Consider the following 144179-nt stretch of genomic DNA (forward strand, 5'->3'; position numbering starts at 1 on the left):
TACATTTATTGATGGTGAATATATTCGATATCCTGTTAAAGTAACGGAGGGATATTATGCATCCATTAAAGCCATCTTAAATCTAATTCCCGAAAAAGTACGTATAATAAAATATAATTATTTTAAGAATCAAGTGTATATTCAACATTCCTTCCGGTCACGTGATCGGTGTATTCTAGACATAACAAAAGGTTTACAACATATACTCGGTTTTATGAATGAAAATTCAAAATTTTATAATTCAGTGGTGTATATAAAAGATCAACATAGGGAACAATTTCTGGCTCCTCAGGGAAAATATCCCTGTAATCTTGATTATAATATTCCAACAGAAGTTAACGTATGTGTGGATATTGTAAAACAACAAGAAGAAATTGGACCTTTACTTCGTAAAATTAGTATATTTTACGAGCGGTATGGACGAATCAAAAATATTTTATTTCATAACCCGCAGTACGTGAAAGTTGAAAAGAAATATTTTGATACAATAGAAGTAAACTTAAAAGATGAACTCGGTATAAACTTACCATTTCGTTTTGGAACTTCGAACTTGACACTTCACTTTAAACGAAAATGATTTCTGAAAGCATCGAAGACAGTTTCTACATTACACTGGTTTCAAATGCAAGTACAGACGTTTATCCTAAAAATAGTCCAACCCATTTCATTAATAATTTGAAAAATACTGTACGTTTAACAGATACGGATTGGTGTGTCGGATTAAGTGAAATACATATTCCTTTAACGTGTCATAATGTCACCGAAGATGAAAATATCGTTTGGTACAAATTAGAAGGTCATGAAATTATGAAAAGTAAAATTACTCCTGGATATTATGCAAACATTGAACACATACTGGAAGAATTAAATAAAGTTTCAGAATTTATACGATTTAACGCTTCCAATATTATTCATGTTACTTCTGAACCAAACGTTGAATTTATAACACTTTCACCTACTTTGGCTATACAACTAGGTTTTCATGAAAAAAAATGATCTCATTATTCAAAAACAGGGATTTAAACAACCATACTTAGATATTGGATATCCTTTTCAAATTTTTGTGTATACTGATCTTATTGAATATCAATTGGTGGGAGATACGCAAGCTCCCTTACTACGTATTGCAACTGTTGGCAATATGACTTATGGAAAAGTTCAAACGTTACGATATCAAGATATTCACTATATACCACTCTCTAAATTTTGCTTTAACAGTGTTGAAATACTACTAAAGGACCACGCAGGACGAAGTTTACCATTTCGTTCCGGGACATTGACAGTGACACTTCATTTTAAACGTTCTCCTGGAAAATGAAAAAGCAACATACGTATTATCAGCGGGGACGTGGCCTTCCCTTCTTTTCAGGTCCAGTTTATCAACGGGGTCATGGGATTGGTAGTTTCTTTAAAGGTTTATTTCGTTTTGCATTGCCTTTATTAAAACAAGGTGCCAAAGCTGTAGGCCGGCAAGCGTTACAAACAGGAATACAAGTTGCAGGTGATGTACTAGACTACCGTCCATTTAAAGAATCCGTTCGTGTTCGCGTAGAAGAAGCTGGAGAAACATTAAAAACTAAAGCTGCAAATAAACTTAGTCAGTTGTTAACCGGTAGTGGTAAGAGACGTCCACGAAAACGTAAGGCTCCTGCTATTGTACAATTCGGTCCTCCGGTCAAACGTAATCGAAAATATTCCGGTGATATATTTAGTTAATCATGGCTTTACTCAGTGGAAGTAGTCCTGAATGTTGTACAAGTGAACTTGATTTGTTTACTATTCCAATGACTCAAACTGCTATTGAGTCATCTTCCACTGTTGAATATCGTCCGGTTTCTACTTTATCGTCAGAAGGACCAATTGAATTTGTTGTACCTGGTGAAACTGGTGATTTTATTCACACTGCATACTTGTATCTCTATGTAAAATGTAAAATTACAAAAAACGATAATACAAATTTAGTTGCGGCGGATATTGTTGCACCTGTAAATAATTTTCTTCATTCGTTATTTAGTCAAGTTGATGTTTTATTAAACGATAAATTAATTAGTTCATCATCTGGTTCATATCCGTACCGTGCTTATATCGAAACATTATTAAATTATGGTAGTGATGCCGCTCGAACCCATTTAACTGGGGGATGATGGTATAAAGATACTGCAAATCAATTTAATGTATTAGGTAATGCAAATACTGGATTTACAAATCGTGCCCAGTATGTTAGAAATAGTGCATCATTCGATATGTATGGCCGTATCCATGCTGATATTGCCGGTGTGGGATGTATGCTTCCTAATAAAGTAAGCTTACGTGTAAAATTACATCGTACAAAAGATACGTTTTGTTTAATGTCTGCTGAAAATACAGCATATAAAGTCAAACTTGAAGACGTAACACTTCACGTGCGGCGTCTAGATATTGCTGCCGACTTAGCTATGCAAATCAATGCTGGCATGGAACACATTCCGGCCAGCATACCTCTTACTCGTGTTGAAACTCGTACCTATACCATTCCCGCAGAAGTAAGTTCATATAATCTCGATAATTTATTTTTGGGTAAAGTACCAAAAGGTGTTGTTATAGGTTTTGTATCAAACGCTGCATTTAATGGTCAACCACATGTAAATCCTTTTGAATTTCAACATTTTAACGTTAACAAACTGCAATTACAAGTTGGTTCAAAATCATTTCCACCGACACCCCTCACTCCTAATTTTGAAAATGGATTATATGTTCAAACATATTCCACTCTGTTTTCCGGTACCGGTATATATTATCAAGATCATTCACATACAATTTCCCGTGAAGAATTTCGACATGGATACACTTTGTACCCGTTCATTCTATCTCCAACAGGAACATTAGATGATTCTACGTGGGATGTCATACGTGATTCCCCTGACAATTTAAAATTATCATTTTCTCAACCTCTACAAAATTCCATTACATGTATTGTGTACGCTCAATTTGACTCTCTCATTCAAATCGATAAAGACAGGAATGTATATACTGATCATACAATGTAAAATTTCGTCATTTGAGTGCCATGAGGGTTATTGTTCACTTCTCCGCGTTCAACGATAATGATGATCATATTATTATTAAGGAACTTGCAATTGTAAATCCTGATATCCCCTTTGTACAAAGCTGGATTTTTAAACCACCATATCCATTACATGAATTACGTGTGCCGCTCATACTTTCGAATAAACATCTAGTACAACATGATTATGGTATTGACTGGTACAATGGCGATGTAGATTACTCATTGTTACCTACTATATTGAAACAATATTGTGCTAATACCTGTACCTTGTATACTTATGGTAAAACACGTCAGGACTATCTGCAGCAACTATTGGAACGGACTGTTGTGAATTTAGAAGATTTACAGTGCCCAAAAGCGTCTTCCTTGGGATTTCATGTTTACTCTTGTGCTTATTTAAAACATAGATTTGGACAATTTAAGTGTTGTGTGCGTGAAGCTTTATTATATGCCGAATACTTAAAAGTCTATGGTTATGTTTTATACGTAAATCCAAATAGTGCAACGTATGTTCCATCAAAAATAAAACAAGAGGAGGAAAGTAAGGATGAAATAGACTAATAAACATGTATAGTGATCAATTATTACAAGTGTTACTAAAGGACTGTATTACCGCTGCAAATGTGACTGGAATTTATCCCATTGATCGTTTACCTATACTTGTTCAACACCCTGTAGGACTGATTATTAATTTGGACAAGTCTGATTTACCTGGTAGCCATTGGGTAGCGATCTATATCAATAACAATAAACATGGATACTATTTTGATTCTCTGGCACAGGGTGTGCCTAAACTAATTCAACAGTTCCTACAAAGGAATTGTAAACTCTATTTTGTAAATACTGTACAAGTTCAAGATAATCATTCTATCATGTGTGGATATTTTGTATTATATTTTCTTTATTATATGATACGTGGTGTTTCATTTGACAAATGTATTGCAATGTTTAATCATAAAAAATTAAAAAATAATGATAAGCTTGTCAAAAAACATGTAGAAAACATAATGAAAAAGAAAAAAAGTAGATGTTTGTAGATTTTTAGAAATAAATAAATACCAATTTTTTAAACTTTTATATTTTTATTTCTTCATAAAATATATCTTCCTTACAATAGTTTTAAGATTACAATGAAAACATTAAACTTGCTATGCCCTTAGTAAGGGTTGTGGATCGCTCATTTTTCCACCAATAATTCAATTGTTGTGCATTTCGATATGTACATGCCGATTTTGATTCTACTTGCTTATGAAATGAACAAATTTCATTACAAACGGTACCTTGTAATTCTGCTAATGGTGGACAACCTTTTCTTTCCAGATCCACAACGTTTGCTAACGCAAAGATTTTCTTTATCCAAATGGATTTTTCCCCACCTTTACAAAGGAAAGTTGCATCTGATGCACAAAAATCATACATAATATTCCGAATATGTGATACGAGATAGCCAGTCTTACTAGACCATGACAAGCCATGCAAGTGGTTTGTAAGCCAATCGATTTGTTTTTGGCAACCTATTGGTAAATCGTTAAATTCGCATGGTACTTTTACTAAACAATGAAAATTTAAAGTATCATCACACGCAGTAAGACAAAATTCACGTATCACAAATTCATTCGGGGAAATCTTAAATCCCTGTATGTCTACAATATACATTTTATGGCAAACTGAAATTTCACACGAACGTTCCATGACAACTGGAATAAGTTGTCCAATAAATTCAGTATTTTTTAAACATTTACCAGTTTTTAACATAAAGTTTGTGATTGAAATTTCACGATGCCGTTCATGAAAAATTTCAAAGAGTTCTACTAAAGTCTTATCATTCAACAAGTGCTTTTCAAGAAAAGTTCCAGGATTATGCTGCATGCCACTTATTCCATTTGAGCGTAAGTATACAGTTATCGTTTCTAACACACAATTTTCACTAATGTTTTGTCCACAATTCTCACTATCACAATACATTATTACTAATAAAAGGAAATCAAACAATACACAATTTACCATATGTCCACGTATTTCCCATAATCTTTTTCCAGTAAAAATTTTTAATAGAATGGGTCTGTATTCAAAGTCCCACACAAGATCTCGGAAACGTTCAATGAAATTCCATATCATCGCAAAAGGCTGTCCATGCTTTTTTCTGTAAATTGATGATAATTCTTCACGAACTTCAAATTTCGTTACAGCTTCTATAGCTTTCCGTTCAAGAGATTCCGTATCCAACACCAAACAATCGTGTGTCAATTGACTGCCGTCTCCGAACCCGCAAGCAAAACAAATACATATATCGTCTGGTTTCCAGTATATTATACAGTCTTTTATACAATCCAATGATGTACGTTCCACAGTACACTCACATGTTAAATTCAAAAATTCTTCCAACTCCCAATTCTCCACCGGGGAATTACTCACTGTTGGTGAAGGTGTAGGGGGATATTCTTCTACTTCGTTTTCAACATCAAGTAACGGGAAAGCTTCTGTTTCCAGTGGCGGAGGTTGCGGGCTTACCACCGGTTGGGATGAAAATTCTGTTCCCGGTAATACATCCGAGTTGGCCGGGGTAAATTCTGTTTCCAGTGGCGGAGATTGCGGGCTCACCACCGGTTGGGATGAAAATTCTGTTCCCGGTAATACATCCGAGTTGGCCGGGGTAAATTGTTTCCAGTGGCGGAGGTTGCGGGCTCACCACCGGTTGGGATAAAACCTCTGTCCCCGCCAAAGATGACGATTCTGCGAGATCACTTTCACCTCTTGTACTAAAATTCAAAGGTTTCGGTAAATCCATGCTTTAAAACCAATCTAAACTCCTTTTCACTAAAACCACTGGGTATTTAATATGCTTCGTCCATCACGTGATATCCCATTCCAACGATCCAAATTTCTAGCATATTCTCCAGCAGCAGCTGCCGCGTTACATGTGCTGCATATTAATGAATTAAATTGTTGTACGTGTGTGATGTGCATATTTTATTCCCGAAAAGTTTTTTCTGTATTCTGCTTGTCCAATTAACATTTCTTTTCACCGGAAACCAATTTATTATGTGTCATGTTCTTTATACAACCTCCGGCTGCACCTGCATACATTATGTGTCATTAGTATGCGTAAAAGGGTGTATCCATTTTTTTCAAACGTGCATTAGGAACTGCTAAAATGTCAGAAATATCGACACTCATGAATATTTATGAATGTCGATAACTGTATACGAATCTACTCTGCTTGCCCTACACATTTAAAACCTCTGATTGTCCAGCAAAATAATATTGTAAGAATATGTTTAAAAAAGGGAATTGAAAGTAAACTAGATAGACTCTATGGCCAATTCTCAGTATTACCACTTTCAAAGTTATATTTGCAGAAGGTAATATATGTTAAAAAGACCAGAAACAAATTGGAAGTAATAAAACATACGTATATAACCAGAAATGTGACAAACAAAAATTTAGAAATTAGAGCAACGAGTAAATCTATAACTCAATACTAGTGCTGTCGAAATCGGTTTTTGAAAAAACCGAAAACCGGTTTTTGAAAAAAGTTAAATTTCATAAAACCGAAATGTCGGTTTCCAAAACCGCATTTGCGGTTTCGGTTTTGAAAACCGCATTTGCGGTTTCGGTTTTGAAAACCGCTTTTGCGGTTTCGGTTTTGAAAACCGATTTTCTCAAAAACCGAAAACTGCAGAAGTCACAAAAATTCGAGAGCACTATTATCAAGTAACGACGAGGAAACAGCAAAGAATCTTTCCCATCTTCGGCTCACAGTTGCCAGATGGAGGGAAATTTTCCCCGGCGTAGGGAAAAAATGCTCAAAATTTGCAGAGGTGAAAGAAGGTATTTTTTCTTAAAATGTCTTAACGTGTAGGGAAATTCTTGTTTAGTATTCTTTTACAATTGGCAGAATAAAAAATATAAGTTGCAGTTTCTCACAAAGAGGCACGGCTATCGTTATTGGGAAGTAAAAAGATATAGAATAAAATATGATCGGTGTTCCCTTCACGTATGAACTATTGCAGGTGTCTGGGACTTGCGATAAGAAACCAGTCAACACATGCAAAACCACAACATTCACATTTATCGGAGTGGCAACAAATCAACAATAAAATTGTGTATTGCGATCTAAATTTTTTCTTTTCTTTTTTTTAAGAAAGGGAGGTGGTTTTTTTTTTTGTTAACAAAAGAAAGAGTGGCAGTACTATTTAGAAACAAAGTGAAAGAGTAATGATAATATAAAAGATCTCAGTCTAAGTGGATGAGTTTTCAAATTGGATTTCATGGGTTGCAGGTGTAGTGATCTTAAATAGGGATATACCTTATTTTCTATTTAGCTTAGTGTTCTCATATTACCCGATTTTTGCAGGTACCACCCGATTGTCAGGTTCTATATTCGTCCCTCGCTATCTTAATCACGAAAAACCACCCGCATTTTGGGATTGGAGAAAACTCTAAGACGACTTATTGAATAAAGTGTTGGTATATTCAACGTAAACCGCTACATCTTTGACAATCTTAATCGCGATTGAGTTAAATTTGGACTTGCGCTCAGGCTCAGGCTGTGAGCTATCTGAGCAGTGCGCGGGTGTAGGGCCATTCGCTAATAAGATATCTGCTCTAATGCACAATAGTTTTCTTTGTGTCATTCATGTGTTTTTAATGTAATGTATTGGAGGTTCTATACGAATGAATATTCTTTTGTAGATGTTGTGACAAACATACTTGAATTATTCATGCCTTCATAAGCTACAAAAATGCCGAACGACAATTTCAAGTGTAACTTTAACGACACTTATAGAAGCGAATTTACGTATGTTAGCCAGGGCAGAACTCAGTTTGAAGCAAAATGTACACTCTGGAAAACTTAGTTTCGTTTGAAAAGTAGGCTGCAGGGAAGCAAAGTGGACCCCACCTGATTTTTATATATTTTGTAAACTAGATCACGAGGAACACGAATCTGGAGTTTTGACATTCCGACTTCCGGAGCTCGAGATATTAAAACTAAGTTTAATATATAGATATATTCTCTATACGAAACATACAATGTCCTGTGAGATATATAAAGGTAACCAAGAAAGTTCTGTCGCTTTTTGTGGAGGTCTGTGTTCAATTGATCCTTACACCGTGAGTTGAATGCGAATGGAGAAAAGGCGAAGGTCAGATGTCGGTGTGGGTATATCCAACATTCTACCTGCTTGTGGCAGTTCAGTTACAACATGAACTTGTGTAAGGACATAGTGAATATGGAACCTCCACAGAGCGTCATAAGGGCGTGTATGCTGTACGAGTTCAAACTTGGATCAAACGCCACTGCAGTGGGGCGGAATATATCTCAGGCCTTTCGTGAGGGTGTCGTGATTACGCAGACAGTGCAAGGGTGGTTTAGAAAGATTAAGGACGGTGACAAAACACTCACGAAAGACGCACCACGTGCCGGAAGACCAACACATGTACAAAATGAAGATCTTCAGGTAGCAATTGAGGCGAACAGTGGAGAGACCTGTGAGTAACTGGGGCTAACATTCAATGTGAGTGGAGAAACCATCCGGCAGCACCTCCATCAACTTGGGAAACACTACAATTTGAGTCTATTGGTCCCACATGAATTAACTCCGGGCCGTGTTCAAGAAAAACTCAAAACCCTGGAGCCAGCACTTCTCAATCGCTAAGGGGTTCTCCCGTTACGGGACAACGCTAAGCCCCACATGATTAGAGTGACCCGGGACACCATCCTACGCCTTAAATGGGAAACACTATTGCAACCGCCATACTCCCTGGACAATGCACCGTCCGATTATCCCTGAACCATTTCTTGGACACTCACATTAGAGAACTAAAGTTCAACTCCGTAGTAAAGGTGCAAAATGTACTTGATACCTTCTTTGCTTCACGGCAAACCAAGTTCTACCGCGAAGGAATCCATGCCCATCCCGAACGTTTTCAGAAGGTCGTTGATACTGATGGGTACTATTTTTGATCTTCCAGGTACATCTTAAGCAGGGGTGTAGCCACGGGGGGCCCATCGGGACCAGGCTCCCCAAATGATTTCCTGACCCCCCTAATGACCAGATGTTAAAACATCATCGTGAGATTACTTCCCTTCAGTCATTTAAAAATAATAATGTTTACATATAATTAATAATTTACGGTAAAATAGTATGGAAAAATAATATTTTACCATACCGATCACAAAATAGTATGGTATTTCTTCCTTATAGCGATCCGAAAATAGTATGGTATACTTTTTGTGACAGTAGATTACACAATTTAGGCGATTTGTATTTGACAGTTTGAAGACAAACGTTTTGACAAGGTACTATAAATTCTATGAAATGAAATGAAATCTTTGAGTTTAACGTCCCACGACTATGCCGGTTAGGCCAAAGGAGACGGTGATTATGAGAAATGAATGAAATGGTGGAATGAAGAAAGTGGGAGGAAACGGAACCCCGAGAAAACCCATGAGCACGGTTGTTTGTCCACCACAAAGTCCACACGGCGCGAGCTGGGATCGAACCAGGGACTCCAAGCACCGGAGGTGAACGCTCTACCACTGAGCCACCGCGCCCCCCACTATAAATCCTATCATAAAACAATGGTACTATACTAAATCGTAAGTACATTATATTATTTATATGCTGTAATTAGTGTTTCAAGAAAACTTTTTATCAGATGGAAAATTTGGTGAAAAGCAACGTTTTTATTCAGTTTTTCAGTTTGGATTTCGTTCGCTTTTTAAAATGCTATTTCGTGTAAAACAGGAAGTGAGATATAGCTGTTAATAAAATAATTACGTCTTTTTAGTCACGAATAATAAATAAACATTTTTTCAGAAAATCTTAAAATAAATTAAGTGCAATTTCAAAGAAAATCAGTCTTATGTATAAAAGTAACCAAGAAAGTTCTGTCGCTTTTTGCGTAGGTCTGCGATAGTTGGCCCTCACTGGCAGCCGGGTTTCGTCGAGTCGAAACATATATCTCGCGTCGGGGTGTTGAAGTACCACCGCGTAGCAGCGACCAGCGAGAACTTCGTCTTGGTCCGCACTTCTTAGATTCTTCGCGGAGAATCGTGAAGGGACCAACACGAACTGTCGCCAGTCATGTGCATGCGGTTATTATTATATATTATTTTTTGCTGACGAATTGTTCCTAAAGTGAGTTCCGAGGGTCAAGAATAACCTCTGCCAAAACATCATGACGTGAAAAATCTTGAGATAAGTGCGATAATTGTATGAATTTAGATGACAACTGTCGTCGATCATTAGAAATTGAGTATGCGAGAACTATGAAATAAAGTAAATAGACACGCGTCATTTTGTTACAAAATTACATGGCGAACACATTTTATCTAATTCCAAACAAAAAGACCTTAACGATTTATCCCTTTACAAGCGACGTTTTCTTCATCGCCATCGTAGCGAAGTAGGAAGAACACTTGCCTAGTAATCATAAGGTTGGTGGTTTGAGTCGCCTTCGGGGTAATTTTTTGGTACTTTTTAAAAGTGTTTTTTAGACTCACCTTAATGTAACTAAATCACACATATAGACGATTTAACATTTTGGGGGAGTAATTTTGTGGTTCATTGGCGTTTTGTCGCATCTCTGCCGCTGGTGGCATAATTTTCAAAACGGTAGAGGGGCCAACGGGGATCGTCGCTGCGGCGCCGCCAATGTTTGGCGTGATGTCGCTAATTGCCCATTTGTGGTCCACCGACGCTTACGGCATGGGGACAATTCAGTGTGAGTGGCGAAACCATTCAGCACACCTTCAACTGAGGAAACACTAGAAGCTGGGTCGATGGGTCCCACATAACTTGATTCCGGGTCAAAAGGCAACGCAAGCAGACACCTGTGTTTCTTTGCTGTCTCGTCTGAGGAAGGAGCTATTTCTGGACAAGGTGTTGTCATGTGATGAGAAATGGGTCCTGTACGAAGTTCCACGGCGCCGTCATAATTGATTAGCATCCCATGAACGGTTCCAAGACAGCCGAAACCAGTACTACACCAGAAGAAAGTCCTCCTGTGTGTTGATGAACTGCTCGTGGCATCGTGCATCGGAAACTGCTACCAGCTGGTCATCGCATCAATCCAACTGTGTACTGTCAGCAGTTGAGCCGTGTTCAAGAGAAACTCAAAACTCCCAAAGGGGTCCTTATGTTACAGGACAACGCTAAGCCCCTCGTGGCTAGGATGACCCGGGACACCATTTTACGCCTTGGATAGAAAACACTATTGTATCCGCCATACTCCCTGGACATTGCACCGTCCGGTTATCATCTGTTCCCTTCCTTGGACAATCACTTTAAAGGATGCCAGCTCAAATCCCAAGTAGAGGTGCAAAATGCACTTGATAACTTCTTCACTTCACGGAACACCAACCTATACCGCGATGGAATAAATGGCCTTCCAGAACGTTTGCAGAAGATTGTCGATCTATTCTTGATTTTCCAGATACGTGTTAGGTGACATATGAATGTCCGGAGGTGGTGAGTGAGAAAGCGATAGAACTTTCTTGTTTACCTATATAGATCGGTTCTGTGTATTGAAATAGTTACGCACAAAGGTATAATGTTTGGTCGGGGGCAGTAGTTCTTGGTTAAACATAATACAAACTATCTGTAATATAATTTATGAAATTATTATTATTATTATTATTATTATTATTATTATTATTATTATTATTATTAATAATAATAATAATAATAATAATAATAATAATAATAGTCTAATAATAATAATAAGCTAAAACAGTGTTTTTAGTTTTCCGGAAGGAAACCAAAATTTTCCAGTTTTTTTCAGGCTTCAAAAACACTAGCTGTAACACATTTTTTTAAGATTGTAGCTCCCCCCCTTCAAAAACGACAGGCCCCTCCTACAGAAACCTGCTGGCTACACCCCTGGTCTTAGGTGACATATCGATGTTCTAAGGTGATAGGTCAAAAAGCGACAGAATTTTCTTCGTTAATTTTATACATACTATATAAAACTACTGTATAAGTTCTAGTATCTCGAGTTCGGGAAGTCGGAATGTCAAAGATTAAGAGAATTCCTTAAGATTCGTGTTCCTCGTGCTCTACTTTACAAAATATATAAAAATCAGGTGGGGTCCAGTTTGCTTCCCTGCAACCGAAAAGTACCTTGGAAGTGTCATCAAAGAAGTAACTAAAAAAAAAGTGCAAATGATCCCAGGTCAGTATTTGTAACACACAAGTTCACATCAGTACTTACGGAGTTCTAAACCGTAAGAAAGTGGGAGGAAACGGGAGCAAATAAAAAAAGTTGAAACACAGACATAAATCAATACAATTGTCTCGATCGATAGATGCTTTCACAATTGTTAAAAGGTGTAATTAAAAACATTGGTTTCGGTTTTGAAAAACGCATTTGCGGTTTCGGTTTTGAAAACCGCATTTGCGGTTTTCGGTTTTCAGAAAACGGGTTTTCTCAAAAACCGAAAACCGCAAATGTCTCAAAAATTCAACAGCACTACTCAATACCAAACATATTACAGAGCTCCGAAGATCTATAATGAACTCCCACTCCGAATCAAAGATGAAAGTAGTTTCAAAACATATAAAAGGTTAATTTTACAGTGGTTAAAAGAATCAAAAAGTATTTAAAAAACTATTGTTAGCTAAAAGTAAGAATAAACCTCAAATGTTACGATAAGAAAAATAAAACACGAGAATCAGGCTCACACACAAGCATTTGCTTATGTGAGCCATTTTCTATCTTTTTTATTCTTTGCATAAAAAATACAAAAAAATTCGCAATATAGAAATAAGTGCATTGAATTAAGTTACCACCCGACACTGGGAGATAGACATGACTTCTGGAAGTCCGAAGTCCTGTCATCTCTGAATACCGGGTACGTTAAACTCTACTAATAAAGGGAATCTAGAAAGTCCGATTTCCTTTAGAGAAGTAATAGCACTTATAAGTAGAAAATTTACTTGTTAATTTCTGTAGCAGTTATTTTTCTTATTCTTTTATTTTCATTAATATTTTGTATATTGTTATTTTATAATTTAATATGTTTATGTATTTTATGTATATTCTTTAATATATTGGATACATCCAATATATTAATTTTCTTCTTTATATAAATAAATAAATAAATTCGGGATTTCCCCGCCAGGATTTCATGCTCTGCTCCTCCCTCTACGGTGATCTAGTGGCTAGCGCATGTGCCTTTGAGCCAGGTGATCCTGGGTTTGATTCCCAGTGGGCGAGCAGAAAAAGCGGGATATCTATCGGACGTTAAACAACAAAATATTTCAACTGATTTAAATAATTTCCAAAGTAGAAAGCATTCTAGGATCGTACATTTCGCATACAATGTGTACTTCAATCTTTTACGAGAGTTTTAACTGCTGTACCTACGGTAACACGGTATAGTTGGTAACTCTGTTGGATCTTGTGAGTACATAGTTATAGAACAGTCGTAGAATAGTGTTGCCATACTTTTTTACGTTCAGAGAACTGATGAGATTTGCGTTGTGCTTTCTGCTTCTGTTATCAACTAATCGACGTAGCTTGGTTAGATGGTTGGTAAGTTTTGTTTGTTTTCCTAACTTTTTTTTTGACATTATGACAGCAGTTGACAGAGAACATATCTTAGTTGAGTGTGTGTTTATATATATAAAAGAGTAAAAAGAACATTAATTAATTTCAGGAGTATTGATCTGAAAATAGTGCAAAAGCTAGTAGTATTTAATACTTAAAAATTCGTTATTCTGGTATTAGGTGGCAACACCTAGCGTGCAAAAAATGAATTAGAAAAAAATGTGGGACGTCACCGTGCTAAGAATGGATAATTTGCATGCAGTACTCTGGATATGAAGTAGTAAGTAATTTAGTGGTGAAAATATGCGCAGAGACACACTATACTGTGTTAAATAAGTTTCTTTAAAGAATATTTCAGACATCCATAAAATGCCCTATCTTTTTGTCATAGCTGTCCGAAAAGTGTCTTACGAGGAAGGGGGAACATATTCAAGAATAAATCAAGTAAATCATGTTCTTGATCTCAATGGAATGGAAAAAATTTCGGAATAATCGGGTGGACACGTGACTGTAACTGTGACTTCGAATCTTTCGCGATAGCAAGTTACTAGAATTAGAATAAAGTAAAAAATTAAACTGTTATTTTATTCGTTGCATAGGAAAAGATAATCCAGGAAATGACAAAGTAAGTGATACGAAAGAAACGTTTTCAATAATGGAAAGGCTACCTTATAAACAAGGTTGGAAACCACATAGTTGTCACCTGTTCTCTTATTCATTTGAACCACCACAAAACTGACTGACGTAAGTTGTCGATAACTTTATCTTCGTGTTATCAAATATTTTACTTTTTAATTGTCAGTTGCATAGGTGATCTGTGGCATATGTGCAGTTTGTTGAAAGAGTTGTACTCCCACAAATAGAATTGTTTACTGTACGTTGTCATATGACAGAATCTACCCAACTTCGATTGGTGTATCTACGTAGGAGCGGGGAGGATGCGCGATTTCTGTTGCAGAGGTGGGATAGGATACGGACTGTGGACTCGGCAAATATAGTGCATAAGAATAAGAGCAGATTACAGAAAGTGCAACTGTGGGTGAATTTATGAAACAGCGATCTAATGTACCAAGAAACTATGTTATTGTGTTAGAGAAACTCAATAATAAAAGGTGATATAATAATTCTTATATTTTTCCTTATATGTACTTTGTTTCAAAAGCTTATTCTGACACGTCTGTGCTCTATCCAAGATTAAATGAGGCAAGAATGAAGGATGTGTTTGTCACTTTTTTTTTTTTTTTTTTTATGTGAGGGGGAAAGGAAACTTGTTTTGACGGAAACTTTTTGTTTTTTTGTTGTTTAAGGTAGAATGTGATGTTTATTGCTAGCCTATAATGTATTTCCTAATACTTATTTGCGTGAGTGCTGAATTAGATTGCATGTTTACAAGATTTTGGTTCTAACAATATAAGCTATGTAAGGAGGTTTGGAATCGATAAATGTTCCTTGCACTAGAAATTTGTTATACCGACCGATTCAATGTGATGAGTAAGCACGAAACCTGTCAGTCGCAAACATGGTGCAGCCTCGATCACATACGACATCGATTAGAGCGAGTAGTGAGTTTCGGGAAGAAGAATCAAGATGAGATTCGCGAACATTAGCAAATCAGCAATATATATTAAAATGTAAGGTATGCTGAAGTGAGTGTATATATTTGGATATTCGATGTTGAGTAGGATAAAAATAGCTTATCAGTCACCATTATTGATTGCGAATTCTCGATGTCACTGTGGAAATCTTTTAATGAATGATAGAACGAAGTTAGGTTAAAATGTTAGCAGCGAGTGAACATAATTATTTAGAGACATACGTTGTACGATATGTGAAATAATACTGAACTCGGCAGTACTGTGATGTGAATCATATCCTTCAGCAATACCGAAAGTTTGTTTTCCATGTAGAAAATAATGTGCTTTGTTCGTGTATGTGTTATTTCCAAGAATTGGATGTATACTTTCTTAGATAAAGATAATTAACTTTTGAATAGGTAAAAAGCCCACGAATTTTAAAATGTTGTCTTATACATGTGATTATGTAATTTGGTATAGCTTTACTTTAGCTGAGCGATGATTAGGAAAACGTACAGGTGATACATATTTGATACAACACGTATATGACTACAGGAAGTATGAATGATATAAGCCTTAACAAGGTACACTCATGTCCAAAATTATTGTCGCATGTCTATAAGTATGTTGTAGGAATATAATTTGACAATGAATTCGCCCGGTATATCTTATAATGTTAGTATGTGTATACTCGGCAAAGACATGTATGTGGCAAATTTCATGTCAAAAGAGTAGTAAATAAGAACAATAAAACGTAAATAAAATGTTCTTGTCCAGTTAGCAACATTTTATTTTACACATTACAATTTTCGTATTTATAATTATTTTCCTATGAAATTTATCACAAATATACATTTCCTGATTATACACATAGTATCAGTATTAAAAGTACCCTACAAAATCATTATCAAATCATATTCTTATAAGAAGACAGTTATAGATATGCGACAATTATTTTGGACATGAGTGTACATGAAAAAAAGTACGAATATATACATAGATCCATTGCATAAATAAATATTCAGTAAAACGACTCTATACTTTAATTAATACTTTTTAGGATGTGGACTAGTATTCTACGGTGCAGATTCACTGTCAGGGGGCTGTAAGGTACGTCTGCCATCTGTACAAAAAGCACTAACCACCTTGTGCTAGGTTGTCTCTAAAGAAGCACAGTCAAATCAGGGCAAGAGTGTAGCAGGAACCCCGTGATAGGGTGCTTCTGTAGGGTGCAGCTACATCTACGACGGTGGGTGTAAACGTAAACCAGGATAGCGTAAAACACTATATATGGCAAAACACACCTTAAGTGTTGGATTACGTGTGTGTACAGTTTTATGGGCGTTACAGATGATATTGGGATGTGTTTACGTTAGTTACACGTTGGTGTGCTGAAGTAACGTGATACATTACTTTCGTAAATTTGGTCCATGTTCCGTTAAGGGCGGCCAAAACTAACCTAACCTAATATAACGTTATATTACGTAATCAAACAAAAATCAATAGAAAGAAGTGGAGAAATTGCAAATTTCGTGTGGAAGAAACGACTGGACCCGCTTAACGGAACATTGACCGTAAATTTCATAAATATGTGAATCCGTTAAGTCCCTCACACTTCTGTGGTTGCGCATCAAGAGTTAGCACACTGCCTTCAGATATTTCATTTTGTATACTGTGGTTGATGGCTGGCTTATGGATGAATCCCTGCTTAACAGGTTATACTTGGATTAATGTATTTCTCTGTAGATACATGTTTCGTTTATTTACTTACTGATCCATTAAAATATTATTACAAATAAGTTCTGTAAATTTTACAAATATGTGAATCTGTGCAGTATATTTTGATGAAAAGCGCGTCCAGGTTTACTTTTGGCGCACCACTAGAAAGAATTGTTGAATAATTATAATTCTTTCACCAATTTGCTTCTCATTGTGCCCTAAAAGTTTTCCACTGGGCGACATGAAAATATCTCGCTTGGCATATATAAAATTCCAGGGAGCTACCAGAAGTAATTGTTGAAAATTTAGAGCTCCTTCGTGGCTGAGCGGTTAACGTATGCGTCTTTGGCGTGGAACATCCGCGTTCGTTTCCCGCCGGGAGCTCATGTGATTCGGATTCCACGTTAATCAGTAGGTCCCGTCTCACATAGTCTCACTGCTGAAAGGGGCGTTAAACTCAAAATCAGATCAACTCAGCTTGTTGAAAACTTACAATTCTTTTACGATTTGCGTATAAATACGGCTTCCAGATGTGTAGCATAAAGATGTAAAAATACAAACCAACCTGTACTAGGTGGCCACTAGAAAGCAGAAATGATATATAACCAAGTCAGGGCAGGGTCAAGCTAGTGGATGTGTTCGAAAGGAGCAGGCGCGGTAGTGATGTGCGTATGCGCGCAAGCGATAGTACTGGAAAGAAGTGGGTTCGGACAATGATACGAGCTTCAGTAGAACCTGTTATGGTTTCATATTAGTAACAGTCCACTTGTAAACATAAAATACAAGTTCTATACACTGTGCTCTACCGCCGGTGGAAAATATCATTTAATAGAGCCATCTTCAAAACTACACTAGTACCGAAAAACGGAAGGATACAAAGCAACGATGCAATACCCAATAGTTTCTCTGTCAGGGGTGTGATTTGGTCACGAAAGTACTGGTGGGAAGTGTGTTTGGTTGGGAGAAAGTGAAATAGATAGCAGAGTTCGAGACAAGTGTATTCTGAGACTGGAATATTTGAAAGTTAAAAGAAAAATTCCGTTAAAAAAAGGGGGAAGGGAGAGTAAGGTAAAACTTGGTGAGCTCTGTCCAATGGCACCCTGTTTGACCTCTGGATCCGACCATTTCAAGGTCAAATTCGGTCAGTGAAGAGGCTTCGGCGTAAAACGAGAACTTCCTGTTGGCTAGTATTCGTTTTATTTACCTAGTATCATTTAATTAATCAAACTTCATTTTTTATTAACAGGAAACGTTTATTTTCCATCTCCATATCAGCTTCCTTTTGTAATTATGTATAAAGAAGTAAGTAATACATTATTGACTATTTATTTTCTTTTTCTTTTCTTGGGAGTGTGCATACATTAAAGCATTTTCTGCCCAAGTATATATGATGTTATAGTTGTATATGGTTCCCGAACAATGGGAATTACATAAATTGTATTGCAGGTACAATTTGTGTAAGAATCCTGGACCGTAAAACTGAAACATACTATATAAAATACAGGTCTTTGCTTATTGTATCAAAGAGATTACACCTCGTATAAGTAATAAATATGATACTTCATCTTTTAAATATCTTTATACATAATATAGTTGCTTTCCTATATATTTTTAGAGAATCTTCTATTAATAAACATTTTACATTATATATATATATATATATATATATATATATATATATATATATATACTAGCAGCGGTCACCCCGGAACGCAATAAACTTTGTTACTTAGATAATTTTTACTTTTTCGCTTTCAAATTGCAGTAAATGTTAACATTATAGCGCCTGTCATTTATGTTAACCCGCCGAGTGACACGGTCATGCGGGTTGCATATAAATACGTTTATTTTTACCTATGATGAACTAATAACAAAGGATTTGTACGTGTGGACACTTGAATGGTCAATTATCTCAAGACACTGGTAATTAAAAATTAAAGTGATATGATAAAAACCATCTAGGGTCCAAATCCTAATAACCCCCCAAAAATAAAAGAAATTGGTTCAGCCGTATTAGCGTGATGAGGGAACAAAGGATTTGTACGTTCTCTATGCGTGTTGGCATATCATCAACACGACCACTATATTTGGTTAACGACTTGATATCACAAAATTTGATATATATAATATCCTTTTCGTTCTCTCCTCCTGTATCTCCTGATCACTGTCGGTAGTGGACAGAACTTCAATATCTGATGCAAATACTGGTACACGTGCCTCTTTCATACGATTTCTCGTCCTGCTTCTAGTATCACCTTCTTCATTTAGAGCAGTTGTGTTCTAAGCCTTTCCTCTACAGGTATTCCTGTGCCGCCAATATCATTAGTTTCAATTTCATTGGGAGTCATCTTCCTTTCGATTCTGCAATATAGCAATTTGGTTATGATTCGTATTCACTTGTGATTCAAGCCCTTCCAACTTATCCTCTAAGGACGTGACATCTTCAATTAAGACTCATTGTGGGTTTTCAAGTGAACGTTCCGCCTTTTAAAAGCGTCCTTCAATTTTGTCTTCTATTCCGGCATTGGACTGTTCAATCCTATCCTCTAGTCTCGAATTATACTGAGCCAATTTATTATCCATCTGCTTAAATTATATTTCCATTTGTCTAGTTATAGTTTGTAACATAATCTGGAATTGAGTTGCTGTAGTCTCAGATCCGGTAATAGCAGTGGTTAGATTTCCTACAAGTTCAGCACTTGTTGGCGCAGATTGACTATTAGCATCCATTTTAACATATATTTTCTTTTTATTTCTTAATAATATATAATCCGTGGTGACTGAATGTATTTAAAGAAATCACACAAAGTTATATTGATGACCTATACTAAACTTCAGATTATCCAATTCCCGGGTTTCGGCACCATATAAAACGAAAACTATTGCCTAGTATTCGTTTTATTTACCTGTTTCGTATCATTTAATTAATCAAACTTCATTTTTTATTAACAGGAAACGTTTATTTTCCATCTCCAAATCAGCTTCCCTTTGTAATTATGTATAAAGAAGTAAGTAATACATTATTAACTATTTCTTTTCTTCTTCTTTTCTTGGGAAAGTGCATACATTAAAGCACTTTTTGCCCAAGATATATGATGTTATCGTTGTAGGCGCAAAACCGTAGAGCGCTGCTTAAGCGCAAAAACACAAAATGAACAGTCCGCTTGACTTTGTGAATTCGAAGTAATCAGTAAGTGGAAAGAATATAAAATGTAAACTTAAAATCTTATCCTGTACCGCCAAGTGCCTGTCGTGTTTAGGACATTACTCTTCACAGTACAGTATTTGTCGTGTCTGGAATCACCTTGAAGTACAGACTTGATGGTAACTCTTTTTTATTGCGTTATTATATTACTCCAAAACCTGTAAATATAGAAATCGATTCCAAGCATTTCTTGATACACTTTGATTAACCACAATTTTGGAAGCCTGTCAACAGGCTTAAGCAGCTAACAGTTGTGGGAAAAAAAGTTACAGCAGGGACAATCCAAATGAAATCGACCAATTTCCAGGTCAAAAGTTGTAACGTTATATTTATATTTTAACTCGTTACATATATGTCCACAGTTCGAATCATTAAATTGGTAAACACTATTAAACACATTAATTGTTACCTGTAATTCCAATATTGATTAATTACCTTGAAAATCAAGCACATTAAATGTTTGACACAACTGACTTTTATTATTCTTATTTCATGAATGAATTATTCTGTTGCCATTGCAAGAACAGACATATACCTATCTTCTTTTGAACAACTGACATTACCTGATTATCTATATAAAATCAACATATATTCTACAATTTTTCTTCTTATCAACAAGGAATCAATATCTCAGGAAGGACGCAAGTGAAAAATCTCAAATTTGCACAAAATAGATTATAGTTGTTCAGTAGCAAGTAGGTAAAATTGCATCACTGAGACTTGAGTAGTTTCTGAGTTATAAGTTTCTTCTTCACTGGGACTTATTATCTTCAAGTGCCATGGAGGGTGGGAGGGGGGTGGGGTGGATATAAACTTTGTATCAAAAGTCAAAATAACACGACAGTAATATTTAATGAGTAAAGTATGCATAATATATGAATCATATCTGAATACAAAAAACGAAACGCCTCTGTTATTTCTTTTCTGCCTATAGCGTTGCTGTTAAGATATCAGATGAGGTAAACACTTGACTAATTTGTGTACAGACAATAGCACTGATATTGAAAGTACAACCAGTAAGAGTTGTGAACTCTGTGGGTGAGAGTTTCCGGAGAACCTTAGTGATTGGCACCCACACTTTGTTATTCGTAAATAGTTTAAAAAAGGTTCTTGGGACATGGGGATGGAAAAAGTCAATAAAAAGATCTTTCTTTTCTTGACTGATGTCTCTAATTTTTCCAATCCACCATTTCTTGTCGTAATTACAACAAATGTAATGCACCTACGGTATCATTAGGTGCAAATGACAATATGCTATGTTCTTCATAACATCTGATTTGTTTGCGTCAGAGGTATGATATGATCTGGCAATGATAATTCTTTTACAAGTAGCAAATCTCGAATTTCTTGCTGTTTGACAGTACTTCTTCTGATGAAAGATAGATAAATTGTATGTCTGAGACACTATCAACACAAAACCTGTACATCTGTTGAGCTGTTAAAATTGCGAATTCCACATCATTGCAGCAACTTATAACTCAGAAAATACTCAAGTCTCAGTGATGCAATTTTACTCACTTGTTACTGCCCATCTATCATCTATTTTGTGCAAATTTGAAATTTTTCACTTGTTCCTTCCTGAAATATTTGATGGTGAGAAGCACGATTTTCGAAAATTAGCGATGTTTAAAAATTTCCAGAAAATTAAGTATATGGTTCTCAGATCTGAAACTTGTTTGGAACGTTGTTTACTCTCTAGTCTCTATGTAGACAAAGAATTGAAGGTGAGTTTTATTTATTTCGTTTCAAAATGAACATTCCAGAGTGACTATTTCTAGGTTTCCAACCTCAATGTTCAGGGCTTTTTCTTTCAACGTCCTGAAGTACGTCTCAATGTGTACAGAACACAGAATGTTGTCCATTACATTAACTTCCACATGGTTTTGGTTTGAACTCATTATCTTTAAAACCTAAAAAGTTACAGCGTTTAACGAAATCATCTGAAAAGTTCAAAATACGCTCAGGCGCCTATACAAAATGGCCGCTACGATAAAACCTGCGCGGCTAAAAAATAAATGAATACCCGCTTTGAACTCCCTAAATGTGGTACAAACTTAGGTAAAAAATTAATAAGAAACTAAATTTTGTCAGCAACCAACATTGGTCGATTGCATTTGGATTGCCCCACCAGTTAAGGAAACTGGCTTTTTCGCACAAAAACTGAGAAGTATTGAATAAAATTAACAAGGCTGTGCCGCGGAATACTCGATGTCGATTTTTGTATATACAGGTTTTAGTTTTTGTTGTTTGAGTTTTTTGCACAGTAATTTTTGTGGCATACGTCTGGAGTTTGAAACAGTAAACAGTTCAAAGAAACAACTTTGCACAGAGATTCAATATAGGAGCATAGGCCTGCTTATTTAGTAAAGATTGAAGAAAGCATGAAATATTAAAATGCAATTCGGTCAACTAAAATGGGGAAATGGAACAGGAATAATTAGGAAAATAATGCTGAAAACGGGTTCATATTCCTGCAGTAGGAGGCCATCAATGGAAGCATAGCTGATAAACATTTAATTGGCCTTGTTACTAAAGCAGCTTGGCGACTTGAACATGTTTGCTAACTTTTTCTAGTTTAACTTGTTGAGAATTCTTACTACATGAGGCCCTGGGTTCCACGGTGGCTTAGTGGTGGAACACTTACCTCTATTGCGTGGAGTCCCTAGATCAATCCCCGGCCAAGTAAATTTGTTGTGGACAACATCGTGTGTCCATGGGTTTTCTCGGTGCACTTCCCACTTCTCATTCCACCATTCTTCCATCATCATTCAGTTGCTTTAATCATCATCTCCCTTAGCCTGAAGGGCACAATCGTGGAACGGTAGATTTCATTTTTTTTTTTTTTTTTCACTACACTATGCCCTCTGGAATCGGTTGAGTATTGCCAGCAGTCACTCTTATATGAAATCAGTCCATGCGAGCATTTTGTTAGGGTTCAAACGTGGTGTCATTGGATAGAACTCGTTGATTTTTCATTTTCCGCCGAAATAATAACAAACTACCTTTTAGTGCAATTAAGTTTATTTCTTCACTATCGATATTTCGAACGCTTCAGTCTCCATTATCCAAGCCGTAGAGGATACGAGAAGTGGTAGTTGTTTTCTTTTTTAATTCTTGAAGAAATAAGTATGGCTATAGGTGAGTTTTGTAGGATTAAAGAAATAATTAATTGAACACTTCTTTTCTTCAAGACTGTAAAGAAGAAACCAGCTGTAAATGTCGGTTGCGAAGGGTCTGTGGCTCGATCCGAGACGATGTGGTGGACGACATTGCGCATTCTCATTCCATGAGTTCTTTCATTGATTGATTGATTGATTTTTTAATTTAGCGTCCCTTTCAGCAGCGAGGCTATATTAGACGTGGACGTACTGATTAACGTGGAATCCGAACCACATGAGCTCCCGCCGGGAATCGAATCCGGGTTTTTCACGACAAAGGCGCGTACGCTAACCGCTTAACCAGGAGGATCAATTCTTTCAAAATCATTCAATTTCCTTAATCATGCGTCTTGTTTAGCCTATAGAATATTATTGTGGAACGTTAAAGGATTTATTTTCACATTCTTAGGTTAGCTTCTGTTACTTGTGTTTAGTTTACTTAGTTATTTAGGTTGGTTAATCAGTACTTTAACGTCCTTTTTTAGTACCGACACTATATAACATGTGGACCACAGATCCTGTCAGAAATGTAATGTCTGTAAAACTATGTCACCCCGTTTATTCTTTCAAATAACTTAGGTCAAAAAAATATAAACTTTATGCCCTGAAATGTCTTACGTAATCAGTCACCAAGATTTTAAGTTTGCCTTTAATTTTCTACCTTTTCAGTAAAGAATTTTAGATCCTGCAAACAAGTAGCTTGAATTCTGTGTCTTAAATTAAATAACCAACCAGGAACCTCAAACTCACGCACCCCCTGCCGACGCCACTGTTTACGAACTATGTATTAAACTAGCCGAACTTCCAAACCTGTTGATACTTACCGGAAATTGCAATGAAAAGCTGTCTCAAATCAATAAATAGTCTATTTTTCTTCATGTTAAATGATTCATTCACATGTTTCAACAGAAATTGTGCGCAGTTCGATGACGTTTGAAGCTTCATTGTGCATCTCTGACATTATATATAGTGGCAGTATATACATCGTTTTAAAGCCTATGATATTTCCCACAACTTTTATTCGAGCATTTTTTTCATATTTCTACTCTGTTAAATTGTATGAGGCAATGAAAAGAATATGTCTCCTAATACAGATTCCAATTTTTCAATTTATCCTAAAGTTATGCAAAAATGGTTACTCGGAGAAAAGTGAACATACCTATAATTCCTATTATTCCATTGCCTATAATATTAGAAGTATAATAAAGAAAAAATGATCCTTCTACGTTAATTAGGTTAGAAGTTAAGTGACATAAATTAAGTGCATGTGAGAAATCCAAGATGGCAGACTATTCAATATGGCGGAAAACCCTCAACTGGATTTTTTTTTTTTATTATTATTTTCTGGAGGTTAATGAGGAAGAGATCAGGAACAAATTCCAGAAGGTCCCATCTTTTTATTCTAAATGTTTACCTCAAACCTTACTTTGATTGCATTAGATTGCCAGAGTGCTATGCTGCAAGAATCTTGTAGCTGTCATTAAAAAATCTTGCAACCCCCCGAAAGCAAGGAAGATATCTCCACCCATGCAACACTGCACTCTAGTGGACAAATAGTGAAGAATCCTTCGTTTCGGAAGCGGCGAAACTGGCTTTTTCTTTGTATCAGTGGGAGGGCGATAGCAGGTAGCAAGCAAGACGACCTAGAAAGTTGCACATGGTTTGACTCCTTGCAAGATGAAAAAAATGTTGCATTACCCTTTCAAGATTATGTTTACATGGATAAATATTGTAGGGTTGCAAGATTTTTTTTTAAAAAAATGATAACTACAAGATTCTTGCAGCATGGCAAGTTAGCTTTAGAAAGAGATGGTGAGGCATTTATATTACTATATTCACGAACGATTCTCTTCAATCTTAAGCGTCTGTAGTGTAGTACATTAGTTCCGTTTCCCACAGTATTTTTGTTGAGGTAGTGCTTTTCCGCTCAAGTTTGGTAGGAAATCTAGAAACACAAATTGGCGTCTCTTGCGTTCGATGTAAAGAATTCTTGAGTGTTTGTTTATATAGTTCTCGCTGTCTGCGATTGTGCTGCCTCATAGAACAAATTATTATTATTATTATTATTATTATTGGGGAGGAGGCGAAGTATGGATACATGTTAGGTATGATATATGTTTTATTTATAAGTTATAGTGCAAGATCAGTACGGATGACTGGTTTCTAAGTTAAAATTTATAAAACTTAAATTTCGACGGTTGGCTTCCAGCCAGTCAGGTTTAAGGAGGGAAATGGTAACGACGTTTTTACCGGAATTAGAAACTAAGATGCCGAGATGCGACTGTCTCTTAAAGAGTGTGATGAATGGAAGGTGGGCAGTTGAGAAATTAGTTATATGCCCTATTTGATGTTGTGGTTGGCTGGTGTGAAGTGGACCAAGGACAGTGTTCTAAAGTACTGTATGGTAGGAGATACGAGGGTTGTACTGAAAATTTCGGGAATCACGTACTGGGGACAGTGTAATCTGTTAGTTTTTGTTGTAATTATAAATTGTCATCTTTGTTCACTCTAAATGCAAAACCATATGTAACTCGAAATCTTTGTCGTTGTGAGGCATCAGTTTGAAGTGAGCTGTTCATGGTGAAAAATGGACCTCACAAGAGAACACTTCCGTGTCGTGATTTATTATGATTTTCGCCAAGGGTTAATACAGCAAGAGTGTATTCATCGGATGACAGCTACTTTTCCTGATGAAACCCCATCCCAGACGACAATTCACAGGTGGTTTCAGGAATTGTGGGGTCAGCCTGAGTGATGAGGAACGTGTAGGTCGTAAATCGACAGCCGTTGTGCCTAAGAACATTGAAGCTATTCGTGAATTAATTAACACTGATCGACATGTGACGTATTGCGAAATTCAGGGGACCTTAGGCATTAGCATGAGCCAAATACAAACAATATTTCATGATTATGTAGATGTGAAGAGACTTTGCACTCGTTGGATCCCACACAATTTAACTCAAGCACAAAAATACGCCCGTGTGAAGTGGTGCAAAGCTATGACGAAACGGTTTAAGTCTGGACCATCTAATTTGGTATTTAACATCGTAACAGGTTATAGAAAACATGGATTTATGCATACGAACCGGAAACAACGTGACAGTCTGCTGTGTGGTGTTCCGCAATGAACCTAAACCAAAGTTGTTCGTGCCCGCAGTCTCTCCAAACAGGTGATTGCTTTTTTGCAAATCAGGCATATTGCAACTGTCTCAGTAGAGAATCGTAGGGCAGTCAATGCAGAATGGTACAGAACCGTTTGTCTACCAGAAGTACTGAATGTGAGCAGACAGTCCAACCCCAATCGTCGAATTATTCTGCATCACGACAATGCCAGCTCGCAGACAGTAACTGCCACAAGTTATTTTTTGGACTAGGAAAACGTTGAAGTCATGGCGCATCCGCCTTGTTCCCCTGATTTAGCCCCCAGTTATTTTTTTTCACATTTTTAAGAATTATGTTGCGTGAGAAGCGCTTCTGCACTCCAGAAGAAGCCATCAAGGCATACAAACTGCATGTTTCACAGGTACCAACCTCGGAGTGGCATAACTGTTTCAAGATGTGGTTCTAGCGCATGAAACAGTGCATTGCTGCACAAAGGGAAGTACTTTGAAAAGCAATAAAAAAAAAAAATGTACTTTGATGTTCTTGCGTTGTATCATTTTCCCGAAACTTTCAGTGCAACACTCGCAATATAAGTCTTAGAGGAAAAATCAACGGAACTTCCCTTTAACTGGTAATGGACAGCAAGTTCAGGCCGGAAATAATAATTCCTTCCTTTACTTCGACACAGCTAAGCATCACAAAGAGTGGTACAGATAACCCAAAATTTTTCCTTTCTATTCCGGATGTGGTTGGATTTCTTATGATGACATAGTGATGTGAAGCAAGGCCATGTGATCAGCGATGAGGTGTTAGGAATAAAGTTGCGTGGCACTTGAATGGATTCGTTAACTCAGGCGGAATGATTGGCTATTATCTTTCTAGAACTTTATTATTACTATTATTATGAGTAGTAGTACCAGCAGCAGCAGTAGTAATAGTACTACTAATACTACTACTTCTGTAAAACTAATTGGCTATTCGTAATCTTCAAAATCTCTTAAAAGTGTAGTACAAAGGAAAGTATAAGGTTAAACTAGTCCGGCCTGCTGCACGTTAGTGTCTAAGTATGGTATTTGCATTAAGGGTCTTCACCACAACGAAATTAAACTACCGCTAATTTTAGAGTTTTTCTGTGATATCTTCAAAACAAATATATATATATATATATATTCGAAAAGCAGAAACGTAGTGAACTAGATAATGCGATTTTGCATGTAGTACCTTTACAATTCACCTCTCTGTCTTTTGTATGCCGCTATTTACAGAACCCGCAAAAAATGCTAAATTTATCTACAGTTGCAAATCGAAAGCAGATAAATAAGTTGTGATAACGGTATCACATGCAAAATCGTATTTCTTACTTCACTACGGTTCTGCTTTTTGAATATTTTTATTTGCTTTGAAGATATTACAGAAAAATTTTAAAATTAGCGGTAGTTTAATTTTGCTGTAGTGAAGACCCTTAAGTATTATATACTTATTTCTGAAGGATGTATATTTACAGCATGATGTATTAACTTCGTCATCTCTAGTGTGTCCCAGGGAAATTAGTACTCCATGCTCGACATCGCTAATATGAAGTATAAAAGTGTTTACGTTTGAGCATTTCTTCAGAGTAGTTAAGATGCTATTCTTTCCTATGTGCTGTTTACAGTCTACTTAAGAACCTGACATACGAAACATTATTAAAAAAAAAAAAAAAAAAAAAAAAAAAAAAATTTGTTTTGCTTGTTTATTCATAAGTGAAAGGAGATACTGAAATGCATCTTACCACAATCATAGATAATGTTATTCTACAATAGAAAATATGAACCTTAAGAATTTTAAGTGTTGCCTTCCATAGAAATTACAGTGTTGTCAGAATAACATTTCCCCCAAAATCCAAGTTAAGGCAGCGACTAGAGAAACGAACTCAACTGCATTTGATTACTATCATGTTTTGAAATCCTGTGAACTTCTTTTTAAATAATAGTTGTATTTAGTTTGTAATAAACAACGACGAAAGCCATATTCACGAAGAAATTACATGTTGACTAAAATCAGGGACTTCGTGTTATTATTCAGTTCAAAATTTCTTGTTGTCGCGAATTCTGTTGAGGAATTTGAAGCTTAAAATTTATAAAATGATAATCATCCTGTTCTGTATGGTTGTGAAACATGGTCGCTTACTCGGAAGGATGAACATAGATTGAAAGTATTTGAGAACAAGATCCTGAGACGAATATTCGGACCCAAGAGGAAGGGGAATGAGGAACGGCGGAAACTTCATAACGAGGAACTACATAATTTATACCGTTTACCCAACATTATTAGGGTCAACAAATCTAGAAGGCTCAGGTGGGGTACCAAAACAACATGATACGCAATCAAATACAGTTGAGTTCGTTCCTCTAGTCTCTACCTTAACTTAGATTTTGGGGGAGATGTTATTCTAGCAACACTGTAATTTTTATGGATGGGAACACTTAAAATTCTTGAGGTTCATATTTTCTGTTGTAGAATAACATTATCTATGATTGTGGTAAGTTGCATTTCATTATCTCCTTTCACTTATGAAAAACAAGTAAAAGAAAAATGGTAAATTTTGTATTACTTTTAGTATGTCAGGCTCTTAACTTCGTCAACTCTAGTGGAGCTGATAGGTCCTGAGTCCCCGGGAAATTAGTACTCCACGTCCCACACCGCTAATATAAAGGTGATTTTACATTTGAACATTTCTTCAGAGTAGTTAAGATGCCAGTTTTTTTAAAATTATTTTCTTTCTTTCTTTCTTTCTACATGATCTTTACAGTCGATATACTTATTTTGGTTGCTCTTGTTTTATAGTTCTATTGTGGAGTTGGCCCTGCTAGTTAGATAGTCGCTTATTCGCTTGAAATTAGTAATATTTTCTAGAAATTGGAAAGTAGCGTGCTGGTGTTTTATTTCTCTTTCTTTTTCTTCATGCTTAGTTTAACGTGACTTTGATAAAGCATTTAGCAGAAGGGATGAAGTGAGAAAAGACAATTAAATATTGAAATTTCATATACAGTTAAAAGAAACAGATTTCCTAAACGGACTTAAAGAACTAATTTCTCAGAAAAAAAGACTCAATGGCTCAGTGCTAGAGCATTTACCTTTGGTGCATGGGGTCCTAGTTCGATTCCCGACCAAGTAAGTTTGTGGTTGACAAAATCGTATCTGTGGGTTTTCTCGGGTACTTCCGTTTCCTTCCACATTCTCATTCCACCAACTATTCCATCATCATTCACTTGCCTTAATCATTCGTCTCCCGTAGCCTAACAGGCATAAACGTGGGACGTTAAACTAAAAGATTTCCCTAATTCCTCAGAAAATACGAAAGTATTGCCACACAGCAGTTAGGAAAGTGATCGTTAATTGCTTTCCCTAAAGCTAAAGAATAGAAAAGTAGATCATGAAATATTCAAGATGAACACCGAATTGGAAGCCATTATATAAGTATACATATGTTGAAAAATGCTGTAGAAATAAACTTGCTTAATAATTACATCCTGCGAATTGACAAGTTCAGAATTCAATGGAGACTCACCAGAAGTTGCTTATGGTTATTAATCCCGTAAAACGGGGTCATGGTGGCACAGGGATAGGGCCTCACATCTGATGCAAGGGAACCATGGTTCGGTTCTAAGTCAGATGAGCTTGTTTTGAGCAACATTGTGTCCGTGGGTTTTCCCGAGGTGCTCCCCATTTTTATCCCACAATTATTTCATAAGCATATTCGGTTTTTATTAGTCATCCGTCTCCTTTAGAATAACAGGCGTAAATGTTTAACCTTTTAAAATTATATCCTATATTTTTATACGATATAATTTATTCGATTAAAAATGTACTAATAAAGCTTTTTACTTCGATTTTTTTCAATCCTGGAGGCACTATAGAATACGTTACGTATGGTTTCACCCTTTCTGCGACGATACATAGGGGGTGATGATGTCATAAGTTTAAAAAAAAAATCCTATTTTTTTATAATATCTTGACGGGCTTACTTCTGCACCTAGAAGATTGAAATTTTGCACACATATTCAGTGCACCCGTAGTATTTTTCATATTTGTTTCAGATCTTTGCGTTAACACAGGGGTTATTCAGAGGGGGCAAAAAGGTAAATAAAGGGTATTTTTTAAACAAAAAATCCTTTTTTTCGCGATTTTCTCTCTTCAGATACATAATGGAGACATGTGAATGGTACCGTATGAAAGGCTGTTCTATTCTAGTGTACGAAACATGATCGTAGGATAAATACGGGTGATGCTGTAGCTGCTTGACTGAAAGTCAAAAAAAGCCATAATTTAGAACGATTAATATAAAACCAGAAATTCCATTTTAATTCCTATAAGAGCGTAAAAGTACCTGGAGTTTTGTTTACTATGTTGATTACTGATTGATATGTTTAATCGCCTCACGGTACGTGTGTTCGTTGATGTTAGAATAGTGTGTATTTGGTTAAGATATTTTTGGTATATATATACGTGTCCTTGAAAGATTAATGTAAATTTCATTTTGTCTTTTCCAGGCATGTACTGTCCAGAAGATAACTCGAATCCTGGACCATCAGGAAACAATATAATAGGTTCGGTGCACGTCCAATATCAGTGGAAGGACACCCCCAAGGGTAACCAGGCGATAAGTGTGGATGTGGTGAAGCCTATAAACGAGTCGATTGTAATCGCAATGAGTGCAAGCACCGTTCCTTCTCCCAAACCAGTTCAGCCTAACATGCCACGAGAAAACGTTCAGTTTTACCCGCTCCAACCGACAAGTGAAGGTGCTAGGGGTACGAATGAGCAGGAGCTTGGTGCCCTGCACCCATCTGTGATGCCTGGAGCCAGTGGTTGTAGTGCAAATACCGATACTGGTTCCTCATTTTTGATCGCAAGTAGTGCCCCCAACATTCAAGCACCACCTTATTCCATGGCTAGTACCACTGAAAATAATGTCGGTTCCTACTATGTTGTAACAGAACCAACGAAATATTCGTATGAAAATACGCCAGCGAGTGGACAAGAAGTTAATGTTCCATCGTGTGTATCACAGGCTGGTGAAACAAGTGAGATGGTAGGATTTGTACCAAGTGTTTATCAACAAAAGCCAAAGAAGATGATGGTGAATTCCTATTTGGCAATGCCAAAATTAAATTTTATGAAGACAAGTATTACCAAAGTGCCGGCTTCATCAGCCGCAAGTGGTGGCCCGTCTAGTGAATCTGTTGGTGGTGGTAGTAGTTTTCAGCCAACAGCAAACGTTGATTCCTCCCCGTCAACGTCTACACCATCGAACGGGTGGTTTCTTGTACGAAAAAATAATACTCCCGCGAACAGTGTTGAGCATGGCCAGCCGAACATGTCTCCTTTCACCACAATGACATCTACAGTCCCCTACCCATATACACCTCCGAACATGACCATCGCCAGTGGTTCGTCTTATGATCCGTATCAGCTCAATGCAAGTGATAGTTCTCGAAACGTTCATGTGAGTAATGTGATCAGCATGTACTCAGGTATTCCTTCAGCTGAGATGCCGAGACCAAATGTGTCGTCTGGTGCTCGTGACTTAACGACCACAAGCACTCCTGAAGTTTCAAGCTCCAAGTCCACGGTGAAAGGATTCCTCGAAAGTTTCACACCTGACGAGAGTAATTATGGATTGGATTTGTCATATCGGAAGGAGGTGCGTGAACCGGAAAGCCCAGAATCTGGAACTCAGGTATGTAAAAAAGAATATAGTACATACGAAGGTAATTCGAAAAGTAAGATATCCTATGTTTTAGAAATAGGTCATCATCGTAGGTTTTGCCATTATTGGCAGATCACTTGCAACAACTGAGAAGCTTCCATGCTCCACGGTCTTCCGCTAATTTCTTCATCTTCACGTATGATCTTTCTGTTTTGATATCGTCCATTAATTGTAGTCTCTTTCGCTCTCCCTCCCCCTCTTTCCTGTCATCGAGCTCCCTTGTGGTTAAGCGGTTAGCGTACGCGGCTTTAGCGTGGGAGACCCGGGTTCGATTCCCGGCAGGAGCTCATGTGGTTCGGATTTCACGTTAATCAGTAGGCCCACGTCTCATATAGCCTCGCTGCTGAATGGGACGTTAAACTTAAAATCAACTCTTTCCTGTCACCATACCCCGTAGCATATTCCTCATGATACAGTTTCTTCTTAGCCAATGTCCCAAGCAGTCTCTCTTCATGTTCTTAATAACACCTAAAATTGTTCTTTTCTCCCCCGCCATATCCAACACCCTCTCATTCGTTTTCCAGCTCATTTTCTCAATTTTTCTCCACCTCCACATTTCGAAAGCTTCCAATCTTTTTTTTTTTAATTAATCATTTTTGTGTAATGTCCATGTTTCGATCCCATACAGTACAGTACTCCACAAGGAGCACTTTGAGTCTTTTTCTCAACTTTTTCTTCAAGGCCCCACAAAATAGTATTTTCTTTCCCGTAAAGGCTTCTTTCATCATTCCTATCCTTGCTTTTATTTCACGTTCACACTTCATATCATCACTAATAATACTACCTAGATATCGAAAACTAGTCACCTGTTACTGATAATATTTTCTCCCCTCCTACTTGTATATTTGACAACACCGACTCCTTCGTTCCAATCACCATGGCTTTTGTCTTTCTCACATTTATTTTCATCCCTTATTCTTCACAGCCCTTCCTCTAACATCTTATTGATTTTCTCCTCAGATTCTGCAACAAGCGTCATATCATCTGCAAACCGTATACATCTAATCAGTATACCTCCTACTGAAATGCCCTCTTCATTATGCAAGCTCTTTTTCACTATCTCTTAACTAGATAGATATGAAATAATAGAGGCAAGAGACAACATCCGTGTCGAACTTTCCTTTCAATTGCATTCTCCTGTCATTTCTTTCTCCTTTCTCTTACTTACTTGATGGCTCATATATGTTTCTTATGAGTCTTTGAGCTTTCCATTCCAACCCAACCATCTTTGGAACTTCCAACAACACACTTCGTTATTAGTTGTCTGTTCGACCCAGCTAATTTTGTCTTTTCTTCATGTTAACTTCTGAAAGCTTTTACTTGTTTTTCTGTGCTTTTGCGTAAATCCATGTTTCTCTTCTGTAGAGAACAATATTCAACACAAAGCAATTGATAAGTATTTTGCCTTATCTCTTTATTCAGCAGCGCACAAAATAGACTTTTCTCTTTCCTCAGTTACTTTTTCGCCATTCGTGTCCTTGCTTTTATTCCAAGTTCGCACTTCATGTTCCTACTAATAATATTATCCAGGTATCGAAAACAGTCACTTACTTCACACTCTCCTGTCCTACTTCTATATTTGCTGCAGACCACTTCGTTCCAGTCACTTATTTTGCCTCTAATGTTTATTTTTATCCCGTATTCTTTGCAACTTCTTTTAAAAGTTTTATAACCTAACATGTATTAAAAACAGTTTTAGAGGTATGTGGTCGGTAATTCACTATCAGAAGTGGCATTCTCTCGAATTGGTGGAAATGGTACAATTAGAGACTCTTGACTAGAATCGTAGTATTGATACAACAATTTTGGAATTATTTCTGGGGATATCAGTGTGATTGCTCGTACACATTATAAGGTGTGTGTTGAAGAACTAAAATAAAGGAAATCTTAACCTTGCGCCCAGTGATTAGATTAATTCAAACTGTTTCGATGTTTGCTGGTGTCTTTTTCAGTGACTTGAGTATGCGGCTAGATCGATGATAATACCGAAATAGTTTGTTTTGATTTCAAAATTAACTGCGTACAAAGTAAAATTTGCTCTATTTTAGTATCAAGAAAGTGCCTTTAGCGGCTGGGATACAGCGGTGTGGAAAGCTATGGGGAAACTACCATGCTGTTCTTTTGCGGTGTGCTACAGAAGAAAGAAACGAGTAGTCTAAAATGCTAAATACAATTGCTTGATATTATCTAAATTCCACAGAAAAAGTTTAACGAAGTAGGCTATGTATTCCACGGCTAACTGCCGTTTTTCCACACCCTAAACCTTAACGAGAATGGAAAATGATGTGTAGAAAGAAAGATTGTATCCGCAGACCTTGGAATATATCAACTGACCACGAAAAATCTAAAATAAATAGCTAAATATATAAATAATAGTGAAAATACAGATATCCTAAATTGAAAATCCCTTATCCGTTTTGAATGTGGAAAACGTAGAAAATACTGTGAATTTTAACTTAGATGCATGAACTTCTCAAAATCACTTTTCGATACTCTCAAAAGCGATGGATTTTTCTGGTGGAAATGTATTTAAAATAAAATTATCAATCTTAAATGTCATTGAAAGTCACATCAGAATTTTCTCAGTTGGTTTTCTCGCATTAGATATTCTACTTTAACATTATGTTGTATGTAAACCCTTGACTGTACTTTTTTAAAGTCAGTACGAACCGTTTTGATGTTGGGTGAACAATATCTAGTAATGGTACTTTTTGGGGCACCCTGCTCAGTCCAAGGTTTTGATGCCCATAAGTACAGTCCGCAGCAAAAAACCTGCAATATGAGCATGTAAGTTTATTGTGAAACTACGCCTAACAGCCCAGAGAATCAACATAACGTCTAAGTGTCACGAAACACGCCAAGAGAAACCTCGGCGTCCTCCCCTGCACACTTATTTTTGGAGATCCCTCGTGGCTAAGCGGTTAGCGTATGCGCCTTTGGCGTGGGAGACCCGGATTCGATTCCCAGCGGGAGCTCATGTGGTTCGGATTCCACGTTAATCAGTAGGTCCACGTCTCATATAGCCTCGCTGCTGAACGGGACGCTAAACTAAAATCAACTCAACTTATTTTTGGAGCAAATGACTTCATCGTTTCACAATAAACTTACGTGCTCATGTAGCAGTTTTTTTGCTGCGGACTGTACAAACAGTAATGCCATTCAAATCATTTAGCGCCCGCTTCTATGACTACTATTTAACAACTGGTTACGTGATTAGTAGGGTAAAGTTAATGTGGTGTTAGTATTATTATTATAGATTTTTATTTATTCCAATGATATTAGTAATGATGACTAGGATTAACCCATATAGCGTCTTTATATTAATATTTTGAATGCAAAAATAGTACTAGAAAATTAATTTTCGTTTGAAACTACTAGATCTAAAGGTGAAGAAACAGTTTTTACAACCGGTTCCTGGAGTCTTGAGTAATTGTAACAACCAGTTCGGGCGAACCGGCAGAATGACACCAGTGGGTATAACTTCTTAAAGAAAAAAGAAAGAAATAGAAGAAAAGAACGCGATAAGTGATTCGTATGAAAGATGAAGTAATGATTCCATCCCACATAATCTGTGATAAAAAGAGATGTTAAACTTAGAAATCAGTCAATCGTCGATATATTTCGGTGCTGTTTGCTGTGGAAAAATCAGTTTCTGGTACCGTGTAAAATTACGTTTGTCCATCTAGAGCTTGTTTCTTCTTTGGTTCCCTCCTGAAATAGTTTGACTATCACTGGATTAGACATCTGTGTAAAAGTACTTGGGAAATCGAAGGATCAGTTTAGCTTACAAGGAAACTTGAATCACCTGTAAACTCAGCAGCACTGTTACCATACCGCTACATAAGGTAATCTTCCCATACATATAACGTACTAGCAGCGTTCACCCCGCTTCGCTGCGGTCACCCCGGAACGCAATAAACTTTGTTACTTAGATAATTTTTACTTTTTCGCTTTCAAGTGATATGATAAAAACCATAGAAGATTGCAGTAAATCTTAACATTATATCGCCTGTCATTTATGTTAACCCGCCCCGCTTCGCTGCGGTCATCCCGGTGCTGGCATATTGTAAAAGTGTCTGTAAAAATAAGCAAATCAATTAAAAAATTTTAAACAGAAGATTCAAGCTATTTTCCGCTGTATATCGCCTGTCATTTATGTTAACCCGCCGAGTGACACGGTCATGCGGGTTGCATATAAATACGTTTATTTTTACCTATGATGAACTAATAACAAAGGATTTGTACGTTATGGACACTTGAATGGTCAATTATCTCAAGACACTGGTAATTAAAAATTAAAGTGATATGATAAAAACCATCTAGGGTCCAAATCCTAATAACCCCCCAAAAATGAAAGAAATTGGTTCAGCCGTATTAGCGTGATGAGCGGACAAAGGATTTTGTACGTTCTCTTTTATATATATAGATGATGTCTTGAAGATCAAGGGAATTGAGGGCTGTTCAAATGTTTACGGAGTCAGTTTCTGTTCTTCAAAATTATTCGAGGTAATTTCTGATATTAGTCTTCCTAAACGTACGTTGCAGTAATCTTCGTTTCGGAACTATAGGCTAAAATTGGTTCTACATTCCTGTTGTAATCGTTGTTGTCTGAGAGATCTGAATCTGTCGTGCTCATGAAATGACTTCCTGAGATAGTTGTTCCACACCGTAAATCAATTAACAGAAAATTTTGTAGAATCAATATTGAGGTTCAAAATATGAGATAGATCCTTTCGAACTACACTTCGAATGTAGAATTACGAAAAAACACGTGTACAGAACACCACTTCTGATAAATCATATGTTCCAAGAGGACTATAGTCGTTTCAGACTCTACTATAGTAGATAATTTACTTAGCCAGGTGGCTTAGAGAGTTTTGCGCTAGGGAAGAATAATAATAGGGAATGGCGAAATAATTATGAAAATAGCGAATGGAGAGGAATATGAGGTGAAACCATACAGGTGCTGATTCTCCACCATAATTAAAAACCATAGTCGATCTTAAATTCTGAAAAGTGATTACATATAAATACATTGAAAGTCAAACTGAGATTCCATCGTAATAAATCTGCAACCAAATAGCTACTATATCATAGACATTTTCGTCTGAGCCAAATACAGAAATTGTGCTTCAGTAATGTCAGATATTGGCCAGCAAAGTTCGAATTACTAGATATTTTTTTCGAGAACTATAAGTCATAGAGAGATGATATTTTGCTTATTTTTGCGAGAAAGAGAACAAGATGCGGATAAAAAGGTTTACTTTTACATCTAGGAACAATGACAGTTATCCTTCCCGCTCCATCTCTCCAGTCTAAGTTCGTTCTGGCAATGCTCTTGGAGCATTCTCCAACTGGTTTTAATCTTAGCATTTGTAGGATGTTTAAAAAAATAAAGTATAAAACTTTTTGTTAGCAAGTAGCGCCTCATTCCCCACCCTTAAGTTAATTCCGCCCATTCGGTACCAGATAACAGCGTCTATTGACAGCAGATTAGAAAAGGTTCATTTCTGGCCTAACATATATATATATATATATATATATATATTGAAAAGTAAATTTACACAACACTGTGTAAAGTACACTTTTCTGGTTTGGATCAAATATGGACCAGCTTGCATTAAGGGGTTAAGCATTATAAAATTTGGGTATTTAGTTTCTTGTCCAAATCATTTTGTAGTGACTCTGGCTCATTTACTAGTGATTACGGTTGTGATGTAGTCATGAGTATAAATACAGTGTAGGCGTACGGCATAAAACCTACAGTGCATAAAATACGAACCAACTTGTGTTAGGAAGCCACTGAAAACATGAATGCTATCTAACAGAGTCAGAATAGAAGCACAGCAGGGGACACGAGAGTTCAAGAGGGGTGCGTCCGTAGGAGCATGCGCGTCAGCGACGGTGGGCATACTTATAAACGAGGTGGTTTACAACGGCTCACTGTAAGTTACAATAGCAGCTCCTGAGCCGTCGATGGATTTGGGGGAGAATGTCGTCCTAAAATTTATCTTAAAATATTTATATGTTTATTGTTGGACTTCCGTTTTCTGTAATGAATTTTTCAAACGTACAGTACAGCACATAAACATTTATGAAGTGCTTAGCTGTACTGAGAGGCCAGAAAATGTGATAAAGCGAATTTTGGTCTAAAAAGTGTTTTTTTAATGGCATGGGTGGGGTAAGAAGTGGGTAATTACAGAACCTAGTTATCGGGCTTTTCTGTCACATTAGGCATGCTAGTCGGAAGTATGCTGTGTGTGTTAAACTGATTTGGAAGTAATAAATTCAAAAGATATTAACCTTGGTTGTCTGTATTCGTTTAGCGTCGAATTTTTTCTGACAGCATTGTTAAGATATAGGTAAGAAAACATTTTTTAATGGTGATCAGTGACATACGCAAAGGGGGTCCGGGTTTAAGCACCCTTCCCTCTAGAAGATATTAAACATTTACTAAGTTAAAAAAAATTCTGATACGATATGAACTTAGAAGCTTGAGCACAAGGGTCGCGGTGGCTCAGTGGTAGAGCGTTCACCTGTAGTGCATGGGGTCCCTGGTTCAATCCCAGCTCGCGCCAAGTGGCCTTTGTAGTGGACAAACACTATGTACTTGGGTTCTCCCGTTTCCTCCCACTTTCTTCATTCCACCATTTCATTCGTTTCTTATCATCACCATCTCCTTTAGCCTAGCCGGCATAACCATAGGAAATAAAAAAAAAAGGAAGAAAGAAAATATTTACACTAGGAAACGGAAATTTCTTGCAGTATCCAAAGCTGAAATCTTTGTGCTCCTTTTGTGGATGAGGAGTCCAAGTTCTGTCTAGATTGACATGTCGGAATTTAATTTTAATTCCTTCGTTCGAATAAAAAGTGACTGTATGCTCTTTTAAGATCGATGAGAATTTTTTGCTCACTTCTACTTTATCGATATTAAGCTTTGTATTGTTCAGATGGTTTGAAAGTCCCGAATTTCACCCGAGTGTGTGTGTGTTTCCTAAAGCAGAGCATCGATAAAGTGGAAGTGATAAAAAGCAAAAAATCTTCATAGATTATACGAGACCTTCTCATTCGAAGGAAGGAATGAAGATTAAATTCCGAAATGGGAAATCTGGACTAGACACATACATCCATTTGCAGTTGGGACTTACTCGGGCCCTGGATCACGATCTTCAGTGGGTAGAAGTTATTATGGGCTTATCTGGTTGCATTGATGTGAACAGACTTTAGGGGAGATGGCTGAAATTCAGCTTATATGTAGAAGAGTCTATATAGATTATATATTCCAAAAGTAAATTGTCCTGAAATGGATGGAACATAGTCAAAAAGCACGAAACATTACATTAAAGTCAATGGAAAATCAATGAAAAAACTGAAGTCGTCCACATATCTTAAAAACTATATTAAGGAGATGGCTAATTGAAAACTTATTTCAAAGACATAATGAAGAGCTTAAAAACAATGTATAGCACGTAACGTAAATATGGATAGAACATTGTCAAAAGTCAAATTGTTTGAGTTAAATCAATAACAGATATAAAGTATATGCATCTTCTGCGAATTACCCAAGGTGTCCCATGTGGAGGTTACGTCCTTAAAATATCTCACATCAGGATATGGAATCTCGAGACTTGATTTAGCACTCAATGTGACTTTTGACCTGATCACGTGACACAATCTGGTCCTTACGGCAAATCGGATAGGCCCTTTTAATGAATCTCTTGCCTCTTTGGTGTCGGCCGTACTGGGGCTCACACTCAACGCTTGCTCTAAGTTACCTCATTGGGGTCATGCTCAATTGAGCTCGAGGCCGTTCAGCCCAACGGCCAGCTCACGAATTTGTACATCTCATCTCTGAAGAGAAGTTGAAATATCATGGTCATGTGTAGTTGTAAGAAGTATGCGTATTGTTCAATTGTGTAAATATGTATTATTATTATTATTATTTCCTGTGTAATTAACTCCTATACATCTTATCTCCAATAACAGTTTTACTTACCTATATCTAGATAGTGCTGACAGCTGTCAGCGAAAATTCCACTTCGCTTGTTTTTACTTACACGTTTGTTTGAACTATTACAAAATATAGGACAGCAAAGTGAACATGTTTTCAGTCTAAAAATAAGATGACTATTCAAGAGGTAGATATTATATTATTTAAAAAGTAGTTTTTGTAACAAGAAGAGAGTGACAAAGAAATATACTCATTTTTAAATGAACACTTCACATATATTATACACGAAATTTTACTACTTTGGTTTGAATAAGTGTCGGAAGGAATTCCATTTATGTTATGTAGAAAAACTCCCATCTGGAAGGTGATGTTCATATTCTGTAATCGAGAGGTGTAACGGATTACTGAGGAGACATGCGTGTGGTGTAGCGTCATCTCTTGACTTGAAAAGTGCATTATAGCATATGGACACCAACTTCCAGTGCATTATAGCATATGGGATTTTTTTAAACGTAACATAAATGTCATTCCTTCATATATCTATTTAAACTAAAGTAGCAAACAATTTAAAGCCACTCTTAGGAATTCTATCATTCCACTTACAGATTTCTGTAATTCCTGAATATTTCTTGTACTTCCAAGCTTTCGACTCTCCTGGAGTATTGGTCACGGAGAATAAAAACAGGAGGAACGGATTTACCTAGGAATGTAACACACTTTTATCAAATTCAGCAAACATACTACAAAATGTGGTGATGCAGGTTACAGTATGGCTCGGCTATATTGCTACTTGCATTAGGTATCATTAGATGTGTGATCGTTGAATTTGACAAAGTGTGTTCCAGCGCTCATTTCTTTGGTAAATCCGTTCTTCCTGTTTTTATCCTCCGTGACCAATAGTCCAGAGAAGAATCGAAAGCTTGGAAGTACAAGTAATATTCAGGAATTACAGAAACTTGTAAGTACAGGCATATTCAAAATGATCTTCCCGATTACAAATTTTAATAAGTCACGTTTCTAAACACGTATATTCATGAAGGTGATATCAAATGAAAGAGAAACTCAAAAGGTTTTAGTGCCTTAAAAAAAAAAAAAAAAAAAAAAAAAAAAAAACTGATGTATTAGTTGCGCAGCTTGCCGATAGGGCAACAGTAACACAAGATAGGAAACGAAGACAGGAAAGTTTTTTGTGAGCTTAATTTTCATAATAACCAGTCTGTTATTAGTACCCAAAGAAATTTTAGAACTAAGTTTAGAGAATTCCCTAGAGGGCACAGTAGTCGTAAATGTTATTTCGATCTTAAAGCAAGAGGGTGCATCTGCAAGAAGAAATTGGCAAATGCGGAAAGAGTGGAGTGTGTGCGGGCCGGTTTCACGAGAACTTCACAGAAGTCCACAGTGTAAACGAGCAGAGGATCACAGATACCGCAGCCTACTATGTGGAGGATTATTCGCAAGCGACTGAAATTGTATCCATACCGGTTGACATTGATCGCAGGCCTTGAAACCTAGCGACAGAGACATTTGAGTTCTGTAGGATTGATGTCGCGTTACAAAAGGGGCTCACATTGAACACCTGTGATCTGAAAAGTGATGGGAATGTAATGAAACAAAACACTTCTGAGTTTCTCTTTCATTTAATATTTTCCTTTATGTGCGTGTTAATAAACGTCAGTTATTAAAGTTTGTAATCGGGAAGATCTTTTTGAATAGCCCTAGAGAATCAAAGTGGCGAAGTTCGGTGTGTAGTTATCTGTCTACTATTTATTTATGTGAGTACATTTTTCTGTGTTGACCCTGTTATATTTTTGCTAAACATTGTGTATTGGCATGATGAAGCGTTTAATTAATGCTGATTATCTCTGTAGGAGGCATCCGGTTTGGACGTCTATTTAAAGAAGTGGAAGGAAGAAGAGGAGGCTGGAACTTCCGATGCTTGGTATCCATTTTGTTCTAGGGTCGTTAGACCAGAACAGGAGGCTGCGTGTAGCACCCCAACAGCGTCAAGTTCCACGGTGAAGCCTCGAGAAAAGAAAGTGAATCTTATTCGAGATCAATTAAGGTTGTATTTGCATGCAACCGGCTGCGGATTTACTGACACTTCTTCAGGCCAAAAGGTAGCGTTTATTCTCTGATTAAAACATTGGTGTATTCGATTCCCGGTGGGGGCACTCGGTCGAAAAAGTGTAAAACGCTTTTTCAGGCCAGCCACCCTGAATGAGGTTTTCTGGGTTTCCCTCATTTACACCAGGCAAATGCCGGGTGGTACCTAACTTATAGGTCCCAGGCCGCTTCCTTCCTTCCCCCATCCTTCCTTCTCTTTCCCTGGATTGTGTGCTCACCGAGGGACGTCATCCCTCAAAACGTGAAGGGCTATACGGCCTTAGATGCCGAAAGCCTAGAAATCCAAATCCAAATCGTAAATCCCTAAAACATTGGTGTAATTCTGGCTGGTAATAATTCAATGTTAATTTATCGTTTTGCATGAGGATGTGTGATAGGGTAAAGGTTCCACAATACTAAGTACGATTTAATTGTTAAAAGAGTTAGCATGAAACACTTGGTTGATGCCCTCTCTAAGAGTTTTTGTGTCAGTTTTAGCGACTTACTCTGTGACCTTGTTCATCTTGCTAAGTGAATCACATGAAGATGGAATCACTTTAAAGTCATTTTGCACTTTTTATGAAAGGGTTCAAAAATTGAGAAAAGACGGCTTGATAAATTGACTGTTTATGTAGGAAAAGATCAACGGCGAATTCGTAATGAAAAAACTTTTGTATATACTTGCAATGCGAATCTTTCTCTCATAGAAACAATAATATAAGCCCCATTATAACGCGCCGAGTCATCGAAATTTGACATCTTGAGAAAAAAGGCGGGAAGAGGTTTTTGATCTTGAGATCATTCCCCTTGACTGTAGGATCGTGGTAAAAATCCGTGGGAACATTGTCATGAAAGGATGACCGTGGGATCATTCTCGCAAAGTGTGAGTAAGAGTCTTGAGTGACCTTGAGGTCATTGCCCTTGTATGAGTTGAGTCGTGGGAAAAATCTGGGAATGTTCTCATGAAAGGATGATCGTGGGATCATTCTCACGAAGTGTGAGTAAGGATCTTGAATGACGTTGAGTTTATTTCCCTTGAGTGACGTTGAATCGTGGGAAAAACCTGTGGGAACATTCTCTTGAAGTGTAAGAAAAACTAAGAATGAGACGTGTGGGGTAGGGGATTGAGGTAATGGGAAAATGAAAATAATGTTCATGGGAATATTCTCATGGAAGCGTGAGAAATTATGAAAAACACTGAAGACGAGACGTGAGAAATGGGTTTGAAAGTCTTTGTAATCCATGGAAAGTGAAATGTAGCTATCGCACTGAACTAACGAAAGAAGCTGAAGACAAGACGTGGGAGCGAAAATGAGTTTTGAAAGTCTTTGTGATCCGTGGGAACATTCTCATAGAAGCTTCTTGGGAACATTCTCATACAAGCGTAACAAAGAAAAAAAAAACGAAACGGGGGACGAAGTGGCTCAGTGTTAGAGCGTTCACCTCCGGTGCTTGGGGTCCCTGGTTCGATCCCAGCTCACGTCGTGTGGACTTTGTGGTAAACAAACCGTGCTCGTGGGTTTTCTCGGGGTTCTCCCGTTTCCTCCCACTTTCTTCATTCCACCATTTCATTCATTTCTCATCATCACCGTCTCCTTGTGGGACGTAAAACTTAAAGATTTCATTTCGTTTCAAAAACGAAACGGGAATATTTCTTAAACCTTTACTTAAAATTACGTATACTATTACGATGGTCACTTTTTATTTCTTCGTTGATGATGAATTAATCTTGAAATCGAATGATTTCAGGGTATACTGTCTTAATATTTGCAACAAGTACTTTTTAAATACAAGATCGTGAAATATACAAGATTATTTTCAATTTCCATGTTTCTCAGGTTCGGGAGAAAAGTTATTTTTTACGCCACACATGAGATAATTCAATTTTGAGATAAAAGAATAGACGAAGAACAAGTAAATCATAGAATTAACAAAAATTTCGATATCATGGTCACTCAATCAATTCTCGTCTTTAGTTATTTTCCTTTACGTTTCATAATTTTTTTTTTTTTTTATTTCTCATGCTTCCATGATAATATCCCCACGAAGATGATTCTTTTCATTTTCCCGTTCCTCCCAATTCCGTACCCTCCACACGTCTCATCTTTAGTTTTTCATACTCACTTCATGAGAATATTCCCATAGTCATCCTTCCATGAGAATATTCCCATAGTCATCCTTCCATGAGAATATTCCCATAGTCATCCTTTCATGAGAATATTCCCATAATCATCCTTTCATGAGAATATTCCCATAGTCATCCTTTCATGAGAATATTCCCATAGTCATCCTTTCATGAGAATATTCCCATAGTCATCCTTCCATGAGAATATTCCCATAGTCATCCTTTCATGAGAAATGTTCCCACAGTTATCCTTTTCATGAGAACGTTCTCACGGTTCAGGGTCACTTCACAACGGTATGTTGTATATTTTTACTTGTAATTTTGGGTCGTAAGGTATTTTAAATATGTACTAGGCTGATTCTACTATTAGAAAAAGAGAAAGAAAAAGAAATAAGTTAGATATAATGTCTATAAAAAGATATTCAAATGTTATTAAATAATAGGATTTTGGAATGTCGTTGTCAGGACAACCAAAAAATAAATAGATTATTGAGTGAGTTAAGCAGACATATTAGAAAGTTGTGTAAAAGGTGTATGTACACGTCATCATTTATATTTATTAAAGATAAGTACATAAAGGATACATTGATGTATTTTAATGGGCTCAACAACTAATTTGATAAACGAACCGTTCTAACTTAAGGTCCCTGCAGATGTAAATTTATGCTAATAATTTTTGTTCTTATGCTGCAGTCTTAATTGTATAAACAAATATTGTTTATTTGGAAGATATATGTGTAGAAGTATAATCACAATTGTCGTAGAAGCGTTACTTTTTTTAAAAAAATCTACAAATCATTGTAGTACCCAACATTTTTTAACCGATCCTTATTGTGCACTGCTGAAGACCGGAGCGTAAGTAGTCGAAATCATTAGCAGCAATTTACATCATAGAAAAAAAAAAAAAAAAAAAAAAACACACACACAAAAAAAAAGATTAATGAAATTCTAAGGGTGAAAAGTTTGACTAGAACGAGAATCGAGTCTTGGGTCCCCGGCTTACCGTGCTGGTGCGGTGACCACTACAGTATCCAGTTCGCTTCTCGATCAGCCAAGCTTACTCATTCTTGAAATCGGGACATCCATTCATAACACACACCCTTTGAATTTAATTAAATTCTCACAGAGGACATGTGAGACAAAATCGATTATTTTCTTTTGAGTATAATTTGTATCTTGATCACAATTACCAATTGTAAGTGAATGTCTTTGTTTGGATTATGAAAAGACGTCACGAAGATTAAGACCTACTTACTTTTCCTCTAAATTTTTCAGTGCTTTTTTCCTGAATGCTCTACTATGAAGAAGGTGATCACTCACATATCAACATGCGAGGATGATGATACTTGCATCTACCTTCACTGCTCCTCCACAAAAGTGATCAAACACCATTACGAGAGATGCCGAGAAGAAAACTGCTCCCTCTGTCAGTCGATGGGAAAAGCAGGTAGAAACACTATTCTTTACTTTATCAACTGGTTTTACATCTCTGTGTGAGTGTTGGTCGCTTTTGCAATTGTTCCAATTCCTTGCTGTATTATACATGATTACATTCAATCTCCCTTATACTATTCTGTACATTATTCAACGTTCTTATATACAGGTGTTCGAAAAGTGTCCTGCGCTGAAAGTTTAACATCATTTTCAAATAAGTTTTATAAAAGATGCTAAAAAACGAACCTGTTCGAACGTACAATCATGTTTGTATACACTTCTGCATGTTAGTGTGGTGAAGATCTTTCGTAATATATATATATATATATAAATTCAATTTGGTTTTTAGGTTATAAATTACTTAAATAGAAATTTTCGTTCATAGTGTATAGTAATTTTACGGACATGGAATATAATTTTGCATCCTGAATTTAACTCCTTTCTCTGTGTGTTTGCAAGTAGGATGTTCATCACTGATGGAAGAAGTCAGACAATAACAAATACAAGCTGTTACATAACAATTCACATTTTTCTTAAACTTCTCCAGCGAAATAAAATGAAAATGAAATCTTCCAGCAGTTTAACGTCATCATATCATAAAAAATGATATCCAATATCATCAAAAATTAATATTTCAGTAATGTGATATGTACCTTGTTATTATTTATAACATCAATATGCATCAAAATAATATTAAAACACTACTGTTGCATTAAAAATATCATCATAATGTATAAAGATTGAGAAGCTCCATGTAGTTGGTATCCCTGAGCATAATACCAACTATTGTAGTTTATGTACGATATACTATGACTGCATGAATAATTTAAAAATAATTGCATGCGATTGCTGATTACACGAAAATAAATATATAGGGTATGATATTCCTCACACGTTAGCTAATGTTACACAAATTGACACTCCTGCTTAAGAGTTAAGCAAACTGAGAGGTTTGTGAAATATCTTCTTTCTCTCCTCAACCATAGGTTGGTGGGCAACATGGAAATTTTAAAACTCTTCTCTCCTTTGGGAGAGCTGTTTTATACTTTAATAAGGTATCTTCTTCGTAACTGCATCTAGATATTTTATCCTTGGTCGTCCCTTTCCTGGTTTCCCTTCTGCCTGTTGTTTCTTCTTTTCCTATTATCGTCATGATTTGTCGTCCTTCATTAGCTTCCTTTAGTGCGTCTTCATTCCTTTTCCTTTCGGTCCATGATATGCGCAGCATTCTGCGCCAACACCACATTTCAAATGCTTCCAGCGTGGATGTTTCAGCGTTACTCAGTGTCCATTTCTCTGATCAGTAAAGCGCCACGCTCCATACCAGAGTCTTAATAAATCGTTTTCGAACGTCCAACGACATTTCTTGATGTTAGTAGTCCTCTTTTTCTATTGAATGCTTATTTAGCCTGCGCTATCTGGAACTTACGTCTTTTTCACTTTTTCCGTCCCATGATAGACTTCCTAAATAGGAGAACATCTTAACGTCTTCGATTTTCTCTCTAGCCATACATTTGCCCCTTCCTGTCCTGCTCTTGTGCACTTTATCACTGGTTTTCTTTTTGTTTATCTTCATTTTGCATGTTTTCTCCAGTTAGTCGTTCAGGTTTGAAAGTGCTTCCTGCAAATCCTTTTCGTTCTCCGCTATCAGTGCTATGTCATCAGCAAACCTTATTGTGCTGAAAACCTGGCTGTTTACTTTTACGCCTTTCTTGTTTTTATCAAAGAATTCTTTCATCTTCTGCATAGACGTTGAACAGGAGACGTGAAAGTCCACATTCTTGCCTCACTCCTTTACTTATTCTTGCTTCCTTCTGATCTCTTCCTATAACAGCTGTTTGGTTCCTGTAAAGTTGCTATATTATTCTTCTGTCTCTGTAATCCACCCTCAGGTTCTTCGACGTTCTGAACATGATATTCCAATCTACCTTGTCAGGAATTGCTGTGTTAAAATGCATACATCAATGTAAACTTCTATTTTATTTTTAAGTAGATTTCTGTTCTACATTCGGAGCAAGGAAGATTTAAAGAAGTTTTAGATAATTTTTATTGTGTATGGATCAAGTTTTAATTGTATAGTTCCATTGTTTGTCTAATTAACGGATCGGATCTTTCGTTGTAATATATTACGATCTAAGTACAGCCTCTTTAATTGTCTGATTAGGATCACTTATATGCTTTGATTGCACTGGATACTGCTTTCATTTGTTTTTAATGTATTTACTAATTTTGGTAACAATATTACTTTTAGTTATGCCAATATAGTCTTACCAACCGGAGTCTGTCAGTTCACCTACGAGTGAATGATTATCTACGCTTTTTGACAGTATAAAGAATCCGTATTTATGAAATATCTTCTGGGGAGTTAAACTTAGTCAATGAAACAATGTCCATTCTTGGACTTCATTTCTAGTGTCTTAGTGAACCATTTTTGATATCTAAATCTTTTAAGTCATAGAGAGTCTTAGGTATTTACATATGCTTCTGACCCTTAGTTATGAGTGAATTGTGTAATTATTTCAGAGTTCCCTCCACCGAAGCCTAGATCCTGGCACATTCCCTCGTCGTCGCATTCTGTCGCTCCTAAGACTGATGAAGTGAGTGAAGTAACGGTAGATAATTATGGACCGTCCTCTTCCGCCGGCTCTTCTCGAACAGAAACTGTAAGTATTATCCGCGTAATATTTTTTTAAAGTAATACAGAATGCTTTTTAAACATTTTGTTACTAACTTTTCACAGAGAGTATGCTTAGTAGCGGAGAACTAATCTCAAGTGTAAGATGTCCTTCGTTCGACATCGTATCTGCTGGTTTTCTTGGAATGTACGGGTTTCTTCACGCTATGTTCATTTCAGCAGCTCTTGCAGAGGGTTATTTGCATTAACTATCGTTTTCCTGTAAGATAAAGAATAGAATCATAGTGATAAAGGTTTCACAGTCTCTTTACGCTAAAGAACAAGCATAGAGCGTTGAAGGTTTCAGTCTCATTTAGGATAAGGAACAGAAGTAACAGAGCATTAAAGGTTTCACAATCTCAATTACGCTGAAGAATAAGAGCATATAGTGTTAAAGGGTTAAAGGCTTCACAGTCTCATTTAGGATGAGAAGTCTGTTCAGTGTCACTAGTAAAACAAAATAGTTTTGTCTTGTAATTTTTATAGTTAGTAATGCTTTCGTTCCATACATGCATCTAGTAGTGAGAATCATGTGTGTCATGTAGGACATATTGGAACTCTACCAATAAAAAGTGAGTAACGATTCGATGAATTCTATCGAATTTCTGCGATAATTTCTTCCCTCCAAAAACACTGCCTAGGACGAACGGAAAGCATTCTTCAATTGTCACGCCTCTATTACATGCAGCGCCTACTCTGGCGACAAGAAAGAGAAGCAAAATACGCGTGACGTATGTGCCATTGTCGCTCTATCAGGACAAATAATGCTAATTTTGTGTGTCGTATACGACACTCGGTGTCCGCAGAGGATAGAGTATTAAAAGTTTCACAGTCTAATTTAGGCTAAAGAACATAAAGCGTTAAAGATTTCAGTCTCTATTTAGGCTAAAGAACAGAAGCATAGATTATTAAAGGTTTTACAGTCTCTTTAGGCTAAAGAACTGAAGCATAGAACGTTAAAGATTTCGCAGTCTCATTCTAAACAATCATGTGAAATGAACTGCACAATTACTAATATTTACACTATTTAAGCCTTGTAGGAGAGAGAAAAGTTCAAGTGCTCACTTCTACTTGTCTTGAATATAGAAACGTCCTGAACTTGTACTGTAGCTTTCCTTGGTATTGGTATGCAACGTTCGTGGTTAGTTTCTTTATCCATAATGGAGTTCTTATTTATTTATTTTATACTCTGATAGTCATATTGTTTTCAAATAGTTGTAGTCATTTGTTCAACGGTTATTTAAGCCTAGACTTTTGTTTTCTGCTGTGAGCAGAATAGCAGGTCACAGATGCTAGAGTTATGTTGATCTTTATAAATTAGAAGAAAAGTTCGGAATGGGACAGCGTTTTATAAATTTAAAACATCATTTCGGTTATTTCAAAAGTAACTTTGGCTTACATATGTTTATTTTTCATACAACATTTTCAGTAATTGTGTCATTTTCAAATGGCATGTCCGGAATAGCGTCTAGTGTAGAGGAATTGCTAGCCAATCTGATAATGATGATTACGACCTTTCTCAGCTCGTAGCGTCCTCTTACATGATTTATAGTAATTGGTACTGAGTCAATCCATTCTAAGTGATCAAGCATACCGCCCGACCATCTTCAAAAAATCTATTTTTTTCATGAATGTTTATACTATATCAGAGTACTTCAGGGCCTACAGTGCCATTTTTGAACATAGAAGACATGTTTGGGAAGAGGAAACAACTGCCGTAGAGGTCTGAATTTGTGTGTGCATGTAGTACGGGGTCATAAGTTTACACACAAAAATTTGGAGACCTGTAGCTGCTCCCAAAGGCCTGGAAAAAAAATCACAAAGTTGGGGAATTATACCAACTCAGCATATTTCACTTCCCAATATCTCCAATGGGCCTGGATTAAGAAACAAAGAAAAAAAAAACTGAAACTTGGGGAATAGTTAGTCCTTTAGTATACCATAACACACACAACAGCGTGTTTTGTGTTTTTGAGCAAAAGGGGGTCAAAGTATTAGGGAATGACGTCATACTCCAGGAAGTGTTTTGTTCACAAATTCAACTAGAAATTCGTTTTTAAGTAAAATAAAGTAAGATGAATTTTTAGTCCAGTCAAGGCTCTCAAGCTCGTTTCTTTCCTCTAGTTGTGACTCACTGTCTTATCAACCACAGCCGCACTGGTTGAAGAATGCCGCCATCAGCAGAAGGCGAGAAAAGTCAAAATGCACACTTGGCAGAAAGTCCGTAAGTACTCATTGCTCTTGCTGCTTGCTTTATCAATGATATTCAATTCTGTTTATTCTTGTTTTAACTGTCAACTCATGCAGAAGACTGTTGTCCTTTCGTTTGATCTGTGGGGGGCGCGGTGGCTCAATGGTAGAGCGTTCACCTCCGGTGCTTGGGGTCCCTGGTTCGATCCCAGCTCGCGCCGTGTGGACTTTGTGGTGGACAAACACCGTGCTCGTGGGTTTTCTCGGGGTTCTCCCGTTTCCTCTCACTTTCTTCATTCCACCATTTCACTCATCTCTCATCATCACCGTCTCCTTTAGCCTAACCGGCATAATCGTGGGACGTAAAATTAAAGATTTCATTTCATTTTTTCGTTTGATCTGTATTCTCCAGTCAGTGAACGCTCACTCACTAGATACTGACTGGGGAATGTAGACAACAGTCTCTTCTAACGAAAGGAATGTAAACGAAAGGACAACAGCCTTCTGCATGAGTTGACAGTTAAAACAAGTATAAACAGAATTGAATATCATTGATATAGCAAGCAGCAAGAGCAATGAGTACTTACGAACTTTCTGCCAAGTGTGCATTTTGACTTTTCTCGCCTTCTGCTGATGGCAGTATTCTTCACCTGTGCGGCTGTTGTGGTTGATAAGACAATGAGTCACAACTTGGAGAGAAAGGAGCTTGAGAGCCTTGACTGGACTAAAAAATCATCTTACTTTATTTTACTTAACAACAACGAATTTCCAGTTGAATTTGTGAACAAAACAATTCCTGGAGTATGACGTCATTCCCTAATACTTTGACCCCCTTTTGCTCAAAAACACAAAACGCGCTATTGTGTATTGTGTGTGTTATGGTATACTAAAGGACTAACTATTCCCAAAGTTTCAGTTTTTTTTTTTTTTTTTTTTTTTTTTTTTTTTTTTTTTTTTTTTTAATCCAGGCCCATTGGAGATATTGGGCAGTGAAATATGCTGAATTGGTATAATTCCCCAACTTTATAATTTTTTTTTCAGGCCTCTGGGAGCAGTTACAGGTCTCCAAATTTTTGTGTGTAAACTTATGAACCCGCACTACATGCACACACAAATTCAGACCTCTACGTCAGTTGTTTCCTCTTCCCAAACATGTCTTCAATGTCCAAAAATGTTGGTACTGTAGGCCCTGATTTCACTCTTTTCAAATGGTTTTAGGCAAAAAAGTTAAGAGAATAAAGTTTTAGCTCTGCACAAGTTGGAGAGACCCAGCAATTTCACATTTGATAGGACAAAGACATGCTGAGATATTCAAAACAACGTAAACGCCTGAAATTGAGAAAACGCAAAATGGCGGCAGCCACTGCGCCGCCATCGGATGTTGTAAAAAATAATTAATTGTGGTTTTGAAGTACTCTTATATCAACTCAACATTTCTGAAGAAATTATTATTATTATTATTATTATTATTATTATTATTATTATTATTATTATTATTATTATTATTATTTGAAAAGGTTGAGCGGCAATTTTTGTATTTTCTCGATCATTTAGCATAGATTGACGCTACTGGTATGTGAAGCCCCAGGATCTATGCCTCTAGCTTACAAGCTGTCTACCTATGGAAAAATATTACTATGCTCTAGTATGAATCGTTTTCTTATACACTGCATTAACCTGAAGTTTCTTTAGTTATTGCCAGGGCTCTATGGATGAAAACAACTCGAAATCAGAAGTTCAGTTACCTTAGCTCCCTATCATACGAACTGAAATTGATATGCAGCAACCAACCTTTGAATATTTTTTGAATTCACTTGGATTTACGAATAATACACATATGTAAACGGCTATCATTTACATATATAATTCCTCGGTTAATTTGAATATTGGTATGCAGATTAGGAGCATGGGTATGTAGGTATAGTGCATGTGCATTCATCACATGTGAAGAAACATTTGTGCCACTGGTAAGCTACTGAAAAGCAATCACGTTGGAAGCAGATCCTAGCGAAAAGCTTTAAGTACGTTCAAATAAAACCATTTTTTCTGGTCTCACAAGTAAAGGGTCTAAAATGGATGAATCGAGTTGCGTAACGAGACTTAGTTAGCTTGATAGAGGATGTGAAAATATGTATATGTGCAAAGTTATAGCGGCTGAGCGCCATAAGAAACGGAGGGGGAGGGGGGTCAAAGTTGGTGGGAGAAGGGCTATGCTATATTATTAAATACATCAAATAAACTGTTGAATCGTGAAAATAGTGAAAGATAGATAGCACAAACGGTGGTAGTTTCACATATTGGCAAAAGAAGAATAGGCAGAGTAGATCACGAACCTCCGCCGCCATCTTGAAATCCACCATTTTGAAATCTGTGATATTTTTTGAAATGGAAAAGTAGTCATGTGATATGTCAATTAGGGTCAGCATGTTCTCAAAAAGTCAATTATGAACTTTACTGATCGTTATCTGCACTTACTTGGAAGATTTAGAATCATCTTTATAGTTATTTACGAAAATCTAGGAGACTGATACTCGTATGTTGAAAGTCTGGATTATTACGAATATATATGTAAGTTAAACATATTTACAAACCAAGAAAACTAACAGTGAAATTTGATATCCAACTTGTATATTATTACATTATTTAATAACATAGCATAACCCTTCTCCCACCAACTTTGACCCCCTCTCCCTTCGTTTCTTATGGTGCTCAGCCGGTATAACTTTGCACATATACAAATTTTCACATCCTCTATCAATCTAACTAAGTCTCATCCCGCAACTCGATTCATCCATTTAGACCCTTTACTTGTCAGAGAGGCACTTCAGGATGAAATTTGCTAGTAGTATCAGCTGGTACTGTAGAAACGTGCGGCAACTATACTTACCTACGAAGTAGGTAATTGTGCTGAGTAGTCAACGAATATACGAGGCGCGTTCGGAAACTAACCTCCGATTGATTACTCTGCCTGAAGTAGTGGGGCAACACTACCATCTTTGCACAGATGCGCGCGATAGATCAGTCTGCATCCAGCTGTGGTAGAGTGAAGATTGTCTGATCACTAGTTCCACTTCTGTAGCGTCTCAAAATGTGTGTTGCAATAGAAAACCCCGCCAAGTGCGAGGTGCAAGCTGTTATACGTTTTCTTACGGCAAAAGACAGGGTGTCTATCGGTCACGTAAGTCACGAGTTATGAAAAAGTCACGAAATCAGAAAATGGTTATGAAAGTCAAGAAAAAGTCACGAAGTTTCTTTCTGGTCACGATTTTTGTTTATCTGTACAAATATAAGTACAGATTGGAAAATTTTGTTGTAGAAAAGTCAAAATTAACCACCGAAAATGTATGTGGTCGACGTTAGATGCTACCAAAATCGCAAGCAAAGCAAGCTTCTATCGCATGCATGAAAATTCGGCCTAATTCGCAACCAAATTCGCTCTTGAGAATATTGTAAAATTTTATAGTTTGATAAAGAAAAGGTCATGAAAAAGTCACGAAGTTTCATTTTGGAATTTTAGTAGACACCCTGAAAGAATATTCGGCAGAAGTTATTCATCGGGAACTTTGTTCCGTGTGATGGGTTGTGGACCAAGTGTGATGAGTGAAGAAATTGTTCGTGAATGAGTTCGTTCATTTAAAGGTGGACGAACAAACATTTATGACGAAAAGAGGAGGAGCAGGTCATCGGTGGTTATTGATGAACTCATTCAGAAAATGGACGAGGAAGTTAGTGAAAATTAACGTTTCACACTCTCTTCATGCATATGAAGAAGTGGCTTGGATCTCAGCGCTTTGGTGAAGATAAGAAACTGAAAGATGCCGTCACAGACTGACTCAAGACATAGGCGGGAGCTGTTTATGCTGATGGAATTTGTAAACTAGTGCAGATATATGACAAGTGCTTGAATGTTTATGAAACCTATGTTGAAAAATAGAGCAGAGTGGTTGTTTCCAGATGTATATAATAAATTATTCTTCCTTACTTTGGTGTTTCTTTTTCAACCAGTCAGAAGTTACTTTCCGAACGGTCGTCGTAGATAGACTTCGAAGACTCAGATTTACTTGTGTTCGTGCAGAGGAAGGCAGTGTGCATGCCAAGATGCATATGGGGGACATCTTTCTTTTAAACCTGTTTTCGGAGAGTTTCCTAATTGTTTTTCCCTAATTTTGCGTCCGTGAGACATGTATTTGATATCTTTGGGAAGAATGTGCTTTGTTCTAAAGACAGTGTGTACAAATCGTGAGTCTGAAAACTTAGGGTACAAATAGAAATTTCCTAAACTTTATTTTATGATTTATTTTACTAATTTTGTACTACATCTTTGATTTGATAATATTGTCAAGTTTTGCTTGTGCAGCAATAGGTAGAGCTGTGCTAGGGTAAATTATGGTCCGGAATCGACTCTCATTACCGGTTTTATTATGAAAATCTTTTATAAACAGTATTCTACAAGAATAGTACAATAATGTAATTTCTCTAATACAAAGTAGAGAAAGGTAACTCAAAGCCCGAGCAGTCTAGGGCAGGATCTCAACAGAGCTCCGAGCAAGCTAGGTGGAGTGGATTAGGAATTCCCAGTGCTCCGAAACAAGCAGAGAGGGGGGTAAAAATCGCAGACCTCGCACCAAGCTAAGTGACTGAGGTTGGAAATTATGACAGAGCTCCGAAGCAAACTACACGATTAGGTCGGGTATATCCTAAAGCTCTAGGCAAGCTAAAGGAGAGATTGGCCAAGGTGAGGCGGTGGCGCTGCTGTTCCCTCTCGTTATGTGACTGGTATTGTCGCTGTTGTCTCCGTCGTTTGCTACTGTAGTATTCCAACATAAGGGATAGTATTCCATTGTAAAGTGCACGTGATTGTTGTTTATAAATAGGAACACGTGTAGAATGTTTGTAAACACAAGCATATGGGACATTACAGGGATGGTGAAAACCATGGATTTTATTGAAAAAAAAAAGAAGTTTTTATGATTTAAACCAGGTGTTGTGGTTTAAATAATTTGTTTTATGTATTTATATCACATATGGACATAAATAAGCTTGTTGCGCCTGGATGTTATTATACAACAATCAGGTTATGCTGAAAGGGGGCATATAAGCTTAAAGCGGAATAAAAAGGGCTATTCGGCTTACATCCGAGACAGAAATTGTCCTCCATTTGAACCTCGAAACCGGAACAAATTGGGCATAAATGCGATACGTCTACCGACTCACTCACGAAGGACTCCTGGTAAAAAATACGGTGTACTGATCTCCACATACTTGTTAATATAATTATCAAGAATCATTTCAAAAGGACAAAAAGATAAACAGTTGCAGAAATGAAACCATTATACAGAATTACATATGGACAATTCCAAAATCCTGAAGAGTACAGAGGAACTAATTTAGTCCAAATTAGTTCACTACGACTTTTATGAATCCAAGTTAAAGAAATACAACTACTTAATTTGTATATCAGTAAGAAAAGTGAATAAAGATAAGAATTATTTGAGTCCACTTTGGCTCAGACTCATTTATACATAAATAGATACCAAAGATACTTCTGATTTCAATAAATGCCTCTCGTAGGGTTTGTATGACACCCCCCCCCCCCCCCGCCCGCAAAAAAAAAATAAAAAAAATAATAAAACTACGGCGTTTCGAAGTATTTTACCAATAGTAAACAATATTAAAATGAAACAATATTTGGGGTTTGTCTTTGATTGCAATTGCATAACAATAACAAACTATAAAAAATCACAAAAGAAACTCTTAAACTTATTAAAAAAAAAAAAAAAAAAAAAAAAGAAGTTGCTTTGGTAGTATAATCTCTTTGAGAAATGACTGGGGAATTTGGATCTGAATATAATACTAATATACGAGAGTGAAACGTGATAACTCACAGATGTGTATTCATCAAGATTTTACGAACACATACCCTTTTACGGACATTTTTCGTTTTTTGGTTTAAACCAGTTTTTTTTGGAAAATCAGCTGGTTTAACCAAGGTTTAAACCAGCCAACCGTTATACATTACAATATTTATGTTCATAACGATTCCCTGTACTATAACAATTGTATCATGTAGACCATTCTTTAAGGAAATGCAGATCATAACAATTTCCTCTTTATACATTTTTAGATGCCTAATGCACGTTAGAGAAAATCAGGATGGTTATCGCAATAATGTTCACTCATATAATCCAAGACGTAAAAATGATTTAAATATCCCACATGTTAGACTTGAATACAGCCCAATGAGGCTATAAATATACTGACATGAAACTGTACAATGCATTACCAGTACATATTCGAGGGATATGTAATGCCGATTTTGAAAAGTATTGTAAAGCATTTCTTGTAAATGTTATTTATAGTACGAGGGCCTTTCGGAAAGTAACCTCCGATTGGTTGAAGAATTTATTATACACATCTGAAAACAACTACTTTGGTCTATTTTTCAACATAGTTTCCATAAACATTCAAGCACTTATCATATCTCTGTACTAGTTTAGAAATTCCGTCAGCATAAAAATCTCCCGTCTCTGCCTTGAGCCACAGTACTTCCTGTAGCCTAACGTCTGTGTTACTACGTCATATAACAGTCCTAGAAATTTGTGGAAATTCATCGGAAAGCTCTGAGATTGTGAAACATCGATTTTCATGAACTTTTCCATCAATTTTCTGAACGAGTTCATTAGTGACCACTGATGGCCTGTCACTCCTCTCTTCGTCATGAATGTTTGTTCGTCTACTTTTAAATGAACGAACCCATTCACGAACAACTCCACTTATTACACTCGGTCCATACATGGCACAAAGTTCCCGATGAATAGCTGCTGATAAATATTGTTTTGCTGTAAGAAAACGTATAACAGCGTGCACCTCGCACTTGGCGGGGTTTTCTATTGCAGCACACATTTTGAGACGCTACAAAAGTGGAACTAGTGATCAGACAACTGTCACTCTTCCACGGCTGAATGCAGACTGATCTACTACGCATATCTGTGTAAAAATGGCAGTGCTGCCCCAACTATTTCACGCACAGTGACCAATGAAGGTTACTTTCCGAACGCGCCTCGTATTAATGAATTTGAAGAAAAAATGTGAGTTATAACAGTCTGATTTTTAAATATTATTGACGCTACCTATTCCAACATGCGTTGTTTAATGACAATAGAACAAAAAATATTCTATTCTTGTAGAATAAAAAATATTCTTTTCTACTCAGAAATGTCTCAACGTAAGATTTGGTACATTTAGCGGACAAACTTCATGCGTATCTCACGAGCACACCAAGTTAGGAAGATGATACCAGGTATATTAACTCATTACAAATTACGCAAATACGTATCCAAACGGTTTTCAAAACTCTCGTTTTAAGAGGGAAAGAGGGTAATTTTTTTCGTCACATTGATAGCGATGTCTATTGTTTGTGATCGCGTGTCGGGAAAGCGACTGAATCGTTCCAAATTAAAACGCAAAGAGTGAAAAAATCACTGACTGGACCCAGACTCGAATCCGGGATCTTCGGCATACCGTCCCGATGCGTTAACCACTATGCCACCCAACCTGCCTCCCAGAACAGCCACTTACTCTGTCACTCTCGAGGTCGGTGCTCTCATCTCGGGTTGTACTACAGATCTGTGCAGTAATTGGACAATCCTGTGTCCATATACTGACAACTTGTGACGGTTGAAGTTTCGTATATACTAGTGAAAGGAGGAAACAACCGATTTTTTACTTACACATCAAATTCTCTAGAGGTGTGAATTCTAACGCAAAAAGTGAAAAAGTAACAGACGACGAGATTCGAACCTGGGATCTCCGGCAGAATTCTGCATTAGAATTCATAGCTACAGAGGAATGGTGTGTAAAGTAAAAAAAAATCGGTTGTTTCTTCCTTTCATTAGTATATACGTTCCAAATTAATTTTATTCTTTCAGTTTAACGTTTCACCATTATGTAGGCTAAGGAGACAGTGACTAAAGCAAGTGAATGATGTTGGAAGAATTGGTGGAATGAGAATGCGGAGGAAACGGGAGTACCCCGAGAAAACCTATGAACACAATGTTGTCCATCACAAACTTACATAGTCGGGGATCGAACCAGGAATCCCACATACCAGAGGTAAACGCTCTACCACTGAGCCACCGTCACCCTCAAATTAATTTTAGAACATACTACCCACATTAGTTCAAAATCTTTTGTCGTCGCAAATTCTGTCGAGGAATTTGAAGCTTAAAATATATAAAACGATAATGATGCTTGTTGTGCTGTATGGTTGCGAAAGATGGTCGCTTACTCTGAGAGAAGAACGCAGATTGATGGTATTTGAGAATAAAACCCTGAGACTAATATTAGAACTCAAGAGAAACGGGGAATGCCGGAAACTTCAAACGAGAATCTGCTGCATAATTTATACGTTTTTTTTAGGGTTATTAAGTCTAGGAGGTTCAGGTGAACAGGTTATGTAGCTAGAACGAAAGAAAGTAGGAACGTTTTCAAAGTTTTAACTAGAAATCCAATCGGAAAACAACCATTAGGAAGACCTAGGCGCAGATGGGAGGGCAATATTAAGATGAATCTCGCAGAAATAGGGGTACAGAGTAGAAACTGGATCCGATTGGCTAAGTTAGTGGAGAGCTTTTGTGAACGCAGCATTGAACCTCCGGGTTCCATAGGCTGTGAAGTGAGTTAGTGTCTACATCGTTTTTATCGTGTTACTTTGGTGAAGGGCTTATCCTAAGGGTGAGACGGATCTAAGATTTATATGGGTTTTTATCACTACGCTTTTATGGAAATGCGTGTTACGTACCGTTTTCCAATAACATAACATTAAGTATAATAAGGTATGCTAATTTGGGGCACCCTTATTGTTAATCTGTACGTTGATTTGATTATTTGTGATTATTCTATAATTAATTTATGTGTTCGTGGGCTTATTGTTCGCTTTGTGTTGTTTTTCTTTCAATGATTCTTCCATTGGTGAACAAAGATATGTACCGATATATAGGGAGTAACCCTATATTTGTGTTAGGGTATTCTCCAGATATATATATATATATATATATATATATATATATATATATATTATATATATTGTATTCTCCGACATATTACGCAGCTAGCGGTGTAGTAAATTATTACGATTCCCTCGGTGAGAAATGTTCATGGATCCCTGAACAAGAAAAATTTGTAACACTTTTTTTTTTTCAAATAGCTAATAAATAATAAATTCTCGAAATCAATTAATCTCAACGATGTTATTAGTGCTAAACAAACGAAAGACTTATTTACTTTCATTATTGCAACGTTAAAGTAAGCTCAGTGCCTGTCGGCTATGTTAGTGGCATAATATTACAAGAGTAGATGATAAGTTTGTTTGAAGCCACCAGTATGTAATGTTTTAAGTAAACAAATCCGAATTCATAATTGTTTATATTTACATTATTAATTATTGAATTCGATGGGTCTTTATAAAAGTCAATGTCAAATTGTATTTAGGCTCATTGGTCTTTGTGAGGTCTCTAAAGCGCGAGGCCCTGGGTCATCGCCCACCGCTTGCGACGCCACTGACACAACGAATGCATCTTAACTATTAAATAATAATAATAAATTATTTTCAAATGGTCATGTCGTCTTGTTTAATATTAGAAGAAAACACAAGTTTTTGTTATTTCTGAAATAATTCCTTCTGTTGTTCGTGTGCTGATCGTTTAAAAATGATAATATACCGAGCACTAACAACATGTATTATCTACTATCGATACTGCCTCTCCCTCTCGATTACTTTCTGGTTTTGTCTCTAACACGTTTAGTTTCCTAACGCTTTAAGCCATTGGCATCTCTGTGAAAACACCGTCTTCTACTGTGTAAACAAGTCATACTAGCGGCTTCAGGAAAAGGGAGCCAGCGCTTGTTTCAGTGTGTTTCAAAACAACACCGACAACGTTTGGGAATTTGGGATAGCTCCAAAACTATGGGACCTACCATAGTCGGATCAAGACTTCACTTAGGAAGTAATATGTGCGCTATCCAAAACTAAATGTTTTAGAATCCTAAGGTAAACACGCAACATTTTTTATAGAGACATATAATTTGAAGGCTACAGGCATATAATTTGAAGTACTCACCTCTATAAAAATTGTTATGGAAGTACCGCAGTATTCTGAAATACGGATATTTGAATAGGGCACATACGAGTTCCTGAATAAAGTCTTGATCGACTACGGTAGGTCCCACAGTATTGGAGGTATGGACTTGTAAAGTTCGTTTTTTTTTTATGATTTCGACAGCCTATAACTCCGAAAAGCATAATTATATATATATATATATATATATGCGGGAATATAATTTATACTCTGCAGATGAAAAGTAAACGAAAGATTGTTGCTTTAAAAAAATCAAGTAATCACATTACAGAGGGCGGATGTTTACTATTTCTTTTAATGTAAACAATACGGTTTACATGTTGTTTCCTTCCCTTTTGCTATACGTTGTAATGAAAAATTATAACGGCAATATTTAAATATGATTAGAACACTAAACCTTTGTAGGCAAAGAGGTAAAAACATATAAGAAAGTTAAAATTTTATTTTTAAACCTGACTAGTGCTAATAATACGTCGGTCAATCAGAAAGTTAGTTGCACTCCTTTGTAAATATTTTCGGTTAAAGGCTATTTTGATGAAACTGTGTGGCAACACTGCAGACATGTAGCTGTATCGTGTGACGTAGCGGCAAGTGAAGGTGTTTTGATAATCAGTCATAAACATCAGTAGCGGTTCGTAGTCTGTAGAAGCACCGGTTGCAATATCAAAGGTATGTAGATACGCTCAAATGTTTCCCTCCCCCAGCATTCTTGAGTTTTATCCAAAAAATATTCAGGAAATATGAAGAGGAAAGTCTTTTTAAGCTATATTTGTATATTTATTGATTAAAGTGTATTCTCTAATATTGATTTAATATATAAGCTATTTCCTTTATTTGAAACAACCACTATCAATGTACGTTCATAAACTACTTATATACCCAGGTACAAAACTTCTATACTCGTGTTATTGAACAAGAGTTAAATCGAATATATAGTATGTGCTGTAAACCATGAATGATGGCGTTAACCCCAAAAGAAGAAAAAAAAAGCAAGGAAATTGCATATATTCAAGCAAGCAGTTAAACAAAAATTATTTAATTAATTAAAGTATGCATTATTTTAAAATAAAAGGTCTTTCTTCGTTCTTTTCGAGCTTCAGTTTTTTTTTGACTTCATTGAAATCTGAAATGCTGCTCGCCAAGTTTTTTCTGAATAAAAAGCATCGATACCGCAAATATTTTCCGCTTTATTCTCTTTAGGGTACAGAAACACGTCTCTCCTCCGACAATACGCATTTTGTTAGCATTTCTTTGTATGAATATAAGGTACAAAAAGTCCATTTTCAGTAACCACGTATTTTTGTCTGCTGTTCTACTATAAAGAAGCATGAAATCTAATGTTTTCCTTCGAAAATAATAATAAAAAAAAATAGTTTAACATTCCAACAAATTAGGCTAAAGAAGACAGATGATTATTGAAAGTGAATGATTTGACATTTTTTTTTTTTATGCTTTTTGCCGGAAATCGAACACGGGATCATGTGCATGAAAGACACAGAGCTAGAAATTAGACCAGTGGTAGGACTTTTTCTCCTTCGAGACATGATTTACTAAATATTAATATTTAGAATGATTTGTTAGTTTGCAATCGATGGGAATTAACCGTGAATTCGAAATCACTGAATCTGATGCTGAAAATATCTTGAGTATAGGAATTTCTCTTTTGGGAATGGTAGATATATATATATATATCTCAAAGTAGAAAAAAAGAGAACGAACTGCGATTGCAAGGACTAGATATTTCTGCTATTATCAATGTTCATTTGATTTGATTAGTTTACCATTCATTCTGTACATCATATTGCATGTATGTTTGACTATTGAGTCTTCTTTATTTCAGTTCTTAACTGTAACGATGTTTTAAATTGGAGAAATTTTGTGAAAACAAAATCAAGCAACCTCTTAAACAAAAAAAAAATATGTATATTTCTGTGCATAGTAATATTATTGTTCTTTCAGTGTCACAAATTATTTCCTATATTCTAAATTACTTGCGGCCCCTGGTTTGATTCCAGGTCGCGTCAAGTGGGCTTCGTGTTGGACGAACACCGTACGTGTGTTTCCTCCCACTTCCAACATTTCATTCATTCTCATCATCTTTAGCATATAGCCATAAAAAGTATTGATGAGAAATTGATTACAAATTACTTAACTGGGTGGAGTGGGAAGAAATATCATAAATACAGTATTAAGTCCCGTTGACTACATTTACACTTTAGTTTTTCATTAGACATACTGCCTGGTGTTCCATGTTGGAATCTCTTGATTTTATGGCTGTTAATATGACAATACCTCCCCCCCCCGGAAAAAGGAAAACATCTTGCTTGAAAGAGAACCGATAGGGACAGTTCTTGAGGCAGTAAACATTCTTAAAAACTGCACCGATACGAGCAGAAAATTAAAATACAGAATTATTTTATATCTTGATAATTCCTCTGTTTTAATCATAATGAATATTTAGAACCACAACCACCCAACTTTGGGAGGGCAAAACTCCCCCGATATTAAGAAAGAAACAAACAATACTACCACCAGACGCGTAATTGTTCTTTGCGAGTTTGTTTTGTGAATAGCTTCTTTCTTCCAAGCGTCTGTATGTCTCCCTATCAATTAAAGTCAAGCGCTGCCAAGCGGAGGAATTCGTAACTATTACAGAAGCTGAAGATACACCAGTTGCGAAACGAGCTGCAACTGCAAGCAGGCACCACATGTTAAAAGATAGGCGCTCGCCGATATATTCTCAAGGTTACTGCTTCCAGTGGCAACGCTCGCTGCAACTGAAAATGTAAATCTCTCTCTTTCTTTCAGTTTTTTTTTAATTCAATTTTTTAGAAATGCATCAATACTGACTGTCTTGCGCTCAAGAGCAAAGGTTTATTTTTTACTGATACACTACTTTAATACCTAAAAATATCTTTAGTATTAAAAAAAAAATATCCGGTTGCACAACCATGCAACAGATAGTACCAGCCGCCACTGATAAACATGTCTCGATAGCTGCAAGTGGCGTCCGCGTGCAGTGATTCGTTTTTTTTTTGGGGGGGGGGGCGAAAAGGTGTAACTGCACTGATATTTATCGGCAGCTGCATGAAGTGTGTGGTGAAAATGCAATGTCACGTCAAGCTATCGCGAAGGGGAAGACCATCACCCTTCTTATAGCCCAGACCTTTCACCGTGTGACTTCCATGTATTTGGTCCCATGAAAGACGAACCTTCAAAGCGACAATACCACTCGGATGACGAGGTGAAAGCTGCAGCCCAAGAATGGTTATCGGACATTGGATGTGATTTCTTAGCAGAATGCATAGAAAAACTTGTACCACGCCTCGACAAATGCTTAAATAACGGAGGTAAATATGTAGAAACGTAGATTGTAAATGGAACTTCACGATACAAATAAAGTTATTGTAAAATTTCTGTCCTGTTTTATTTTCTTCAGCAGTGCAACTAACTATTTGACTGAACCTCGTATTTATCTATAAAAGGCATTTGACTGGCGTTATTCAGTTGTTACCGCTGGAAGTGACACGTCACGGAAGTTATTAGAGGGAAGTAATTGAGAAGCAAAAATTAATTTCTAACAAGTCTTGTAATTAGAAATTGAATGAACAATATACGTTTTAGTTTGATTATTGAGAAAGGAACTTCCTGGATGATGATAATATATATATAACCGTTGAACATTACTAAACTGGAATGTGTTTACTGTGTGCGTGTAGTCACGTCATTCATACAGGAAGTGAACAAGAAGAAGAAGAAGAAGAAGAAGTGTACACTAACGGAGTGAGTGAGTGAAGTCCCTCGAAAATAAAAATTGCTATAAAAATTACGCAGTTTTTGGACAACCTTCCTAAATTATAAGATTTGGATAAAATCTAGAACATTAACAGAACGAGAGAGCCTTTAAACCATTCTTTTGGTAATACAACTCACTCTTAGTGCAGAAAGTGCACTCATTCTTACCGACGCCATCTTGAGGAAGAAGTGGGGATAGGCAGAAAACTAAACACCTTTGGATTACTTCATGGATGACACCAGTATTCCAACAGTAATGGATTGGAAGGTTTGAATTATTGTGTGTGCAAACTGTATGTTTTTAATATAGATTTACCAGTGCTCAGGTAAAGTTTTGACTATTTAAAATATAATATACTCTAAGGATATCAACAGACAATATGGCGCCTAACAGTTATGAAAGTTCATTACAGTTGATTATTGGGAACTAATAGTTATTGTGTTACCGAAGAATCTTTCGTAAAGGGTCAGCGCTATTCTGAACTTAAACTAAACCATTAAATTATTTCGTATCATTATTGGCTTATTTGAAATAATCATGTATTGGGTGATATGCGAATGTGTTGGTAAATTTATCTAGCGTCACATATGTTTGGCATATCATGGAAATCGCACCACTGATTATAAATTTCTGGGTAAAAACTCTTCTTCTAAAACATAATAAATTTGGGCAGAATAAAGTCTTTATTTTGAGTTCACTAATGAAAGATCTATGGGGAATAATCAAGCATATACGACGATTTTTTTTTTAATGAATATAGTATTCATTATCATTTTGGTAACTGATTGATAGTTTAGGATACCGATATAGTGATTTTGTTTCTGGATATTCATTCAGTTACTCTCATGCTTAAAATTAAAAAAAAAAAAAAAAAAAAAAAAAAAAAATAAAGAAACTTCAGGGTTACAAGGCATGTATATGTTTGCTGCTGCTAAAATAGGCAACTTGGTCTATGATCACCATGATTACGAATTTTTCTTCAAGTTTGATAATTCTAATTAATTTATATCATGATTTCCATTTGTTACTTCCCTCTGAGATGAATGCTTGTCTAATGTTTAATACTGGCTGTTGTCTCAATTTCATTTCATGAGCCGCGGTGGCTCAGTGGTAAGAGCGTTCACCTCTGGTACATGGGGTCCTTGGTTCGATCCTAGTTCGTGCCAAGTGGACTTTGTGGTGGCAAAACACCGTATGTGTGAGTTTTCTTGGGGTTCTTCCGTTTCCTCTCACTTTCTTGATTTATTTCTCATCACCAGGGCCCGGATCTTGTTGACAAGTCAACTTTCTTCTGTTACGCATAGGAGAAGGCAAGTTCAAGTAAAAACGTTATCCATCAACTCTAGGTTCTAAATATATAGTTTTTTAGGATCAACTTTTGGTCTCTTTTTGCTGTTTTGAAATTTCAGGTCATTTTTTAATATTTTAGGGTAACGTTTAGGTCACTTATGGTCTTTTTATTCTTTTTTTCTACATAAGGAAATCTTTAAATGAACACGGTTTACGGATGTGGAAAAGACGAAGTTGAATAATCTCTTTTCTTTCTTCCTGACTATTGGAGTGGAAAAACTGCATTCTTAACAAGCTAATGAAAACTAAACTGTAGCTGGTTAACGAAAGGCGGGGGTTAATAGGTGGCCAAACAGATAGTTTTGGGTTATTGACCACAAAGAATGTGATCACATGAATAACTAAAAATGCATTAGAAGGCGTACAAGGGCTTTAAACGTGTTTTTATCTATTATTTTCATGTAGTCTAAACTTGCTAAGTTTTATTGTTTAAGAGTGCTTCCTAGTTTCAACTCGGGAGTGAACTGACGCTTTCAATACTTACAATGCCGTACAATGGACTGATCAATGGACATAAGTGATCAATTGACTGCAACTAATTGAAACCAAACTTTTTGAATATGGGTGAGAAATGTTAATTAAAAATCCAATGGATATTAAAAAATGTCAATGTTTAATGAAATAAAATTTGAGAAAACGTAAGTTTTAAGGTCAATTTTTGTGATTTTTAGGGTCATTTTACAGGAATTTTAGTGTCATTTTATAGGTCACTTTTTAAAATTTTTTAGGTCAACAAGATCCAGGCCCTGCTCATCACCGTCTCCTTTAGCCTAGTCGGCATAATTATGGGATGTAAAACTTAGAGATTTCTTTTCATGTTGTAAAAGGTGAAATACAAGATTCATGTTCAGTTCTTTTTCCTTTTCTTTTCAGTATTGGATGTGAATTCAACTAAAGCAAGAAAATATACATTAAATTTGTGATTTTTTTTTTCACGTTGAGAAACATGTTTATTGAGAATTCAAATTATTATTAAAATCATATTATTACATAGTTAATATACGGGTGATCGTGAAAGATGTGCACCGAACGAAGACAAATGCATGTTATCGAATTCTGACAATTGGAACGGAACAGAAAGATACACATAAACTGTGGGAGTGATTCGTGAGATCAAAACTAGTTAAATGTGACTGTGAACATCAGCAAAATGGTACATTAGTCAGTTACGCAGACAGAGATAGTTTGGGCACATCTTTCTGTTCCGTTCCAATTGTCAGGATTCGATTGTCAAGTTGCCCCCCCCCCCCCCATCACTTGTACAGTAAGGGAAACTTCTGGATGGTACACTTTTGCCGTAAATTTCCATATGGGTGTACCATCCAGAAGTGTCCCTTACTGTACATGGCACGGAATTCGATAAGATGCAGAAGGACTTTTTGTCTTCCTTTGATGTCACGAATCACTTCCAGGAGTTTGTGCTTATCTTCCACGTTCACCCTGTATATACAAGGGTCGTGCAAGGTTGACCAGTACTTTCGTACGTAAATAATCGATAAATAGCCGGATCATGATGAAACTTGCGGGTGACGTAATGTATTCCTTCTCGAATAGCTAGCGCCCGGTATGACGTATTTGGCGCATGCGCAGCAGTTGCAGCGAACATGGCGGCAAGCAGTGTGTCTGGAGCTGTTTAGCAGCGATGTGTAATCAAATTTCTTGTGAAGGAGAAAGTTAAACCAGCTGAGATTTTCAGAAGATTGCAAGCACAGTATGATGAACAAACGATGTCACGGACAAGAGTATACGAATGGTGTGAACAGTTTCGCGAAGGACGGGAGCTGGTGACAAATGAAGCGCATGGACACATTCGCCCAACTGAAGTCACACTAGTGAGTATCGCACGTGTTGAGTAAATGATTCTTGATAACCGGCGAGTAACAGTGCGGGATATTGCTGCCGCGGTGAATATCCGTGTGAGAGTGTTGAGACAATCATTCACGACCACTTACGCTTCCGCAAAATCTGTGCAAGGTGGGTTTCCCGCCAGCTGGCATTTGATCAGAAGTGGACATGCATGACGGTCTGTGAACAGCTTCTGAATCGGTTCTCTACAGTCCAGGTTTAGCACCCAGTGATTATCATTTGTTTGCACTCCTTAAACACGATGTCCTCCAGTGGCAACCAAGTTCTTTCTACGCCAAAGGAATCAGGGATCTGCCACAACGATGGCAACGGTGCCTCGACGCACACGGAGAATACTTTGAAAAGCTGACACAGTTTGGTGCTTCTTGTGCTATCTGTTTCCTCGGAAGTAATAAAAGTCACCCGATCAACCTTGAACGACCCTTTTGTATATATATAGGGTGTCCCATAAGTCCATTTACATAGGCTATCTCGGTAACTATTGAAGATCCGAAAAAATGATAAGAGAGCAATGCTATTGGAAAGTATGTGTTTTCAATCTAAAATGTTGAAATTTTCCAAATTGGACCAACCGTTAAGGCTCTACACTGGTATAGCGCTCAATGATAAAGAAAAATGTACCGTTGCCATACTGTTGTTGGACAATAATGAAGGAAAGAGTGTGTAATTTGAAGTATCCTGGGCAAGGAGAATAGAATGGACGACCACAATGAGGGATATGAAGAAGGATCACACGCGACGTCAATCTAAGGCAGTGACGTCACCATTAGAAGGAAGGCAGGTACGAAATAGAAAGTGAATTGAATTTAGCCCTTTCTAATTTTATTCAATTGCTCTTGTCTCGTCTCGTTGACATAATGTAGCCATTAATACCAGTTTGTCGTGAATAAATTCCATTCAATGTATTTTTCGTACCTGCCCTCCTCCCTTCTGATGGTGACACCATGCCTTGGATTGACGTCACTTGTGACCCTTCTTATTATCCTTCATTGTGGACGCCCCTTCGATTCTCCTTGGTCCAGAATACTTCAAATTACAAACTCTTTCCTTCATTGTTGTCCAACAAAGATATGGCAACGTTGCATTTTTCCTTACGATTGGGCGCTATATCAGTATAGAGCCAAAATGGTTGGTCCAATTCGGAAAATTCCAACATTTTAGATTGAAAACACATACTTTCCAATAACATTGCTCTCTTATCATTTTTTCGTATCGTCAATAGTTACCGAGATGGCCTATGTAAACGAACTTATGGGACACCCTGTATATATGACACAGTTGCATAGGAATTTCATGACTGGGAATATAACTTTTGCAAAAACCTAAAACTTCTTTGTAACTAGGATATACACATTCGTTCCAAAGCGGCCAAATCCAACTCAGGACATTAAAATTGTTCGTTAATATGAAATGTATTGGTTAGTAAAGTTAAGGAAACATTTCACGCGTACTCTAAAGGGAGCAAGGGGATTGAAATATTTTCTGCAAGCATTGTTTCATGCATGTTTATCAGTGTATTTACTAAAAACGAAGAGACAGAATAACGCTTGACCAGTTCATATGATGTTTGGAAGATTTTCTCTTCAAATGTCAAGTAACTATTACAGATCAGAAGCAAAATCTTTGTGATTTTTTAAATCTCTAACATTAAAATCCATAATCTATTTTTGGGAGCACTTTATTGTAACATCCATAGATATGGACTTGTACATATCCATGATAAAAGTGGGTGCTAATTTTAAACTTTTCGCGTTCTCCAATGAGCATACGTCACTAATAAAAACTTCGTTATCTTTCTATGGTATATTGAAATTTTCGTGTTTTCGGCCCGAAAACAACTGGTTAAGTAAATGTACTTCCGAAAGTAACTGGTTCACTAAAGACTCCTTTCTAAACTTAGACAAAATGCTTCTTCTTGTAGCCTTTGAGGATAAGAATTGGAATAGTGTGGGAAACAACTTCGTTCAGAAATGTGAGTCTCAGTGATGTTACGTTGAATAGGTAGCTCAAGTTTCCGGTTATGCTCAGAGGCAGCAAAGTGAAGCGTTTTATGTAAGTGCTGAAGTTTGACAAAATTGAAGACCTGGCAGCGTACAATTGGTTTGCATAATCACAACCCGGATATTCTAAATTGTGTAGAGTTTTGTACATAGTTGCGTCATATATATATAATATATATGATTGTATCTATTGAAGCTTTCCTGGCGACGTATTGTGAATAGGTCTTCTCGGGCTAGCAGCCAGGTAAATATTGTTATATCTTGCGACGTTTCTTGACATCGTCCTCATCTTCATGGACACCAATCATATCCCGCCATTTCAACCACCAATCAGAGGAGTCCAATCATACATACATGAGTATATATATTCCATACACTCTATTGCACCATCATATTCGCCTGAAGATCTGAAGATGAGGACGATGTCAGCCCTCGAAACGTCGCAAGATATAACAGTATTTACCTGGCTGCTAGCCCGAGAAGACCTGTTCACAATATATGATTGTGTTTATTTGTGCATAATTGTTATTCTGGTTCAATGTGGAAGAGTCTCAACATAGGATATAAGATTCAAAATTGTGTATTAGGGACTAAAAATGAAGTAAAAATACACTTTAAGAAAATTTTTTTAAAAAAAGGTTAGACAGTGACGAATGGGAGGCAGTAATTTCAAAAGTTATACAGCTTTGACATAACAATAAAAATACCAATATGAGTTGGCAACCACTAATGAGCAAAAGAATGGGCAATTAACCCCACCGTATTGCAACCCGCGTTTCTTACATTTTTCGTATGATCGTTGGTTTTTTACAGTCAAGCACTGCTCTGCCCAGGTAGTTCCATTCCATTGCAAGTAGTGTTCAGATATTGCATAAACCTGTAAGTAGGATGATAATTAGAATTCCTGAGCCCGTGTCTTTTAAAATGTGTGATATACAAGGCTAGCATAAATGATTCATTCATTTTGAAAAAGCTGTATTTTCAAAAGTACTAGCTGAACCTGCGCTCTCTACACAGCGCATCATTCGCATATGAGCATATATATCCTTCTCATTCCTCACATCTGTAGATGTCCCTTTACAGACACAAGTGAAAGAAGTCTTGATTAAAAAAAAAAAAAAAAAAAAAATGGCAAGGCGTATCATAAAGGGGACCTCAATATTTCGCACCGTTTGCAAGATTTAAACCTACTTCCGGTTGGAGTTTCTAATTCATGCATGACTAGTGTTTTCTTTCTTCTTGCACGCAGTATGTAATAAGCAAATACATTACATACGCAATTAATTATAATCGCAGTTATATATGGTGTTCATTGGGCAAATCACTCCAAAAATAGATTCATCTTACTGCTTAAACTGGAGAAATGGTTATCGTTCCTTTTTCATTATTATTTGGCCATGAAATAAACATGGCCTGAGACATATGCAACCCCTATATACAGCAGCGTGGTGTTGGAATGTATAACGCGTAGGATATGGTGCTTTATTTATTTTTTTTTTTAATTTCAACGCTTCCATGCGTACCCTAAAAAATGTAATAAATAAATAACGGCCATGTTTTTAAAATATTCAATTAGAACTGGACAATCTACGCAAAATTTCCAGTCGATCAGTGAAAACGTCATCTTTCTAGAGCCTGTAGTTTCCGAGATCTCGTTCTCGAAAGGATTGCCTACAAACATATAAATCTAGTTTAAAAGAACTCGGAAGATGGAAGCACAATTCATGTGCATTGATTTTAGAGAAGGCTTATTAAAATACAAAGGCTTTGAACAACAATTTTATATCATAAACTTTATAAAAAAGATCTAGTTAACTGATTATTTAAAGTACTCGTACTTAAAATGTTTGTCTCTGTTAAACGTGAAATCACACATAACCGTAAATGAAAGATTTGAAAGCCATAGTTATACGTTGGAGCTCGGGCGCTTTTAACTGCTATTGTAGCATTTTAATAGATAGATTACATGTACACATAATTATGAAAGATATATAAAAAGAAGCTCAAACTCACCAAGTTTATACACCCCCTACAAATGTACAATATGTGTCAGTTTGATGACACGACACACGTCCAGACGATACTCGATCTTATTCCATACATTTTGTACCATAATCCTGCGTTCTTTCAGCTCGATTAAGGATTTCAGTAGTGGGGGTACGTAAACAAGGTCCTTGACGTTACCCCCACAGGAAGAAGTCGCAGGGCTTTAAATCAGGAGATCTGGGAGGCCAGGGGAACAAAGCTAGGTCATTCTCACCAAGACGCCCAATCCAGCGATGCGGAAGTACATCGTTTAGGTAGTCAGGAACTGGGATGTGACAATGAGGGGTTGCCCCGTCTTGTTGGAAGACAAAATCCCTGAAGTCAGCACTGACTTCAGATAAACAGACGAACATCTGGCATATTCAAGCACACACAAACTTTTTTTTGGCTTTCCCTCCATTTTTGACAGGTACTAACCTCGTACTGCCACACCCGATCGGAAAGATAATGGACTCATGTTGCCACTTGGAATACACAATACAGACTTGGTGAGTGTGTAATTCTTTTTATATATCTTTCGTGTGTGTATCTGTAATACTTTTGAAAATATAGCCTTTTCGAAACGGATGAATCATTTGTGCTAACTCTATATGTTGTATGAGTTAACGAAATTAATTAAAAGATTTTTTTATTAAATCTATTTTCAGCATGAAGCAATCAATCGTTTGTTAGACGATGATAAATTCCGAAAAAAGCTATCCGCAGCATTAGAAAAACGGTGGTCTCACTCGAGGGAAGGCAGTGTGATTAAACACACCAAACATCACAGACGACACAGCCACAGCAGATATACGTCGATGGATTCGAGCGACGCCTCTGCCTCTTCAAGCCATTCTCAGGATGAGCGTTCTGCTGCCGATTCCACGAATGCTGGCCATCTGACAGCAGAAGAAATGAAGTCTCGTAAATACAGAACTTTGTGTTCCATTTATTTCCACACCAGAAAATGCAGGAAGGACGAGCAGCTCAATGGACGTCAGGTATGTTATTTTTTTCTTTTTTAAATAATTTCTTTGTTCTGATATTGCATAAGTGAATAAGTTATCATGAACGTAAATTAAGATTAATTTGATTCGAATCAAGTTGATCCCTAAACTCAAAGAACACTTTTCGAAAAGAAGGAAAAGAACAGGGTGTCTACTGACCTGGAATTTATTTTTGTACCTGGAAAACCTGAAATTTAATATGATTTCAATCTTACCTTTTCATTGGCATATAATAGAAAAATCCTCACTTTTCTTAAAGACTTTTGTTTTGTGAGTATGTGGATGACGACCAAAGAGATACCTGAACTGAGTTCTATCATGGTTTCCACTTGCATGTGACAGTTTTTGTTTGTTTGTTTGTTTTGTTTTGTTTTGTTTTAACGCTTGAGTTCCCATAGACCTAGAAAGTTTTTAGGTGGAATTTCTATCCGCATTTTATGTGGCAGTTCGAAAACATTTTTTTGCCACATTACAAATCTAGAAATCAGGGAAATGCTGGCAAATGAAATTTTACGATAGAGTAAGGGACCAGTCAGGGAAAATGGTACTTAAACTGGAAATCAAGGAAAATTGACAATTTTTGCTCAGGAAGTGAAACATTTATATATATATATATATATATATATTTTGCCTGTTTGTTAAGATAAGCCGATGATTGATACGGGAGACGGATATTATCAGGGGATATCAATCACACGTTAGTTAAAGGTGAGAACTCTGATTCCGTTTTTCAGTTCATTTTTCTCAACTGGCCTTCTGGTAGAGGAAAAAATGAAATGAAATCTTTGAGTTTTACGTCCCACGGATATGCCGGTTAGGCTAAAGGAGACGGTGATGATGAGTAATGAATGAAATGGTGGAATGAAGAAAGTAGAAGGAAACGGGAGAACCCCGAGAAAAACCACGCACACGGTGTTTGTCCACCACAAAGTTCACTTGGCGGTGGCTGGGATCGAACCCGGGACCCCAAGCACCAGAGGTGAACGCTCTACCACTGAGCCACCGCGGCCCATCTGGTAGAGGATATTAACAGTAACAACTTTTCTTTGTTTTTAAAAAGTAGAAGCTTGGTAAACCTGAAGAAAGCCTGGAATTTAAAAACAAACATCTAGTAAACACCCTGAAAAGGTTTCTGTATAGAAAAATAAATAAATTACGTTCCTAAAGAACTTTTAATGTATTCGAAATGTTTCGAGCTCATCAGCTGATCTCATATTTCAGACTGCGAAATAATAAAACAAAGAAACTTTACAGGAAACCTATTTATAAAGATTTTGAATAGATTACGTTAGTGGCGACCTGAAAAACAAACTAAAACCAGGGTTCACACTGACTTTGAAAGTCAGGGAAATCTACTTTTAAAAAAATCAGGGATTTTTTTTTATCTGCTCACAGAAAATATGAAGAATACCTGAAACAATGAAAACAGATTGAAAAATATACGAAAAAGTTTTTTTTTTTTTTATTTTTTAAAAATTTTCAGAATAAAGAAGCTTGAAGAGCGTCGAGAGACATTAAAACTTTAAGCTCCGAAAGAAAACCAAATTAAATAATAACTTCAAATGCTACTTCAAATGAAAGAGAAAAAAAGTCAAGTCAGTTTTTGGTTTCAGATAATTATAGGGATAGTTCAAATTATGCTGTATGGTTATTTGTTTATGGGTGTATTCAGAATGCGGAGATAATAAAGATATGGTTAGTGTATAATTATTATTTGGCTCTTCTGTATTTCAAATAAAGGAAGTTTGACTTCTAATTAGTATTTGGAGTAAGAAAACAACCTTATGTTGAACTTACGAGAGCAATTCAAAAATTATCTACATTTTTCATTCTACAAATACTATGCACATCATTTTTCTACGTAATCTCCCTCCTTATCAATGCAATTGGCCCAACGGTCAACGAGCTTACGTATTCCTTCCAAATAAAAGATTTTCGGTTGCTCGTGAAGCCACTTTTGCATGTCTAAATCTGAGGCAAATCGGCGACCACGCAAAGCATCCTTGGTTTGATGGGCAGAGCCATGACTGATGTTCAAAGCAGCAGCTACCTCATCGATAGTGATTCGCCTATTGTTGTCATCTGTAGCGGAGGTTGATGGCCGCCCTGCTCCCTCTTCATGTGTTACACTTGTTCGACCACTGTTAAACTTCTCGAGAAAAAAAATTACGTGATAGTCGAAAATCATATTCACGAAGAAATTAAATGTCGACTAAAAGCAGGGAATTCGTGTTACTATTCGGTTCAAAATCTCTTGTCGTCGCGAATTCTGTCGAGGAATTTGAAGCTTAAAATATATAAAACGATAATCATGCCTGTTGTTCTGTATGGTTGCGAAACATGGTCGCTTACTCTGAGGGAAGAACATAGACTGGAAGTATTTGAGAACAGGATCCTGAGAAGAATATTCGGACCCAAGAGGAACGAGAATGGGGAATGGCGGAAGCTTCATAACGAGAAACTACATAGTTTATACGGTTTACCCAACATTGTTAGGGTCGTCAAGTCTAGGAGGCTTAGGTGGGCAGGTCATGTAGCTAGAATGGAAGAAAGTAGAAACGCTTTCAAAGTCTTGACTGGTAGACCCATAGGAAAACGACCATTAGGAAGACCTAGGCGCAGATGGGAGGATAATATTAAGATGGATCTCGCAGAGATAGGAATACAAAGTAGAAACTGGATCCAATTAGTTAAGGATAGAAGTCAGTGGAGAGCTTTTGTGAACGCGGCACTGAACCTCCGGGTTCCATAGGCCATAGAGTTAGTTAGTTAGTTAGTTAGTTAGTTAGTGCACTTTTCCCATATTGCGATGAATGTCTGATCCTTTGACACCCTCCGACCAGAGGAATCGGATCACTGCTCGTTGTTCCTCTTTAGTGCAAACTTCTAATGGAGCAGCCATCATATATCTGCAACAGAAGGAAGAAAAATGGAGGAATTAAGATCACACTTCCACAGCATTACCACAACAATATAACAATAAAATATGCGAGGACAGAAGACAAAGTGCGCAATGTAAAAAAAGTTATAACAAAAGTGTAGATAATTTTTGACTTGCACTCGTAAAATATAGAAAGCAGAGCGTTGAACGGCTATGGTAATAGTGGAGGCCAATTAAAAAAATTCATAAATTAAAAAAAAAAATATCTGAAAACGTTAATTTAAGCCAGAAGAATGTAAAGAATGAAATAGTTTAATAAGCAGTGTTGTCCACGAGACGAGAAGTATGTTTTCAAATTCGAGACGAGACTTGAAATGTCTCGAGTCTCGTGGTCCGCACGAGCTCACTCAAGTCTTAGATCATGGAATGTTAGATGATTCATAGTGATAAAATGATTGTGTGAACATAATCTCACGGAAATGCCTCAGTGGAGGGCGGGTTCTCAGTCAATAAGAAACTTATTGGAGAAAACGAAACCGAAAATTCTCTGGTAGCACAGAGGCGGGTGCATGATGCAATTATGTACTGTAGAGTTGTGGAATCTGTTCATATTGATAGAAGACTGCTTCTCTCAGTTCGTTCAGCTCGGAAACGTTGTGATGAATACCTTAAACACAAACGAATCCAAAGTGCAGAGGAAAGTAAAATCAAAGATGAAAAAAGAAAACTAAATTCTAAAGTTAAGAAATTGGAAGCAAAGGAGAAACAAATGGAATTATGTTACAAACAAGAACAAGATACTCTCGTAGAACAAATTCAAGAACTGAAAGCAAAACAAAATTTTCTTTTTAAAAAATGTAAATGTGAGGAATAACATGCCTCAGATTTGGCAATATTAGGACTAATAGTGGGCCACGGTGGCTTAGTGGTAGTGGTCACGTCTGGTTCATGGGGTCCTTGGTTCGATCCCAGCTCGCGCCAGGTGAACTTTGTGGTGAACAAACACCATGTGCGTGGGTTTTCTCGGGGTTCTCTCGTTTTCTTCCACTTTCTTCATTCCATCATTTCATTCATTTCTCATCATCACCGTCTCCTTTAGCCTAGCCGGCATAACTGTGGGACGTAAAACTTAATGATTTCATTTAATTTCATTTTAGGACTGATTGTAATGGGTCTCAGGGAGAGTTGGTAATATATTCTTGATTACATGTTATGTTATTTTTTATTGTTTCTTGTAAAAAAAAGTCTAGTTCGCGATGTGAAGGTATGTGGTACTGTATTTATACATATATTATTATATTTACATGTTAACTTTTGTGTAAATAACAATTACTCGTATTGAACATAACAGATATGTAAATGGTAATTAAAGGAGTGTGTTGGACAGCTATGGGGACTGGAGGAGGTCATTAAAAAGTTTATGATAGACCTTACTCCATTTCTTTGCATTTATATTCAAGAATTTATGTCAGGGTAAACAAGAATTTTTGTCAGGGAAATCAGTCTTCACTCTTTTGTGGGAACCCTGTAATGAAGAGCATTTATCATCGTGTAAAGATTCCCAATTCATTTCAGAATATATTAAAATAATAAATATGGTTTAAATGTTGCTATATCACACCCTTCGTGAACCTCTTGTCGTGCGGAAGGTTTATGATCACTTCTAGGTGAAATTAAGATTGAAAATAAGAACATAAATGTGTCCATAAATTTACAAAACGAAACGAGAAAAAATTCGAGATGAGAGACGAGAAAACTGTCTCGTCTCTTAGGAAATACTGTTAGTAAGCTATGTTGTAAATGCACTTTGTGCTTATATTAACCCAACGTACACCAAGGTAGGTTAAAAATTGTCCCTACTTTTATTAGAATAAGAATTTTTATGGACGTTTCTTTAATATAACTGAGTTTTGTATTAAAAATAAAATAAATTTTATTTTCTGTTATCTAATTGTTTTAATTTCTACAAAAGAATACAATTAAAAAAAAAAGTCTTTGTGGTGGACATAAAGTACCCTCCCTTGGTCTAACGTGTTACAATAATGTGCATGATGTTATTTCCAGTTAAAGTTGAAGATTCTGACACTATGCGTCGCTACGGGTACACCTGACGCAAAGTGCTGTACGCCTAAACGGAAAAGATCTGCTGGTTTGAGAGTGATAATATTAAAAGTAGAATCATGGGTTAACCAAGGGAGGGTTTTAAAATGTCCACAACATAACTCATTATTTTCTGTCCCAGAAAATAATGATTTATGGGGCTTACATTTTTTTAAACTCTCCCTTCGTGTCCGGTGTTACGCGTAACCCCTTGGTGTGCGTAGGGTTAATGATTGCTAATAATCAATGAAGAATGGTTTTCCGCAATAACATACTAGTCAAATTATCCTTTTAACCGTGTAATTCCAGATGACCGTTAAAGAAATTCTGTTTATTAGTCGATCTATGCAAAATTCAGCTTTTACTTCCCCTACTTCCTTCAGAAACATAATAAAGTGGGATTAAGAGTGCATATTTGTTTAATCTTCTCAAGTAAGAATCTAATTAATCGCTTCCGTTTCTTTCCAGTGTTCATTGTGCAAATCCAAACAGTCCCGAAACTTGGTGCTTCATGCATTACACTGCCCCGCAGATGTGTGTGAACAACGAAATTGTGCTGCCATGAAAAAGATAATCTCGCACGTGGAACGTTGCAAACAGTCAGGATGCAGATTTTGCCTGTCGTCCGTACAAGACAATAAAACTCCTGTCATAGGTGAGTAGTCATTCTATTGAGACGTAGACATAAGTGCTAAACATTCGCTGCTAAATTACGAACCGCAAATTTAAAAACTTCATGCGTCATGGTCCTCCGAATAATCCATTCATTGCAATTGTAAATGATGTCCCAAAAATATGGGTCATTTTGGTGTTCAAAATAAAAGATGATAAACCTCGAAGAAATGTATTCGTAGAGATAGGTAGTGACAGCGTGAATTGGGCTAGTCGAAATCCAGCATATTTTCCTTTTAATTCTGATTATATATAATCCCCCCCCCCCCCCCCAGCATCTCAGTTCTTACTGAAATCTGACATCGTGTAGGTTCGAAACGTAGTCGGTTGTTAAAAGAAGATACAACTGACAAATGCAAAGGTATTTCTGTAATTGATTGGAAAATGATTAAATAGGGAAATATTTGAGGCTCGAAGGCCGAAAAGTAAACATTTGCTTGCTACAGAATGTAATATAAAATTGCTTGTAATATGTTATTAGCTGAAGAATCCTTAAACGAAAACTAGAAGGAAGTTATTTATACCATTCGAACCAAGTATGCATTTCCAGAGATAGTGTCTCGGGTTTCCCCCCCATCTTGTTAGTTCCAATATTGTAGTCATGCGCATGAATGGCTATTTATTTCAGCCAATTAATAATGGTAATAATACAGACTATCCATCTTGTTTTAAACCTGCAATACTACGTTTCAAGCTCCAGTGAAACTCTCCTTGTATGCTATCGAATAACTGCAGATGAAAACATACCTAGTCCTACTATTGATTCTCTTTCAAATGTAATAGAATAATACACACACATCACATTCAATATCTCTCCAGAGCTTTCAAACAGGACACAACGAGGTAACTGCACAGCTTGCAATGTGTAATTAGTGTAATCTATATTACAAAATTCAAAGTGATTGTGTTTGTGACTTACTAACTCTTGAACCACCCGACCGATTTCAATCAAATTTTCATCATAGATGAAGTTCGAGCCTGGGATGGATTTTATCATTTCTTTGACGCTGCAACTTAGGAAAGGGGATATGTATATATAAAAATGATCGAAAATGGCCGATATTAGTGTCGAATCTATAGTTTTCGGGGTGGCTGAGATGAACAGTGACACTTCAGATGGCGTTTAAATTCAAATTCAGCCGCGCAACTTAGGAAGCAGATGGGGAGATACATAAAAATGATTGAAAATGACCGATGTTAGTGTCGAATTCATAGTTTTTGGGTCCCCTACGTGCATTTCCTTTGTTTAAGGGCAATTGTGCAGTTTATTCTCTGTTGTATTCTCAAACAACCAAAACATACAAGTACAGTATTGTATTTTCTGAGAAAACACTCGTACTTATTCTTTTGTAAACCCTATTCCCAATAACCCGGCATTTTCACAAATTTGGCCATCCTTCGGTCCGCATCAAGCCGAGTTTTTGAGACTCTGCTGTATTCAAGATTAAAAAAAAAAAAAAAAAAAAAAAAATTCTCACAAGTCTGTCGTTCACAAACATTACAGGTAGATTTTTCTGAAAAGATTCTTTCTTTTTGTTTTACTCATTTGGCTTCTTGTCTGTATTGATTGTTAAATTGCATTTGTACTTTCAGATTTAGAGAATCAGTCCCCGGAAAGCCGATCAAGCGTGTCATCCGTGGATTTAGACTCGGATGAAATTATGGAAGTTGAATCGCCGAGGAAGAGGAAGCAGCCCTCAGAGGCAAGTGTCAGTTACTTAGACCTCACCTCCCCAGTAGGAGCAGCAGCTATGAGGAAGGTAAGGAACACAAATACAGTAAAATGTTGTTAATTCGGACTAATTGGGGGATGAGTTAACCGTCTTAACAAATAATCTAAAAGAACAGCAGAAAGTGCGTTAAAAGCGTTTGTTTTATGATGCATTTAAAGGCTATCAGCCTAAATACATAAACAGTACAATTATACAATCAAATGTAAAGCAATATAATAGCGTGTAACAAAAAGGCACGGCAAATTTTCATGTCTGGATTCCTTATAGATAGACAAGTAAAAAAAAAAAAAAAAATAATAATAATTATATGACCATATGTCGGGAAATGCATAGTTACAGAGGTACGGCCATTGAGACGCTTGACGGTGTGAAATAGTCACATTCTGGACGTCCCTCAATGTGTTTCAATTTAAACCTCAATAACTCAGCCCCTAATTAAGCTAGAAAGATAATATTGGTATCAATGTCTTCCTGAAGGATCAACTACGAGTAAACCACACGCAGATATGGTGTGTATGTCGTCGAACGAATCTCTGTCCATATCACCTGCATCGAGTGCAGTCTTTGTCAGCAGCCGACTATCTTCCTTGAGTACGCTTTTGCCAGTGATACCTCCAGCAGTGTTCTGTTAATCTCATTTTCCCATCCGCAGTAGTGTTTATAGATGAGGCTCAGTTCACACGAGAAGGCATCTTCAATTACCATAATGTACATGTTTGAGTGGATGATAATTCTCATGTGATCAGTCCTAGGAAACATCAACTACAGTTTGCTTTCAGTGTGTGGTGCGGTATTGTCGGTGACACTTTACTAGACCCACACATACTCCCACAGAGGCTGCTGGGAAACACTTTATCAAGACTTCCTGGAAACCTACATTCCGGATGCATTGGATAGCTTACCCTTGGCTCTGCATCCACCCATGAAGATACGTATCAGTGAAAAGCTTCAACCTTCAGGAAGACATTGATACCAAAATTATTTTCCTAGCTTAGAAGCTAAGCTATTGAGGTTTAAATTGCGTCACAATTGAGGGCGTTCAGATTGTATTTCACCCCGTCAGGCGGCTCAATAGCCGTAACTCGAACGATGCATATTCTGATATATGGTAATATAAATTTTTTACTTGTCTACCCATAAGGAATCCACCTCTGAAATTTTGCCGTACCTTTTTGTTACACCGTGTGTACAATGCAGTACGCGTAGGAACCATGTGGTAATGCAGAAGCGTTTGGTTTCTGTGATGTTACGGGCGCAGTTAAATTAACGTCACTTCAGTTGGACGACATTTATTCGCATTAATCTGTTGCGTGTTTCAATAATATCCACAACAGGGATTAAATACAGTACAGTATTCTTAACCGTTACGAAGCTATGTGACAAATGCGATTGTTAACTTCTAGCCACTTATAAAACCCATCATTTTCCTGTCCGGATTAAGCGAAGTCCAGCTTATCGCGGTACGGATTAGCAAGGTTGTACTGTGCATTAATTACATGTTACATCACAGGGTGATACTTATGTTTCTATTTTCGTTCATTAGTTGATCTTTGTAAATAATAAATCACAAATGGATTTTTTAGAAATCGTGAATCATAAATTGATTTTTTAAATAATGAATCATAAAGTGTTTCTTAAAAAAATAATGAATCAATCACAAATGTTTTTTTTTAAACTAATGAATCACAAAGGTATTTTTTAAACTAATGAATCAAAAGGGATTTTTTAAATAGTGAATTATAAATGAATATTTTTTAGAAGTTGTAAATCATAAAGGGATTTTTTTAAAAGTAATCACAAAGATTTTTTTTAAAAAAATAATAATCACAAAAGGATTTTTGAAAATAATGAATCACAAATGAGTTTTTAAAGAATAATTTATCACAAATGGGCTTTCCTAAAAATAATGAATTACAAAGGTATTTTCTTAAAATAGTAAATCACAAAGATTTTTTTAAAATAATGAATTACAAATGAACTTTTTAAACTAATAAATCATAAAGGGATATTTTATTTTCTTCTGCAGATATTAGGTTCTCGCGTTACGGGCCATCAAAGGCCGGGTTTGGAGGTAGTTGAATTTTCGAAGAAAAAAAACCTCTACTTGTTATTTATAACAAGAATTCGGGGAAAATACATGGAACAAACCAATTATACCTAATTTAAGGTTAAATGTTAAGCAAGTGCAGGTTCTTACAATTAAGATTTTCTAAAACCAATGAAGGACGATTTTTTCTTAAATGGGAAACACATTATTCTCCTAATCATCCTATGCTGTAATGTATACATGGTGCTAAGATAATACACCAATAAACTGGAGGAAATGACACTAGACATACATGGGAAAAAAAAAGAAAGAAAGAAAAGAAAAAAAAAACTAATGAACATGTCGCAAGCGGAACCGTTTTCACGTTGGGAGGCGTTGAAAAGCCGGCGAAGGCACTCATATAATGCTGAATACTCCATATGGGGAGTCAAAGGATTACACAGAAAGTCGCATTAAACAAATGTAATGATGTATAGATGAGAACGGAGCGGAGCGGTCGCCGCGGAACATGGATGCCCGCAGACGGGGAATAGTGTGTAGAGATCGTGTATTACGGTGGCCCCTCCGTTCCCATCAACACGTCATTGCGTTCGTCGGGTGCGACTTTTTGTGTAATCTTTTGACCCGACAGCGATATATATATATATATATATATATATATATATATATATATATATATATATATATATATATATATTCATAAGATATTCGGCGTTATATCAGGCCTTGGCCGTTTCCTCAATGTCTCTCGCGTGAAAACGATGCAGTTTTCTACCCACGGTCATTAGACATTTTTTTTTTTCTTTTGTTAATTTCATGTCTATCACATCCAGTTTGCCACCCCGTAGAACCCTAAAGATAGCTCGAAGTACGTTTCCACTTATGATCTGACTTTATCTAATATTCAATTGAACCCAGATTTCAGAAATTCGAGTAAAGCATTACATCTCTAAAATCCTGCGATTGCTGTTGGTTAAGTTCTCTTCTAAAAACGAATTCTTTAAAAGTCTATGAATTAAAATTGTTTGAAAGCGTTATCTATGTCAGATATCAGGAAAATGCTGCTTGGTACGTTTTTCTCTCTCTCAAACTATACCAAAGTATGTTTTCTTGTATTTTGATAATTCGAAATAAGCAAGAGTGATCGTTCAAACTGTAAAAAATATAAAACCTAATGCGCTCAGTAAATTGGTTTCTTGGCTCATTACTTGGTCCCCATCCCCCCCCCCCCCAAAAAAAAAACTATAGAATTCTAGAAAATGAGGATCCAAAACTGGTAGAGAGAACAGGGCCGAGATACAACTACTTCTTCTGACATTGAATTCATATTACACACACTACAACAATTAGAAAACTAGACTGGGTCTGTAAAAACTAATGAGAAACAAGTCGAATCAACTAAGATCAGTTTATTCAAAGTAGGAATCTCCTTTGTCCACAACTGGACATCTAACAACAACAATGAAAAGGATTTGGGAAGGGATCGGCCAGGGCCTGTTTACTAGGTACAATCCTGTCATTTGCTTGGTAGGACTGAGGGGAAACCGTGAAAAACCTGTCAGGATGGTCGGCAGCTGCAATCGAACCCACAACCTCCCGAAAGCGAAGCCAGCGCTCTACCACTTGAGCTTCTTCGGTCATTACGAAAGAAACAATGATAATACAGTATTGTACTTTTACTGAAACCCACTCTCCTACCTAACGGTGCAAAATACCTGGTATCATAGGCGTCTCTGGTGGGGGGGACGAGGGGGTCGCGTGCCCCCCAATATTTTGAAGTACAAAATATTAAATATTTCATTCTAATTTAATTTATTTACTAACGACAGAATAACAAATAAATAAATAAATAATAATAATAATCATATTTATTTGGAATGTATTATTCAGGCTATGGAACGATTATATTAGAGTTCTTGATATACCTTAGGGGATCCGTGAAGGTAAGCAGAAAGGTAACAAATGGAATCGAAGATAATAAATAGGTTGGGCTAGGTAGCACCATTTTAATCACTTTCTTCGATGTCTCCCCCCAAATTTTACATGCCAGAGACGCCAGTGCCTGGTATACTGTAAATGAGGCGCCTAGTATCAAAATCCATCACATCAATTTCGCCTAGTTTCGAGTAATCTCTCAAAACGTGCAGGGAAGCTCTCTCTCTATATATATATATACGCGTACAAAGTCCCATATTTGAACTAGTTTTTTAGTATGAAATATTAAGCTTTTAAACAAAATTCTGTTTCCGTGGAATTCCTTTAGATCAAATATAGAACAAGAGATATATAACTCAATTTCTGTAATTAAAAAAAAAACAAACAAACAAACAAAAAATAATTAAAAAAAACGGATTTGGCGGTTTTTGATACTATGCGCCTCAAATATACTTTATAATACCAAGCTTCACAGTAGAGTGGTTGAATGGAAATTTTTCTGTGTTTCTGAATTAATTACAGAAAATTCGAGACGAACAGAACAAAGAGAAACGGAAGATGGTAAATAAGCTTATCCAGGCACTGAAGAAAATGAAAGTGTAACTGATACTTTTACTGTTGCATATATTTCCTTAGATGCACTAACTTGTGTGTGCAATTGTGTATTTAGATACTTAAAAAAAACAACTTTTTGTATAATGTTTTTTTTTAATTAATTTTGTATTGATTTTTACAACTTATGTATATTATTTAAAAAAAAATAGGAATGATGGGACCTTGCAAGTGATGAAATTATTCACATCTTGGAAATGTATACTTACACTGATTTTCTAATGACTCTTTTTACACTTTCCTTGCTCAATAGTGGTAAGCTACGTTCGAAAACACTAAGAAACTCGTATAAAATTTTGCAACGAGATAATTACCCATTTAGTTATATTTAGAATAGAATGTGTTTTTATATAACAGTTGGTGTAATTTCCATGTGATTTATTTTAAATATCTACATATTGGATAATTGAAATGTTCCTTTCAAACAGCTTCAGGAAACCACTTTTTTTTTTTTTTTTTTTGTTGTTGTTGTTGTTGTTGTTGTTGTTGTTGTGATTTCCTATATCTCTTTCCAGTAGCATTAGAAAGCCTGTAATACAATAAACTCAGCATTGCAGGTTTAAAATCGATCTTGAAACTGAATTGAGTGTTCGACATTTTGCCTGTTCTTTCCAAAAACATATTAAATTAAGATCTATTGATTGTACTCTAAAACTATGAAAATGATTCATAAGATTTTTGTCTATTGTAGGAAGGTTCAGCGAGGTTTTCCGAAATACCAGACGGCGTTCTGGACAATACTTGGAAAGTTTTGGAATGCCCTATCTGTCTGGAGATTCCATCTCCTCCGATGTACATGTGCAGCGAGGCACACCACACATGCCAGTCATGCAGAAACTTAGTCCGGAAGTGTTCCGTTTGCAACAAGGATTTCGGAGATATGAGAAATCGATTGCTCGAGTCTATCTTGGAAACCATACCACTCCCGTGTCCCAACAGGGAGCATGGCTGCAAGGAAATTATGCTGTTGGCCGATCGCAACGCCCATGTTCGGATTTGTGCATACAAGCCTTAACCGAAGATCTGTGCCTTGAGACTACCAATAAGGGATTCTGGTAGTTTTTTTTTTATATCATCCCCTATAAACTCGTACTGAATCAAAGATAAACTAATAATGTATTAGCTTCCGTAAATAAGGGAGAGAGAAACAGGGCGCTAAAGGTTAGAACTGCTTAAATTGTTTCGTGCCTTTCAAGGATTTTTGTGGAAAATCGTGTTTTTTTTTCCATTGAAGTATTTGTAAACAGTACGTCTTTAACCCGTACCTGGAGAAATTTGCGACACAAACGAACATTACGATTTTTCTCTGCTACGGGAATATAATTAGTAGTCGTATTGTTTTATTTCGTTATGTATAAGATGATTAAATAATTGTCTTTTCGATTTGCTAGTTGAGCTCCTCAGATGGAATGAAAATGATTATGAAATATGTGTACAGGTGTTTTTCTTTAAAAAAAAAAAAAATGTATATCTATAGACGCAGTCAGGTAAAAAAAAAAGAAAACATTTTTATTTAAAAAAAAAAGAAAAACATTTACTCATATCCATGGGTGGAATGGAATTTCCTTTCCTTTGTCCCTGTCAAAACTTTGATATAAACCCTCCTGTGTAACCGAATCGTTCACAAGTCTTCCTTTATTACATGTGATTGTGAGTTCGATTCCCACTGGTCAGTTTTGTAAATAAGTTGATGGCTATTTAAATTAAATTATGAAATCGCAAACTTCTATTTAAAAAAAAAAATAAATAAAATAAAAAAAAAATACTAGTTGCCAAACGTAGTACATCACCGAATTAATAAGTCCTTTAGTTTACCGAAGCCTTTGTGGAGTGTAGCAGCATAGAGTTATTGTGTATTATAAGCACAAGTAATAATATTTGAACAAACGTACAATCTTATTATTTTAACTGCTTAAATATGATGGATGACTCATTAGCATACTTAAAATTGTTTTCCATTTTGCCGAGAGAAACTTCAGGACAAGAAACTTACGAAGAGAAAAAGCACGCCCACAACTTAGTTACATCACAGCATTTCATAGCATAGTTACTGTTATGAACAAGAATACTTTGATTACTGTAGACGAGAGACCTGGGGGAAAAAACATGAGCAATTTTCAGGGTAGATAAGAAATTTACTTAAGCTATTAGAACAGGTTAATTTGTATCTATAAAGATGTCACCCGACATAGTTACATCTACTACTTGATGAAATTACTTAACAGCTTTGCGACGTTCCAGTGTTACTTCACATATAAGCTACGCGTAAATTATTATTATTTTAAATCTGAAGTGAATTTCAGAATTCTACAAATGGATTGAAAGATTTTTTTTATATATAAAATTATTTTATTTATTTTTATGGCCAGTGCATTATTTATAATCATTTGATTTAACCCATTGAAGGAATATTAGTTTAACGAATAAACTATTATTTGTGCAGCAGTTAATTGTGTAAGTTATATGTTGAAGAACAGAAAGTAAATGCATCACAATATGCTAAGATATTGTAGAATTAGGAAAACTTTATAGATTTCTAATTGAAAATTACGTTTCGCAAGAAGTTATATTAGCTCTAAACGTGCTAAAATCTCATGCTATACGCACTAGCATTATCCATACTAATCTTAAATTTACTCTTGTTATTGAAAAACTTCGTCATGGCAATTCTTAGATATTTTTACTCACTTGTTAATTATCAAAAACAGAATATGATTTAACTGTATGGTGTTTGCAAATTAAAGAGAACCGTATTTTGTTAAAACACAGAATTGGCTTTAGTGTTTTGCAATACTTCAGCCTATTAGAAGCCATGACGCATTAAGCAACATTTAATTGGGTGATATCTGATCTTTTGTTTCTGAAGAGTTAACAACTCTCGATCTACTTGAGAGTTCCGGCTATAAACTAATGACAGAATTAATTTTCTGCGTATTTGACAATTTGCGATACAGTAAGATATTTTCCCTAATGTATCCGTAATCATAGCATTCACATTACAAATTTCATTAAATTAGTTGTGGAACTTTTCAAAATAATTTGGAGCAAGTTTAGCTAATACTTGAACATTTTGAGTCAGTTTTCACTGTATATCAATCAGTTTCATTGTTCGGTCTTCATGTCACAATACAGTAGATATTAAAAAAAAAAAAAAAAAAAAAAAAAGGTTCGGTTTTCATTTTATATTTAGATTTGTTTTTGAAAACCTTGTAGCTATTAAAAAGGACTTCCATATGAAGGTATTCCTTTCCAGATAACCATTAATTTAATATAATCATATTAAATTAGTACATATCGCCTGTTTATTTTAAGAGTGACATAACTCAAAAATCACCCTTATTGACTTATGGGCTAATCTTGATGTCTATATCTCGTAAAAATTTCACAGAATGCTCCCAAAACTGGGCGCTAGAGAGCACTTTGTGTCGTTCTTGCGCCCATTTGTTTCCATTGCGTTTCTAAACTTTCAAACGCTTCTCCTGAAAAATTAGGAATTTTGAGTTGTCATTCTTTAAATCAGGCAAATGTAGAAATTTTTAAGTATGTACACTCATGACCAAAATTATTGTCGCATGTCTATAAATATGTTGTTGTAGGAATATAATATGATAACGAATTCGCCCGGTATTTCTTGTAATGTTAGCATGTGTATAATCGGCAAAGATACTGTATGTTTGTGGGAAATTTCATGTCAAAAGAGCAGTTAATAAGAACAATAAAACGAAAATAAAACTTTCTTGTCCATTTAGCAACATTTTGTTTTACTCATTCTAATTTTCGTAGATAATAACCTTAATTTTGGACTCATGTCCAAAATGATTGTCGCATATCTATAACTGTCTCGTAAGAATATAATTTGATAATGATTTTGCAGGGTCTTTTAATACTGATATTATGTGTATAATCCGGAAATGTATATTTGTGATAAATTTCATAGGAAAATAATTATAAATACGAAAATTACAATGAGGAAAACAAAATGTTGCTAAATGGACAAGAAAGTTTTATTTTCGTTTTATTGTTATTTACTGCTCTTTTGACATGAAATTTGCCATATACATGTCTTTATCGATTATACACATACTAACATTATAAGAAATACCGGGCGAATTCGTTATCAAATTATATTCCTAGAACAACATATTCATAGACATGCGACAATAATTTTGGACATGAATGTACATATAATAACAAGGAACTCCTTTCAATTGCGTATTAGAAGGGTAAAAAAAGCCTGAAGCTTCCGTTGCATTTATGTTGAATGTTGTTTTTTAATAATCAAAGATCAAAATCTCTCTTAAAAATCTAGTCAAGTTTTTGCCTCAACAGTTTACTATGTGAGTAAAATTCTGTCGGTTAAATCTGAAGTCTGTTAATTCGAGAGTTTACTGTGTTTTGATCGATATCAACCAAATATATCTGAAAGCACCGTTCAGAATACCATAAGCGAGTACATCAGTCGAACGGAGGTCATACTGTTCCCTTCACCTATAGTTGGCTGTGTAACAAAGGTATGGATGCATTAGGTTGGAAAATGTAAATAGCCGTACACAAGTGTGGCGCTTATATTGAAATTCCCATTACTGATAATTATCTTAAAAATTCTAGTTGGCGATTAGTTACGGGTGGTTCTATGATCGAGCTGAACGTGATATTTCAGAAGCTTCTAGAATAGTTCCTTTACAAATATATATATTTTTATTTAACTCAGGTAAAATTTTAGCATTATGATTAGAGTGTACGTTCTTGTCAAAACTGTCTACCCATCTTTATTTGATTTAATTCCACCCATGGATAAGCTTACAAGGCCTCTTGTTTTCTCTTTTACACGTCTGTACGCGAAAAGTATGAGAGTTCGCTCCGTAATAATATGTATATATGGTAACTCATAAGTATTTGATACGAAGACGGTTTTGAACCGGTCGTTCCCAATTTCTTTGAGTCATTCATCAAATTGGGAACAACTTATCGTTGATCTTCAGCAGTTGTTAGCTTACCAGCCAGAAATAGCACTACTGAATGGCAAACTTAAAACCTACTATTTTGCCTAGTGTTGGGATACTGGTGTATTTACCTTATTGCTGGTAGGATCTGGCATGAAAAGGGAAAGAATATTTGGCATGTTTTTGTTTGTTTGTTTATGAACTTTAATACACCTGTTACTTTGGCGCATATATGAGAAACGAAATGTATAGTCCTGTTCAAATAACCTGGCCCCACCGTTAAAAGACCATATTTTCACAGCCGTATGCAGGAAATTGTGATTCTAGATTGAAGTATAGAAAGCTCAGTTGTCTAAATAAAGTTAATATTTATTAGTTTTAGTTCAATTTACAGATAAGATTTTTTAAAAAGTAAAAGTGACTGACAAATTTTTGAACAAGACTGCATTGATTTGATCATAGTTACATCTAATTATATTACCATCTACATATAGTATTATCTCAGATCCATTGTGCTAAAGACACTCCCCTCTCCCTTACAAGATCTAACTTCTTTTGTATTCCCAACAAATGTCTGATATCACCAATATCAAATACTGAATGAGCAGTACTGTATGTATATATTGTAAATACCAGATATATTCGTTGAGTTATTTTTATGTATGTTGCATGGATACATATGGGAAGATTTTATTTACGTATGTATGTGTAAATTAGTTGAAACAGAGATGTAAATGTATCGCCATTTTATGTTGTAAAATATCAAATATTACTTTGCTTGTAAAATTGGTTTAATTTTTTTTAAAGAAAAAAAAAAAGCTTAATTGTACAGTCATTAGCGGAAATACATACCTACTCAGTATACGTTTTACTGAACATCCAATACTTTGGGGAGAATTGGAACGGAAAAAAAATTAAGTTTCGACATCAGATTTTTATTATTATAAGAATGTTATAGCGGCAAATGTTATGTCTGCACATGCTAACATAATGAATTAATTGACGTGGGTTTCTTCGAATTTCGGAATTTTTTAAATGTGGCAAATTATATAGAAAATGTAGATTATGTAATTATCTTCCAGACATGTCGAGGTGTGTAAAGATTTATAAAAATATTATTTGAACTGTGTTAAAAATTGACCCTATCATGTTTTGATTATTGGCTGTTGAGTTGACCAATCATTCCAAAATTATTTGTTATTTAGCAAGCTCTCAGATCCAACTCTTAAAACAAATTAACACTGCAATCAATAACAATTAGACTGAAACCTAAAGAAATTATTCTGGTATTTGCGCAGTGGAGCCGCCGACGAAACTCTAGAAAAATGTCTGACTGCGGAACATCCGGATTTCGAAGTAAGAACACAAACTAATAGCGTATGGTTACTTGGTGGTGTTCTTGAGATGAGTATATATATATATATATATATATATATATATATATATATATATATATATACGAGGACTGGTCAATAATAATCATAAATGGGTAAAACATATTTACCTATACTAATCTTCCAAATGTTGATGATTTTTTTCAAAATAGTTCCCATTACATGCAATGCACTTGTCCCAACGTTTTTGCTAGTCATCAAAAACATGCAGGAAGCCATTTTGAAACAGATCCTTCAAAAATCGCCTCCGCAGCTTTCACCACAGTCCCTGAAGATGCGAAACGCCGCCTCCCTGAAGTGTTTCTTCAAAATTGGAAAAAAGAAAGAAACCACAAGGGGCTAAATCAGGGCTATATGGAGGAGGGAGTACACACGAAACGTTGATCTTTGTAAGATAGTCAACAGAGTTTCTGTACTGTTCTTTGCGTGTCACTTCCATGTGCGCTTGAACGGCTGCCAAGGTCACATTCCTGACGTCATGCCCTTCAAACTTGCTCGATCTATTCGTCACTTCTCTCACTACACAGACGTGTCTCGTTTTCTGTATCTTGCTGTTGTATTTACCTCATAAACAGTTTTTATTGATCATCCTGCGTATATATATATATATATATATATATATATATATATATATATATATATAATATATGAAATATGGAGTGGGTGTGTAGTTTCCTTAGGGATTGCATCTAAAGTGTAAACTTGAAACCAATTTTTTTTTTTTAAAAAAATTGTATCCAACGGATACAATATCTAGAAGATGTCTAGTGGAAATTGTTGATAATGGCTTACGTGAGGAGCCGACTTTGCATTGGGAAATTAATTTAGTATCTATTTATTTGAAGCCCATACCCTGAAAAAGACATCTGGGGAGAGTTATTGCATTGTAAAATAAATAAATAAATAAACAAAACCTAAGTAAACAAGAATGTAGATAAAATACTTGAGAAGTCATTTTTGTTCAGTATATTGAGTATATTTTAATAGCGTTACTTTAAAAATCTGATTTTGCTAGTTTTCAAACAATGGATTCTGGTAATACGTAAACCAAGGAAAAACATCACACATATTAAGAAGGAAAAAGGATTTGTGCTCTTGAAATACAGGGAAAATGTGGTTACATTGTGTCCAAGGTGTTATTGTTCGTATATACCTTCCCCTATCATTATTGTTCGAAATAGTAAAAAACTACTCGTCGATTCCTCTTAATGTATTAGCAGCATAGAAGTAGAAATATCCTATTGTCTTTTAGTTTGTAAGAAATACAGTAAATGTTATCATCAGTAAAAGAACATTGCATTACCTCACAAAATCACGAAACGTTCAGGTGCCATCATAGTTAGAACAAGGATTCTCAACGTTCTGATGTTCCGTAATCTTGAAAAGGGACTAAAAATTTTGAGTCCTGTTGATTTTTTGGACTGATTTTTTGTTTTAAATCTTCTTAGAATTTTTTAAAGTGTCGCGGTACACTGTTTGGGAATCCTTGTTATGTCGGAAATAAAGTCTATTATGAAATCAAGTTTATAACTCTTTAATTTATACAAATCTATGTCGACTGATAATCATGTATTATTTAGTATTTTAATTCAATAGTGTAAGATTATGATATTACTTGAAAAAGATGAATGTGGTGTAGAAAAAAAAATTCAGTTTCAAAGAGACATTTGAATACCTAATTCTGGTCTCGATCTAGTCAAGTCTCTCTCTCGCTCTCTCTGTCTTTGTTGTACTCTTTTCTCACTATTTCGTTCACGGAAATAGTATACATGTAATATCACGACATATTTGACTGGTCCACTTTACTGTTGAAATAATGTATAGCTACAATTTGTTAAATCGTTTATTGCAGACTTTACTATGGAGAAGTCACTACTGACAGCGAGGGTAAAATTTGATAAAATAGTGGTTCAATATTTGTTAATGTTTAGAAAGTACAGTATGCTATTGTTATTAAGACTTAAGGACCCGGGAGTATTAAATACGAATGTGGCACGTATCTTCTCTTTGTTTTTCTTAAAACTAAAACTTACCAAAAACAGTGTTCATAATTCACAAAGTATATACCTCACACCGAGTTTGGCATTTAAAGGGTGTAGGGGCAATTATCGCACTCAGTTTGAATGTATTGACAAAATTTTATATACCTACCAGTGGCAAATATTGTTATCAAAGTTCAGAAAACTATTCCTTATGGATTTTTAACTAAATGCAAATGTTGCTAATTAATTTGTTCGTGAATACTTCAATCCACCACGCATTTGTGAAGTTGAAGCATGAACATGGAAGTTAGGACACAAACTTGAACACAGAAGCAACAGACTCGACTAACCCAGCGTATTTTAAAATTACATAGTATAAACCTATTGTATTGAAAGTATTCACCAATATGTTACAATCTCCGTAATCCTTTATTGTACAGGGTGTTTCAAAATGAATCAGTTTTAAGGCTTTGCAGTATTTATTACGTTTAACATACAATTATAAAACATCAAATGAAAGAGCACCTCAAACAGTTTTTGCTACAGGTGTTCAATGTGAGCACCATTCGTCACTCGACACATCGAATCGATAGAAGAATTCTTTCCAAACAGTTGAAACAACTGCTTGAATCTTCTTTCTTAAATTTTTCAGTCGTTAAAATTCTCTACACAGACGTCACTGGAATTGCTAATTCACGATTAGCCTTCCAAATTGATTTTTTCGTTCAACACGTTTTTAAGTCATTTGGTCGTCCTGTAATCTTTCCTTTGCACACACAGCCGGTGTTCTGAAAATGAGGATACTATCTGCGGATATTGTTATCACTTGGTGGATTGCCGTTGAACTTAATACGGAAAGCACGTTGTACTGTAATTACAGATTCGATCTTTGCAAAATGTTAAATAATGATAATAAAGAAAGCTTTCTGTACACTAGTCGCCATGTTTGCTACTAGTGCTTTCTAACGGCAGACAAAAGAAACAGCGCATGCGCATCAGTGCGTACAAAACTGAGTTGCTCTTTCATTTCATGTATTATTTATAAGTTAATTGTAATAAATACTACAAAGTCTTAAAAATGGATATTCATTTTGAAACACCCTGTATATAGTTATACAATCACGTAGCAAAATGTAACATCTATAGCTGTATGGTAGAATTATTACAACAAAAGGAACTATGAGTAGGTCGACGTTTACTAACAGTTGGCGTGTTATGTTTCTTACACAAAACTTATGGTACCATTTTACAGTTGTCAGATTATGACTCTGAAAAGAAGTTGTTTATAAAAATGTTTATATTTGGAAAAGATTCTTACTTTTTAGTTTTAAGGGATAACCTCCTGAAGTTCTGGTAATTAAATTTATTCATTCTAGCACGTAACATTGTCCACGAAAATGGTTTCTGTATTGTTTTTACTTTTATATTCGCTGTATAGTAGTTACACAAATACTTCTGTAACTTACAGCAAAAAAAAAAAAAAAAAAAAAAAAAAAAAAAAAAAAAACATTGGGTAAACTTCCGTAGTTGGTGTGATCTCTAATAAAAACTTGAGAACGGTTATTTGAATAATTATACAAATGTGAGTTATTTATATTTTCAAAAGAATATTACTAAAATTAAAAGCAGAAAGGGGTAAAAAAAGAACTAATTCCAAACAATGGACAGGGTTGTAATATGGCAATCACGTAATCATTCTTTCATTTTCAGCGACCTCCTTCCCGAAAAGTAATTAAAACATCAGTAAAAACTTTCAAATAGGGCCGTCGTGGCTCAGTGGTACAGCATTCACCTCTGGTTCGCAGCTCGCGCCAAGTGAACTTTGTTGTGGACAAACACAGTGTGCCTGTTTTTCTTGGGGTTCTCCCGTTTCCTCCCACTTTCTTCATTCCACAATTTCCTTCATTTCTCATCATCACCATCTCCTTTAGTCTAGCCTGCATAACTGTTGAACGGAAAACTGTAAGATTTAATTTCAACATTCAAATAACCCATTTTGACATATGAATGTTAAGTAGTTCGAAGCCCACGAGTTCGCATCTTGGATGTTGATAGTATCACTAAAGGAAGTCGCGAGAGAACTTATACATGACTAGCTTTTCTTTCACTCATTATCAGTTACTTGTCTCTGTGAACTTTTTTTTTTTTTTTTTTTTTTTTTTTTACGACGAAATTTCATTATTCATTTTGAAACCCTCTGTAGTACTTTTCTTTTGTAGTATTCGCTAACTGAGGAAAGTTAATTCCAAGAAACTAATACTCTACATAAACGCAGAAGGCCTTCCCCCAACCAATAACACACCAAAGAATGAAAAGTGTGTGACGTACCTCATACAAGCACCATCACACAGTGAAAATACGCACACATCATAATGCCTAAAATTATGAATAATTACAGAAGCATGATAAAAGCACAAATTCAATGTTAACCAAAACAAAACACTATAGTAAAGTGTGCGTTAACTGGGATCAGAATGGAGTAGGACAAATAGTACAAATCGATCAAGTAAAGCTATACTTCGCGTCACCAGAATTGGCGTATAGCGTCAGCCAATAAGCTCGCAGTGCGCTGTTACTAAACCTTCAGAGAGGAATCTAATCATTTACAATTGATTTTGTTCGTATTTGTGGACAACTATGAATGATTACTGAAGATTCATCACTGAAGGTTCGGTAACAGCGAACTTCGAGCTTATTGGCTGACGCCATATCCCAATTCGGGTGATGTGGAGTATAGTGAAATGTGTTTTGGGGGCATTGAATGTATTGTCAGGAGGACTAGCTATTCTAGGACCAGTGAAACAACACTAAGAAAAACTACTCAAAAAAAAAAAAAAAAAGCTGTTTAAAGGATCAACTGTGTGTGTGTATAGACAGTTGAGTGGGGAAGGAGCCAGTGTTACCCCTCTTAAAAAAAAAAAAAAAAAAAAAAAAAAAGTATGTTGAACGGCTATAACAACAGCATTCTAGTAATTCTATTTAACTATATAAAATTGTAAATTTTGCACGCCAAATTAACGAAATTACTTTCATAAATTTCCACCAAAACCATGCCAACTAAGGAAGTAGACGCAAAGTAGTTTTTCACATTTTTCATAGTTGGATTATGATTTTATGTTTCCTTACATTTACTCTTGGAAGTAAACTGAATCTGACCTAATTAATTCCAAAGCTTAAACGATTCAGAGGCAGTGATTTCCGAGTTTCCTTCTCCGATTTTTCTGTTTTTCCTTACCTGTGTACACCGTTCTTTCTCGTAGCATTTCATTTATTCCTCCTGGAGATAATCGTTTGAAGTCACTGCCTAATTAACTCCGCAGAAACAAAACCTCAATGAACCTTTCCGAAAACAATTCCAATACTCCGTGAACACTAGATTGCTATTTAAAAAAAAAGAAAAAAACTATTTATTTTTTGTGCAATATTGCAAAATGTTTTATTTCTAAAGTTTTCAAAGCTTCAGATGTTTCGTTAGCAGTAATTGGGGATGGAAATTGTAAATGTGGGCTCCTATCTTAAATTTCCTTCCTTTTGAGTTTCTTGTTTAGTACAGTCACCAACAAAAGTTCTTTCCGTTTGATGAAATTAGTTTCGTAAATAACTTCGAATTGGAAGGACAATTTGAGTAGTTTTTAATAAATTAAAAAGAATGTAATTTTCAGTACTTTTCCACCCATACCACAGTTATTCCCAAACGCAAAGAATTTTTTTTTTCGCTGACTGTACAAGTGACACACAGGTTCTTTAAAGTTACGTGGTCATCACAGTAGTGGGTTGTGAATTGCATTGAGGCATTAAATGTGTGACTTGTAGCGCCATCTTGTTGAAAGTAGCTCTTTTATCTAGGAGATTGATTCTGCCAAAGCTATTAAGACAGGTGGATTTCTAGTTAATAAAATTGGAAAAGATTTAAGTGGATTAGTCTGCACTAAGTTGTAATGTAATAAAAACTGTAAAAGCGTTGAAAGTTGTAAAAGACTATATCTTATATTTTGAAGTGTGTCTAAAACATTAACATATCCTCTGTAACAAAGAGAACTTTTGTTCCTTAAGAGCCTAACATACTAAAAATAATACAAAATTTACCATTTTTCTTTTGTTTGTTTTTCATAAGTGAAAGGAGATAATGAAATGCAACTTACCACAATCATAGATAACGTTATTCTACAACAGAAAATATGAACCTAAGAGAGTTCAGTGTTGTTATCCATAGAAATTAGTGTTGCCATAATAACATTTCGCCCAAAATCTAAGTTAAGGCAGCGACTAGAGGAACCAACTCAGCTGCATTTGATTAGGTATCATGATATTTTGGTATCCTATGAACTACTTTTTAAATAACATTATTATTTAACTTTAATAACTGTATGTTAAATCTATTTTGTTTATTACAAACTAAATCCAACTATTATTTAAAAAGTAGTTCACAGGATTCCAAGACAACATAATATGTAATCAAATGCAATTGAATTCGTTTTTCCATTAGCTGCCTTAACTTAGATTTGGGGGAAATGTTATTCTGGCAACACTGTGATTTCTGTGAATGGCAACACTTATAATTCCTGAGGTTCATATTCTCTGTGGTAGAATAACATTATCTATGATTGTGGTAAGTTGCATTTCATTATCTCCTTTCACTTATGAAAAACAAGAAAGAAAAATGCCAAATTTTGTGTTAATGTCAGGCTCTTAATGTGATGAATGAAAAAAATAAAGCGAATGATAGACAAATTTCTCGATATAACTGTTTGTTTCGGACTTTTTTTTTTCAGTCAGATTAGTGATTTCCTCACCAAAAGTGTTATCTTTAATTGAAGGAATGACAAATGTATTTTTACTTCTCACGTGAACGTATCACTTTCTTGCTAAACTCATACTTATGAATATACGAGCTTTCAATTGAGAGTTGAGTCGCGGAATACTATCAAAGATTTCGATATTTCCTGAAACAAAAGAAAGTTAACCGAATTGTTTGAGGTATCAAAAACTCAACCTTAATTGAAAGTTGAGCTGTGATAAGTAAAGATGATTTGCGATCGTAAGTAGATGATATAATTGTGAGACAACTTTTTCTTTCATTTTGTCAGCAATGGCAATCACAAATTTCTTTTTCGATTTTAAACCAAGTTCATCTGTACATAGTTTCTTTTATATATATATAAAGAAATAAAGAGAAAAGTGGAAAATTCCAATAAGATAAAATTTATTGTGATGGCAGTGGATTTCTTCACAAGAAACTAATCTATTTATAGATGCCTTGTGAGATTATTATTTTGTGTGTAGTGCTTAGATATTTATAGGTAAATTGTGTCTTGAACTTTGTGAATGAGTGAGTGAAAAAAAAAAGTAACTGACCCAGGACATTATTAAACTTAACATCTGGAAAGGAATGTATGATCAATGTAATGCATGTACAGGAACATCGGATGCAATAAGGTCAGTCTTAAGACTAATAGCAAAACTTGCTGCTTGTATTAACTATTCGGAAGCGAATACCATTGTAATCGCTTTTCCGATGAACTGTATCACTTCCGATGCAAAAATAAAGAGATTATTTGCAATATGTTTTTTTTTTTTTTTACTTTGAATATGTTTCTCTCTATACATAAAAAATAATAAATATTCGCTTATCAAAGTTCAGCGATTTTCAAACGGTGGTCCACGGACTGCAGATGATCCTCGAGGTCTGCCTATGTGGTCCGATACATGATTTTTATTCGTGTTTTAATAAGTTTTCCGGAATTTTAATAACTTCTATTTGATGTCTTCCTTCGGCGTACAACAGCATATATAAGTCAGTGATTTACTAAATGCAATTTGGATACAATCGCTCTATTATTTGTATGTACGCTTTTCTCTGGGCGTGCATTCGACTTTATATTTAAAAAATATATATATATATATATATATATATATATATATATATATATATATATATACTATGTCAAAGTAATTTTTCCTCAAAATCGAAAAAATGAAATGAAATTAAATCTTTAAGTTTAACGTCCCACGGTTATGCCGGTTAGGCTAAGGGAGACGGTGATAATGAGAAATGAGGGAAATGGTGGAATGAAGAAAGTGGGAGGAAACGGGAGAACCCCGAGAAAACCCACGAGCACGGTGTTTGTCCACCACAAAGTCCACACGGCGCGAGCTGGGATCGAACCAGGGACCCCAAGCACCGGAAACGCTCTACCACTGAGCCACCGCGCCCCCCCTCAAAATCGAATATAGAAAATGGGGTGTATCTTAAATACCAACAAATGTTATAAATAAATAAAATTCTTTACTAATACCAGCATAACATAACTATAGCAGTATACTAACATCAGTGAAGAAAATTCGAGAAGCGCCGAATTAATCCATTAAATTGTTCTGTTTGTAATGGAATTAAGTGGGAGAATGGCTCATGAATACATAATTGAAAGAAGTCTCACCATTCAAAGGTGTAAGTTCCAATTTCGTGACGTCTCACAAGGAGACTTACGGAAGTGTCACTCAGCGATTTGAATGAAACTTTGCATACTTGTAGCACATTGAAAAATAATCGACACGTATATTTTTATTTTGGCAGTGGTGCGGGTTTAAGAGTAGAAAGCAACCTTTGAACGGTAGGGGTGGTCTCCAAGTATAGGCAGAAAACAGCAATTTAATGTAGAAGAAAACATACTGTTAGGGAGGTTTTAGAGTAGCTGATGCAGAATCTGACGTCAATGGCGGATCCAACATGGTGATTACAATTCCCAAAAAAAAAAAAAAAAATATTTTTTGAAATGTTCTGTAGTTAGGCAAGAATAATCATAGTTGGCAGGAGTTACTGCGAGGAGGTTGCTGACCGATTTGAAACCCCTTTCTGTACGTATTTTAACGGAATGTTTGATTAAAGTGCGCCTGTCACTTAGGGGTGCTTATTTAATGTGGTTCCTCTCGCCTCTTTCTATCCGGGGTGCTTGTTGAAAGTGAGTCTCACACCTCTCACCATAGTCCAAAGCCACCTCTTTAAATCTGAAAATATCCTTGTGAAAGCATCAAATTAGGGAAAATTAACAAGTCTTATGAGATCATTGATTCAGAAGGTTTTCTTCCGGCGTCCAATGCAAAGTCCATTTTGTTATTTGATTCGTGGAATGATCACAATTCATCAACTTTTGAACCTATTTTAAGAAGAAAAGAGTACCTCAAGATAGAAACCCTTCCTGGAGAAACAACTGATAGGATTCAGTCCTTGATTTGCTCTTCTTTAGGCCGTGGAAAAACTTCGTGAGTCATTTTTCCTGACATTGTCCTTCTCTACAACCATAACAAATTTACAATTCGGAATAATATAATAAAGATTCAATCACTGATTCATAATCAGTTTTCTTCTCCCACATTTGAAAATCTCATTAGGTATGCATGATATAAAAGCGGTTATTTGGAAGAAAAACCATCTGCCTTTGAAAATCCCTTAACATTTTGTTTCAAAGATTCTGTAGCATTTTGCGATTTGTTTACAGTTATTTCCGTAATGTGTGCATGCTGAAAACGATGTTTATACATCACACACTTTTTTTTTTTCGGAATATCATTACTGTAAAACGTTTTCTCGATAAATTCATAATTATAACAATTGAGGATATATAAAGTTCTGACGTAGTGAGAGGCGAGGGGACTCACTTTAAATAAACACATCGACTAGTGAGGGGCAAAGGGACTCACTTTCAATAAGCACCCCGAATAGTAAGAGACGAGGGGATCACTATAAATAAGCACTCCTAATAGTGGGAGGAGCAGAGACGCATTTTAATCAAGCATCCCGTTAAAGTACATACAGAGAGGGGTTTCAAATCGGTCTGCAAACTTCTCGCAGCAACCTCTGCCAACTGTGTGTGTTCTTGCGTAACCACAGAGCATTTCTTTTTTTTCTTTTTTTCTTTTTTTCTTTTTTTTTTTTTTTTGTAATTGTAATCACCATAATTGATCCACCATTTTGAATTTTGTAATTTTGACGTTAGATTCTGCATCAGCTGTTCTAAAACCTCCCTGGCAGTATGTTTTCTTCTATATTAAAGGATTGTTTTTGTGTGCGCTTGGAGACCACCCCTACCGTTCAAAGAGTGCTTTCTACCCTTAAACCCGCATCATTGCCGAAATAAAAATATACGTGTCGATTATTTTTCGATGTTCTACAACTATGCAAAATTCCATTCAAATCGGTGAGTGACACTTCTGTAAGTCTCCTTGTCAGAATCATAAGAAAAAGTAATTGGGTGTAGAACAAATTCGGACATAACTCTGCTCATAGGCGATCTTTAACGGGTTAACATAAATATTCCATGTTTTCTCAAGTATTTTGACTCTTTTACCTGATAATGACCTCATTCGTGGCTAAGCGGTTAGCGTACGCGTCTTTGGTGTAGGAAACCCGAGCTGGATTCCCGGCGGGAGCTAATGTGGTTCGGATTCCACGTTAATCAGTAGGTCCGGTCTTATATAGCCTCGCTGCTGAAAGGGACGTTAAACTCAACTCTTTTACCATGAGAGATGATGTGGCCTGACTGGTTCTGAACTGTTGTTAAATTATAGCCTGCATTTTAAAACAGCGTCTCATTTATTTCAGTTGAATTGTTCCGATATTTCTATTCAACATCGAGGGTATATAATATGTCTGTCTAATAGCTTAGCGTGGGACCTGAACCATATACAGGATGTCTCGAAAGTCCCCTGACATAATGTAACTCTGTTATCATCAGAGTTGCGACAAATTGCAAGGGAAAACCGTCTCCAAATATGATGTTTTCAATCTAAACTGAAGGAATTTTTTAAAGTCTAACGAGCCGTTTGGGCTGTACACTCGTTATACGCCCAATGTTAGAGGAGCAACGTTGTCACTTACCTGTACCCACAATATAAGTAAAAGGAGTTACGCTGTATCGATGGCCAGCCCCAGTGGCGTAACAATAGTTTTTGTCACCCCTAGGCAAAATACCTAGTGGCGCTCTCTCGCCCATCGAATAGGCCCCATGCATGACCATCTGTAACTTATGCGTACGTGCAGAAACAGTCATAAACCAAAAGTTATCAGCGGGAGAGTATTGACCTTATATATATAGGGCGTTAATGAACTATACCGACAAACTGTAAGAGGTGATTCCTCACATCAAAATAAGAAAAAAAGTTCATATGGACCTATGAGTGAAAGTGCATAGTTTCAGAGCAAGGGTTGTCCAAAATCGCGAAACATCTAAATTTCAACAGGCCCTATTTCGAATTCCAGAAACCATGGATGGTGGTCCTTATCAGCGTAAAGGAAGTCACGCATGCACAATCCAAAAATGCATATTTCATCAATTTTCAATGGGTGAGCAGGGTATTCTGTACTGGGTATAATTCTCAAAATATGCTCTCACTAAAGTTTTCAGATATACCCTGACTTCAAGGAAGGTCCAAAGGTGGCAGAAGGTAAGCCTTGACAACAATCGGCATCCAGTGCTTCGGAGGGAAGTCGGAAGTGTTAGGAACCGGCAGCTCCATGCTTTTTTGTGTTCGGAATAACGTATGATACGATGTGTTTCGTCACGGTATATTTCACATTTTCTTCACTTATAAGCGTGAAAGAAAAAATCGCAGCATTATTTTCCGAGTACGAGAGACCGTGCTGTTGACGGTTCTTAACACTTCCGACTTCGTGCCAAAGGATTCCGTGTTACGGCTGCCAAGGCATATCGTTTGCCTACTTTGGATCAATCATAAAGTCAGAGCATATCTCAAAATTCGGTTGATGGCATGTCTGGGGATTTCACCCTGCAAGAAATACTCTTTACACGCATTGAACATTAATGAAATGTGCATTTTTGGACTGCGTATGCATGACTTCCTTTACGCTGATAAGGACCACTATCCACAGTTCTTCGAATTCGAAATAGAGCCTCTTGAAATTTTGCTTTCTCGCGATTTTGGACAGCTCTAGCTCAAACTATGCACTTTAACCCATAGGTCCATAGGAACTTTTTGACTTACTTTGATGTGAGGAATCACCTCTTAGTTTGTCGGTATAGTTCATTAACACCCTGTTACCCCTAAATGAAGACCGCGAAAACTTGGGGCTCTAATATAATTTGCTTCTTTTTTATTAAAAACCTGGAACAGCCACTAATATGTAGAAACACTGAGTAGTAATCGCCCCATTTGGCCTCACTCTCGATTATTCAATTTGGGTCTCCATGGACCATAATGAATGAATTAGGGATGCTTTGGCCGGGATTACGTCACCTATTGAAATTTTGCTTATGCTTATTCAGGGGCCATGAACGCTGGTACGAATGAATCAGAGGTACCTTGGTCCTGCTATGACGTCATTGAATTGGGAGTATTGGATCAGAGGTCATGATGATTCTTTAAAATTACTAAAAATATGGTCTTGATGATTCATTACGTTATGAAATAGTACAGGTTTACGAATGTTTTCGTTCCCTTTTATGGCATAAAATTTGGAGATTGTTATGCATGGACTAACACGGATGCAAATGAAATCTTTTAGTTTTACGTCCCACGCTTATGCCATTTAGGCTAAAGGAGATGGTGACGATAAGAAAGGAATGAAAGTGTGGGAGAAAATTGGAGCATAATGTTGCCCACCACAAAACTATTTTCGAGGTGTTTAAATCAGGGACCACATACAGCAGAGGTGAACGCTCTACCACTGAGCCACCGCACCTCTACTGGTATGAATGAATTAGAGGTAGTTGGTTCGATCTAATATGTTCGTTTGACGTCACTGAACAGGGATTTTTAGCTTGGAACTTATGATGGCTTGTTTCGTTTCCTTTTATGAGTATAAAATTTCCAAAACAAGGTTTGATTTCTTTCTTGATGACCTATTACATTATGAATTAGTAGACCTCAGTAATAGTATAAATTAGTATTAGTATTAATATGAAACTCGAAAACTTTGGAGTTCCTTTGTGGCTAACCGGTTAGCGTATGCGTCTTTAACGTGGGAGACCAGGGTTCGATTTCCGGCAGGAGCTCATGCGGTTCGGATTGTTATCCCTTTGATGAGATGGACTAACACTGGTGCAAATGAAATCTTTAGTTTACGTCCCACGATTAGGCTAAAGGTGACGATGAGAAAGGAATGAAAGTGTGGGAGGAAAACTGGAGCATAATGTTGCTTACCACAAAATTACTTTGAACCAGGGACCCCATACAGCAGAGGTGAACGCTCTACCACTGAGCCACCACCTTCCTTACTGGTGCGAATGAAGTAGAGGTATTTGGTTTGAGCTAATGTGTTTGTTTGACGTCGGGCAGACCCTATTTCACTTTTGGGACCCCCACACATGGACCATAGCGAATGAATTAGAGATGTTTTGCCCCGGGATTGCATTACCTATTGAAAGTTTTGCTTAGGTTTACTCAGGGGGCAGGGATCACTCAGGACACATAAGATCACATTGATTTACATCAGGAGTTGGGGAGGAAGGGAGGGGAGTATCGCACCTCGTACTCTTTGATGAGTATAAAATATTAAAATTTGGACGTTTTTTAACTTATCCTATTATCTTTCACGAGACATTTTCGTTGTATAATAGAGTACAATGATTTATTTTGGGAGTTGTCGTTCCCTTTGGAGCCTTATTACGTTATATGGAGGCGTATTTAAATATTCCCTTAAATTTGATAAGCACTTTGTGATCTATTTTGTTCCGGTTCAGGGGTGAACATGGATACCTTGGAATCGTCCCGAGTTCGATTCTTGGAAATGTTGAATTTAATGTCCCCTTGAAACGATGATGAGAAATGAGAAAACATCATAAACTTACTTGCTTGCGGATTGAAGCAGAGACCTCACACATCAGAAAAAAAAAAAACGCTGAGCCATCATGCCAACTTCAGTGCGAGCAGTTTTGCGTATGAAAAAGAACATGATCAGATTATGTTACATTACACATTTCTGCTCGTTGTTAAGCATAGAAGTTTGTTATTGTGAAATTGCAGCATGTGCTTTTACTACATCAGCATTTTTCTCAGCTGACGGACTTTTAAAGCTCAACTTTACATTTATGTCAAAGACAGTTTCGTAACATATCGATGAGTGTTACATTTTTTTCAATCAAGTTTAAGGAAAATGAATCACATTTTAGATGTGGTAATTTGAATGTCGTAAGAAACTAACGAGTCAACGGTATGATGTCATTATCAAAATTGCGATACTAGATGTCGTAACGATTGATGTGTAAGGAGAAAAAACGTGAATAATGTCACAACCAATCAGATTGCTTCTTACATCACGTTTCGGCTCATGATGAAAGCTGTGTTTTCATTGGTTCTCCGTGATGTCATTGATTCATTTCCTCGTTTCTGATTGGCTGATAGTGTTGTCACTTTATAGTTGAACCGTTTCAGATCTAAATAAAATTCTTAATTTTCATTTTCAAGTCCTACTTCCACGAAGATCTTGAATGAACGTAGGTGTACCTCTAGTGACAGCGTGACTTTACTCCGTTCCTTGAATTTGAGGTAAGTATCAACCGCGTTTCTTAATATCAATGGAGTGTTTTTGCATGAGGATAACATTGTTATCACTGTTTTTTATTTAACATGAATTATTTTAGCAAATGGAAGAATAACCCTCACTTACTTGACCGGGGATCGAATTAGGAATCCCACACATTAGAAGTAAGCACGAGAAAATTGTTGATTTTGGTTTAGCGTCCCTTCAGTAGTGGGGTGCTAGGAATACAGCTTAATGTTGAATTTGAGCGCATACTGGGTGTTGAACCCGGGCCAGAGTTGCGTAACGCTAACCACTTAGCTCAGTTTCTGAAAGTAAACAAAGAAACTACGCACGAATTTGTTCCCTACAACGTGAGACGTGGACTTGCAGTTTAATGTGGGATCTGATCTCCCGCCGAGAAACGAATTCGAGTCTTTCTTGTCTTAGCTCGAAAAAAAAAAAGCAAGCGCATGAGATTTTGTTTTCGTTTCATGTTCGTCATACGTTTTAAAGTTCAGTGTCAGAGGAAAAATGCTTACTACAATGATTCTTTCAGCACAGTTAGAAAAAACAATTTCATTCATTCTTTTTATCACTACAGAAACTTAGGTCATTTACATGTTGATGTTGGTCCGGGTTTGATTTCCAGTATGACGACAATAAAACGTTTCAGTAGTAGAACTATTTGAGATATGATCATTCTTTTAGGATTGATCGTGTAGTCATTTTGATAATGTAGTGATCTCTGAATTCAATTTTAATTCGTGCTTTTTTTTCTCTTTTCGTTTTAGATATTTGTTTTTCTTTGCCTATTCCTTTTTTTCTTACCTTACCTTTTTCCCTATTTGAATATGGCTACTTCTGGCTTTACTGTCTTGCGAGAATTCAATAGACATTATCGGCGTTTTAATCTTGAAGGACGAATGCTGGAAATTCAAATTAATGCTCCGACCAGTGGCACCGATATTGTGGAGTGGGTTCAGACCTCCTTTCAACAGATGTTGGATTACTTATTGGAAAACGTCGACGAATCATCGATGGTTGGATTGTCGATTTTATCCCACGATGAGAAGAACAAACCGTTTTATCTATCTTTCCGGCATGCAAGTAATTTGACACTGGAGACTTTATGGGCTTCCTTTGATCGCATCCTTCAAAGTAACGATAGTTTTCTCATGAACGAACCGTTCATTGTCCATTTTCATCATGTGGATGTGCCCCGTGGATTTGGATTGGTGCGTCGAGGTCTTTTATCAAACGACGAATTATTAAAACGCAAGAAAGGCATTTTACGTGTAAAAAATACCGACAAGAAATGCTTGGCTTATGCAATTGTGATTGCTATTGGACTAAAGAAATATAAGAATACAAATAAGAAACTGTACAGACAATATCACAACCAGAGAAAGTGTGTTGTTCTCCCAGCCGTACATGAACTTTTGTCCAGATCCTCAGTGAATTTAGAGCATGGGGGATCCGTGGAAGAATTACGACAATTGCAACGCTACTTGACAAATTATAAACTTACCGTATACACCAGTTTTTCCGGAGAAGATATTCTGTATGAAGGGCCTGGTGGCGAAGACAAAATTCCAATCAATTTAATGTGCATCAATTCTCATTATGACATCATCACGTCATTAACGTCGGTTTTTTCTACTAAGTACTATTGTGCTGCATGCCATAAAAAATATGATCATCGTATTGCACACGTCAAGAACTGTTCGGCCATGTGTGAGAAATGTTTGCAGAAACCGCCATGCAGTAAGACCAATACGGAGAAGCAGTGCCCAGAATGCAATCGTGAATTTTATGGTGAAACATGCTATACAAATCATCTGACTGTACCATACCATAAGGGCCAACCAATATGCAAGATGGTGAAACAGTGTGCCAAATGTCTACGCATTTATTCGTTTGTCCATACAGGGGAAAGACAACATCATTGTACTGATTATTTTTGTAATGTGTGCCATAAACACGTTACGTCTACCCATCAATGCTACATGAAGCCTGATACGACTCAATTAAAACCTGGAGTTCCATCAGTGTTACATGCCAAGAAAGCTATGATTGTCTTCTATGATATCGAAGCCACACAGGATACTTTCTTCGATGAAGACACGTTCATTCATAAGCCCAATTTACTGGTGGCCCAACAAGTATGTTACAACTGTGTTCAAGATGAGGATATACATCATCCGTGTGAAGTTTGTGGACAGCGGGAACATATTTTTCAAGATGATCCGATCAATGCCTTTCTTGCGTATTTACGTCAACCACGACCCATCATCAAACTTATTGTATCTTTGGCACATAACTGTAAGGGATATGATGGTCATTTTATTCTTAAATCTTTAGTGGAAGAACATGAATTGAAACCTACTTTGATCTTGAACGGAGCAAAAATTTTAAGCATGAAAGTGAATCACTTATCGTTTATTGACTCCTTAAATTTCATGCCAATGGCTTTAAGTAAATTATCCAAGGCATTTCATTTACCAGCGACCAAAGGATATTTTCCACACTTTTTTAATACTGCTGCAAATCAAGCGTATGTGGGAAAATTACCGGACATCCATTATTATGGTGCAGATGAAATGAAAGTGGATGAACGAGAAAAATTCATGACATGGTACAACGAACACCAGAACGATACGTTTATTTTCCAAGAAGAATTGGTAAACTATTGTGTCCAGGACGTCAACGTACTTCGATTGGCTTGTATATCTTTCATGACCACTTTTGAACAAGAAACTCACGTCAATCCTTTCCTGGAGACTATCACTTTGGCGAGTGCGTGCAATTTAGTATTTCGACGAAATTTCTTAAAACCTAATACTATTAGCATTCTTCCTGCACGAGGATACCGTCACAGAAACAATCAGTCACGGATTGCTTTGCAGTGGCTTGCCTACATGGAAGAAAAAGAGGGTCATTCAATTCAACATGCTGCGAGAGGAAAAGAAGTTTATGTTGCTGGTTTTCATCTGGACGGCTACTACCAAGATCCCGACACTAAAGAGGAACACGTGTATGAGCATGCCGGCTGTTTTTATCATGGATGTCCTCTATGTGTCCCTACAGGCCGTGATCAGCCCATTTATGAGAACTCCGAAGAAACGATGAACTATCGCTACGAGAGAACACAGCGTAAAATGAAGTTATTACGATCCATGGGATATAAAGTACATGAAATGTGGGAATGTGAATTTCGTCAAGTGTTAAAATCCAATCCAGCATTGGCCTCTTCTTTAAGCACACATCCTTATACTAATAAGACACCATTAAATCCAAGAGACAGTTTCTATGGTGGCCGCGTTAATGCCATTAAATTGTATCACGTCGCAAATGAAAATGAAGGCGAAGAAATAAAATTCTTGGATATCGTCTCCCTGTATCCTTATGTGAATAAATGTGGACGGTATCCAATAGGGCATCCACGAATATATCTACAGGGAGATCCAGAAATGCCCGACATTCAAACTGTCAACGGATTAGTCAAGTTGAAGATTTTGCCTAGCAGAAATGTGTTTCATCCAGTACTTCCATTTCGTTCAAATAAGAAGTTGTTGTTTCCACTTTGTGCTGCCTGTGCCACAGCATTAAATCAAGATTCTGAATGTACACATTCGGACAGTGAACGAAGCCTAACAGGAACATGGGTGTCCTATGAAATTCAAAAAGCCATTGAACTTGGGTATCAAGTCATTGAAATTTACGAAATTTGGGATTACGACATCACCGTATATGATCCAGAAACCAAGACTGGCGGATTATTCAGCGAATACATTAACACATTTTTGAAATCAAAGCTGGAAGCTTCTGGATGGCCTGCCAATTGCGTCACCGAAGAAGAAAAGCAGCAGTATATCCAAATGGTACAACAACGGGAAGGCATAACTTTAGATGCAGCAAATATAATGACAAATTCAGCACGTCGTAGTCTTGCAAAACTCTGTTTGAATGCCTTCTGGGGACGACTCGCTATAAGAGACAATTTCAGCCAAACGACCATCATTAACGACCCCAAAGAACTGTATCAGAAATTAACTGCTCCAGACATAAAAGTCAACCAAATTTTACCTGTTAATGATTCGTTGTTATACCTTTATTGGCAGTATGAAGATGATGTTCCAGTACAAAATCACAATGCTAATGTTGTCCTTGGAGCATTTACAACGTGTCAAGCTCGTCTGGAACTCTACAAATATTTAGAACTGCTGCAAGAAAGAGTACTATATTTCGATACAGATTCCGTGATATTCACGCAGCGACCATCACAGCCCACAATAGAACCAGAAGTATTTCTTGGTTCAATGTCAAATGAACTGGAATCAATTGGACCAAAAGCATACATTAAAAAATTCGTGTCTGGTGGCCCAAAACAGTACGCCTTGGAAATCTACAACCCCGACACGAAATCAACCAGTTATGTATGCAAAATTCGTGGATTCACACTCAATTATACTGCAAGTCAGAAGTTAAATTTTAATAGTCTGGAGCAAATGATCATAAATCAATCGAGTGAAAAAATCTCCATTAGCACGCCGCACAAAATTTACAGAACCCACGATCATCATCTTGTCACAAAACCTGAAGAAAAGAAGTACAGTTTCAACTATAAAAAACGCCGATTAATACCAGACACATACGAGACATTGCCCTATGGGTATAAAAAAGCCAGAACAGAATAACAGCCATATTTTTCCCTAATCCCACCAACATCACTTCCCAAAGACGGGGCAAAGAATCAACGCAACACGGGACATGCTTCAACGATGCACGAGCGGAAACAAAACTCAAATGACATCACCTTGCAGAAACCAGTGGAGAAAAAAAAGGAATTCAGGTACGTCACATTTCCGTTTCTTTTTCTCACCTCACTCTCTCTTGATCAGTTAGTTCGATGTTAATAATCTGTTTTTCTTCTTTCACAGGAAACAAAATAAATATTACCATGTATATTCATATGTTTTATTTTCTCTTTACAGAATTTGTACCCGTCACGGACACGTCTTCCTTTGAAGAAAAAAGAAATTCTGTATTCATTTTCACATGCTAAAATAAATGTACAAAAACATGATTCTGTGTTTTTATTTCACATCCTAAAATCAAATTCTTTTTCCTGTACTGCGATTTCAATTTCTTTTTTTCTGAATCAGTTTACCGGTAAAATAAATCAATGTTTTACGAAAAAAAAATCAAACTAAATTTTTGTTTCAGAAAATTTTTTGTGTACGAAAAAAAAACTGATTCAGAAAATTTTTGTGTACGAAAAAAAAAATGTTTTCAGAAAAATTTTTTGTGTACGAAAACAAAATTCTGTTTCAGAAATTTTTTTTGTGTACAAAACAAAAACTGTTTCAGAAAAATTTTTATGTACAAACAAAATTCTGTTTCAGAAAAATTTTTATGTACAAACAAAATTCTGTTTCAGAAAAATTTTTGTGTGCAAAACAAAAATCAGTTTTCGTCACGAAACTGCTCCGACTAAATGAATCGATTCATTCTGATAGTGTTGGCAACACTGGAAAAATTTCGGTAAGTATCGCTCAGACCCTGAGTTACAGCGAACACAACTAGATTCGAACCAACAACCTTACATGTCTGATTCATCTCTAAATACAGCCAACTAAACAATAAGATTATGTGTATACGTCAATGCTTTGCACTGAGTCAACAAGGTTTTCTTCAAGGTCAAAGTTGCACACGAAGTAAAAAAGATGACAACGCAGATCTTCTATCTTTCTATATGAAACATAAACCTAGTATAAACTGCTCGCACTGAAATGTGTAATGTAACATAATCTGCTCGTCTTCTTTTCATACGCGAAACTGTTCGCACTGAATGGAGTACGGCGGCTCAGCGCTTCAATCCACAACGAAGTAAGTTCATGTTTCCTCCTATCATTTTTTCATCATCGTTTCAAGGGGACGTTAAACTCAACATTTCCAAGAATCGAACTCGGGACGATTCCAAGGTATCCATGTTCACTCCTAAAGCGGAACAAAATAGATCACAAAGTGCTTATCAAATTTAAGGAAATCATTTTAAATATGCATCCATATAACGTAATAATGCTCCAAAGGGAACGACAACTCCCAAAATAAATCATTGTACTCTATTATACAACGAAAATGTCTCGTGAAAGATAATAGGATAAGTTAAAAAACGTCCAAATTTTAATATTTTATACTCATCAAAGAGTACGAGGTGCGATACTCCCCTCCCTTCCTCCCCAACTCCTGATGTAAATCAATGTGATCTTATGTGTCCTGAGTGATCCCTGCCCCCTGAGTAAACATAAGCAAAACTTTCAATAGGTAATGCAATCCCGGGGCAAAACATCTCTAATTCATTCGCTATGGTCCATGTGTGGGGGTCCCAAAAGTGAAATAGGGTCTGCCCGACGTCAAACAAACACATTAGCTCAAACCAAATACCTCTACTTCATTCGCACCAGTAAGGAAGGTGGTGGCTCAGTGGTAGAGCGTTCACCTCTGCTGTATGGGGTCCCTGGTTCAAAGTAATTTTGTGGTAAGCAACATTATGCTCCAGTTTTCCTCCCACACTTTCATTCCTTTCTCATCGTCACCTTTAGCCTAATCGTGGGACGTAAACTAAAGATTTCATTTGCACCAGTGTTAGTCCATCTCATCAAAGGGATAACAATCCGAACCGCATGAGCTCCTGCCGGGAATCGAACCCTGGTCTCCCACGTTAAAGACGCATACGCTAACCGGTTAGCCACAAAGGAACTCCAAAGTTTTCGAGTTTCATATTAATACTAATACTAATTTATACTATTACTGAGGTCTACTAATTCATAATGTAATAGGTCATCAAGAAAGAAATCAAACCTTGTTTTGGAAATTTTATACTCATAAAAGGAAACGAAACAAGCCATCATAAGTTCCAAGCTAAAAATCCCTGTTCAGTGACGTCAAACGAACATATTAGATCGAACCAACTACCTCTAATTCATTCATACCAGTAGAGGTGCGGTGGCTCAGTGGTAGAGCGTTCACCTCTGCTGTATGTGGTCCCTGATTTAAACACCTCGAAAATAGTTTTGTGGTGGGCAACATTATGCTCCAATTTTCTCCCACACTTTCATTCCTTTCTTATCGTCACCATCTCCTTTAGCCTAAATGGCATAAGCGTGGGACGTAAAACTAAAAGATTTCATTTGCATCCGTGTTAGTCCATGCATAACAATCTCCAAATTTTATGCCATAAAAGGGAACGAAAACATTCGTAAACCTGTACTATTTCATAACGTAATGAATCATCAAGACCATATTTTTAGTAATTTTAAAGAATCATCATGACCTCTGATCCAATACTCCCAATTCAATGACGTCATAGCAGGACCAAGGTACCTCTGATTCATTCGTACCAGCGTTCATGGCCCCTGAATAAGCATAAGCAAAATTTCAATAGGTGACGTAATCCCGGCCAAAGCATCCCTAATTCATTCATTATGGTCCATGGAGACCCAAATTGAATAATCGAGAGTGAGGCCAAGTGGGGCGATTACTACTCACTGCGCCCGTAGGCAATGCCTACCCTGCCTACCCTATTGCTACGCCACTGGTCAGCCCCCATTTCAAATATAACGGTAGTCCCATTCACTATACGCTTACAAAATTTATCCACCTTCCGGTAAATGGCAACGTTGCATCTAAATTTAACATTTGGCGCATAAATAATGTACACCTCAAACGGCTCGTTCGATTAAAAAAAAAAATCCTTCACTTTAGATTGAAAACATATTTGGAGACGGTTTCCCTCTTAAATTTTGTTATAACTCTGATAATAACAGTTAGTGTTGTAAATAGAAAAAAAAACCGTTCGTATTTTTTCAGAAATGTACGTTTTTTTTAGAAAAAAAAACATTGCCTCTCGTTTTTTTTCTAAATTTCGTTTTTTTTTCAAATAGTCATTTGTAATGCATCTTACGTCTATTTAAGTATTAAATATTTTTATGTAGATATAATCACCGTAAAATGCAACATAAATTAAACACTAGATACTGATACGCTACAAAAATTTTACAATTTACATGAATACCATACCTATTAACAATTCGGGTTTCAGCAGTTTTCATCAATATCAAGTAAGAAATAAAAGTAGAAATGAAATTTTGTTTTTTCGTGAAAGCAGACCTTTAATAAGTACGAAAATAATGTCTCGAACAGTATAAAATTCAAATAACTTGTCTAAAGGTAAAAAGTAATATTAATTTGCCTAATAGTATTTTTTCTAAATGTCATATAAATAATTTGTCGACTAGATATATATGATATGCAGAGCCGGCTCTACCATATATGCAACACGTGCATTTGCTTGGAGCGGCAAGTTTGGATGGTCCGGCAAAATCTGTCATAAGTATTAATATATTATTTAAATTAAATATTTCATGTTGAAAACAGACTTCATGATGATGGTAGTTACATTTACTAAGCTGACCTATTTGAAAGTACATTCATAAATTTTGTTTAGGTTGCATTAGTTTAAGGCCACATGGACAATGCTAAAGCAAATGGTCGAATAAATTCGAGCACAAATTGCTTGATTGTTGCCAAATGCAAGAATTCAATTCTCGAATAGTAGTGAATATCTGTTCCATTTAGTAAGTTATCACAGTTTTGATTTGACAACTAGTCTTGTTTTTGTCAGAAACAAATTCCTTATCATTGAAGATAGAAACAAGTTTTTTTAAAAAATGTTAACAGATATAGAAGAGAAATCAAGAAATAAAGATAAAAGAACTAGTTGCACTGGAATTGCAAACTGATACATTGAGATTGAAGCTTGATAGTGAATTCTATAAAAAGGATTACCATCTTTCCTCTGCAGGTGTGTTTGCTTTATCTTTCACTAACATAATAGATTAATATTAAAACAGACACAACGGTATTGCATTTTTAGTAAGTATTTAAGCCTTTCTGAGTGCAACTGCAGTTACCCTCACCTTTGTTGTTCATGCTGGAGTAGCATACTTAAAATTATGACTTTTAAGATTTGTTCTTTCTGGAGAAAGGGGGAGGCGGCAAATTATGCCATTGCATGGGGCGACAAATTGACTAGGACCGGCCCTGATGATATGTATATAAAAGACATGAATATAGGATGACACAATTTGAAGTAATGCAGTGTGTTTCAAAATTAATATTAGGGTTTTGAAACTTTTTAGTATCTATTAGAATTAACTTACAATTATAAATATTATATCAAATGAAAGAGCAACTCAAACAGTTTTGTACGCACGCATTTACATGCATTGTTTCTTCTGTCTGCCGTTAGAAAGAGCAAGTAGCAAAGATGGAAACTAGAGAGCAGAAAGCTTTTTGTGTTTTAATAAAGACTGAATCTGTACAGTGCAACCGTCTGTGTGAAGAATATTAAAGAGACGCTTTCAACTACGTCTTTATCGTTTGCAGTTGCTACAGATCTAAAGCCTACAGACTACGGTTTACGTGCCAATTTCGCAAGTGAAATATTGCTGCATAACAATGAAGATTTTCTGGATCGTGTCGTCTTCAGTGATAAATCGACATTTCACCTAAGAGCTAATGTGAACACTCATAATGTTTGTATCTGGCCGTCAGCAAATCCTCAGGAGATGGTACACTTGAAACGAGACTCCCCTAAATTGAATGTGTTTTGTGCCATATGGCGGAAAGTTTATGGGCCTTTCTCACCTATCGACAAGATGTGTGCCGTGTGACGAATGAATCTCACATTGAACACGTAGCAAAGACTGTTTGAGGTGCTCTTTTACTTGATGCATTGCTTATAATTGTACGTAAAATGTAATAAGTACTACGAAAACTTAAAACCCCAAAATTCATTTTGAAACACCCTGCATTTCTCACCAACAGTGTTGGAACTAAGATGTAAAAAGGAGAGAAAATTTTCCTTATAAAGTAATTGTTTACAACAACGATATTATTATTAATCGAGACTATAACTACAACAACACCACCAGTTAGTAGTCAAAAAAATGTAATCAAATGTATACTCGGTGGCCTAGGTGGCCAAAGTGGCACACACGGGTGTGTCATTTGTTTAATCCGCTCCTGTGTGGACACTAATTTAAGATATCGGGATATTATTCTTGCAAAATATGGTTGGACTATAGTTTATCATATTAATTTTTTCCTTCTCAAATTTCACCCCAGTCAAAAATTCGAGAATTTTCTAATTTCGAATTTCCTTTACTTCTTTTTTCCCTGTAGCTCCCTTCGTTGTAGAAAGACCTCTTTAAGACTTGCCAGGTAGATACCTCGGATGGATACCTAACTGTTGACATCAATTGGACGGGCCTGCCCGCAGTGTTGCCAATTAGGGAAATTAAATTTTTCCTAAACTTGGGCAAAAAATTAGAAACTTTTGTTTATAAATCCGTACCTATACGTCCGAGTGCAAGTCAACTTACGCCAATCTAACATTTGTCCTTACTTAACAAACGCAAGTACAGATCGTTACAATGGGGTAATTAGGGAAGGCACGAAATATTCGTATTTAGGTTCTAACCCTTGATTTTTCTAGTTTTTTCCTACTTTTCTGTTTACCGTAATATATTTTTTGTAATTAGAAGTTTTATTCCTTAAATATCGTCATAATACTTGTAGGATATATTAGTGGTGTACCAATTTTTAATTTAAGATAGTTTGCGTCTGTCTGGTAGCAGTGTTACCAGCTACGGAAAATTTTAATTCCAGATTTTAGAGGGAAATTTTGGAAAAATTATCGGTTTTGTCTCTATTATTTCCTTCTTGTTGGCTATATCGGACCAAACGTACCAGTATCTGGAAGTCTCGTCTTTGGTCTACACAACGCACTATAGAAAGTTTCAATAGGATAATTAGGGGAAGTACAGTTGAGGTTTACAGTAGACCTTGTTCTCTAAGTGGGAAGATAACTGTGATTTTTTAAAGGTAGAATGAGATATTTTTTATTGACATGCTTACTTTATTAGATATCGTCACAATACTTATAGGATATATTAGAGGGATACCAAAGCTTATTTTAAGATAGTTTGTGTGTGTGTGTCTGATAGTAGTGTTGCCAGCTACAGAAAATTTTAATTCCAGATTTTAGGAGGAAATTTTGGAAAAAATCCCTTTTTATTTCTATTATTTCCTTCTTGTTGGCTACATTCGAACAAACGTACTAGTGTCTAACAGCCTCATCCTTAGCCTACACAGCGGACCATAAAAAGTTTCACTAGAATAATTAGGGAAAGTACAGTTGAGGTTTATAATAAACCATGTTCTGGAAATGGTAAGAAAATAGTGAATTTCTAAGGTAGAATGAGATTTTTTGTTTTAATTTCATGCTTACTTTGTTATGTATCGCCATGATATTTGTAGTATATATTCTTGGAGTACGAAGGTTTATTTTCATATAGTTTTCGTCTGTCTGTTGGCAGTGTTTCCAGCCAAAACAATTAATTCCCGGTTTTAGGTGAAATATTCGGAAAATTTCCTTTTTCCCTTCTATTACCCTCTTACTGGCTACATTGAAACAAGCGTACCGCTACCTGAAAGCTTCCTCTTTGCCCTACAGAACGCACCATAAAAAGTTTCAATAGGATAATTAGAGAAGCTGTAGCTCCGTCATATTTGATTTTTGCTTGTGAGGCGTAAAAAGTAACAAAATTTGATGTGTATGACAGAATTTTTTCTTTCCCTCTTTGAATGAAAGCCAGCGACTTCAGGATTTCACTGTTCCTTGTCAACACACCAAAGATTTTTTTTAGGTGACTTGAACCCATATAGCAGCATGGTACTAGATACAAAAAAATTTGAAATTCGGTTAGGGAATTTTTTGTAAATTTTCACCCCTACATTACCCTCAATAATTTCCCACCCATTGGCAACACTGCAATGCAACTTACACCATAAAATAGCCACATCCATTTTCTAAAAGACAAGGCCTTAACCGTATAAATCGAATGAATGGTTTTTGAGCAATAAGTCACTAACTGGAAATGTAGGAAAGCGCCAAAAATGACCTGGGGCCGAAAGGAATAATCACACAATTTTGCTAGTATATAGGTACAAAGAAACTAAAGATTTGTAAGATACGAGGGCTTCGACTCAAGTTCTGTTAATTATTTCAATAATCTGCAACGTAAATCAATAAATAATAGTTGCCAGAAAAATAGAAACAGACATTTGAAAAAAAAACATGAAAAAGAACGATGTTTTTTATTGAAAAAAAACTTCACAGAAAAAAAACCGTTTTTTTACAACACTAATAACAGTTACCCTATGTCAGCGAACTTTTGAGACATCCTGTATATAAAACTGAGTGCTCAAGCTTCCGGAATAAAGATTTAGGGGCACTTTACTTTCGTCCCACGCCCAACAAATCGACGGGACATCCCTGAAGATAGGTGTGCGATGTGACGAAGAACGGAAAGATAAGGAGCGATTGTACAAGAAGCACTATTAAGCTGGAACTCTGTAAGTACTCCTGTTTCCTTCCACACTATCATTCCACCAATTCTTATATCATTCACTTACCTTACTCATTATCTACCTTAGCCTAAAGGGTATAAGCGTGGGACGTTAAACTGAAAGAGTTTCTCCAGTAAAAGATTGCACACATGAAGACTGAGCGAAGAAGAGACATACGAAAGAGGACTGGACGGATAAACTGAAGATTAGGAAGGACATGGCGGAGAGGAGGAAGAATATAGGACACCCCGACAAAGTAATAAAGATGAAAAAGTGGACCCCATCTTTATATGAGAAAGTAAAAAAGCACTTTTATTTTATTTTTGGATTGTTAAGGGACATCTATAGTTTTTGTGAAACGGGCCCAAGAACAACTACCATCGGCTCCTGCAGACATCTTTTCATTCAACCAGGAATCGTAATAAGGCCCGTTTGACTATAGAAGCGTTTAGTGTACGATTTCTCGTAGCAAGAGTCATGTCGTTAACCTAAAATGAACAACAGCAAATGTTACTGCAGGGCTCATAGCGAGTGACTTTTTTTTACAACTAAAAGTTACTTTTTTGGGAGGTAAAGTGACTTTTTCGTGTGATATATGTTTTGCATTGGCAGTTTTTAAAGAAAAATATAAAAATAAATGAAAAAAGACAGAAACTTGTTACTCATTACTCTTCTGAAAGCTTCAGTACTTGCTGCCATATGTGAAACACTCAGCTTTATTCCCACTTCAGCTTTTATTCTTTCTAAAGCACAGTGGATGGTTGGTGAATGCTTAAGTTCTCAAGATGGGGTTGAGAACCCTTCTGTGTCTATTATTTCTTCTATCATAATAATCTTTTAGTTTTCTCTCGTAATAGTTAACGCTTCGTTCAACGTTGTGTGTGTGTGGTTTATGATGTTCTTCTTAAGCGTAGGTGATGAATTTGAATGTTTCATGGCTTTGAGAACTCTCAATGCTAAGTTAAATATAATGTCTGGGATGAAGAAATTCGGAAATAGGCCAGAACTGGTTCCACTTACTCAGAAGCTTCTTACATCTGCTAAGTCTGCTTACCGTAACTAGAAAGCATACTTTGAAAACCTAAAAAAAGGAGGAAGCTCAAAAAGAAGTAAAGAAGAAAAGATGAAACAAAACAACAAAGAGGGAGGTGATGGAGAAATTGACAAAGAAAGAAAGGGGCATGATGAGATTTTGGTCACTTTTTTACTTTTTTTTTCAGCCTTGCTTGTAAATAGTTAAAAAAAAAAAAAGAACAAAACGTGTTTAAAACATGAAAAAGACGTTTAAAATGTTTTGAAACACACACGAAAAAAAGATGTTTTAAACATTTTGAACAGTTTAAAACATATTTTAAACATATTTCAAAATTGTGTAATAACTTATTTATTAAGATATTTTGTTCTTTAGTTGCAACCAGTGATATTATTCTAATTTTTTGACGACCAGTTCTGTACATAAACATACGTATCATTATATACGTATCATTATATATACAGAGAGAGAGATACTAGATGGATAGGTAGAAAGATAAGACATAACTCTCATGAAACAAACCATACAAGGTAGACAAAAGCAAATATTTTACTGGATACCACAAGTGACAAGATAAGACCTACACAGTATCCTAATACAAGGAGCTGTGACGAAATTAGGTACTACTGCGAATATCTTGGAAACAAATTACTCAAGATAGATGGTTGTCAAAAAGTATTGGAAAGACCTTAATCCAGCAATAGATCGACAAGTGTTGATAATGATATGTATGCGTTTCAACTCTCACCGCTACACTCATGAGATCCCAGTTCTTATTCATAATATCTGAGCATTTGAGATTAAGAAATAAACCATTTATACTTCGTTCAGCGGAATCATATGTTTAACTCTAGCTGTAAGAATTTCTGAAAACAAAGATAGTTAAACTAAAATTTACTGTTCCTGAGTATATCTGGGTATGACAAAAGGTTCTGCGAATTCGAAACCGGTTCTAGCGAACCGGCTGAATAGTACCACTGCTTGCAACCGACCTTTTCATTTATATTATGCTGGTTAAAACTACACTGTGTTGGGTACAGAATATTTCAGTATAGATTAGTAATTGTCAACTTATTTCATATCACGACCCCCTTTTATTACACCCTTGTGCCCGTGACTCTCATAAGTACTTTTTTCGTTCTAATAAGGTAGGTTTTAAAATCTATCTACTATGGGGATTTCACACAATCTATCAATATACATGGTAAAATGGAAGTTCCCACCACTCTTGTGTGTTTAAACGGGTTGTTGAGGGAGAATGATGAAACTTGGAAGTGGTTTGACACATCAGATGGAGCTATCAAACATTATGGCGGCCTTTTTGATTGGTATTCGAAATTTCAAGGCGTGGGAGGCCCGGGTTCGATTCCCGGCAGGAGCTCATGTGGTCTCGCTGCTGGAAAGGGACGTAAAACAAAAAAATCAATCAATCGAAATTTCAAACGCAAAGGGTGTCATGTTACATGTTGTAAGGCTAGAAGTTTACCAGAAATACGCTTGTGCTGTTACTTTAGTCCTAAAACAAGTCATTTCGGAGTTACAGCCTCTGAAAGTTTTCTAATTATACCCTTATAGGCTAAACTCGCGTTCCATGGAGGCGGGTGAGATTTTAGTAGCGAAAGTTGATTACTGTTTCAGAACACTGATGCTAATAAAGTTATTTTAAATAATAAATTTTCGAAATGTAATGTTTGAAGATACTTCATGTTGTGCTAACTTCAGAATATTTTCTGCAAGCCTATGTAATTGGTTGTTTTTTTAAAGCCAATGATTTATTGATGAAAAATAATATTTGGGGCGTTCAGAGCACAACTGAATCCAAGTCCATTTTTAATAAGGCTCAGTTTTACTCAGCAAATGGATACTATCTCAAAACATAATATCTCCGCAGTTAAAAGTGCGACATAAATGTAAATAAAACCACGTGAAAGGACGTAGGATAGTTTCATATGACAGCCCCGAGTCAGTGAGGCAGGAGGGCAGCCGCCTCCACTCCCATTCTGAATTTCAGATTTTGGGGGCGGTAAGGCAGTTTTAGAAACCTTTTGATAAGGAAAGTCCAACAAAACAAGTTTGAGGTCCTTACACCGAATAAATACGGAAAAAAATATTTATCAAAACTGGAAAGTTGCTTAGGCCAAATTTCCAGAATTTTAAGCAGACCATAGCAAACTCGAAAGTAGAGCCATCTTTGGAATCCTAGAGCCAAAAAATATTCAAATATACAATAGGTCTATAGTTCCTTACGGCCAATAGAAATGGATTATAACTGATCGAACTTCGTATTTATTCGGTGTAAGGACTTCATATTTTTTTCTGTGGACTTTGCTCAGCAAAAGGTTTCTAAATCTGCATTACTGCTCCCAAAATCTGAAATTCAGGCTAGAGGGCGGATGACCTCTAAACGGACGCCCCTCTAGCGGCAATCATATAAAACTCTTGATTGCACCTTGTCGCGTAGTTTTTCTTTCTTTCATTTCGGATTTTTTCTTTCTCTAAACTATGTATATACGGAGACTGAGAACCAACTTATACTGTAACAACGAATGCCTGCGATATTTTAATTTTAGAACCCCAATTTAGTAAAGAACCAATTGATTGTTTTCTGAGCACAACACAAAAACTTGTTTCCATGATAATTCTTCTATTTATCTTTTAATATCAGTTTCTTCGACTACGACACTTTCTCGCAAGTTAACTGAGAAGCATTTAAACAATACAGTAAACGCTAAAAACAAGGGAAAAAAGAGACAACATAAATTGTAGATAACCAAATTGACCTGCTGTAGCCACGAGAAATCAAAACATTCAGATGGGACCAAAATACTCTCCTGAATGGAAAGCACTCCGTGACAATTTTCTTACTCTGGCAGATTTTTTTTTTTTTTTTTTTACAAAAATAAAACAAAACGAAAATAAACATAGGTTTAAAACAAGTCTTTAAAAAAATACGTGCTTAAAACAAAATGTTTAAAACATATATAAAGTGTGTTTTAAACAAAATCAATTGTTTAAAAAAAGTTTTAATCATTTGTTTTACACAAAACCACCCTGTTTACAAGAGACCAGACCACTATGGGCCCTGTTATTGCTATTTCCACTCCATGGCACTGCTCGGAGATAGAACATGCTCTACATTGTAAGATTTTTCGCATTTCTTAGTTCAATGGGAGCACCATGGTGTGTAGAAAAGGCAAGATATGTTGTAAGAAGAAAACTAATTGAACGGAAAAATGCCATTGACTAAAGATGCTATTACAAGGAGTATCGTAAAGTTTTAATTATCACCAGGAAGATGATAAAATTTTGTCCGTGTTATATTTGGTTCTTACGTGCATGATGTTAAGGAAATTAGCTCCTAATGATTGTTATATTTACAGGGTGTGCCAAAAGTGACCAAAGTGCAAGATGGATAAGATTGAGCCTCGCAGTGCGATAAAGTTCCTGTGTTTGAAGGATAATAATGCCAGACAAATTCATGACGAGATGAAGGCTGTGTATGGCAATGATTGTCCATCTTACGACATCATTGTAAAGTGGAAAAGGAAATTCCAAATTGGTCATATGTCCCTCACAGACGACCAAAGACCAGGAAGATCATCCGTGACAGACGATGCGGCCACTGTGAAGAAAGTGCAGTGTTTAATCCTCGAAGACAGACGGGTAACCATTCAAACGATTATGAATGAGACTGGTCTCAGGTATGGTGGTGTGTGGAAAGTTATTCATGACGAACTTCACATGTCTAAGGTATCTGCACACTGGGTTCCTCGTTTGCTAACACCTTTCATCCCTTTCAGCTGATTCATCTCAAGTTGCTGTTGACAAAAGGGGCGTGTGGCTACCAGGTATTACAGCATCCGCCTTAATTCTCCCGACCTCGCAGCCAGCGACTCTTCTTGTTTCCCCAATCGAAGAATCTACTGCGTGGTGGTCATTTTGACAACACAGATTACGTCATTCATGAGGTGGAATAGTAGTTTAAAGCACAATGTGCAGACTTCTACAATGACGATATTCGTAAAGTGAAGGAACGCTGGGAGAAATGTTAAAATCTGGGTGGTGACTACATAGAGAAGGGTTAACAGCTACAAATTACTGTATCCTGATTCTTTTTTACTATTATAATTAAAACTTTAAGATACCTCCTCGTATTATTGTAATAATCATAATAGCCTTTACTACCTTATATTTCAGTCTGGCAGCCATGATTGTGCTCTTTTTTAGTGTTTTGGACTTTTTTACGTCACGAGATAATGCCAATCAAAATGCACGGTTACTAACTTCGCTGGCTTTTGGTAGCAGAATTTGGCGGCACATTTGCCACAAGAAGTCATACATAATTCCTTTCCTGCCAAATAGTTTGGTTTAAATAAAAAAGAAATCAAAAATAAGTACAAATAATATTTATTTTGCTACATCATAAAAGACTAGTCTGTACAGATTAAAATTGTGTTGCGATCGAGTTATCTGTTAGCATATCATTGAATTTCTGCACAGCGAAATTACCTACATATAATAATAATGTGCCAATTACCAAATTGTTTATACTTTTTTTTTGCTTTCTTTCACACACACATTCATACATATCATATATATACGCGCGCACACAGAAAAAGTCTCATATGCACATATACAAAACACTATCTACATTTCTGTTCCTACACAAAATATTCCCATTAGGTCCTTGTTACACGGTCACTTTCCAAGTAAAAACTAGATAATTAATTGCCACTTTGTTTCTGAATTCCTCACAGCCTTTTGGACAAATGACCAATTAATTTACACAATCACTCATTCCCTCACCCCCACCTTCGATTGAAAAACTATTTCTAAAAATTACAATTCCTCGCCATTTACACAAAATTACACCACTATTTACTGGAATATATACAATACACATTAATTCTCTCTACAATACATGGTGTTTAATCGTAATTGTCTTATAAGAGTACACTTGCTTAGACGAATTGTAATTGAATACTAAGCGTTCTTTAATTTTGTGTAAATCATGGGGGAAAAAAATCTTGTTCAGTGCTCGTAAGAGTTCAGGCCAATTCCATTCCAAAATTTTTCACATTTTTTTAATACTACAAAAACGGAAAAAGAACTTTTAAAATTTCATTTAGTGGTTTCTTATCCCTTACTTTCAACAAATTTGCTATTAAATACGAAATTCCGACAACATTCGCCATTTTTATTACAAGCTACCAATAATTTTTAAAACGTAAAATCTACATTTTCTCTTGTTTAAATAACTTGAAAATTAAAATTTCGAGAATATAGTTAATAAGCTAAAACAGAACCATTATTTTATTAGGAGGGGAGGCAGAATTTGTTTACAGCTGATAAATAATTTTATGATAATTTATTCTTAAGCTGCAAACAATATACACGGTAATCAAAATAGTTTTTGCCGATTTTGACGTCCTATTAATCATATGCTCAGTAATACAGGCACGTTGCACACATGCATTGAGTCATAGCTCGTCCAGTGTCGAAGAGAAATGGAGGTATGAAAGTAACTTGTTCGAGTGTGTTTGTTGTATGATTTTGAAGTGGGGCTATCACCTGCTGCATCAAATCGCCGCATATGCCAGGCACTTGGGGAGAATGGCGTGAACGAACACACCGCCAGGCATTCGTTCCAGAAATTCCATTCGGAAAATTTGAGCCTTTCGGATGAACCTTACACAGTGGACGAGCACATGTGTTGGATGAGGAGCCCCTGAAAGCACAAATAGAGGACAGTGGTCTAACGTTTCATGAACTTGCAGGACAGTCCCATGTTTCCGTTGAAACAGTCAGACTGCACTTGCACATGGATAGGGAAGTCACACAAGTTAAGCAACTGGGTATCGCACATATTGTCGGCAGCCAATAAGGTACAACGACTGACAACCTGTTTGTCCTTTCTCACTCGGCACCTGAACACAGCCGTTTTTGATCGCATACTCACTGGTGACCTAAAGTGGATTCTCTATGACACTCCCAAGCGTACCAGACATTGGTTGTCGCCAAGTGACCCTGTACCAAACCTCAAGACCACCTCTGCACTTACAAAAGGTTGTGCTTTCTATATCGTGGAACTGTCGGCAAGTGGTGCATGATCACTGCTGACCTCTACTCTCAGCAGTTGTAAAGGGGGCACCGTGCATTGCGGCAGAAGGAGCCGGCATTGATGAATCGCAAGGGTCTGCTGTTCCTGCACGATAATGCCAAGCTACATGTGGCAAAGAGAACCCACGATAATCTTTAGTAACTTGGCTGAGAGAGACTGTGTCATGCAACATAATCATTGGACCTTGCGCCAACAGATTATCACCTGTTTCATTTCCCCGAGCACTACCTCTGTGGGAGATCCTTCGCAAATGAGAGAGACCTGCGGCACGCACTCAAGGACTTCTTTACATCCACGGCCGCCGAGTTCTATCACCAGGGTATTGTACAGCTGCACGAACGTTGGATGCTGACGTCCGCAGCATTGCTCTTTGTTTATCGTTGCTCTAGAACGGCAAGAACTTTTCTGGTTACCTTGTATAAGAAAATCTTACCGTTCTATTTCATAACAGTTTTGTACGTTTTTAGGCGCTATACCTTCGGAAGTTTCGCATTTGGTTACAAGGTTATTGGAGAGAAAAAAAAGTAAAGAAAAAAAAAAGAAACGGCAAAGAAATTTCTATATAGTAGTAATAGCAAAAAATGTGCTGAAATATCCTCAACAAAGACTACTTCAAAAATTAACGAGTGTGCTATGAATAGTGTCTTACTATTAAGTTACTCATTCTCTTATAATGTCATCGTATTTTTTTTTTTTTTTTTTTTTTTTTTAAGTAAAGAAAATATAGATTACGTTCTGATGTCATAATCAATGAGCAAAATAATTTGTCAATAATTAAGTAATGTTCCGGGATCATTGATTCTATTATGCAAAAGAATAATAAGCTACCAACTGTGGTTTATTCTTCCATGGCTATTCTGATCATTAAAACTTATTGTCATGTCCAATATATTAATAAAAAAAATCTTTTAAAAATCAAAACTTTCCAACATTCATCGATAAAACCACCTTATACAATTGCTGGCATGCAAGATGGATGATACACACGGAATGTTCTTTTGTTTTGCAATATATTTGAATCATGTGAAAAAAAAAAAAAAAAAAAAAAAAAAAAGCAAGTTGGAATCTGAATCCTGAGGACCGATAAAGACAAAGGCATCTATCTTGAACGTCTTAAGGCTTTAGACTAATGACGTCATCTTGAAAGTGTTACCCATCCATTTTTAATTTCTTTTATATTCAATAATTTTCTTTTGTTGAAATGAAACTGGATTATTATTTTGCACACTATTCCTATATCAATTAATTTGTACGAATTGTTTTCTATTATGTATAACTTCTTTTTTAATATATTTAATGAGAACTGAATCTGTACAGGTGAGGTTTAACTTCATTCCCTTCTTGAGATATATATATAGTTTTGTTCTAGTTTGTTTGTTTTATATATATATATTCTAGTTTCTGAAAAAATCCTATTAATCTTTCAAACTTTGTTTAAAAATAGTAAAAGATAACTCATTCTTGATATTTCATGAATCAAACGTCAAAAATCTCCAACTAAAATAATAATAATAATAATAATAATAATAATAATAATAATAAATAAAAATAAATTTATGTATAAAAGATTTTTATAGGACAAGAGTACGAAAAAACACAATATCATGAAAACTGCCCTACACTTCATTTCAAAAACAAACTTCAAAAAATCAAGGTAACGTCATTAGTTTGCAGCTTTCATTAATTTTTATTTCGAAAGTAATTAAGAAATCTTCTAACTGAGATCAAATTGTAATTACGAACACACAACCACTATATTATTTTCTTCTTAAAAAGAGATTAGTATTGTGTTGTTGCATATCTAAAAAGTCGTGTATTTATTCTCATTGTCTATATTTTAGATGCACGTACGTAATATTATATATTTATCTATACTCATATAAAAGTTATCAAGTACTCTCATTACGTTGTAAACTGTCTTATGTGTCACTCTATGGTATTTAATATACACAAATCGCTTCTTTTTTAATGTCCAAGTTTTGCGATGGGGTTATGGGCAAAAAGAAAATGCAAGCAAGTTTCATTGCAATCATAAGAGTGAAACCCGTATGCGTCACTTATCACAAAATCCAAAAGTTCCACGAGATCTTTTTCCACTTCATCCATCCATCACACTGGCGCTGCTTCCCTCAGCTGCTCCTGGTGGGTAAACAGGCTCGATTTTACTACAAAGAAACACCAAAAACAAATTACTGAGACACTGTTTTCAAACTGTTTGGTCTTTAACAACATTACAATACATATCTCAACAAATACGTTGATGCTCTTAAAATACCATATGATAACATAGCAATACATTTTCCTTTTCTTTACATATATATATAACCTGAAATTATACTTTTAACCCTTTTAGGCTCTGGCCTTTTTAAGGTAAATTATAGACTTTCAGTCAAGCGGCTACAGCATCATCCCTATTTATCGTAGGATCATGATTCATACCTCTTTTTTTCACAATAGAGCAGCATTTCAAACGGTACCATTCACATTTCCCTATCATGCCCCTGAGGCGGGAAATTTTGAAAGAAGTCGGGATTTTTCTCTTTTTTTTCAAACTTTGAGTCCCTCTGAACCCCTCCCCCCCTTTGTGTTAACGTAGAGAGATCTGAAAATCAACTGAAAAACACTAAGGAAGTACTAAATGTGTGTACAAAATTTCAAGCTTCTATCTTCAATAGTAAGGATGGGAAAAATATTTACAAATGATCCCCACAATGCCCCAGATTACCACAAAAGATCCTGATCTGAGGTAAAAAAAAAATTCCCGGGACATCCCTATTTATCCTAGAGTCATGTTTTGTACCTCATTCTCTTCAGAATAGAACATCCTTTCAAACGGTACCATTCACAGGTCTCCATCATATATCTGAGTCATAAAAATCGCGAAAAAAGGGACTTTTTGGTTAAAAATATCCCTTTTTTAAAACCTTTTTGCCCCTCTGGACCCCGGTGTTAACGCAGAACTCTGAAGAAAATCTGGTAAATACTCTCGGTGGACTGAATGTTTGTGCAAAATTTTAATCTTACACGTGTAAAAGCAAGCCCGCCAAAAAATGATAAAAATAGGCCTAACGGGGGAAAAAATTAAAATTTATGACGTTATAACCCCCTATGTCTCGATGCAGAAAGGTGTGAAACCATACGTAGCGTCTTCTACAATGCCTCTATGTTTGGAAAAAATAAACTAAGTGAAAAGCTTTATTGTTACTTTTTTAATCGAATAATGAAGACACTACTTTAGTACCTAAATATACGAAATGAAAGGAGAATATTGTATCGTAATTTATCTTTCTTTCTTTGTTCCCTTTCAAAATATAGTAGACTATACTGGAAAATGTATGGAAGCTGCTATTTACAGATATCTGTTAGTCTACGATAGTACCAATAATTTCATTTACCAATCAAGTATTTTGTAATTACTTGTATTTTTAATTTCTTTGTAAAAGCTACATTTTGTCAATATTTCCTTGGTCTAATAATCAATTTTCCGTTTTAATAAAAATCAATATGAATATTTCTACTGTATGTATATATATCCAGTAGGTCGAAAAAGTTTCTGTACACATAAAGAAATGCACATAAATAAGGGCACCACTTTGCATTCTTCACGTAATGCATTTTTCAACTAGTCCTTGTTTCTAATATTGTGTTCCTAAATGTACATCCCTAATTCATCCCTCAGATGCTCAATAGAATTACAGTCAGGGTATTATGGAGGAATATGATGTTGTTTCGGCACATTATACAACAACCACTCTTTCACTTTTCATGCAGAATGTTTAGGGTCGTTATCTTGCTGGAATATAAAAGAGGCTCCCATATTCAGTTTCTTTGCACTGTTGTGGAGATTCTGTTTCAGAATGTTTAGGTAAACATGTTAGTTCATTGTACCTTCGATAAAATTCAAATTTCCTACTCCAACTGTACTCATACACCCCCATTCCTACTCCAACTGTCCAGAAGAGCATACTACCACCTCCATGGTTGACAGTAGGACACAGATGCTTCAGTTCCATGTACGTGTTTGGGTTCCTCCACACAATAACTCTTACGTCGGATCCATGAATGTTGAATTTGCTCTCATCACTAAATAAAATAAAGTTCCAGAAGCTAATTGGCTTGTCCACATGAGCTTTTGGGAACTCGACACATTTCTTGGCATTTGCTTTACGAGCATATGGTTTTTTTCTGGCTCCGTGACAGTTATAGCCTGCTTTTCTGATGACAGTGCGAACTCTTTCAGGAACCATTTGTACACCATAGTTAGTTTCAAGCATACTGGCTAGTTTTGGAACACTTGTTTTGGGTTCATTTCGGGTAGTTTTTAAAATAACACGGTTATGATTATCCTTTAGCTTTATTGGACGGCCACTGAGGGATCGAACTTTGCAAATATTTGTTGCAATATACCTATTTAGAATGTATTGTACTATAGAATGTGATTTCTTTACTGTCTCTGCTATGTTTCTAAGAGATTTATCTTCTGTCTAAATTTTACTATTAGTTCACATATTGGAATGGGCACTTCCATTTTGACGAGTTGTTGTACTGCCTCTGCAGATCTTCCTTGCCGAAATTTAACTGCAGTAGTACCTTATCACTAGAAGAGCACGCTACTGTCATCTGTAACCACTGAAAATGCTGTTTGGTGTGTGTTTTGCTTCCTTCTTTTGTATATTTGTGCCGTGTACGAAAACTTTTTTGACCTTCATTTTCAGCAAATTAACTTAAATCGTTAGTTATATTATCAGTATATTCAATACAATCACTATAATGTGTACACATTACAAGTAGACACGAACAAATTCTGCTAACGTAATTGCGTTTTATTATTTATTTATTTTAAGATTTAACATTTTGAAATTACTAATCTTTGGTGTACGGAAACTTATTTGACCCACTGTATATATACCTTTCGAGTCCTCGTCTGGAGACGCGAATTGCACTATGTAGCAATGTCGCAGATAAAGAACCCTATATTAGATCTACCAATCCATCAAATAATTACATCGATTCTTGCCAGATGAGAGTTAAAGTCAATAGACGTCGACAGTAGCACCACTTGTTACCTTAACAATCGATGTAACTGTTTGATGGATTCGTAGAGCAATGCTAATGGTTCTCAGTTAATATGCGATGCTGCCACATAATGAAATTTTGATTCCCCATAGGGGGTGAAAGAGGCCCCGGAGGACATTCCATCATATATAAATTTTCGTTTTATTGGATCTGTAAAATAGTGCTCTGTGGGCGTCATTTTTAGAACACCTAATATATTAACCGATGTTTCGGAAGATCAGATATACATTGGTGGAAACGCATTTAAGAACACCCTGTACACGTTGTGCGATTCGAGTGAAATTTGACTATAGATCATCAGAAGGGGGTAAGTTGCCCGTAGTGCCTGTACAGAACTATTACTAATAGTAGTTTAAAGGTCGTTAGATAACATGGCGAGTATAGTGTGTCTAAATACTATGATGACTCCAGCAAACGGTCGCCGTACATACTGGGGTTGCGAGAGCCCGGTGATCATTTCACACAACTACTACTCGAATACATTTTTGTATGCCAATGATGCATCGGTGGTGTACACGATAGGAGGTACCAACAGCAGACGTCTTCGGTACCCAATGGACCGGCAACGTACGGGGAGTGTCTGCATAAAAGAGTTGAGTTGATTTTGAGTTTAACGTCCCGTTCAGCAGCGAGGCTATATGAGACGTGGACCTACTGATTAACGTGGAATCCGAACCACATGAGCTCCCGCCGGGAATCGAACCCGGGCCTCCCACGCCAAAGGCGCGTACGCTAACCGCTTAGCCACGGAGGAGCTCTCTGGATAAAAGAATCATTTGGACCATCCTAACTGACAGAACGGTAACTACAGACTCTCTCACCATGTGCCTGGTCTTAGGTTCCCGCGTTCCTCTTACAATTACTCCTGACGGTTGGTAATTGAAGAGAATGTCTTTCGTGGTGTGGAATGAAATGCAGTAACGAGGCAAACAAATGACGGTACTTTTCAGCAATGAGAATACTTTATGTACGCCTACGAATATAGAAGCGGCTTTATGCACGATGAGCGGAAAATTCTGGCGTATATTCGCATTACCAAATATGACACACATCTATTATTTTGGTCTTTCATTAAGGGGAGTATGACTAGTGCATCACACATTCGTGACGTCTTCAACCGTATCACATTTCAATACTCTGCGGAACTTCATATTTCAGCAGGATAACGCGAGTCTCATACCGCCAGGACACCAGTCTCTCTTCTAAACTGGCCTCCTAGGTTTCCGGGCATCAAGCACGTATACGAGAGTATTTCCAGAAGTTTTCAACCTGACACTGAAATATCGCGCTACTGGTAATAATCCATTCACGGCATATAGTGCATCGATGGAAGGAATAATGTTTCAATTTCAACTGTCTAGTTGCGTCAGTCGTTGGAGGCTTTCATTTGAGCTTGCTAAGCGTTAAGCTTGCATCCTGCATGACAATGCTCCAGTCCATAGGGCTGCTGTTGCCACGCTGCAGTAAAAAAATCGGCTTCGAAGAGATCCAGCATCCACCCTACAGCCCAGACTTAGCACTGTAGCCTTGGCACGAACAGCCGTCTAGACAAGAGATTGTCATGGAGTATGCGAGCTCAATATACAGCAGTTGATTCAAATTATTGCTTCCAATGAGTTGACGCACTTTGACAGTTGAAACTTACGCATTATTTCTTCCATAAATGACACTATATACCAGGTACCACTTATTACCACTGGCACGATATTTCAGTGAGAGGCCAGAAATTATTGAAAATACTTTCGTATCAAGATACTTCGCCGAATTCCATATTTCAGCAGGATAACGCGCCCCGATACCGCCAAGGTAGCCAGCGTTCTCGATTAGCATATGCCTTCTAAGTCTCCGGGTCTAAACCACACCAAATGCATATGGAACATAGTAGAACTGCGCCTAACCTCCGGCCGGGCTGCGAAAATGATCTATACAGTGTGTGGGATACCATACCCCACACAAACCTGTAGAATTGGCTAACTGCCCGAATAGCTGTTGTGTTGACTTTTGGATAGGTACACGTACTATTAAGGTAAGCAATGTATATTTCTAAACAGTGTTTGGGATGTCCCACGGGCGTCCTATTGAAATCATTACCATGTACCTCTTGTATATTGGGCCTAATTCGCTAGGAATGAACAGCCAATTTAAAAATATATATTTATGTTTCGAATTACGTTGTACACAATATACTTCAGATGAGAGGCAAAACATCTTGCTATTTGTATTACAAAGACAGATAAGGTAAAGGGAAAATATCTAAATGAACGCAAGTTATATTTAAATTGAAATCTTCAGGTCTCATTCTTGAAGGGATAAGAAAAAGAAAAAGCACGGAGGAATCCAGCAAGTTCGACCACGTCCAGTCTAGCTCCATAATTTACATATAGGGACAAACCAATCTCAATGTGTTAGACTGTGCCTCCGAATCGAACAAGCTGCGATAAAAGATAAAATGAATTGAAGACCTCGGTGCAAGAAGAGGAGAGATCCAATTGGGGATTTGATTCAAACTTGAAAACAAAACCTGTTAAAACGGAATTTATTTTCATTTAGCCTCCAAATATTTTGGAAAGAAATGTGGTATTACAGGGGTGAAACATTTCTTTGTAAAACGTTTGGAGGCCAAAGTAGAGTAAATAGTTTTCTAATATTTTGTTTCAATCCTGAACCAAATGTAAAATTGGAGCTGTCCCCTTCCTGCACCGACGTCTTTAATTCTTCCGCATTAGGTTGTTACTGAGTACATCATCTTATCAACATGTATACAGGCTCATAGACACAGGGGGTTGCGATGGCTCAGTGTAGAGCGTTCACGTCTGATGCATGGGGTCCCAGGTTCAAACCCTGCTCACACCAAGTGAACTTTGTGGTGGACAAACACCGTGTGTGGGGGTTTCCTCAAGGTTCTTCCACTTTCTTCATTCCACCATTTCATTCATATCTCATCCTTACCATCTCCTTTAACCTACCCGGCATAACCGTGGGACGTAAAACTCAATTTCATTTCATAGACAAAGGTCGTAAACTTAGTGAATTACGTGGGTTGAGTGAAAAAAAAATCATATATAACGTGAGAACAAATCTGCCTACCGAAATACATTTCAGTTTGAGTGTCGAACTCGTCACATTGGGATCTCACTCAGAACGCAAGTAAAAGCAGTTCCCAATCGTGTTCTATTCAAATGAAGTGAACTGCTAAAAGCAAATGAATTTCGACTAACTCACTCACTCTATAGCCTATGGAACCCGGAGGTTCAATGCCGCGTTCACAAAAGCTCTCCACTGACTTCTATCCTTAGCCAATTGGATCCAGTTTATACTTTGTATTCCTATCTCTACGAGATCTATCTTAATATTGTCCTCCCATCTGCGCCTAAGTCTTCCTAATGGTCATTTTCCGATTAGTCTTCCAGTCAAGACTTTGAAAGCGTTTCTACTTTCTTCTATTCTAGCTACATGACCTGCCCACCTAAGCCTCCCAGACTTGACGACCCTAACAATGTTGGGTAAATCGTATAAATTATGTAGTTCTTTGTTATGAAGTTTCCGCCATTCCCCATTCCCGTTCCTCTTGGGTCCGAATATTCGTCTCAGGATCTTGTTCTCAAATACTTCCAGTCTATGTTCTTCCCTCAGAGTAAGCAACCATGTTTCGCAACCATACAGAACAACAGGCATGATTATCGTTTTATATATTTTAAGCTTCAAATTCCTCGACAGAATTCGCGACGACAAGAGATTTTGAACCGAATAGTAACACGAATTCCCTGCTTTTAGTCGACATTTAATTTCTTCGTGAATATGATTTTCGTCTGTTAATATTGATCCTACATATTTGAAAGTATCCATTTTATCAAAAGTATTATTTAATATTTTAACGTATCCATAATTTACCGTATTACGGTCCCGACGAACTTCCATGTATTTAGTTTTCTCTGCATTTACTTCTAAGCCCATGTCCCTGCAAGCGTTTAATAAGATCTCTACATTTCTTTCTATTGTTCTCCTATCATCCTCTATTGAATTTACATCATCAGCATATGCCATAACTTGGTGAATACTGTTCTACTCTAGACCCTGGTTGCTATCTTTGATTTTCCTTATAGCGTGTTCCAGTGCAAAGTTGAGTAATAATGGCGACAACGCATCTCCTTGTTTCAGGCTATTTTCGACGTGAAAGCTCGTGGACAAAAATTTTCCTACCCAGACTTAGTTTGGGATTCATTTAAACATATCTTAATTAATCTAATTAGCTTTCTCGGTATTCCAAGTTCTGTAAGAACGCTGTATAATGTTTCTCTCCAAACCGGCCTTCCTAAAATCAATAAATAGTTGATGTACCGGGGTATTGTATTCCCACTTCTTTTCGAGTATTTGTGGAATGGTAAATATTTGGTCGATAATTGATCGATTTCGTCTAAATCCACACTGATAATCTCTAATAATTTCATCTGCGTATGGGGTCAATCTTACTAATAGAATATTTGAAAGGATTTTATAGGATGTTGACAGAAGAGTAATGCCTCCATAACTATTACAATCAGTTTTGTCGCCTTTCTTGTGGATTGGAACAATGATTGATTCTTTCCACTCTTGTGGCAATTCTTCCTTGTTCCAGATAAGGAGAATGAGTTTGTGTATCTTGTTCCACAATATTTCGCCTCTAGCTAAAATTAACTCAGCCGGAATTTCATCTACACCCGGAGATTTGTGTTTCTTTATAGCGGTTTCTACTTCTATTCGGTTGGGTTCTGGAATATACGGTTCTGCGGTAAGTATCTCCTTTTCTCCACGCACATTAGTTTTTGGCTGCATGTTAAGCAAATCGTCAAAGAAATCTTTCCATGTATTTAAGATGCTATCCGTATCAGTGAGAACTGTTCCGTCAACTTTCTTTAATATATAAGCACGAGGTTGATAGCCTTTCTTAAATTCGCTGATCCCCTTATACATGTTCCGGATGTTTTTATTTTTACTATTATCTTCAAGTTCCTTAATTTTAGAAACGCGATTTTTTTGAAAGCTTTGTTCTAAAAGTTTTGGAAGTTTCCCGCCTGATATCTGCGAAATTTTGTGTAGTTATTTCATTCTGATTTTGTAGCCAGCGTAATTTTGCCTGTTTTCTCTTCTCTGTTAGTTTAATGCATTCCTGGTCGAACCATGGTTTGTTCCTACGTATCTCCGCGTGTCCCAATATTTCTTTTGCTGAAATTTTAATGCTATCTCTAATTTCAATCCAAGTATCCTTAACACTGGTACACTCCGAATCTTCTAAAACCGAGAATCTATTCGAAACTCCAATCTGGTATTCCTCTCTTACCTGGCTCTCTTCTAATTTCTTTAAATTAAACCTCTCCGTTTTCGGACATTGAATATTACCTTTATTCAACAAACTCTCTCGTATTATCGCTACCACCATGTAGTGATCAGTATCACAATCAGCCCCTCTAAACGATCGGACATCAATTATGCTAGACTGTCTTCTTCTATCTACTAAAACGTGATCAATTTGATTATGTGTTTTTCCGTCTGGTGATGTCCAAGTGTATTTATGAACGTCGCGATGTGGGAATTTTGTACTCTTCACGATTAGGTTTTTGGATGTTGCAAAGTTCACGAGTCTAACACAGTTGTCATTACTTTCCTTATGCAGACTTTCGTTCCCTATAATCGGTATGAAAATATCCTCTCGTCCTACCTTCGCATTGAAATTCCCTAATAGAATTTTCATATGGTATCGCGGGAGTTGGTCAAATATCCGTTCCGCTTCTCCGTAAAAACTGTCTTTTATATCATCACCCTTATCTTCAGTTGGAGCATGTACATTTAGAACAATAATATCACACCAACATCCCTTCAGAGTAATTAAAGAAAGTCTGTCAGTACCAAATTCAACCAGTTTAATTGCTGGTAATATACGTTTATGAACGAAAAACCCTGTTCCTAACTGGTATTTTTATTTCCTTCCCACCTAACTTCATGAACTCCTACTAGGTCCATCCTGTATTTCTCTAACTCACTCGTTATGCATTTTAACGCGCCTGTCCTATAAAGACTTCTAGTATTCCATGTTCCAAATCTCATGTCCATTTTCTTTTGCTGAGGTCGTGCCAAGTTATCAGTCCTTGTCCGAGGCTTTTGTGAATCGGCTGTCCGCGACTGTTTATTCAGTATATTCGCAGGTAAGCTCTATATCTAGAGGCCTTCTTCTCGATCTGCAACCTAAGGACGCGCCATGCCGTGGTGACAGGAACCCACATTACACGGAAATCAATTCCGACTACATAAATAAAATTAATACATTCACAATATCGTTTTCAGTGTTTCCAGTTTAAATCGCAAAAATTATTGCACCTTTTCTTTTTTTAGTTGATGTAAAATTAATAACTCATTCTACGGCCTAGGAACGCGAAGGTTCAATGCCGCGTTCACAAAAGTTCTCCATTGGTTTCTGTCCTTAGCCAATTGGATCCAGTTTCTACTTTGTATTCCTATTTCTGCGACATCCACCCTAATATCCTTCCATCTGGGTCTAGGTCTTCCTTATGGTCGTTTCCCGATTGGATTTCCAGTTAAAACATTGAAAGCGTTTCTACTTCCTTCCATTCTGGCTGCCCACCTAGGCCTCCTAGTCTTGGTGACCCTCACGATGTTTAGTAAACGGTATAAACTATGCAGTTCTTCGTTATGAAGTTTCCGCCATCCCCCATTCCATTTCTCTTGGTTCCGAATATTCGTTTCAGGATCTTATTCTCAAATACTTTCAGTCTACGTTCTTCTCTCAAAAGTAAATGACCATGTTTCGCAACAATATAGCACAACAGGCATGATTATCGTTTTATATATTTTAAGCTTCAAATTCTTCGACAGAATTCGCAGATCCTAGATATTTAGAGTATGTACAGTCAGGCTTTAAGCGTCCAATTTTCGTTCGAGCATAACGACTGAAATCTGGAGAATAACGCGAGTAATGTCTGCTTCCACGGCTTTGACCGAAGCTGCCTTCTCCGCGTAGATTTGAAACTTCACATAACCCAAAAGAAAATAATCCAGAGCTGATATCACACGATCTAGGAGGCCAATTCACCGGTCCAAAATGTGAAACCAGCTGCTCTCCGAAATGATTTCTCAGTAAGTCCATTGTTTCACGCGCTCCATGGAAGTAGTGTCGTCTTGTTGAAATCAGGTATCACCGTCATCAGGGGCTTGAATTTTAGGTAACAAATGGTCCGTTATGGCGCGAAAGCAAGTTTTATTGACATTTACGTTCCGGTCATCCTCATTTTTGGAGGAATATAGGCTTATGATTCTCCCAGCTCATAAACCACACCAAACCGTGCATTTCTCTGGTTGTGACAGTAGCTCTAGATAGTATTCAGGTAGTTCATCAGCTCAAGTATGGCAATTTCTCTTATTAACGTATTCATTGAGCCAGAAAGAGGCCTCACCACTGGACAAAATTCTGCGATACTTATTGGGATGTTCCAGAACCCACTCACTGAAAGCCCGACGCAAACGAAGGTTTGGCGGCTTCAATTCTTCCACAAGTTGGATTTTGTATGCTTTTAAAACCAAGATTCTCACACAATATACGCTAAGTTATTGCATACGACAAAGTTGTTGAAAACGCGACTGTTTATGGTCATGCACATTCTCAACTACCGCCGCTACATTCTTTTCGCTGTATGCTGGACGTGATCTATTTGGTCGCTGACTATCCAATAATGTAAATTCGGTTCGAAATTAGTTGATGACATTGTAATGTCCCACGTGATGTAAACATTTCCACACGCCAGTGTTTACAAACACCACCAGATGGATCTACAATCACTTGAGACGATGGTTTCTAGCCCCTTCTACGGAGCAGCAGCGCCACCGCCACCCAAGGAACCCTATAAATTGGATGGACGACGGCAATTCTGTACCAGTTTTCTGGTGTCCCTCCTACTGTTTGCACGGAACATTAGGAGTAACCTAACCCCAGGCCTCTAGTCTGCTACGGGATTACGTCTATCCTATCTCCTGGCTTAGCCTGCTACGGGGCTCTGTTGGCCACTTAACCCGCCTCTGCTTACTACGGAGCATTGATTCCTTAATTCCACTCTGCTTAGCCTGCTTCGCGGCTCTGTAGAGATCCTGTCTGCGACCTTACGGTCAAAGACTACCTATAACTAACCCTGTATATTAGAGAAATTATTTGTACAGTATTTTGTGAAGATACTTTAATAGTGGAAAAGTTTTATAATAAAAGTTGGTAGTGGGAGTCGATTCCGGACACACTTTTTTATTAACGCTCTACCTATACCTATATGGGACAAAGTTTTACAATATAGACAATAGTGCGTTCGGTAGGTCGACTATTCCGACCGTAAGTTGCTTTAAGTGCACGAAAAACTTGCTTCATAGAGCGCTGATTTTCGTAATACAGCTCCACAATTTGAAGACGCTATTTCGATGTAAGTTTTTCCATGATCAAATTTTATTCACTACTGAGTTACACTGCAATGACAGCTTGACATTAATCACGTGATCTATGGAAAAAAATCCCTATTGAAAAAATGAAGCGCCTTTTATATAAATATGAAAAATTATATATTTTCTTATGGTATTGGAGTTTTTATATACGTCGATCGTTTCTGTGTGTTACTTATCTGCTCACATCTTCTTCCACGGCCGCAGTACCTTAAGATGTCTAAACCAGATTACTTAATTTATACATTTTTAATTATCTACTTTTTTCCACAGATTTATAAACTTTACTCCTGGCGAAAGCACTGAACTAGCAGATTTGTTCTATCACTGAAATTCATTAATTAGAATTTTCTGAAAAATTATACTGATAATGTGTAAAAACTTACAAAGGATTATTATTCTTCAAAAGCTGGTTTAATCACTATATCTGCTTAATGCTTGAGTAATACGAAAAATTGCCGAAAAAATTTTTAAGTATGAAAATTTATCTATACGGGTGTTTACAGATCTAAGCTAATGACTAGTAATTATCCTTGTATCCCTAAGCTTAATAATATAATCTCAACTTTTGTCAAATTAACCACTATACTGATTAAGTTGAGGCCTTTGAATTCTTTTATTTGTAAGTAGATCTTTTAATTCGCGGTGTAGTCTTATGAAGTAATTGTTCCCTTTAGTTGTGTAATTTTTAAGAAAATTTTAATTTGTGAATTTAAGTGGTTGGACAAATCTATAAGTTCAGTGGGTTTGTAAGGAGAAAAGTTTACAAATTTTGGGGAGAAAACAGATAAGTTAAAAATTAAGCAATCTGGTTGTGGAAGATGTCAGCAGACAAGATATCGAAATGATTAGTATATATATATATTTGGTCTAGGAATTAATTCGTGCGGGTGGACAAGAGATGGCGCAACGAACGGAGCGTCCCACAGTTCCGTGTATCCACACATGTGTTGCAAACCCCTGTCATCGCGTATCGTTCGTAGTATAGGGCAGTGGATTAAAGCGTCAACAACACCAGTTTGTAGTTAAGTGAACATGGCGCAATTTGTGCCTGATAAAGTGTTTTTGCGGGGTGTCCTTTAACATGCAGAAAAGTGCGACTGAAAGTCATCGTATTTTGGTGGAAGTGTATGGTGACCATGCTCTAGCTGAGCGAACGTGTCAGAAGTGGTTCGCACGGTTTAGAAGTGGTGATTTCGGCTTGGCAGACCAAGAGCGAGCTGGACAGCCAAAAAAATTTCAAGACGAAGAATTGACAGCATTGCTCGAGCAGGATTCGTGTCAAACGCAGGAACAACTTGCAGCAGCATTAGGCGTTGATCAAACAACAGTCTCCAAACGCTTGAAAGCCATGGGAATGATTCAAAAGATGTCACATTGGGTTCCACATGAATTGAAAGACAGAGACGTTGAAAGACGAAAAACCATTTGCGAATTGCTGCTTCAACGACAGAGCAGAAAGGGGTTTCTGCATCGAATTATTACGGGTGATGAGAAGTGGATCCATTACGAGAACCCTAAACGAAAAAAGGCCTGGGTGAAAACAGGTGAACCAGGTCCATCACAACCAAAACGAGATATTCACTGTGCAAAGGTTATGCTGTGCATATGGTGGGATATGAAAGGTGTGGTGTACTATGAGCTGCTGCAACCGGGTGAAACTATGAATGGAGAACGTTATCGACGACAATTAATGCGTTTGAAGCAAGCTCTGGCCAGAACACGACCAGAATGGGAGAACAGACATGATAAACTTATTGTTCAACATGATAACGCTCGCCCACATGTCGCAAAACCGGTCAAAACCTATTTAGAAAATGTCGGATGGGAAGTTTTACCCCACCCGCCGTATTCACCAGACGTTGCTCCTTCGGACTACTACTTGTTCGATTGCATGAACAACGATTTGATTGGACAGCGGTTTACTTCTTTAGAAGATATCGAAACATGGGTCTCTGACTGGATCGCTTCCAAGGATGAGGACTTCTTTCGCCACGGAATCCGTACATTGCCTGACAGATGGGCGAAAGTGGTGGCTAGCGATGGACAATATTTTTCTTAAGGTATTTATGTATTTTGTGTTTGTACTACAGCTTCAATGTGTGCGTACCAACCGCACGAATTAATTCCTAGACCAAATATATATATATATATATATATATATATATATATATATATATATATATATATATATATATATATATATACTCCAATATGCATAACGTAAAGTGCTATAATTTTTCATGTTTATATCTTATAATACAGTGGTATGTAATATTTAAGAGCCTAACATATTAAAAGTAACACAAAATTTACCATTTTTCTTTTGCTTGTTTTTCATAAGTGAAAGGAGATAATGAAATGCAACTTACCACAATCATAGTTAATATTATTCTACAACAGAAAATACGAACGTAAAGAATTTTCAGTGATGCCATCCATAGAAATTACAGTGCTGCCAGAATAACATTTCCCCAAAACTCTAAACTGAGGCAGCGACTAGAAGAAGGAATTCAACTACATTTGATTACTTATCATGTTGTTTTGGTATCTTGTGAACTACTTTTTAAATAACATTATTATTTAATTTCAATAACTGTATGTTAAAATTATTTTGTTTATTACAAACTAAATACAATTATTATTTAAAAAGTAGTTCACAGGATTGCAAGATAACATGATACGTAATCAAATGCAGTTGAGTTCGTTCCTCTAGTTGCTGCCTTAACGTAGATTTTGGGGGCAATGATATTTTGGCAACACTGTAATTTCTATGGATAACAACACTGAACATTCTTAGGTTTCATATTTTCTGTTGTAAAATAACATTATCTATGATTATGGTAAGTTTCATTTCATTATCTCCTTTCACTTATGAAAAACAAACAAAAGAAAAATGGTAAATTTTGTATTACTTTTAGTATGTCAGGCTCTTAAGGACGAAAGAAGGTTTCGCATGCTGTGTCACTTCTAAGCGGCATACACAAAGTTCTGCTACGGTACGATACAGGAAACAACAAAGAAATATATGATTTAAAAATGGAACTTTTATGCAGAGGCAATAACTTATACTGAAAGCACTACGACTCATGATGCTGCCTACAGAAGGATTGAAATGGTCCTTGAAAGGATATGTGAGCATCACAAATACCAATGCATGCTCTGTGATGTGCTCCCACGCTGCTCACAAAGTTGGTAATGAGTTGTTGTGGTATAGACTTCCATTCCTCCACCAGTGATGTTGATAACTGCCAGATAGTCCTTGGTGCATGTGAACGTGCTGCAAGACATCTCCCATCTGAACGTGCTCAATGAGATTCTCATCGGGGAAACAGGCAGGCCAGTCGGTTCGCAGATTATTCTCTCGTTGTACGATGCAGTCATGTATTATAATTCATAAAGAAGTACTTGGGTCGACTGCACTTTTGAAAAGACGCACGCAGAGAAAGAGTACAGAATGACAAAGTTGACCAGTGAGTGTACAGCGTCTATACTAAAATTCCAAAATGAAAATTTCGTGACATTTTCCTTTCCAAACCATAAAATTTAGTAACATTCTCAAGAACGATTTTGAGTGCGGATTGGACCAAATTTTCATGTATGCGATAGAAGCATAGTTTGTTTGCGATTTGGTAGCAGCTAAAGCTGACCAGAAACATTTTTGGTGGTGCATTTTGACGTTTTATAGAACAAAATTTTCCAGTCTATACTTATATTTGCAAAAATTAAAAAAAAAAAAAAAAAAAAAAAAAAAAAACACTAAATTTTGTGACTTTCTTGACTTTCATGACCGTTTTCTGATTTCGTGATTCATAGACACCCTGGTATACTCCCTTCAAAATATGGAAGCTCAATATATTTATATAACATTATGCCTTCCCACACAACACCGGATCACCAAAATGATCATGTTCAACGTATTTCCGGGTTCATTGCGTGCTCCCACCTCCCGCCAGATGAGTGCACGTTTAGATTTATTATTCAGACCATCATCGAAGAATTCATCGAAGAAGAGAGGGTGACCTCACTGTTAATTGCTCCAGTCCTGATAATCTTGGCATCATCACAAACGGTGTCAACAGCATACAACGTAATGGCCGTGAAGCAAAATAGACCACCCTGATGCAGTCGACATGCCACTGTGGAGTGTGAGATTGGATGACATGTAGCTTTCTTAGATGTGTTTGCAACTGCACCTGCACTTTGACATTGGTCCCTACTTGCCTGTTTCACAATGTAGCGGTCATCCTGTGCTGCAGTTGACCGTGTCCGACCACTTCTCCTTCGCACAGCATTCTGTGATTCGGAATGGTCCCCATGCATGTGAAATAATGCTGTAGGCAATACCAAACTCCTGGACTACATTAGTCACCCTTCGCCCTTCTTCCCGTTTCAAGGTTACTTTTTCGTGTGAAGCCATTCAAATGTTTCCGGGCCATGTTGTTGTAACACCACCAGAATGCGCTTTAACAGCTCTCTGACATATACACTGTCGCATCTCTTTCATTTAATTGCTTTATGTTAGGGAAACAGATGCCGGGCTTTTATTAACTTCCATCAACTACGTAATATTTTGGGTTACTCTACTTATCTCTTCCTTAAGTTTTCCACACCAATATACCTTAAATCAGGCTTTACTCTTCCTTCTAAATTTAAAACGATCATGATAACTGTTTTAGTTCTTTTTGCTAATACTAAAACCACACCCATCGTAATGGTGGTCATCCAAATTCTTTACAATACTTGTGTTGCGATTAGTGAGGAACCGTACAAGGGATGCTCCATGTGTGTTACGTTCTTTATCAATTAACTATATTTAAAAATAAATCGACTCAAGAACAACAAAACTGGACGGAAAATAAAAGCTTCTTTGGCTCTTAATAACATTTACAAAACTGCTAAAATCTGCTTCTATGAGAATGAGGCCATTCTAACTACGAAGATACTCCACTTTCTACGTCTGTTACTTCACAAACAAAACAAAGACGTAATTACTCACTGATTATACCCCGGATAGAAAAGGAAATATTCTGGAATCGCAGCTGCAGTGTTTAACTGTGTATCTATACATTTCTTATTTACTCTGAAAATTAAACCCTGAAAAGGAACAAAGGTACTAAATCGCTAGTAATTGACGCATCAATTCGATGCAAAACATTGCTAGTAATATTACATACAACTCAGGTAAAGAACTGTTACTTGGATACTCATACACAGACTTCAAGTATTCCATAAAAATGTCAGATAAACGGCAATAGGATATAATTAATAATAAAGTAATAAGTAAACGACAGTCAGCAGTTTTTTTGAACGAACTTGAAAAACGTCTTAACTTATTTCTTTAGAATTTTATATTTTTTCTTGTGTAATTTACAGGTCAGACTTTTAGGTCCAGGAAATTGCAGTCTGGTTAACTGTGATGAAGTATATACAGTTAATATACGAGAGTCGTTTGA

General features: G+C 36.4%; 3 protein-coding genes across 16 annotated transcripts in view; 2 read left to right on the forward strand and 1 right to left on the reverse strand.

The window, feature by feature from the left end:
- Nucleotides 1-13441: 13441 nt before the first annotated feature.
- LOC145681289 (uncharacterized) lies at nucleotides 13442-98630 on the forward strand. Of its 8 annotated transcripts, none has more exons than XM_081752918.1 (9): nucleotides 13442-13588; nucleotides 30894-32083; nucleotides 41933-42181; nucleotides 45568-45739; nucleotides 48250-48389; nucleotides 72432-72764; nucleotides 78220-78406; nucleotides 80017-80183; nucleotides 85442-98630. In XM_081752918.1, exons 1-9 carry the CDS (start codon nucleotides 13582-13584, stop codon nucleotides 85763-85765), a joined length of 2769 nt encoding a protein of 922 aa, XP_081609044.1. In that variant the 5' UTR covers nucleotides 13442-13581; the 3' UTR covers nucleotides 85766-98630. The 8 variants fall into 8 exon arrangements, with proteins under 8 accessions (XP_081609044.1, XP_081609049.1, XP_081609045.1 ...); XM_081752923.1 differs by lacking the exon at nucleotides 13442-13588 and adding an exon at nucleotides 13754-13883; XM_081752919.1 differs by lacking the exon at nucleotides 13442-13588 and adding an exon at nucleotides 14378-14715.
- A 23835-nt stretch (nucleotides 98631-122465) lies between these two features.
- LOC145682360 (protein GVQW3-like) lies at nucleotides 122466-122861 on the forward strand. The gene has a single exon (XM_081753933.1). It carries the CDS (start codon nucleotides 122466-122468, stop codon nucleotides 122859-122861), a length of 396 nt encoding a protein of 131 aa, XP_081610059.1.
- Nucleotides 122862-123448: 587 nt separating this feature from the next.
- The window catches only part of LOC145681291 (palmitoyltransferase ZDHHC20-A), a 149758-nt gene continuing 129027 nt past the window's right edge, over nucleotides 123449-144179 (reverse strand). For 5 of the 7 annotated variants that reach the window (XM_081752932.1, XM_081752930.1, XM_081752928.1 and 2 more), the window contains one exon: nucleotides 123449-127343. In XM_081752932.1, coding sequence (XP_081609058.1) covers nucleotides 127277-127343 — 67 coding nt within the window. In that variant the 3' untranslated portion in view covers nucleotides 123449-127276. Of the gene's footprint in view, nucleotides 127344-143722; nucleotides 143821-144179 lie in introns of those variants that run through there. The other 2 variants (XR_014130758.1, XM_081752931.1) reach the window with 2 other exon arrangements.

Source organism: Thermobia domestica, chromosome 3 (assembly GCF_964235325.1).
Source record: "Thermobia domestica chromosome 3, izTheDome1.hap1.1, whole genome shotgun sequence".
Classification (NCBI taxonomy): domain Eukaryota; kingdom Metazoa; phylum Arthropoda; class Insecta; order Zygentoma; family Lepismatidae; genus Thermobia; species Thermobia domestica.

Excerpts from the sequence above, each read along its gene's own strand:
- LOC145681289 (XM_081752918.1), top strand. Across the intron at positions 45,740-48,249 it reads TCAGTCGATGGGAAAAGCAG|AGTTCCCTCCACCGAAGCCT; the intron begins GTAGAAACACTA and ends TAATTATTTCAG. Across the intron at positions 48,390-72,431 it reads GCTCTTCTCGAACAGAAACT|CATGAAGCAATCAATCGTTT; the intron begins GTAAGTATTATC and ends ATCTATTTTCAG.
- LOC145682360 (XM_081753933.1), top strand. The coding sequence starts at position 122,466 with ATGGATAAGATTGAGCCTCGCAGTGCGATAAAGTTCCTGTGTTTGAAG.